Genomic DNA, 121,896 nt, shown 5'->3' on the forward strand with positions numbered 1-121,896 from the left:
GGCATCCTTGCATCTGGTACTGTGTCACAGTGGGATAACAGCAAGACAATTTTCCTGGAATTTACACTCTGAAACAACAGGTTGTAGCAGGTGGTTTTGCATCTGGACTTTTGAAAGAGACTCAAAATACCTGTATGTCCAAGCAGCTGTTGAGTGGTACTTTTGAGAATGTCAGAACATCACAGATACTTGCTGAAAGTAGCATGAACCAACCTGTTGTGTTTAATTCTAAGTCCTGGCAGAATAAATCTCTTTCTGGAACCTGAATCCATCTGTTGCCTATCCCATCTGTTTGATCTGTTGGCTGATTGGATGACCACGGTTTAGGTGTTCTAGAAAGCATTGGTTTAGGCATGTGGTCTTTTACATCCTCAGTGCTGATCTCTGCCTGCACCACTATCTGTACCTGTTTGCCATGTGTTCTAGTGATCTGATTTTGGAATATCTCAGAAGAGGAGAAAGCCTGCTTGAAAGGCTTCCAGTCTGTCTGTCCTGAAGATTTATGTTCTCACCAGAATATCTTGCACGTGGACATTCAGTCAAAGTCCAGTATTCCACAGGAAATTGTTCGTTCGGGATGTGTGGGGCAAATAACCCAGGGAGAAAAGTGAGAGATACCTGAGAAAACAGATATTCTGTGAATTAAAGCCACGTGAACTGCAGCTCCTGACCTCAGTCATCCACACATAAAGTGACATTTTGTGGTGAGAAGGCAGATGACTAATCAGGATACCACTACTACCTGTACTTATGTTAATGAGTCTGCTAATGCCCACTCTGTATTCTTTTTTCAGAAGCTCTTTCTGCATAAGACTGCAGTGTGGGAAAACTGGAAATGTCCCAGGGTAGGGAAAAAAAGATTTTTTTTTGTCTATTTAGAATTTAAATTAATTTAAATAAAAATTTAGAATAAAATTAAAGTTTTATTTAGAATAAATATTTAGAATCAAATAAATTTAGAATAAAATTTAGAATAAAATAAAGTGGATGTGCCTCAGGTCATACAAAGTAGCTTGGATATAGAGTTTAAACTTGCACAGAAATAACATATTAAACATTTGTCGTAGAGGGTGGGGAGAAGGAACAAGTCAAAAATGGCAGGTGTAGCTAGAGGGCTAAGATTAAAAGGCTCTGCAAAGACCTTTACATCCATATGGGATTTGCAGTAAGCCAGGGTTTAAGGAGCAGGAGTTATTTTGACTGTAGAGAAGACCTGTGAAGCACCACTATTAACTTATACTGAGAATAAGCTGTCTCTCACTATATTCCTGGTGTCACACAGCACAAAAAATGGGAGTCTGCAGATACACCTATTACCTAGTTCCTATTACCTATAAATCAGTTTATCATTCACTTTTTACTTCTGTAAGCTACTCTGGATATATGTGTATATACATACTCATCTCTTTTTTTAAAGAAAATTATTTACCTCTTGTGACTGTTGTGTTACGATCCAATCACACATCGTTTCAAATTATCATGATGTACCATTGACCTTTCCTTCATTTCTTGATGGAAAATCCTATTGAAGGCATAACTTAAGAAGTCAGTAGGATACAGCCACTAAGGGAAACAGTGTGTAACAGCACTGTGTGTTGATGTTTCATTCTGCTGTTTCAAGCTTTAGCATTACTACCCACAAAACTAAGGGAGAAAAATCCTAAGTATAAGATAAGCCTTGCCTAGCTGACGCAGAAATCCGTATCTTCAGATGGAGGCAGCACTAGATTGCAGTTCTCTGGGCCACTGCCTGCCCAGCAAGCATATGAGCCGCGAGACTTGTTTCCTCAGAGGGCTCTTCCACAGACATCTCTGCTGCAAAAAAAGAGAGCATGTCAAATACAGCAGATACAACCCCAGCTTTGCTGAGTGGATGGTTATCACATGCCGTCAGCCATCTCTGCCTTGCTTTAAGTGCTTCCTGGGGACACACTCCTCGCCTGCTTTGCACCTGTTGAGACTGTCACTGAGGTACCATCTCTTTGGGCTGGTGTCATCCCTTGTAGCTTTGTGGGCAAGGGGAGCAGTGAATTCTCAGGCTCGGAAATGACCCCCAAGGACCTGGAAAAGCCTTCCTTTGCCTTGTCTCTGAGAAGCATGGAGTTTAATGCATCCAGGTGTTAGGGATTCTGCCTACTTTCCTATGCGTGTAGCAGGGTGGAAAACGGACGGTGATTGCTGCTACCACTCCAAAAGTGTCTGAGGAAGCTGCTCACATAGGCACAATCAGTCACTGAATCCACATTCACACACACCACATAGAGGTCAGCAGAGACAGATGGGAAGGGTCTCCTGTAGAGAGTTGCAGCAAAGTTTATTGCAAACTCACACTGAAGGGGTCTGAGGATAACAACCCACGCCAAAGGGGCGTCCAGTGACAAAAGACAGGGATTCAATGCAGTGTTTCAGCTTAAATATGGGGTCAGGAGCCAATGGTGTGGGGACACAGGGGTGGCACAAGGGCAGGGCAAAGGCTAGTAACCTCTAGAAACTGAGGCAGATTAACCTAGTGTGGCAGAGCACCATGGGGAAGCCTTTGGTCTTGCCCTAAGCACTGAGACTTTCTTGAAGCCTGTAGGAGATTCTTTCAGGGCATCACCCTAGAAGTTCCTCTGATAGGCTCAAGGGCCTCCACATATGGGCACTTCCAAAGTGGCTGTGACAGCCTCTGCAGGTTTGTATTGCTGAGGTGGGGAAGCCGTTCTTCACTACTGTACTTAGGAGATTGGCAGTGAATGGGGGGCACTGCTGGTGGCATCCAGATGCATCCAAGGGAGCGTGGCCACCCATCTCTTCCCATGATCTCTGCTGTGACCCCATCCTTGTTCACTGCAGCTTTGCTGTTGGTAGCAAGGGGTCTCTGCACCATGCCAGGCTCCTGCAGCCCTTGTATCCTCCCCCAGCCGAGCCCAGGGTTGATTGCCTACAGAGTACAGTACCAAAGACACAGTGGGTGAGGTGTGAGGACTTGCTCAGGTGATCCTGAGCAAGTCCTGCCTTTCTCCAAAGCTTTGTGGTTACACTGCATAACCTTAGAGTGCTTTCCACTGGCCTGTGCAGTGGATGTGTGGGGTAGCAACGGTGGAGGTCATGCTGCTGTCATGTGGCAGAGGGAATTCCAGAAGCAGGGCTTCATTTTATCATCCCATGTGAAATTCCAGGAGGGCATGAGGGAGGAGTTCAGTCTCTTAAGGGCTGCTTGAGGCCAGATCTTCTATGCTACTTTTAGACACTCAGGTTGGATACTACCATGCCTAAAATGTAGGTGTCTCTCCCCAAAGCCTGATGTTGTTATCCAGCTTAGGCTGATCTCCCTGTTTACAGCTGGGCGCTTCTGCAGACTGAAGAGCCGTCCTGAGGTAGATGGCTGGAAATGTGGTTTCTGGGGATGAGGCAGGATGCTTCAGTTGCTCCCATTGCTCTGGGGTATCAGTGCCTGACACAGAGGCATGTACTAGATGGCCCCACGTGTGCAAGATGTATACCACTCCTCCTACACTCCCAGGGGAAGCAAGAAAGCTGTTCTGCACCTCCCACTGCCACCTGCTTCCAGGAGCTCTGACAGAAACCATGAGATAGATTTCAAAAGAGCAGCACAAGTGAAACGTTTGCCACAGATGCTAAGGGCTGGCACTGGGCAAGGGTGGTGGTGTGAGGTCTCTGTACAGCTCCTGGTGCTGTTCCACTGTGTAGCTGTAGCCATGGCCTTCATGCACATGTGACCCTACATACTGTTTTAATTAATTTGTTTTATACAGGCGGTGGTTGTTCAGAAGGTCTTCCAACCATGTCTAAAAGCATACGTCAGGGAGCCAAGAAATGCATTTATAACAAATGAAATAGCCCTTGCTCACGATGGTTGGCAGCTCTGCCTCCACCAGGCTTGGGCAGGCAGCTGGCTTGACTTCCTCTGCTCCATCCTTCTCCCCTGACTGAGAACCAGCATGGTCATGAGGCAAAGGAGGCAAGCACAGAGGCAGCAGCCACAGGACTGTGTTGTCACCTGTGCAATCCCACTCATCCAGCTCAGCTCCATGGCATGCTGGTTGGAATAGGGCAGCTGCCTGTTAAGGAGCACAAATATATTAGGAGCCCAAATAGTGAAGCATTATTCAGGCAGGCTTACTGGGGCTTTCAGGGCCCCTGGTGTAACTACACCTCAGCTTACCTGGCCTGTCCTTATCCTTCTTTGGCCTTTTGGATGCCATCAGTGAATCCTTCCCTGCAACTCTACCATACTTTATATTAATTGTTGTCTTCCTGGCTTCAGGACTGTTCCTTCAAGTCTGTAGCTTTTTGTCTCTGCTGTTGTGTCTGGGGAGAACTCCAGGACCCACTTTGTAAATAACTCCTTTTTTGTTGATCTTCGAATGTAAAATGAGCTCACCTGTTGTGTCAAGCCTCAAATACCAATGAATACTGGAGTTCCTGAATTTCTTTCCAACTCTTCCAAGCTGGAAAATCTCTGGGATAGTTTTTATATTTCATGGTTGACTATAAATAGCTGTCACAAAGCTGCCATTTATATTCCCTTCAGGAGGCTCTGAAGAAAGTAAATTAAGGCATCAAACCTGCAGCAGTGCATGGTGGAAAGCTTTTGTGTGAACCTAAACACCTTCAGTTTCCATCTGTGCTGTGTACTAGGGTCAGCCTTGCTGCTCCAGAGGCACTGTGTTTGTGCCTGAAGGCAAAGCCTGTACCACCCACAGAAGTCAGCTGTAGGGATGTGGAGTGCCAGGAAGATGATGTGGAGTGCACTTCAATCCTTGCACCTTTGTTTTGTAAAAGCAAAGTTGCAATGTTGTTTAGGTTAAGGTGTTTGGCTTTATTTTTCATCATTATAGCAAACATTTATTCTGATAAAGTGTGAATAATGAGGTGTTTTTCCTTTCTTGAAATTAGCTGTCTAAGAGATTGATAGTTTCTGGAACACCTTGGATTTCCAGAGGAAAGGCTGAAAGGGAAGCATGGGACTTCCCTCTGGAGGTGCAGCAGTTTTGCCCTACATATTTGCAGCCCTACATCTTCACTGCTCTCCCTGATGCCTCTCCACTCAGTTCTTCCCGGGCTGGAATGACTTGTCCTAGGTGAATGATTTTTTTTTTTTTTTTTAATAAATTTCTGACTGTTACAAATAATTCAGTAGAATGGAAGTGTCAGAGGAATAATTCTGGCACACCTTTCCCAAGCTACAGTAGTGAGACCAACATGAAAAACATACAGGCACAGGCAGAGCTCATCTGTTGTTTTGACAGTCTTCAGGTCACGTAAGGTTCTGCACTAGAATGTGAGTTTCATGTGTTAGAAGGGGTTTTTGGCTTCTACTGGAGGTGAGACTGAAACCTGATGAAGGGAGTTAGAAACAACTCCACAGACATTTGGCACCATGGGAGGAAACAAAAGCAGCTTTTTTCCCTCAGCAGCATGTTCTGTGGCTCCTCAGCAAAGATGGCATGTGCCGATCTGCACTACCACTGCCCCCGTAAATCTCTTGTCATCCTTTCTTCCCCACAGGTGAGCGACCATTCCCCTGCACTTGGCCTGACTGCCTTAAGAAGTTCTCCCGCTCCGACGAGCTCACACGGCACTACCGAACCCACACCGGTGAGAAACAGTTCCGCTGCCCCCTCTGCGAGAAGCGGTTCATGCGGAGCGACCACCTGACCAAGCACGCCCGCCGCCACACCGAATTCCACCCCAGCATGATCAAGCGATCCAAAAAGTCCAGCTCCAGCAGCTCCTTGTGAAGGCAGGGCTGGCCCTGGGGGAGGAGTGGGGAAGAGGCAGGCTGTGGCAAGGATGCAGGCCGTGGTGCCGGGGCACGAGCATCCACTGTGGTGCCGGTCACCCTCGCTGTCCAAAAGCACATGTAGCCGGCATTAAAAAAAAAAAAAAGTACTCAGTATCCCCCTCCCCATCTTCCATCTCCTGGCTCTGCCCTGAGAACAACAGTCTGGAACAAGTGGACTGTGGGGTGAGAGGAGGGAAGGGGCAGCCAGTGAGGAGGCGACCACCTCTTCCAATGTAATGCGTTGATACTGGTGTACATACATACGACTGGGCGGTCTGGCCTGTGCCACCACAGTAGCATGACCCCAAAGTCTTTGTGATTGCTGTGTCATGAACATGTTTTGTTGAACAGTGTAATGCTGCTTGTATTTAGAGTCTGTCGAGTAAAAACACTTTCCGAGTCACATAAATAACTCAGATAAAAACTCCATAGCACATTGTAGAAGTGGGTTTATTTCTGTGTATCTTCTGCGATCCTGCACTTAAAGAGACTATTACGAGAAATATTACATATGTTACCAGTAGTGACTGATTGATATACTGAGATAAGGTGAATTTATACTAAATAAGGCCCATTAAAGTAAATAGGTATTTTTAATTTTTCTTTCTATTAACTATACTTTTGAATATCAGCTGGACTTTTCCAGTAAAAACATGTATGATTCAAGAAGATACTTAAAGCAAAAAAATCCCCATAAAGAGCTCAGTAATTTTCTGACTGTGTGTGTATTTAGCCGTGTTATTCACTTACCTGGAAAAATACAACTCAGCCTAGATAATGTGGCGGGCATGTGGGAGCTAAGCATATGTCTCTCATATGATCCTGTACTTTACTTGTCAGTAATACAGTACTGTACTATAGAAATGCCACTAACAGTGCTTTATTCTGCTGTGGTTTTTTTGAGTGGGTGCACAAAGCAGCTACCATCTTTACAAACTGCTGCTTTTTTAAAGGCTTTTTCTCTTCCTACACTTGCCTTAAAGATTTATTCTCTTCATACCATGGCCTCACTCCCTTGGAGTCCTAGGGAGTTGTGTGTGTTTATGGAGAGAGTAGACCTTTTCTTAAGAGCACTCTGCTAATGGAAATACCTAAAATTACTGTAAGGAGCACTTTGGAAGGGCTCCTGTATCTCTTGATTGCTCTTTCTCTGGAGTATGGGGGAATACCACAAGCTAATTTGAAATACAGAAGGTGTCTTGCAATACTCCTTTGTTACTCCTAAGCTTCTCTTAGTACTTTGTACCTGTGTCATCTATGACACGTCAAATGCTGATAAATAGTTAACTTTTATTTTAAAGCTATTTTTTGATCTTTAAAAGAAGCAGAAAGACCACTGAATGAAAACTTTCAGATGTGGTCATTAGTGATTATTTCAAATTTTTTTACGTTAAAAGCATGACATTTAAGAGATTATCAGTGATACGTTTTTTTTCCCCTCCCCAGTTGCAAAAAGGGGGAGAATTCTGTTTACACGTTACTTTTTTCCAGAAACATTCTTCTGTTTGGTTTTTACTCCTTCCTCCAGAAGAGGAAGGGGTGGTGCAGCCCTACTACAGATACTTTGGGCCAAATTAATCTTGTGAGTACTTACACTGAAACCCAAAGTGTCTCCACTGCAGATGAATTTAGGTCATCTTGTAAAATTCTGTACATAAAAGATGTTGTTAGCACACCTGCAATTACAGTATCTTATTGTTTTATCTGATAAAAAGCTTGCTTCCTAGAAACAAACATAAAAAATTAACTCGGAGAGTAGAGTGTTTTCCTCTACAGTTGTATATGGCTTTCAGCATTAGAAATCAGTTTGCATACTGTGTTTTTACCTGTGTAGTTCATGATAGATTTTGTCTATGTGAAGAGAACTTCTTTTAAAGCATTGGGGATATTGAACAGTCTGTGGAATAAAAAGGGATGTGTTTTCTTCAGTGAAGACATCAGGAAACCAAGCACACTTTCTACCTCCGTTTCAGCTTTTTGAAACATTTATTTTAGAAACCAAACTTTAATTTCTCGTATTCAGATTGAGTCACAGGGACATAGGTTCTTTGTAATAAAAACTGGTAGTGTTGGTGTTTCTATTGATCTAGAAATACAGAAAGTGTTCTGCTTACCAGTCCTGTTAATGCTGCCTTGTGGAGTAGGGTCAGGGCCACAAACAGCCCAATGAGATTCAAAGGTGCATCTGTGTTCATCTTTGTTCTTCTCTCTGAAGATCAAGCTAGATTTCAAGTCTCCGTCCTGCAGCCTGGATTGTTGCCATTTTGTGGGACAAATGCAGCACTTGGAAAATTAAAGTCCGATCCTGTGAAATACAAGAGACCCTCACATCCAATCAACCACAACTAGAAGCCACGGCTGATAAGCAGCTCCTAAAATGAGTATGTAAACCTTTTGGTGACTACCAGGATTAACTGATATATGGAAGTACATGGCCAGCTTTATGGTTTCCATGTTGTGTATTTGGGGTAGAATGCACACTTGAAGAAATGTTCCTACAAAGTCTGAAATAGGCGGGAGGTACTTAAGTCCATGGGACAATGGCACATGCAAGGCATGTGTCACCACTGCCAGTGACAAGATCCTGTTTCTGAAAAAAAGCCTTCCTAAATGGTAATGTATGCTGTATTTCAGCACTGGGCAGACAGGATTAATGTGATTCATTAATCACTAACAGAATGCTTTGGGAATTACCAGGTTTGGGGATATCATTATACCATTTTGTTAATTTGGTTTGGTTTTTTTCTTTCAGTAAAAGCATACAATGGCTTTAACACCTAAAATAAACTGCAGGTTAGATCCTTGCATCTTGAAGTTAAGTTTTGAATAGTGTTGCAAGTGTTGGAAAAGAAAAGGAAAATCAGGTTCTCTAATACTGTATGTACTTGTTGTACTATTTTGGAAGTACTTAATAGCGCTGAAGTTAGGACAGCTCCTCTCCTTGATTAAGAAAGTCCATTAGTATAGACAAGTCATGGATTTAAAGGTATAGCTATGTAACATACTTCTTCTTGAACTCTTTTCATGACCGACATTACAGATCTGTTTTCAGCTTGCAGATGGACTTAGGCCAGCGTATACCAGAGTGGACACATACTTCAAAATGCTGTTCTACAAACCAGTAATCTGTAACACTGTAAAATACCAACTCCCAACAGTTTAATCAGTTTTATTTTTGTACAGTATTCGTATTCTTTATAAGTTATTTTGCTGTCCTGTTTTGTAAATCACATGAAATTGTAAATAAAGGAAAAGAAAAAAAAAAAAAAAGTAGGCACAGATGTTTTTTGTACATATGTATATATATATATTGTCCAAATAAAGAAAAAAGGAATAAAAACCCCAAATGTTGTCTTCAATGACTGGAACCAAGCAGCAGTCATGTAAACCAGCCTGAATGACTAAAAAAAAATACTGCACATTATGAAATCCAGTTTGAGCAGTATGTGAACCAGCTTCTAAGGCCTTAGTGTTGCTAGTCAGCATTTAGCTTGGGTTGTCTTCCTCTACTTTTCCAGGATGTTTTCCCAGGCATTCCTTCTTCTGATACAGCAGGGAGACAGAGACACAACTTGCACTCAGGTGAAAGTGTCCCATCACCTGCATGCTTCAGCTCCCAGGAAGTCTGTCTCCCACTGCTCCATGCCTTCTGAGCTCAGAGTAGTGCTCTCCCTCACACCGTGCAGCTGCTCAGCAAGCAAATGATGCTTCAGCCTGTGTAGCCACTCCGCTGTCCTGAGCATTCCATGGCTTTGGAGGGTTCACTGGCATGGAGATAAAAAACAGCTGCTTGACTTCTGAAAGGGAAAGGCAAGGTACTCTGTGCCAAAAAATGACATGCACAGTCACTGGCAGCACAGTTACTGAAAGCAACCACTTACAGGAACTAACTTAACCTGGTACATGGCCATGGTGCTAGGATATGACTGCAAGATGAGCCCTGGACTCGAGGGAACATGTAACCTTCCAGCAATTCAGACAGGGACAAATGGATGGAAGATTGCCATCTGCAGCTGGAACAAAACTTTTAAGTAGCTTCCAGATTTGACTCGATGCTGAGTTGGAGTTTTCTTGTGTTGGAAGGCTAAAGGACAGATTAAAAAAAACTCAGCATGATGTTTTCTTTTTTCAGCTCGTCATTGATTTTATGAATAAGGGACACAGGACTGTGGCACTGGCCTCATGCCCATGCAATCCCACCATAAAAGACTTTCCACAAATTTACCATTCTTCACCTTAAACCTTTAAATATTTGGTTTGAGTGCTGTGATTTACACAGCTACCACAATCTCCCTAGTGTATGGAAAGCCTTAGAAGGGTGTTTCCAACCACTGATATGTAGCACATTGTACAGAGGGGTCTTGCTAGGAGTGGTATAATTTTTTTCTAGGAATGGGTACATCATGCAAAGACTTGGGTTTTCTACAGAAGTGCTGGCAGCAGTGGTATAGAGAAGTGTGACCCTGAACACAGACCTGCTGATTCTGAGAGCACAATTTCTACAAGGTTCTAAGAGTTTTCCATACTTTCATTTTTCCTCTGTGCCAAGGACAAAAGAAAGGAAACATGCCACAAAATGTCCTAAAAGTCTAGTTCAATGCCTGCAGAGTGGTTCAGAAAGCTGCATACAAGGAAGGCTGGCTTTCTGAATCTGCCTGCTGGGTGATCTGGATAATTTTGATCTCTATAGGAGTCTGTAACAACATTATTCAACACTCACTCTTCCAGGGCTAAAGAGTCTGTGAGGTTTCATCTGTGAATCAGAGCTCTGTAATAACCACTACTTTCTCAATGACTTTTGCTGTGGAAACAAAATCTCTTTCAGGTTGAGCTCCTCACACTGCTCAGCCACATTAGAAAAATTTCTTCAGGAGTAACTAAATGCAAATGCCTAATTATCAGAACACTTTACTTACTCAAGTACTCTTTTTGGGACTCTCTTAAAGCAGAGGAAGCTTTCCCAGTGGCAAGAATTTTTCAGCAATCATACTTTCACTGCCATGCTCTCCTCAGCTGAGAAACTCTGACCCCTAAAACATCTCCTCAAACACTTCTACAGGTATTGTGGAAATATTCCCACTTCAAAAAGATAACGTCTTGACTGCCCTCTGTTCGAATCCTTTAACAGACACTTATTTCTGTACAATTACACAGTATTTTTCTGTCTCATCCATGGCTTTTGGGGTGAGCTGAAGTCCATATCGCTTTCAGCTTGTATTTTTGAAACTGCTACAACTGTTGGTGTATTTTTATTGGCTTGTGACCTTCAGTTGATAATTGATAAACATCCTATCACTTTTCATATCAAACCCCATCAGTCTCTGTTTCATACTGTCTGCTGCCTCTTAGGCCACATAATGCCTGTGTCTGCACAGTGAAACACCAGGAACAAAGGAAATGCAATGTGTAAACCACAGCACAAGGAGAATCACTGAGTACATAAGGGCAGTTCACCATTACAAGATCCAAAACCCCCCCTCTTGGAATTCAGAATGCATGAAGAAACCAAAGAGCACAGACAATATCAGAGCCCTTCCAACACTGTGCTAAAAAGGTGCACAGAGAAGTCTTGGACTTTCTCAATGGCTATTTCTTTCTCTTCTGGCTAATGGGCAGGGGCCAGAAAGACAGAAGCAAGTTTCAGAACACATAGATGTAAGGTGTGTTGCAGCTTCCTGGAAACACCACGAACAGCAGTGTGGGCTCTTCTGCTGTTAAGGATTGCTTTGGTGGCATTGAATAGTTTTTTCAAGCAGAAAGCACATCTTGAGGGGCTATGAAAAGTCATGCATAACTGCTCTGTAAAAAAATACAAGGGAAAATCACAGTTGTATTACTAGTCTGTGCAATGCTGGTGTTAAATTTCTGCCTCTGCTTTCCTGCTTTGCATGAAATAAGCCAGGCCTTATCTAGAAACTGTATTATGTTCAACTCTTACATCTAATACGCCATATTTCTTAGGGGTATTTTTTTAAACAAACACTTCAAGGGGGACAGCCTTACTGTAAATTTATTCAAGCTGAAATAAAGAATTCTCCCCAATATAAACTACTGTAATGATTTTTCATGAATATACTGATTTCTAACATACTGATGCTTAGGGAATTGCATGCACACTGGTAACTATCCCACTTTAAATATATTAGCAGAAAGTCAGTATATTTTATAAAGCAAAGTGTATTTTAAACACTATAAAACTTCTGACCAGGAATTCCTGGAAATTCCTTCATGGATGGTACAGTTCAGTTCAGAAGCAAACACAAAGCAGAACCAGACTCCTCAGCCCCTGGGGCCCACAGAAAACTGTAAAATCAGTGGCTTTTCAACTGACCAGTCCTTCAGGCATTACTGCAGCAGGACAAAATGAGGCTGGTACTCTTGGTGGTGTCTGAGAAGCCCCTTTGCACTCCTTGTACTGATCATCTGCTTTGGATTTACACTGTAACTCCTCAGGAAAAGGTACAACAAAACCAACAAAACAAGTAAAAAACCTGCAAAAAACCCTCCAAACCACCAAACAAACAACGAGAAACCCGCAAAACCCAACCATCCGAGAAAACCTTTATTGTCCGTGAAAAAACTATTACACGACCCAAACTGAGGTAAACCACTGTTAACGGATTGCAGCAAAGGTCAAGCTGCATAATCTTCGTAGTCTACAGCTTTGGTTACAAATTGGGAAGGGGGAATTGGACATCCTTCCCCTTTAAATTACATTATACAGATTCACTTTGAACCATCCATGTTATATATTACCTGTGCACTCTTCTGCTCTCTGTTCTTTTCCATGGCTTCTTGGTGTCTTCTGCCACTATCATATGAGTTATTATCCCCTCCCTCTACCTTGCTTTCTGCAGAATCAGTTTTGTCTACTACTATGCATAGTTTCTTATCTCCAAAGTCAAGTCTGTCATTCCTTTCCAGCTAACTTGCCATGTTCTCATCATCATGCTTTCCAAAGAGGTCAGTCTGTAAGTAGATGACTTGCTCTTCTATGAATACACAAGCCAAGATATTTGCCAAGGTTTCAATTTAGCTCTGTGTGCAAAAGGGGCAGGTGTAATGTCCCATTTTGAGACCAATATACACTGTTGTGAGTTAATCCTGGGCAGCAGCTCAGGGCCACACAGTCACCATCCCCTCTGGGATGGGCCAGAGAATCAGAATGGTAAAAGTGAGAAAACTTCAGGGTTGAGGTTAATGTGGTTTAATTTGCAAAGCAAAAGCCGTATGCACAAGCAAGGCAAAACAAGGAACTCATCCATTATTTCCCATCAACAGGCAGGTGTTCAGCTATTCCTCCAGAAAACCAGGGCTCCACCACACACAGCTGTTACTTCAGAAGATGTAACTCCAAACACCCTTCCTTCTTCCCCTAGTTTTTACTGCTGAGGACAATGTCATACAGCGTGACATAGCCCTTTGGTCTGTTGTCCCACCTGTGTCACCTCCCAGCTTCTTGTAAACTTCTTGAGCTAGCAGGGCAGTGTGAGAAACAAAAAAGGCATCAATGTATTGCAAAGCACTGCCCAGCAATAGCAAAAACATCTCAATGTAATTAACAGTGTTCTGGTCACAAAACCATAATCCCATACAAACTTCTATCATGAAAATTATCCCACCCAAAACCAGTACCACTGTCAAGAAAACCCCACTAGCCTAGTGGGAGTAACAATCAACAGAAGACTGGACAACTGGGGTATTACTTCCAAAAGAAACTGGGGAGCAGATTAGTGGAGAAAAGCTGGAGGAATTTGTTGGAAAGCATAAAGACAGGCATTAGTATCAGAGGATTACACCAGTTGGAAAGAGATGAGCCACAGGAGAGGTAGGTAGGTAGGTAGGTAAGTAGGTAGGTAGGTAGGTAGGTAGGTAGGTAGGTAGGCTGCTTATCACCTCTGGTACTTCTGCCTCTACTGTAGCTACTGGCCCTTATTTTTCCATGCTTTCCCTGCTGGTTTTCCACACTGCTACAGTCAAGCCTGAAAAGCTTTCAGTGGCTTAAAGTATCTGCTTTATGCGCTTACCTCCCCTCTCCCTACTAGTTCAGCCTTGTCAATGGCTGAAGTTAGCACCAAAGTAATATGAGGTTATAGCAGCTACTAGATCAGTAGTAGCTATAGTGCCAGTAGCAGCTACAGTAGTGCTACAAAAAATTGCCCTTCACCCTGGAATATGCGAAGGACACTGGATCAATGAGCCCCATATTAGCACGGCTTTTGGCAAGCCTAGTCTGGGTGCAATAGCATAGAAAGAGTCATGTGATTATCAGATGTTTAGGCAGGAATAGGTGAAGAATTTTTCTTGGAGCAGAGTCTCACAAATTACAGTGTACTGAATTGTGATTTTATTCTTAATTAGCAAGGGGGGAAAAATGCTTCCAGAACAAAAAGTTCTAGGAAAAGTAATTTTGGACACTGTTTTAATGAGTCAGAAGTGAAGAAAGTAATTTTGGCTCAGTTATTTACAGAGAAGCTAGAGTGCTTCTAGGTTTCCCCTCCCCTGCTTCCCACGGGGTAGCTCTTCTCTCAGAACCTCCCATCAGACACTGTGCCAACCTGTCCTTCTTTGGGAATGGTACAACCCAATTCTTGCCCCCACAAGACTCTCCAAACCAGACACCGCCCTCTTGCTTCATTTTCCCTCCCCCTGCAGTGTGCTACAGGAGAGAAATGGAGGCACAAAAGGCAAAAATCATAGGCTAAGAAAAGATAAGAACCATTTACTGCAAACAGTAATGAGACATGAAAACAAAGAGTAACAGCAACAATACTAAAGACAGAGGGTAACAGAAACCATTCATACGGAGAAACTCCCAGATAACAGACAATTTTGAAGAATACTTTTAAAACCAAGATCTTTCAATACAGCAGACAGAGATATGCCTGTAGCCTCAATTATGTCAAAGATACTCTGCTGACCAAATTAACTCTGGATCACAGCCTGAGTTTCCACACTTTCATATCTTCTGTTCAGTACTTTTGTTGGGACACTAATCATCATAGAAATTACTCCAGGAACTCATTTCACAGTCACGCAATTCCATTGACCAACAATGGCCTGCAGTAACAAGAACGTGTGGTTCTCTACTGCACTGAAGGCTCACCTATCTATTCAAAAGAACAATTACAACACTTAGCCCTTTAATACCTAAAACCTTCCAGATTCCAGCTCATATTTTGTACTGGATTATTTTATTTCAAATATGACAGTATCAAAGCCTAACATGCCAGTTTCACTAGCAAAGTTCATTGCCAGGATGCTGTTAAGAAAAGCACCCACTCAAAGCAGACTTTGAATTGTGGAATTTTACTTATTTAGTACATCACTTGATAATCAGGACTTTATTTTTGGTGTTCCACATTCTGTTGTAACCTACATTTCCAAATGCTAACTAGTTATGGCCAACACTCTATTAAAAATTTTTATGGCTTTCTGTTGAAAAGCAATTGACTGTACAATCACTCCAATGCAGCTGACACCTTGTAAAATCCTCCTGGGTTTAACTTACATGTCAAATCTACAGTACTATTTTCTCTATCACCAAAAATGTATCAAGTTTTACTTAGAAAAATAAACACACAAGAAGTTATATATTGCTTAGTTTTACTTCTGCAAGCTCACTAGCTCACTGTTTCAGAAAGACCTGGAATTCTGTTAGTCTTCTTGCTGAGAGACTTGCTAGAAAAACCTTGTCCTTCGAACATTACAAAATGAAATGTTACTATATTTATGTACCAATTTTGAGAAAAAGTATTTACTCAACAATAATATATTCATAAAATCATATTATTTATATTAATTTCAGGTTTATTTTTACAAAACAAACCATTACAAACCATTCTTTTTCTACAGATCACCTGAATTAATTTTTAAAAACTGCATTCAATCGGGAAATGGGATAATACCCACATCTGTGGTAAGGTAAAATTATTTACCAAAAGCAAATTCCAATTTTTGGAAAAAATAACTTCTAAGAAACAGCAGTCACAAAGTCCAGGATAATCCAGAAAATTACCTGCACTTCTGAGGCTGCATTAACTGATAGAATAGAAAAAAAAAAAAAAAAAGAATTTTTTTATTTAAACCTACTACTGAGAAAAGTAGGTTACTTGCAGAAAGTGACCACTATAAAAGACTTGAAAAAGAAAATCATGCACTTCAAATCTGTCAAACATGTGTGTAAGAACCAAAGTTCTCAATTATCAGTTCATTGAGGGTTTTCCTCTCTGAAAATTTATGAATTCTTGAAAGCCAGATGTTTCAAGAAAGATCTATAAAATATTTCAGTAGAACTATGTTTCTATAGCTATATACCACTATTCATTCATCCCTCTAAGCCGCCGTTGCTGTCTCTTGATGCGCTTCAAGTTCCATTTGTATGTCTCCAGCATAAAAGGTCCATTGTAGACAAACAGCAGAGTCATCTTGCTATTGTAAGTGAGATTCTGCAGGAGCTGGTGAAAAACACAGAAACCGAAGTCAAAATAGCTAAATGTTTCCCATTGTCTAAAAAAGCTGAGTAAGATCTATGAAAAACCTTAAATCTCAAAAATATCACTGTACTAGGATCACAGCCTGACAAATTAAGTGCATTTCTTCCTAGAAACCCCCTCAAAGCGACTCATTCTTCAGCCTATTTCCATGTATTGTTATTCTTATTAGAAGAAAATCTTCGTATCTAATCTGCACCTTCTTGCTACCATGGATCTCATTGCTTTTCTACTGTATCCAGAGAATAATTTTTCTATCCAGAGAGTAACTCCACTACTCTGTGGGCACAGAATAATGTTTTTCTTGTTTTTCCCCTGGAGGAGGACAGGAGATAGTGATTGTATCCAAGTAAACCTATGTCTCTCTCTTTAGCCCTGTGCTTCCCTAAGCTAAGCAATCTCCATTAGTGGAAACCCAGAACAATCAAAATTACTTAGAAGTTGCACTGCTACCTTCTGGAGTAATTCCAGCCCCTCTACTACTTTTCTGAAGTGTAACAGCCAAAGCTGGATACTTATGATAATCCAAACATTGCCAAACGTAAGCCCAGCACACAAAGAAGTCATGCAAAGTGTAAGTTACAAGAATGGCTCAGGATGACATTGAACAATTTACCTGCTCAACTTGTCACTTCCCTCTCCCCAGTCATTCGGGCATTTATGCCTTACACCGGATGCTGTTGTTGATTTTTCCACTTAAATACCAAATTTTATGTTTGTCTGTACTGAAATGAATCCTCTTTTTAAATAAAAGTTACCTAACCTATTATTATTTAGAATTCTAATCTTGCTTTACAGTGAAAAAGGGATTAACTCCCAACTTGGTGACTTATCTGTATGTCTAATAAACGTAGAATGTTTCACCACAGATTTGTATTAAAAATACTAATTTTCAAACCCACTTCTAAGAACATATTCAATTCATCTACTCATAATGACAGCAGATCACAACTATTCAAAAGACAATATTCCTAATCAACTTTACTGTGTATTAATTTATACCCCTCCCCTCTCTATCTTGCTTAGAAATACAACCAGGGGAAGTGTCAACATACTGAAAAAAATGGGTCACAGTTTTTCCTGCATCCACTGGGTGCACACGTGGAACTTGGCTTAGCATGACAAATTGTCACACTTTATAGTAGGTGATTACATAATTGCCTTCTAGTAAGTGGTGACATACATCATAGGCTCAGGAATTGCAGGTAAGCCATGAGCAGCAATGTCTGGCCTTCCCATCCTGCCCTATGCAGCCATTTAATTACTCTCTAATGCAGCCCACACAAACACTCTAATCAACTAAAGCTTTACATGATGTGCTCTCACTGATTTTTCTTGTGACAGGCCATTTATAACTTGCCATGTCACCTGCTTGTGGAGGGAAGAATGAAGGAGACACAAAGAATATCTTCAGCCACCTCTTCATAACACTGTCTCTTATTGCTGAATAATTCTGGAACACAGTCTTCAAGCTTCTTGCTAACACGGTGTTGCCTTTTCGTCACTTTTTTTAAAGTTCTAAGATTTTTTTTAATTCTGCTTTTTCATTTTTATTTTGATCTTTCTGGTTAGCTCTGCATAATCAATTTTTCCTTGTCTCTATTTTTAGTAATTTGACAACAGACTCAACTTTTACAACAGACTCTGGACCCCAGACAGCAATTTTCTACAACTCCTTAAATTTAGGAAGCATTAGTTAGTTGAACTATCTTTCAACATCCACATTATTATCTTCTTTCTCCAAGTAGGAGATCACACAGAAAAGCTGATTCAATAAAGGAGAGGAATCACAAGAAGACAAACAGGAACAGATAACACTGAACAACAAAGAAGTAATGTGGTCAGGAAATGACCAAACTGCATAGAGATAAGCATACTGCAAGATCAGAAGGAACAATAAGCATTACCTTCCATCTCCTTCTAGTAAGGGAAATGCTAGATGGCTTTACTCAGGCCCTTCAATGCAATTTACTGAAAAAACAGGACATACCAGCCAGATTTTCTAGAATACAGTGTATAATGGGATACAGAAGTGATATCTTAATAAAAACTAGCACACTACTGGCTGCCTGTCTGCCTGGTGTACAAGTAACCTTCACTGTTTCAATTTGTCTTGGATCAAGCTGAACATAACATTAGTCTCTGTTAATGGTGCAACTGAACAGCCACCCTATTTACTCCTTTCAAGCTCTAGCATGGTATCACTGCATGACTAGTAAGTCAACTACCTTTTTTAGAATTTTGACCGAAGACTACAATTAAACTGGTTACTTGGAGCATAGATCTCACCTTTTCTGAGCCTCTAAGTCTCATTTTAATACAGGAAAACTACTCAAGTAATCATGTGGGACTCTTTGAGTTTTGATGTCAGCAGCACTAGCCTGCTCGTCCTCCAGTATCATCATCTGACTTGCCTGGAAGTTGGTCTCTGCTACAGTCTGAATTCTGTGTTAGCTAGAGGGATTACCTTTTACAGCCTTTTTCATGATAACCTTGTACACTGGTTGTTAACACATGATACTTCCAGTGAGGTCACAACTCCAGAGTCAGTTTCTGAGGAGATGAGCCTTGGTTTAAGTTGTCTGAATTCTTGCCTGCCTGTCCTTAGAATGGACAAATCCTGTCTTTAATCCAAAGTTATTAGGTAAACAGAGCTAAGTTATATAGTTTATATTGGTGTATTATCACATAAAAACCAATTCTCATACACTTTAAATTTCCAATTTCACTTGCTGCCACACACCTTTGGTGTAATGAAGAAGTACTGAGATGTCCTCTTTTTACAAGCCGTTCCCACAACCATTTCAAAAACTCTTCTCTCATTCATTGGATCCATTCCCTGAAAAGCAAAAAAAAGAGTCTGTTCTCTCCACTATGTCATAAGCATTTGACTATTGAAAGAGCAGTACCACATTATTGATTCTTACCTGATTTATTTCATCAACAACCCTGAAAGGACATCTGTTGAGTTCTTGCATAGCCATCAGGTATAACATAGTGGAAACAGTTTTTTCACCTCCACTGTGATGATACGGAGACAATTCATGAAGTTCAGAGCTACTGTGGAATTTGACTCTAATGCGGATTCCATACTTCTCGTACTCCTCCTGTGAAAGCCAGTACCTTTAAAACACCTTTTTTTTTTTTTTTACTTACAGCTTATTTTATGATGACATGCGAACTAAAGGATATTTATACAAATGTTCATTAGTCTACCAACTACTCAAGTTCAACTTAAAACCAATATATTAATTTTGGTTCATCTATATATATTAATTGTTTCATCTGTTTTCCTTATCTCTTGTCTATTTCTGCTAGAGAATTTCCAATACCACTCCCTTTCCATGACTATGATTTGTTAATTTCTGTTAAGAAAAGCTTCATAAATAGTAAGAACATTAACAGGAAAATAAAAATCTCGGCCAGACAAAGAAGAAAGCCATGCCCCTGTAAATCACATTCATCAGAAAAAAAAACGCCTTAAGATACTACCAGCTTGAGCAGTGGACTAATGGTGTATATGTTAAGTACCAATCTGAAACACTTCAAGTACAAGCAGCTCAAAGTCCATCAGGACAGCCATTTCCTTTTCATACTTCAACAGGAAAACCACACACAAGGATTTCAATCCTGGCTTTTCTTCAATAGGAAAGTGAAACTTGTAAACAGCCTCAGCCAATGATGCAAGGTACCAGGATAACAGATGTGGTCCAAAGGACCATGCAATGAAATGCATTCATGCTGAGGATGACAAAGAAATCTTCAGAGTACTCTCTATTACTCCTGAAGCTGTGCTCAGCGGCCACTGAGTTCACCTGGTTGGTCACAGCACAATGCTAAAAACATCAAAGTTGTGGGTTCAATCCCTCCCTGGACCATTTACTTAAGAGTTGAACTTGATCACCCTTGTGAGTCCTTCTAACTTATCTGTGATTCTGTGAGTTGTTCCAATTTCATGTAAGGAGAAATACAACCCAGGCTCTAGGTCTCTAGGTCCACTGTAATTTCAGATGCATCAACAAAGACTGAAACTAGGTTAGAAAAAGTGAACAAGATACAGGCTAGCAAAACCAAATAAAAAAAATTCAGGTGGAACACAGCGATGATGGCATCAGACAGACCTTGACTACTGGCACACTACTGAATGCCAGCTTGTGTAACTGACAGATGTTCCAAAACCTGACAAAAATTATGCTCAAAACTCCTTGTGGTGAATCAAGGAATGCAAGGGTTAGCATGACTATCAGTATGAATTCTGGCTAAGTGTTACCAAGAAAGTCAGACTGTTCACAGAGGATTCTGCTAGGTTGTTAAGGAAGAATCTAGTGAAGCATTTCACACAGTATCACAGAATCACTTAGGTTGGAAAAGGCTGCTGAGACTAGTGCCCAACATATGACTGAACACCAGCCTGGCTGAGTGCTCAGTCCAGTCATTCATTAAGCACCTCCCTCCTCAGTCCATTCCATGTTTAATCACCTTTTCTGTAAAGAAGTTCTCCCTAATATCCAATTCCTCCTATAATACAATGGTGACAGCAGGTAGTGTCATCAGGGACAACCACAGATCTCAAGATTCCTATAAGGCAGACTAATAGAGGCCTGAAATTCAGTGTCACAGAAATATTTCTAATAAAAAGTATTCTATCTCAAGAGTCTCCCTCTGCATAACTACAGGTGAGGAAAAAGATTCTCCAGCAGAGAATGGTAAGGAATACAATCTTTAGAACAGATTATCCACCCTTCTAGATTGTAGCTGTAGAGGAATGGCTAGAGAGCAAAGGTCATATTCCCATGCAGCAGTTAGCAGGGAAAGAGTTAGACAATGGAGTACAGAAAGAGTTAGACAATGGAGTACAGAAAGAGTTAGACAATGGAGTACAGAAAGAGTTAGACAATGGAGTACAGTTGGTGTGAGATGTTGCAAAGGCAGGAAGGCCTTGGTGATAACTGTTAACTCAGAACAGGATGCTGTGATCAGAAGAATGTGAATTCAGCATAGATGAGCGATCACAGGAATGTGGATTTAGGTGGAGTCGACCTTAGATGAAATATCCAATAATGAGCTTGCTTTTGCACTATGTATGAGCCTAATTATTGATGCTATATAAGTGGTTTTAGAGATACCAATAAATGAGACTTGCTGATCATTCATATTGAGTGCTGCATTTCTCCCGCCGAACTCCACATGTAGCCATTGATCCCTTGAAGAAAGGTTTACTCACTGGCACACTACTGCTAGCTAATCTTTTAAAACTGTTTGTGACATCTTTGCTATAAAGGAGCAAGACCTTCCAAGGAAGAGATTCAGAAGGGCACTCTACACACCTTTTGCTTTTAAACTGCTTTACTGTTCCTTCTGTATTCTCTCTCCCAACATACTTTTATGTAAAACACAGTCTTTGTGTAATATAGTTCTATCGAGATAATTATCAAAATACCTGAAAAGTCTACATTTTAATGTTCTACTGTTTCATATTACTAGTCTACACATAAACATCTTTATACAGGTCATATGAAGTGCCTTAACAGTCACTTCTCAGCTCTGAATAATAACTGCCACTGCTATTTCAAGAAAAGCTGTTTGAGTAATTTACGATAGCAAAAAAAGCCACAAAAAATTATTGTGTTCACTTTCACTATTGTGTAGTCTGTGTTAACATATGAAAGTCTTGACTTCATCATTTCAGTGATCAATTTAAAACAAAATATGAAATTTCCCTCTTCAGTTCACTGCACTGAATATTTCTCCCCAAGCTCTACTTATGCTTTTAACTCTTCACCAGAGGTAAGCTCTACCTATAAAGGTTACTGAGAAGGTAACAGGATGGGCCAAATGATGGCTGCTTTCAGAACAGACAAAATGCCCCCAGACTCCAGTAGAAACTACATGTAGAACCAAATCAATTCAAAACCTAGTAACAGAAGATTTGGGTGACGACAGAGGACAAAAATTAGCTGAAAATGCAGAAGTAAATCATAAACTTCATAAATCTGAGTAACAGCTAAGTAAATACAATGTTTCTAACCAAGCTCTCTAAGTTGCAAGCCTATTCGAAAAGTCAGGAGGTAAAGGCTTAGTCGCCTGGATAAAGACTGACTTGCCTTCAATCAAACCGGTAAGTCAGTTCTAGTACACCAAAAGTGTTTAAAAAAAAAAAACACTAAACTTTTACTAAATAACATCTCCACAAGACAACTTGTTATTTTCCTCTAGCAATATATGACCAAAACATTATGCAAGAAAATATGAATGTTATACAAAATATCAGTCATACCTCATTTTCCATATGAAGATCAATTTCACCAACACACTGCATGGAACTAAAGAATCTACTGAACTTTCCATTAATTTGTTCAATCATCACCTTCAAGAGGCTTAGCCACTTTTCTTTGACCTAAAAGTAGACATATCCATGTGAGATCAATTTAAGAATTGAATTTTCACTTGGAGATAGCATTTACATTGAAAAGACATTGTAATTAGGAAAGCTAACATCTCACTTTACACTCAAAACTATCTGAAATGTTACCCTTTATTTCTGTACATACGTTCCTACAATGACATAAATTATAATAATGATAGAAAAGTGGTAAGTTGAGCTATTACCTGTGAAATGTTTTGCTTATAGTTACTCAACTCATTTTTCTTTTCCTCTAGAAATTCTGTCAACTGCTGTATTTCTTCTGTTTGCTTATTGTATTCTTCAACAACCTGCCAGAATAAAAAACAAACACACAGCAAAATATTTGCCAACTCTAATCTTGACTGTAAAAATACCACACTGCACTGATACTGTTCAAGCACAATTACACAGACTACTACACTGAACACTAAACAAGACAGATTTCTAGCTTTAAAGCACAGAAACTGTACAGCTTTGTTTCTCTAAGATTACTGCAAGTTGTTTTTTTGGGTATTTTTTAGAGAATCTACTTGAAATCTGAGTAGATGCACAATCTGGCATTTACAGTACATTGTTGCTACTGTCTAGGTTATTATACCAAGAGATCTAGCACTGAGTGGGAAACAAGTACAACATGGGTAGAGGAGGAGGGAAAGCAGTGAACATACGGAAGCACTGAGGCCTGCGAAACAGGAAGCCCTGGTTTTCTCTTCATTCAGAAAAGCATCAATTTCCTCCAATGTGTCTGGAAGAGTCTGAAAAGCCTACAAGACAAAGGATTGCACATTTTACAAAGCAATACTAATGAAGCACTCAAGTTTTCTTTAAAAAAAATAAATTGGACAAACCATAAACTATTTTGTTGCTTTTAATCAGGGTGTGACATAATCAAAATTTAACATAGCAAGATTCCCTCCACTAACTATTCTGGGCAGAGAAAGATGGTTGGAAGTGCTGTTACATAATTAAGATACATAATTAGTTGCTCCTTGGTTACCTGATTTGTGCAGGCACAGATACTTGGAGATTTGGTGTAAGATATAGACCGTGCTAGATAAGCCATGCAAATGAATACTTCTAAGAGGCTTGACCTCAGCTCTTCTGTGTTGCTCCATTAGAGCAGGAAGGTAGAAAAATACGGCCTCTATTTATGTCTCTGGACACAAGACTGTGGATTTCAATTTAAATCCCAGATCTAATTTTCTCTCTCCTGGGCACAAAACAGAGTGGCAGTCAAAGGGTACCTCAGCATTCTTTTAAAGTTAGTTTAAAAGGCTAAAGACAGTAACAGAAGTACACATGGTCCTTTACTGGGAGCCTTCTAATAAAAATATACAATATTCTTTGCAGAAATTAGAAATTAGAAATTCAAGAGATATGTGAATTAATTTTTTTTTTTACATACAACTTGAAATTCTTCTGGAAAATCTTGATCTGGACCCAATCTGCAGACGTGTCGAGCTTGTTTCATCAATTCCATGCATTTCTCATAAAGAAGTTGCTTCCTATTATCCAGTTCATGAAAACGTTGCTGTTAGAAATATTAAAAGATAGTTTAAAAAATCACCACCATATTTTTTTTTTAAAGTATTATTGTGAATTCCCAGAGGTAACACTAGCACACTAGCAACAAACCACATCTGAGGAAGAAAAGGTAGGTGAAACCACACTATTAAAATACCAAAAAAATTTGCTTCAACTAACAGAACTCATTATACCTCTCTGCTCATCAAGTCAACAGATGCCATGGCAAACTGACCAAAAGCATGCTCTTCAGAAATAGCTAAATTTATTTTCTCTCAGCTTAACAAGTGTGCATGTAGATTCAAGAGTTACCTTCCCAAGTTTTACTGCTGCGTACCTCAGCTAAATATAGGAACCCTCCAGTGGTGAAAAAAATTCAGTTTTCATTTGGAAATTATACAATTAGAAATGCTTGTTCCACAATTTTAAAATACAGGACACAGACACTGGCAGTCACTCTCATTACTTTCTGGAATTGTTACTGATCTTTATTTACTAAATACAGCAGAAGTGGTAGAAATGGGTATGACCATTAGTGATATATCACACTCACGAGAGTTAAGGCTGCTGTTCTCAGCAGGTATCAACTCAAATAAACCCGTTCTTCCCTCCCTCTCCACCAAGCATTACGAAATAGATCTCTGTATTACAGATAAGCATTTCACAATCTCCACAAACACACTGTAAAAATATTTTCCTGTACTATGTTTGTGTTTTCAGAAAGGCTGGAAAATTTTTAAAAGAGGCCTTTTTTAGACTACCCCTTCTATGTCATGAAGTCTATTGCAGAGGAGGGAAATGTCACATGGGCTGCAAGGACTGGCAGTAGAGCTGTACAGATAAAACAGTAAAGGGAGGATTTCTTTACAGCTAAGATCTCAAGCACTACTGAATTAGTAAAAATACAACTGTACAGCACAATGGCTACGTTCCACTGGATATCTGCAAATGCCCTGTAATAGTATTTTGGGTGCCATAAATTTAAAAGTCAACTGGCTTTATCTGAAATATTTTGACATGATAATGAAGGCAAAAAGATCTCATGAGAGGCACCCATACTTTTTTTATAGAAGAAGCATAAATTTTATGTGTTTGATCATTTTCAGAGCCCAAATCAATTCTGCATCATCTGAAGTGGGGAATCTCAATTCTCAATTGTTTATAAAACTCCCACTTGAGGGGAGCTTTGCAGAGCTGCATGAAACAAGATTTCAAGTTGATCTGTAGGCACATAAAATCTGAACCAGATCCAATACTGAATATGCCTGATCCAAGCTAAAATAAGTAAAATTCTTCAGTGAAGAATAAAATACATATTTGACAGGAGAAACTTCCATATGTGACAAAAAAACTAGAATGCAACAGATATTTGATGTTACTATGAAGCATGTAATGCACTGACAGTTCAACAAGCTACAGTTTAATTTTCATTCAGCTTTGTCAGTTTACTGTCAACACCCACATACAAAATAAAATTTTGACAAATATAATTAAAAATACACAAATTTTGATTCCGTATTTCTTCTATATACTAAAAAGTACATGGCAATGTTAACGTTCCTGTTGGTATCCTGAGGGGACTTCAATGGGACTCCAGTTGATTTCTACACATCTTTTACTATGCAGGAGGGAATTTTTAAGAATTCAGAATGTTACAATGACAAATCCTGATTACTCATCTGACCAGACATCTAACTACACCAGCACAAGCTACTCCCTAAATGATGAAGATGTGTGTAGAGACAACTAGAAATGTTATTTTCCCAGTAACAATACACATCACTGACATGGGGTTAATGGCTTTGCAATACATTCTTACTCCTTACTGAGCTCCAATTAGATGATATTCATTGAAGTTCGATAAACTGTGTAAAAGATGTATCATGTGTAAGAACTTAAGCAACAATGTTTTTTTAAGTAACATGCTGGACTTGTCTAGGTGTTCAAGCTACTTTCTGCTCCCCTTAAAAAGGTCTTCTCTATCTAATTCTCTTGCAAGTAATAGAAACTATAACTTGAGTGGTTTTCTAACTACATGCTAAGACCATTCTTTTTGGAAGTAACCATCCATGCAAAATAAGTATCTCCTACCTCTAAAGCTGCTTTCCAGTTTTTACCTTTATCTCTATGATCAAATTGAATTACTAGGTTACAGTTGACTGAACTCTTGCAAGAAAGGAAAAAATCCCAACTTACTGCCCTTTACTTTGACAGTTTATTCCCCAGTGCACTGAAACATTGTACTACTACACAAATACAAAAATTGACCTTTGCAGCAATCCACAAACAATGACAGCACCCTCTGCTCTTAGAAATGTGTACTCGCTGTGGAACTAACTCTCCTCAGACTTTTTACCTAAACAGAGCACAGCTACCTAACACAATCTACCAAGAGAAGGACCATTCAGTCTCTTTTCTGTCCTCCAAGAAAGGCATTTAGTTACGATATAAAGAAATGAGCTATGAAAGAAATGTAAAACAGCTCTACTATACTGCTGCACATTCTGGTTCATCTTGAGCTTTCATTTCCCGTGTGGCTTGGAGCTCCTTGTTTATGGACAGACTCAGAAGAAAGTAATCCTTCGAGTTAACACCTGGCCTTTTTACACACTTTTTATTACAATAAAAAGACCCAGGATAAGATGACTGAGTGGCATATTTTCATGGAAGCTTAGTTGTCTTTACATGGATGGCAAAGCTACTATTCTGCTTTAAATGAAGAGGCTGAAGTCAAACTACAGAAATCAAGGCTAAATATTTAGCAGTATTAACACCCACTTCTGAACAAAGACACAGACGCATCCTTTTCAACACCATAAAGGCTTCCCAGTGAGATGTTTTTATAGTGGATACCCCATTATTCATAAATATTGTTACCTGTGCAGCTCTTAGCTGTACAGTTCCTGCTTTGTACTCTGACTGTAGTCTGTTCTTCTCCGCAGTTACTTTGGTCATCTGAAGAGCCAAAGCTACTTTGACGATGTTCAGTGGTATGATCTTCTACACACAGGAAAACAGAACAGGGTTTTTTTAACCAGACTCAAAACTGACATAATCATTACTTTAAAAACTACCCATCCTTTTAGTCATATCATAAAATCTCACACTGTGTTCAGCTCATCAATACTGCTGTCAAATTCAAGGAGAAGTGGTGACCCAAGATCTATAGTACTTATGTACTTTTAAGTGTGTATCTATACATAGTTTCTATAATTTCAACCAAATATATATAAATACATATATGTAGGCAAATGCACACATGCACTTTCAACCCATGATTTTACATCAACCCTCCCTCCCCCCACTCTCTTTTCCTTCACTATATACTGACATGTGTGAGATAAGTAGGAAAAGCTAAGGCCATCTCAATTGTTACTCAGAGATTAGAATCCAACAGGTGGATTTTGGTGGACATCATATGTCCCACACAGAGATGGAAAAAAATAAACACAGAAGACGTGCATCTTGTAATGACAATGCAGTTGACTGGCAAGATGTAACAACTCGCATCTGATGTCTTAACTGGAACAGCACATGACAACTAAACAAGGCTGTGTTTGGGAAGTTCTGTAACAGACTTCAGTGATCACTAGAACCTGGTCAGACAACATTGACATTAAAATGTTTGGGTTTTTTTTCAAACAAGTCAGCCTCAGGCACTCCAGAGGCTTCAAAATCATCAACAGATTGTTTACTGTCCAAAGAGTAGCTACAATTATGAGCCACTGAAAGCATTTCCTTACCATGTTTTTTATGACCAGCATATAAATACAAATGAATCCTCTCCCTTAATGAAAGGGAGGGTAAGGTCCTACAAGATAAAATTTTCAGAGTGCTAGCACCTGACCACAACAGTTAAGCCGAAGTCTGAGATCTTCACTGTTTGTCATTTCAACACAGTTTCTCCAGTATGAAGTTGGCACAATAAAAAGTTTGTTTACAATTTTCTTAAGAGATTTTAGAATAATTATCAGAGATACAAACTGAAAAAAAAATCAAAGAAGATAAAAAATGGAAAAAGTTAAGATTATTCAATAATTAAGAACGCTAGCTTGAAAACATTGACAGTAACAAATGTTGCATGCCTCCTCCTTAAATTACAAGAACTGGACTTTTCAAAAAGTGGAACACATACCAAGTTAAAAATACATACCTTTATGAGATGCATCAATTCAGTAACAAGTTCTGCTTTCTGTTTATTTATTGCTTTGATCTTTACATTTGCCAACTGAAATTCCTTCTTTAGGTCAATAGCATCTTGTTCCAGCTGTCTTAAACTATGTAAGGATCAATATTTGATTACTCATGATTAAAAATAAATTGTACAAAAATACAAGAAATCTTAAACTTGATGACCAACCAACAGTTAGCAAGAATAGGAATTTGTAACCCTAAACATTCCAAACATATTGGAGGCATTCCCAGCTTACGCACTAAGCAAAGAAATATAACACACAAAAAAGCAACAGTTAAAGAAATTCTGCTTTTGGCTACTAACAGCATCATTCAGCAAGCATAGTCCTTCCATAAATTTCAAGTTAGAGAACAGAAAAAAAAAAATCAGTGTAAGGAATGATACTTTTCTTCTTCTGATAGTTATTTGCAACAATACAACACAGGCAAGTTCAGGAAATTAATGCTTGTTACATATTTTAGCAAGAAAAAGAATTGTGCCCTCATCTTAGTGCAGAAAAACAGAATTTTCACTTGTTTTAGACCTTCAAAACATAGAAGAGGAATAATGACATTTAGTGAGCTACAAATCACTTGGAGATCTTCCAAAACTGCTAAACAGACCAAGAGGATAGTAACAAGAAACTACCAACTGGTCATTCTCACTTTGATCTCTGTGAAAATAGTGAAGTGAGTCCCTTCAGGGAGCACTTCTAGGGGCATAATGGAGAAGGTGATCATGGAGAGTTATCAAACATTTGAAGGGCATGCCATACCTCATGAACCCAACTGTAAAGCAATGAGGTGACGGAAGATCAAGTGGTTGACACGTCAGTTTTAGCTTTCTGTTAGGGTACCTGATAAAATCTCACCTGCACACATATAAAAGACACAACAGCAGCTGGCAGAAGCCCAAATAATACCCTGGACTACACCCAAGACTACCACAGGAGCCATCAGTCCATGAAACACCCCTCTCCACAAGTCCAGAGGAACACAGAGCCATGGGAGCAGATGGGAAAGCAAATTCAAGATTCAGAAAAAGGAACACCTTGTCCCACAAGATCCTCAGCACCAGTATCCAGGTGTGAAACCCAACAACGTAGTCAACACCTACACACCCTTTGGACTGAGGGAGGTTTCTTTTTTGCAGTACAGTTGAATCACAGAGTTGGTTAGGTTGGAAAAGACCGTGAGTCCAACCACTAAACTAGCACTGCCAGATCCTTCACTAAACTATGTCCCTAAGAGTCACATTTACACGTCATGTTACAAACCAAAAAAGTAACTGAAATAAAACAAAAAGCCTCTCTTCCAGGCAATGCAACATCTCTCATTTTCACTTCTCAAAAACCATTCAGGGTCTGAAATATAAAAGCAATATTTGAAACTACTACTGTTAAGTAAGTCTATAGGGGTACCACATTGGGCTTCAAGATCAGTGAACACATGTCCATCTGTGATTCCATCTGCAAGACTAAATAGCAGTCCCCTACCCTAATTTAGGTGGTGGCAAAACCTTTGGCACCAGCTCTCCTGGCAAAGGGAGAGTCACACCACTTTTCCACCTTCCTCCCTTTGTAACAAACCAGTTATTCTCCACTGACTGCAGTTTACCTGGAAACCCTGTGGTTTCCTGTCTCTTTCACATTTTAGTGGGCATTTCTGTCCCAGTGTAAGCAGTTACTGGGAATGAACCAAACATGCTGCAGTATATTTGTGGGATTTGAGTGACCCAAATTTCTCAGTGTAGCTGAGAAGCCTCAATGTCAGGCAAGTCCTGTGAAGGTTCACCAGGATTGCCAATTACTCACTACAACTCATGAATATCTGAAGCAGGAGAGTATAAAAATTACAGAGGAGACAAAACAGTGTTCCTACTTATGATATAGAAGACACCTAATTAAAAAGTAATTATGTAACATAATGAGTGGTCTTGTTTCTGACAGTTTTGCTATTATCTCAGTGGAGACTGCTCTAAATCTCTGCTCCTAAAGGCCAAGTCCTCCAGCTTCACTAGTCATCAATTCAGTGGTCAAAAGAAACCTCAGTCTGTAGAAACACTGGTGTCCCCTGACTGAACAGAGTCCTTTACCCTCTGCAGTCAAAGAGCCACTACCCGCTGCCATTACTGAGACTCCTCCCCAGCTGTTAAGCCCCCAGCCCAGTCCTGTGCACCTTCTGTGGAACAGCATAGTGTTGGACACTGTATTATAGAAGAGACATTATGGGATGCAGCAGAAAAGCATAGGACTCTTACTATTACATATGCAAACAAATGCGAGGAAAGGGAGGAACTAGGTGACTTGGAGAATAACATGTATAGGAAAACAGAGGAATATGAGGATAAGAGGGACACTTAAATACAAATAGCGGGCTGGTTGCTACCCTTGCCCAACCATGCCCAATTGGCACATTCTCTTCTTACCCAACTCCATTCCCCTCTGTTTTCTTGGATAAGGGACTCTACTCAGCACTCATGCATTTGGAAGTCTAAGTACAAGTAACTGTAGTCAAATCATAAGTCAGAAGGGGGGGCTGCTTGTCTGTGACGGTTGCACCTGGCTGGAGGGACCAGAGCGTGTGCACCTAAGTGACAGCCACAGGAGTGGGACGATGCAATCATCCATGGTGCCAGCACCAGCATGTGCAAGAAAGTATCTGACCCCTAATAAACACCAAGGCACACTAGACAGTAGTGGCCTGGGAGCCAACACAGTATTTGGGTCACTAAGGGTGACACCACAGGAAGAAATGGCTATGGAGGATCAGCCTGGCTGACAGAGACTGCTGCTGTGTGTATGTATTTATGGGTAAATGACAGGATGCTATGGGGTGCAGACTGGGGGCTAGCAGTCATGGCTACCTCTGTACATATGTATTACCTCTCTATCTCTGAGACAAGGACCACAGAATGAGCTACTGGGAAACAAGGGAGTCAAAGCCAGCTCAGTATGCAGGCACATATGGGTGAGGGAGGCAGTCTGTACAGGCCAACAGAAGTAGGGATACAGTCTCAGGGGTTTGCATTTCCAGGTACCAGCAATTCAGGAGACTGAGGTCCAGGGGTAGTTACTGCACAGATTCAGAGTGTCTAGAACCATCTGCTAATGGGATCCATACTGCCCATAGATATGCACAGACAATGCACCAGGGTAATCCCACCCTGCTCCGATACAGTACAAACACGAGGCAACCACTGGTGCTGCATCTGTCCAGCTGCTCTGCGTATCCACTGTACAATATGCAACTACATACATATAGGCTGTTTAGATGTGTTCTCTGCGTGTCTAGTGGGAAGTCAGGCTTAGCCTCACTACTGGGTACAAGTAGTGGAAGCATTAACCTGCATCAACTTCACCCAGTCTACTGGGTCCAGACTAATTTCTCTCGTTTTTTCAGTGCTGTGTCCCACACTATTCATGCATTCAAACTGGAAGACCAGTCTGGATTAACTGAAGACTAAATAGGTAAAAATGTGGGTCTATGGTCACTCCTGGTTTGTTCCACCTTGCCCAGAAGTTAGTACCAAGGATTAGGTTCTGCATCCTGTCCAGCACTCTTGCCAGTGACATGGAAGAGCAGAGAGAGGGCCCTGATAGTCAGTTTTTAGACACTGAACTGGAAGGGAGTAATAGGCCTGCAGTTCAGAGCACTCTGCTGAAGCTGGAGAAGCGCTTGACAGAAGGTTCATGAACAAGGACAAATGCAGAGTCCTGGGAAGACAATGGGTCTGGCAGTGATACAGGCTCACGACAGCCAGGCTGCAGCAAAGCTCTGCAGTGGAGGACTTGAGGAATTGCTGGACAGTGAGCTGTACATAAGCAAGCAGTGCACCATGGCAGAAAACACAGTCCTTGGCTGTATGAGTAGAAGCACAAGCAGGATAAGTGACTTTTTCTCTCTGTTCAGCATGGCACACAGTTTGGACCACTGTGTCAAACCTCAACAACTTGGTACAAGCTTAGAGAGCAATCAAGATGGTCAGGGGCTACAGCACATGCTCTACATCACAGGATGAGGGTGCTCTGTTCACCATATACAAGAGACTAATAACAACAGCCACATATTGTTCCACCATGGAAACGACTGACAGGATGGAACAGAGCTCTCTTATGAGGTGCATAGTAGAAGAATTGACAGACAGTGTTCCCAAGCTGAAACAAGAAAAGTCCAGACTAGATATTAATGTTTGCCACACTGCCTTTTGGAGAGTCTGCTTAAATAAAATACCTGCTGAACCATGCCCAGATTTTGACTCATGACAAAAGGTAACAGAAAAACTAATTGCAGAGGCCCACAAAAAGAAATATATGTAATGAATAATACTATGGACAATTGGGGTCTTACTCAATCCCTGATATGCTTAACTTAGTACCATTTATGCACATTATGGTATTATCTAGATATGTGCTACAAAGTCAGAACAGTAATCTAATAATTGAGTAAATACATGCAGTGATATTTAACTGGAATCCTACAATATTATTACAGAAAATCATCTAGAACATTGCTACATGTTTTAGATACTGTCGTAATTTCTAAACATCTTCCTTGTCTTGATTATCACCTGTATCTGATGCTCAACTACTGGTTACTTTTACTAAGGGTAAAAACACACTGCAGTAAGAGAAATCAAATATCTTTGCTTTTAAAATGGTAACACAGATATCACAGATTTTTTCACAGATAACATAACTTGTTTCCTACCTATCATACTTCACACCAATTTTTGATTCCAACTGCCTCCTCCGGTTTCCTCTCTCTAAAAGCTCCTTCTTCTCTTGTCTGAGCTTATTGTCCTTGTGTTCCAGAACTTTCTGTCTGTCAAACAGTGCAGTCAAACGTGCATCCAATGATTTTAATGTATTACCAATGTCCTGAAATAAAAGAACATGCACCACTAGCATTGTCACTGCATACCATATTAACATATGCAAGTAGGCTGTGCTTAATGCATGATAAAATGGGTAGTAGTTCATAACATTTACAGTTACAGAAATATGTTTCTACCTGTTGTTGGTTTTCCAACTGTCCTCTTTCATCCATATCCACTGAACTAGTGAGATACTGTGCCTCCCTCAAGCATGTGTTACTAGAGAGGTTTTGTTTTGTGTAAGAAGATAATTTAATAACATATCTTTCTTCTGCTGTATATATTTGCCTCAGATTGGTTTCCTTTATGACCTAAGAAATACAGAAAAATATTAATCTGACAAAAGCATTACACTTAAAGCAATACTTCTCAGAACAAGGAATAAATGTGATTGAAAAACACAGTAAAAAAACTTCAGCTTATGCAAGACCTACTTACTAACTTTTGCAAAAAGATGCTAAGATTAATGCATCATTATACTTGTAATTCAAATTGGTCAGCAAAGAACTGTTGAGATACTGTCAAGAATATACTATCATAACTAATTAAACAGGTCTGATTGTTAAGATACTAGAGACACCAATAAAAACTGACAGCATTTGAAGCACATACTGAACATGGACTGTATTTGCTCCAAATCTGTAGTATGTTACACAAGTATCCTGTGTAATAAGGAAAGAAAGTACTCAAGAATTAACAGATGAAACCACAAAGTGAGCTGTAATGTATATATATATATGTATATATTTATATACATATCAAGCAATGCACCTGTACAAAAAAAGAAGGTATAAAAATAGCAGATCTGCTAGTTCTAAATTACTCATGTCAAAAAGGATACTATAAATAACCAAAGATTTACCAAAACTCAAGACACATGAAGAGAAAAAATGCCCACTAAACCAAAAACAGCAAAAAGCCTCCACAGGACAAGGTACATTTGACTAAAAATATTGTTCAGCTTATATATACAGCATCAGCTATATTCTGTGAAAAACCAGGTTGACTGAATTTGTTAAAAGGTCTTGCAATATGTTAGCACATAATGAACTGTTCTCACTTCGACAAGGAAAATAAAGAGGATAAATAAAATTGCTAGAGCAATTTTTTGCATTCTACACATTTAGTTGCTAAATAATTTCCAAAATAAAACTCCACACCACAGGTATGTTTGTGCTTTTTCAGATACCTCACCCTTTCAATCATGTCTCTGGTCCTCTCTGTTCCCACAGGAACATCATGAACACGGTACTGGTAACAAAGGTAACTCATCACAGAGGGAGGAGCATCAAATAACTCCCGTAAATATGAAAAAAATCCGTATCGGCTGGAGAGAAAAAGAAAAACAAGCATCACAAATCACATTCAGCAGGTAAGCAAGCTGAAGTTATTGCAGGGTCAGAAAGAAGTCCCACTAACCCACAAGTGAACTGGCGATAATTTGAGTTGCATAAAAAATTCTAATACATAGCAAAAAACAAACCCACTGCATTTAAAACCATTTCCACAATACATTCAGATACATACTGTAATTCCTCAATAGGTCTTGAAGGTAAATTTTCAGCACATGATTCAGCAGGTGCACATACAGCATTCACTCTTAGTTTCTGATGATCACGCACCTATATTTAGATTGTATTAGATTATTTGGAAAAGACCAGAAAAATTCACCATATAAAAATAAAATACTAATTACTGATTGACAGAGTCAGAATTATTTTCAACTGATGACCTCTGGAAGAATTCACAAATTCACTGACTCAGAAATAACCAAACTCTCTAAAAGCAAACTCTATTAACATCTCTGAAAATGCTATGTGCTACAGAAGATAAAAGCAATCAAAGAAATCCAGAGCTAAGTGTTCAGTCTAAAGAGCTAATTACGTAAGTGAACTGTCAGTTGAGCTGGTTAAAGTAGCCTTGAACTGAGTTCCACAACCACACAAGCAAGACAAGCCCCCAGAATCTGAGGTATCACCAGTGCTGCTCAGGTATAAAGAAGTGATTAACTTCTGTGAAGAGTAGATGAGTCTTCAAAAATTGCAGGACAGTTTGTCACTAAATACACTGTTGTGTTGACTGTAGCTGCAAAATGTTGTGACAGTTTAATACCACATCTTCTGTTTTTTCCCTCCTGCATCATCTGCCTAGCTTTCAAAAGGAACAATCTTCTAACTGATTCAGGAGACAGCAGTATTATGAAATATAAGCATGATTTGATGCTTGGACCACTGCATGTCAAAAAAGATGCCTCCTGCCTCTTTAGTCAAACACTAATGGAAAATTTTGGTACTAAATTTGTAGATTTTCATTCTAGCCATTTTCTTGTACACAGTATTTTCTATTCAAGTGATCATTGCCTTTCAGAGGAAAACAACCTAAAAAACCACATTTTCTTAATATTCCTGCATCCCTCCAGTTATTCTAAGCTTTAAGAAAACCTTAATTATGAAGAAAATCTTTGAGCACTTTTCATTATATACTTGTTATGAAATGGATATCTATCGTCATACAAATTTACTTGGTAAAACTCCCAAGTTCAGGGCTCCTACATCAGTACAATAAAGTTTTAAAATTGGTGCCAACTTGCCTCCACCAGAAATGTTTCCATATCTTCTTGACTCTCAAAAACAAAAGCCTTCATATCATTGGCCGAAATGTGATTTTCAATGTATTTTGCATGTCTACTGTCTTTCACATTGATCTAATAAAGAAAGGTAATGAGCAAGTGATTTAATAAAGTTCAACTTATCACCCCCAAAAAACATTTTAAAATAGTTAAGATGATAGCCACCCCTACATTTAATGGAAACAAGAAAACTCTAAAAATAAATTTTCTTCCTTTATTGCAATCAATTCTCTTGGGAAGAAACCTGTGATAAGTCACAGTTCACTGTGCTTAATTTTTAGTCATCCATATCCTTTTCCAGCACTCCCCAAGTTATCACCATCTCTCACCATACCATCCCTCCATCTTTTGCTCCTTCCTGACCTTACTACCACAACTACCCCCATCTTATGTCTAATGGCACTGCTCCAGCACTGGTAAGGGTTTTTCAATTAGCAACAGAAAACACCACACTCCTCAAGCTGAGGTGTCTTTGAATTCCTAAGGAAAAAACCCCACATGCTTAAAATGGATGAAAATTTCCAAATCTGAATGAAATGTTAATGTTTGTGTTTTTCAGTTAACTTTCACTAGTAATTCCAACATTATGTCACTATACGTGACACACAAAGGCCAAGTTACACAGAACTACACCATTTAATAATCTCAAAGTGGCTAAAGATTGGGTACAATTAACAGCAATTTGAAAGCAGGAATTTTTAAATACACAATTTACATGATAGCAAAGTGTACTGGTTTTGGCCTAGGTAGAGTTAATTTTCTCCACAGTGGCTAGTATGGGTCTGTGTTTTGGATTTGTGCTGAACAAAGGGTTCATAATACCAAGATGATTGATCATTTCTGAGCAGAGTTTACACAGAGTCAAGGGCCCTTCTGCTCTTCATTCTGCCACAGTGGTAAGGCAGGGGTGCATGGAAGACTGGGAGGAAACAGAGCCAGAACAGGTGACACAAACTGACCAAAGGGATGTTCCGGACCATCATGCCCATTATGTAACTTGAGGGAAAGAAGGAAGCAGGTACATTTAGAGTGACGGCTTCCCAAGCGTCATAGTTTAAGAATGGTACTCTTCAATTTAGAAGGCCCACTAAAACCATGCTACTGCTCACTCCCCATGTTCCCTCCCTGCTTCCTGCTCCAGCAGGATGGAAATGAGAACTAGAAACCAAAAAGGTGAAAATCATGGGTTGACATAAGAATAATTTACTGGAAACAGCATTAAGATAAGAAAGAAACCAGTAACTGCAACAATTTTAATAATAAAAGGTTTAAGATTAACAATTTACACTGAAAGCCCCCAACAAATACTATCTGCCTCCTCTCCACAGAGACTTTTCCCAGCCTAAAAGGGATGCCATTCTCAAAAGCAAGAGTCTCTTTCCCCCACTCCTAGAAACAAGGTGAGATAATATGGAACAAATTAGGGTCTGGCCACATCCCACCAGCCACACATGCCCTCAAGCATTACAAAAGTTTAACTACGTCCTTGGCCAAAACCAGGACACCAACTCACTGTTGCATGTGATAAGCCCCTGCTCTCCTGGAGATGGCTGAACACCTATCTGTGACTTAATTCCTTGTTTTGCTTTCCTCAAGTGCATGGTTTTTGCTTTCTCTATTAAATTCTCTTTATCTCATCCTGTGAATTGCCTAATCTTTCATTCTTCTGATTCTCTACCCAGTTTTGCAGATGGGGCAGTGACTGAGCAGCTGTCTGGGGCTTGATTGATGGCTGGGGTTACACCTTGACACAGAGAAAACAAACCTACACATTAATTGATGTTACAGAGGTTAATGAGGCCTTAAGTAAAGATATTCTTATTGAAGCATTTATAAATTTATCTTGATGTGGTCTTTGAGGAAGAAATCAAAATTCTGGTAATAAGAAATACCTGGGATTCTATTCTAAATGAAAGCAATTTTGAGCAGTCCTAGTACACGTACAAAGCATAATAATTTGTGTATAAATATTCTGATAGTCTAATTTAAATTGTAGCAATACATTATTAAGTCAGTTTGCAATTCTGACAAGAAGCGCAACTGAAGATCTTCATCCTCTTCACATTACATGGAGCATGTATTACAAGAGGAGGAATACACTAAAAAAATAATATCCTCTTTGAAAATTTAGCCCTGCTATTCCTAGATGGTACTGCAGCTATGAAACCAAACCAAACCACAAAACAAAACTAGCAATAGATTTCTGTCTCTTGATGGCCAGGTAGAACAAACCAAAAAAACCACTTGGAGATCACAGAGAGAAGTAACCACAGCTGAGCAGGTTGTGCTGTAAAGGGAGACACTCAGTTGGCAACTATTAACTTTTTAAGCAGCAACTAAGAGCTGAAGTCCGAAGTAGTAAGACTGGAGAATAACTGGTTGTATCTTAGAGGAAACCTGCAACAGGCCTCTTCTTATGGAAGAAAGGAGCCATCCCACCTTACTCAATAACTACACTGCCTATGGAATTCCAATGATGAATATCCTGAATGTACTTGGCAGGACATTTCAAGATGTGTCTTAGAAGTCTTTCAGTCATTCTTGAAGCCTTGTGAGACATAAATAATTTGAACATTAACAGAGAGGTATGCAAGTAAATCATCTTACTTCAAGCATCATGGGTTCACAAACTTTTTTTTTAAACTTGTCTTTGTTGTTTCTTAGCCACATAAGAGCAGAGTGTGTGTCTCGGAATCTCATTTTAAGGTTCTCTTCCTTCATATGCATTATATTATTAAGTTGTCCAAGGCGATCAATTATTCCTGTAATTTAAGGTAGTTTCTTAAACAGAGTCTACAGCAAGAACACAGTATAACCAGCATTTTTTGATATCTACTGACTACACTCCTCCAAAACTAAGGTTGTTAGTAAATTATAGGAACTAAGTTTCCATTTCCAGAATTGAGATGCTGCTACTTCTGAAGAAATCTGAAGAACGTTAAAAGCTTAAAGCTTAAAATCTAAAATAGAATTAAAAACTTACCAAGGAATTACAAAATATGTAGGCACAGTAAAAATACAGGAATTTTGCCCTAAAAGTATGTTTTTTCAAGACTTGTTCTACCTTTGTACTTAAAAACATCCTCAGAGGAAAGAGACAGTAGGACTAGTAATGTGAAATATCTGTGTTATTTCACGCTGGCAAAAGCCAGAATGTGTGACAATAGACTGCGCATTAAAGCATCTGCTATTCAGAAAAGACAGATCAAAACCCGAGAATTTTGTGCTGTTCAAGGTAAAATATGTCTCCTTCCCCAGGTCACTTGGACTCTCTACCTCAGTTTCTTCTTGTTTCTATGGCAAGTTAAGCGCCAGCCAGACAGATAAGTGCAAATAAGCAACATTCACTGAGGAATATGTATACAACACCCTCACCATCTGTCAAGCTTCAATTTTTTAATTTCATTTCTTAGAAAGGACTGATTGTAAATCCCAAACAAATGTAAAGAAACTCCAGAATTAAGGTTAGCTAAAGTTTATCTAAGAAGGACAAATGCAGCATCAGCAGCCAATACACTGCATATAATATATGATGTAGCTAAAATACTGCCTCTAAAATACGGTTTTCTCCACCAGGTTTGGGATTGTTTTTCACAACCTGCTAACTACACACCCTCCTTTAAAATAAAAAAAAATCCTACCCCCCNCTAACAAAAGAAAAGAAAGTTGTGTTTAGGAAGTAGTAGTAGGAAAGGATAAAAACCCCAACACCTCCCCCCCCCCCCCAAACCACCAAACTACCAAAGAAGTCTCTTTACCCAGAGATCAGAAATACTGATTCTTTAAAGGATAGTTTTAGTTCAATTGTTACTTTTGAATCTTCCTGTTCAATTCTGAAAGTGGTTCTTACTTTTAATGAAACCAGTAACAAGAAAGAGGACTGCTATACATGTATTCCAAGTATGAAGGCTTGAAGTAAATAAACACCTTTCATTACTTCACTACAGCAGGACAGGCAGATTCATTAAAATAAATTGACCAAAAAAACCTTAAGTTACTTACTTTTCTCTTCCCGCTCTTGGTTGCTTTTTTCTGCTCTTAGATCACTGACATCATTATCAATATTTGCCCTTTCTTCTTGTAGGCTTCTCAGCTCAGTATTAACAGCATCAATTTGTGGCTGAAGATTCTCACAGACTGCCATTGTATCCAGCTCATTCTGCCACTCCTCTATTATTTTTTGAGTTTGGTTTATTTTCTTCTGCCTGTTTGATTCTTCATCTTTTTTCATTCTGAATGCCTGATTAATTTCTTCAATCTAAAAATTTTGATTATTTCCAACAAGAAATTATTTTGGTATATAGAACCTACAACATATATCTAGTATACCTGTGCAATTGCTATTAAATGCTGACATAACCATTATTAAATGACATAACTGCTATTAAATGCCGCCAAACCCCTAGAGCCTGCTACAGTTCCAGCAGCACTATGACACAGTTTCAATTGTACTATGGCAGTTGAAGGACATAAGCAAAAATACAATCAAACTTATAAATCAATTTTTAAATTTTCTTCATTTTCACAAAAGCAGAAACTTAAAAGTTAATAAACTGCTTAGTTACTTAGTACATCTGAAGCTTAGTCCATGATAAAGTAAAATCTATAGCCCAAACCCAACTTTGAAGTTTTGACTCTGCAGCCTCACACATTTCATTTATACATTTCTTCACCAAGTGCTTAGATGAGACTGTTTCACATACTAGCAAGGACTTTTCTTTTACAAGATGCAAGATGTATATCCTTAGAAACAAGAACCCCAGTCTCTCATCTAAAGGGCATGCTAAGTGCTGAGTAAATCACTAATGAGGCTGCAGCTTTACAAGGAAAGCCTATCAAAAGCAACCTGTGCATATACATCTCTGTCTACCGAAATACACACACATACTGTCTATTTTATTAGGCAGCTTATTTTATGAAGTATACACCTCTCTTAGTAATTCCTGTTTGACTGATTAGAGTTCTAAAGATATGTTGTGTCCTGGAGGGAGTAAAGAGTGCAAGCACTTGCAGTATCTTCATAGAAATTTGCCACTGTGCTAACAGAAGAGCAGACAAAAAAAACCCAAAAATAAACACCAAAAAATGTCAGACAGCAAGATTCTTACCTGTTTATCTTTCATCTCCAAAGCATCTTGTTTCTCTTTGCATTTCTGGGAAATATTTCTGATTTCAGCAGTCTGCATAAAGCAAAATATTTAAATTTACAGTCATAAATTCAGCTGTATTTATAAAAAGTAGTCAGATTTTGAACAACATCTTCTATATGCACAACTAAGTATGTACTCTGCATTTTACTACTGACAAAGTCATACTTACCCATTTCTTTTTCTTAACTGTGTCTGTAGCATGTATAAATTCAGCAATTTGTGAAGACTGGTATAATCACATACATACTGTACTGTTCACAACCATTCAGCTATGTCTGCAAATTCAGGCATGACATACAGAGGAAGTCCCTAATCTGAAGTTAAAATAACTACATCCTTGATTTCAATACAAATGTTACATTCAGGTCCCTACAATTATAAAATATTCTTGCCTCTTTCTCCAAACCAACTTTGCAAAGAAAGGTGATACTGAAGAGTGAGCAAGGCTTAAACTCCTAGGCACAGGATGGCCAAATGAGGTTTTGTCCAAGCCATCCTACCTCTGAAACACAATGTGCTAGAGCTAGATCCTACACAACTGAGCTTGACAACTTGTTGGCTCATGTGTAGACATCCATGTCTTGGCTCCTTCTCTATCCTCAGCTTCGATAAAGTGGAAGAATAATATAGGTTGGAGGGAACTTCTTGGCATCACCCAGTCCCATCCCTTCTCCGAGCATGTTTTATGGGGTTAAGCTGCCCAGGCACTCTCACAGCTGAGTTATGAACACAGGGGACATACACTATCCTTTCCCTGAAAACTGAATTCCTCCCTCTCTGAACCCTAAAGGCTGAAGCACCGCAAAGAGAATGCTGGAACACTGCAGAAGGATGGAAGGACTAGAAGTACATTCCACTGCAGACACAGAAACAAACACAGCATTCTCACTGGAAGAAACATCCTACATAGAGTTATACTGAAAACATTTAAATGCATCAAAAATGGAGAAAGTAAAACCATGCAGAATTTTCCCTACCACAACCTCAAAAAAGCACAAAAGTTTTAAGACTTACGCAGGAGGTTTACTTAAAGCCAACACAGAAGAAATACATCTGGATCTTGCAGCTGACTGCTATAAGGTACTGACTCTGTGATGCTTTTTCTGAAGAGCTCAGGGAGGCAGTCTGAAGAGGAAGCTCTCAGCTAGGAAACCGATGTACAATGCTCACAAAACAATTCTGAAGGCTCTCAAGCATAGGACACAAGTAAGGAAGTGGAATTCTGTTTTTCATTTATCATTGTATATTCACTCATATGTTTATATATAGACCTACCTACAGAATAGGTGAACAACTAGAATTGTCTTTATTATTTTCATTGTACAACCACAGAAGTCTGCTTTACACTATTAAATATTGCTAAAAAATTGCACTGCATAGTTAACTCTGTTCAAATGCCTTTAAAATACCTGAACAAACTGCTCTGAAAATACACCATTTCATCAAACTTTTTCTCCAAATGGTCAATTTCTTTTTTCCACATTCTACATGATACAATTCAAAATACCAAGTGTTAGTAAGTTTTCAATCTAACCCAGAAATTGAAAGGGTTTTAACAAAAAAAAAGACAGGAGAAAAAGTCATGTAATGTCTGAATATATTAATTAATGTAATTCCCAGATTTATTCCACTTTTTCTTGCTGTTAAGCTCCTTCCAGACAAAATTAAAACTCCATACTGGGCTTTTTTCTAACTAAGTTCAAGAAAGACAGAATGAAGATGTGATTATTTCTGCTCTCACACATATATCCTCATGTCAAGAAGCAGTCAGAATAATAGTCATTTGATAATTCATATAAGTCTGGAGCAAAAGGTGTGAAGAGAATTATACTCCTTACAGGTCTCTGAGAGCAGACTTAAAACACTAAACTACTTTCCCTTAATGCCAAATTGAAACTAATCAACTCCTTCTTGATTACAGAATAATTACCTGTGAAACTCTTGCCAAATGCCTGCATTTGTACAAAGATAGAACTGCAAGTTACAAAAAATTCAAGCAGTCTATGAAAAGGTGAGGAACTAATGAAGACAAATCAGCTTAAGCCATTCTAAGCTACTTAAGACTTGCACTTCCACATCATGTCAAAACTATCTCCTGACAGTGCAACCAGCACTAATTCTCATTTCCAACGACATTTCAACAGCCCAACTCTGAAAGCATGTGTGAGGGAAAAAGATTTCAGGACCTGAAAAAAAGTTACTGTCATGAAAGTTCAAAAAGCAGCAATACACCTCTCAGATCTTCTTAACTTGCCTGGTATCTTATAAATAGTTCATCCCATAACCACATATATAATATATTCCCTTACGTCTTTTTTCTGCAATTCTGGACTCCGAGTTCAAGACAAAATAATAATCATTCAAATTAGACCTGGACATATAATTTAACATCAGAAATAAAGGGTTTGGAAGTGTCTTACTATAGTACTATATACATAATAGTATCAGTTTTAATTAAGATAGGAAACTGTAAAATATCTCTGGAAAGCCATATTAGAGTAATTCAGTACGTCTTCTATAAATTACTTATTTTAAATTTATCCTCTTCCTGTATTTTTGTCTCCTGAAATACTGTAGAACAAATGTACCTAATCCAATTTCCAGACATAAATTAAGCAACACTTGAGCATATGGTTAACCTTTTGAATATACGGTATACAAAAGCTTTACTAAAGAAGTTTAGATTGGAAAGAAAAAAAAATTCTGATTCAAGTGTATAAATGAACCATCTTGTACATTCTCTCAGGTTTCCTTCCTTTGTTTTGTAGGAAGTGCCTATACTGAGCAAGATCCCTGCAAGCTAAAACTGAAATGATCACTGTTTGTCCTAGGTTTCTCACAGAAACAAAGTACAACCTTTAACAAAAAACGTTACTGTTATATTAATTCAGCCCAGTACTTCCAATAACAGTGGTACCAATGGTTAAGTAGAACTCTTCCCTGTTTGAAAAAAACACAGTAGCTTGATACAGGAGTAAAGCCTAACAGAGTAAGACCTAGCAGGGAAAATAAAGTTCAGCAATTCACAAGCAGGAAGACACTGTTCCATTATGAAAATTTCAAGCTTCCAGATGTTAACTTTCCTCTAAGAAAGTACACGTACCCTTAAACAACAAAAACCTTCAAAACAAAAAGCCCAACCACACCAAAAAAAGGTGGCTGCAGTACGCCTGCAACATTTTGGAACATTTCAGTGTTTTGTCTCACAGCATAATAAACTCAGGGACAAAAAACCTAAATACTTTTAACAAAGAACTTTCTTATAATTATGAGGTACTTGAGTATTCTTGAGGTACTTGATATTATTGGTGCACCGTTTATCACAACAAAAACAACAGTGTTGCAAACAACAATCTGTAGGAGTGTTTTGTCTGGTCTTTCTGGTTTGGTTTTGGGTTTGTTTGTCATTTGGGTAATGGGTGTGTGTTTTGGCTTTTTTTTTTAGAGGAAGTATATGACCAGCTTATTAGCTCACAGTGTATTAAATGCCACTGAAGTTTCAGACCTTCATTCTAAGAGATGCTTCAAGGCAGCAGTGCTCTACAGGTGTCACATGTCTCCACATCAACTCCTCTGAGCAGGTCACTTACCTTCAAACAGTACTCACTGCAGCAAAAAAACATTCTCATGTGATCATTTAACTTTGGTTATTCACTGCAAATTTGTGCAGCTTTTGCACACAATGACTTCTGCAGCCTGAATATAAATAATAGTTAAAATCCTGCAGGGAATTATAGTCCTGTTATTTTTCATATGCAAATAATATTTTTTCCATAAACCAAGGAAGAACAGCTGTTCAAGAAACTTACGTAAACTGTTACATATAGGTAGATTTACCATTAAATTAATTATTAATGCATAAAAATATTCACAACTGATGGAAGATTACCATCTAATTAAAAAATCAAGTCCTCCTTATGAAATTTTGTTCAATATTAGAGGAATGCTTTTAGGCCCGCAAAGTTGCAATTTATCTTAAATAAACCACATTTTAAGAAGGTAGGAGGAGCAAGCATACACAAAACCAAACTACAGAACAGATGAAAGGAGACATCTAATTCAATGGAAGTACCTAACTTGGGGAAACTATTAACATTATATCCCAGAAGATTTTTGATGTACAATGAGGAGAATTTTTAAGATTTCCTTTTACAAAACCAAGAGAAGACTGAAGAATTGCTAGTGAAGGCTTACTAAGGAATGTATTCCCTGAACAGACATGGAAAAGGCACTGAGAACCAAAGGCACAGGTGCTTCAGGAAAATTTCTGCTGAAACATCATTATGACACACTAGAAAAAAAGAGGTTATTACTTCACATTTTACAAAGCTGAACACAGAACACCTGAAGTACTACCTATGTTAAACAAGAACTTCAATACCTACATTATCTCTGGTTTTCATATCCAGATTCTTTAAATTTTCTTCAGCTTCTTGGATTTTTTTTGTCCATGGGGCATGCATTTCTTTCAGACACTTCAGTTCTTTCTTAACTTGGTTTCGGTTTTGTTTCACTTCTTCATGCTGTTCACGAACATTTTCATATTCCTTGGAGCAGTTGAAAGTAAAACAATAAAAAACTTTTGCGTTCTATTCCAGTTTATTTAACGCCTCATGAGTTTTAGAAAAAAAATCTCTTTCAGAAACTAGTATTAGAGCAACCACGTAAGTAATACTGTTCCTAGTTCCAATGACCAGGAATTGCAGAGATCATTCCACCCAAAGTAAACAAGGACACCCTAAATAATATAAAATTCAACTAGAAGAAGAAACAACCCATTTGTCTGCAACTACCTTGTCTCTAAGTACATCTGGGATTATGGAAAAATTCCTTACCCCACTCAATTCATAGTTTGAGACTACTTAGGTAAGAGTCTAAAAGCTAAGGAACAAATAACCACAATTTCAGGAGAAAGAAAATAAAAGGAAAGGAAAGGAGCTGGACAAGTTGTCATAGCAAGTAACAGACACAACCACTGCTGAAGTAAACCAAGGGGACAGAGTGAAACACTTTCTGGAAACAAAAACTCCACCACACATCACAAATACCAAAGCCATTGCTATCTACGAAGTTTAACTGAAGATATATTCATGAGAGAAAAGAGATGGTAAGCAGTATGGTGACCAAGAACCTCCACTCTGAGAAGGTAGGAATTTTTGTAGAGAATGTAGTTTAAGCTGAAGGAGTCATTTTAAGTGATTTGTGCATGTATGTTATACTCTGGAGAGAAAAAACATTAAAAAAGGAAGGATAAAAAAATAAGGGGAACCATTCCCCAGCCCCCCACCCCCAAAGAAACATAAGACAACAATATGTTCCAGGACTGTGAAGGGTTGACAAAAAAAAAAAAAGATATTCAGAGGACCAGAGAGAGGAGCAGATTCATGTATACAGGGGGACAGAGGAACGGAATGCTATTTGACTTTGTATGCACTAAAGAAAGTCCCCAGTTCAGAACACAGGCCTAGCTAATTCCAAGCCTAGGAGTTTATTATTGCAACAACAGTAATAAATAATGATAATGACAATGATAATAATATTGTTACATAAAGACCACCTGGAAGCTACAGAATTTCAAGACCTGGCCTATTTGAACTGTACAACTGTAAAGATATTCAAATTATTCTGGTCACACTTCTTCTAAAGCAACTTTTGGCCTACTTTTAATTTCACAGTCTTACAGAAAATGGGTTAAGTGAGAAAAACACTGGAAATTAAACTTACCACCCATGGCCTTTTCCTCTCAAGCATCTCTATTAAATCTACATGGCGCTTGCATTCATGGTATCTTTCAACATCTTGCTTGTACCGTTCAACCCTCTGTTTCATTTTCTCCAGTGAGGTGGTTTTTTCTCTGCACAAATTCTGTAATATGTATTTTCATGTTTTACAGTACCTAAATAGTTCTCAGAAAATAGTCTACATCTCGCTTGTACATTAAAGCAGAAATTTAATACTAGAGGAGACAATTTAGTACAGCAGTAAGTAGAGGGGAACCATCCAAAAAGACAGAAGAGACAAACAAAGGATTAAAAGAATGGCTGTATGGCTAAGGACAGACTTTGTTCCCAGAACATTGGTCCTTTTCCTTTCCGAAGTCTGTCTCTTCATTTTCAAGGAAGTGAGCAACACTAAAGCACAGGACCATGTTTGGTCATTAGCCAATAACTTTTAAAAGACATAAAAGATCTGTCTATGGAAGTTGTTGCCTAGAGAGAAGCAAGGAGTATTTGACGACAGACATGCCTCATCTTTTGGGTCTGGACCATTCACACACAAGCATGTGACTGAGTCAGAGTGAATGAGTTCTGAGAAAAGACAAGCATTACTTGGTAAAATCAACTTAGCACAGACTTTGTAAATAAATACCACTTTCTAATTCTGTAACATGTCAGGGTAAAATTTATTTCACTTTTCCTATATTCCTTGCTCTCTAAAGAGTGTATTTACCTCTAGTTCTCTTTCCTTTTCTCTGAAATTTTTCAGTTCACAATGAAACTGGTACATTTCCGGAGGACCAATGGATTTTTCTGTGGCTTCAAGCAACTCAGTCTTACTCAGTTTTGTAAATTCTCCAACTTTGTCCTACAAAATTTTTAAAAGTTAAAAAAATTATTAAAAATGTAAATAACTATATATTAAAATAAAAATTAGAATAACTACATTAATGGAGTTATATTAATAAATGTTAATAATATTATAAAATTATAGTTATTAATAATAAAGTATATAATAATAGTTAAAATTATATAAAACAATAAAAATTATAATTAGAAATTAGCTGAAACAGTGCAATACAAGATTTATACACCGAAACATACTTCTCACAAACATCACCTGATGTAAAAGTTCTATGCTAAATAACTCTGTCATAGTTAATGACCATCTCATGGAATAGCAACCAAACCTTTCAGAGCATTTGTTCTCAGGCTGCTGAAGCGACCTCGCAGTATAAATCTTTTGCAGTATAAATACTATTACTCAGAAGTTAAGCCACACAGAAGTTATTATTAAAGCTGGCAGCCAAGGGTACTAGGAAGTCTTGCTGCTGATGGCAGAAGAAGAGCTCAAAACTGAGACTGACGCAAGAAATGTGCTTGCTGTTGATATACTGGGAGAACCAGAATAAACTGGAACTATCAACACTAATATTGATTGAACTGACACTTAAGTACTAAAGAGAAAAAGCTCTTTTAAATACGAAGTTACATTACCAAAGTATGCTGGAAGTTCTGAACAAATACTGTATGCAAGTGAAAATGAACCATCAAACACCTGGCCTATTTTTGTTTCTGCAGTATTAGCTTTCTAAATTTAATGCTCCTCTGCATGTCTTCTTGAACTCAACAATAACCCAATGGCTAGGCTCTGATAAGGTTTCTATTTACTACCATTCCTGATACTCCATATGAACTGGGAAGGAACATGTGTCCCACTCTCCTCCCCTTTTGTTCCCCACTGGTTTATGTATTATGTAACCCTACCTTGTGCTCCTCCCCTAATTCTTCCCTATTGGTTTATTATTTGTACACTCCCCTTGCTCCTCCCCCATATATAAGTTGCTGTACCCCCTGTATCTTTTGTCTTTCTTCCCTGGAACCTTCAAGAGAATAAATCCCTTTTGGAAGCTACAGGGAAGACCTCTCCCTCGTCCTTGCTCCTGCCCTTGATGCTGGACAGCCAGTGCTGTAGAGCATCAGCCCTAAGCTGCCCTGCTTTCTAGGAGCAGCCCACTCTGGGCTTGGTGCAGGGAGCTGGCTGGGGAAAATATCCAGCACTGCATCAAATCCTGACCTCCTCAAACATGCATTCAAATACAGAAACTGCCAGCAGTATTCTTTAATATTCTCTCTCCTTTAAGGCTTATTATCCATTAGGATAATTCTACTGTTACATAATTCAATCCCATACATCTTTAAGCCCTATGTTCAACAAACTTCTGACGCTACCAGAAAGGCCCTATTAGCAAGTGCTGCTACTTGCAAACCAAGCCAGGGAACATCAGCATCTTTCCTTTCAGAGTCAACAGGTACAAAATTGTCCAGTTAGAGAGCTTAAAGGTCATACAGCTCCTCTTTTCACCATCACACCAGCATGGCTGCCTCATTCTTCTTGTTCTTTGTGCTGTCCCACTGAGCTAGCTGAAACGCTGCTAATGCTAAGCAGCAACAAAATCCTCTCAAAGCAAAGTACTCCATTTGCACCCACTATCTTTCAAACTTAATTCATACCTGAGGAAGAAACTGGCATAAATTGTCCACCTGGATGTTTAAGGCTGCAATCTGTTCTTCTACTGTTTTCAGGGTTACTGGTTTTCTGTTGATAAACCACACTGATGTATTGCTCACCACATAAATCTCTCGTGTGATAGTAATATTGTCTGGTGACTTAAACCTGATTAATAGAAAGAAGTGTTTACACTTTCAAGAATACTTGAAAAGTTTTACACTTTCAAAGGTTACCAAGTGTCAAAGTATTATCAGAGTTTATAGGTAGCTAAATATTTAATCTAAGTTAACTGGACAATAGCATCAGATTCTCATTTTCATTATACAGGAAACATACAGTACTTCAACGATGAATTAAACTCACATGAGAGACATAAAGAATATATGCAAATCTTTACTTGGAAGTTACTTATACAAATGAGATGCTCATGCTGAATGCATGAAACACAAGTTGTTAAAAATGTGGTTTTTAATTGTTAAAATTAAGTTTTAAACTTAATTTAAAACTTAGAATTTTAACTTAATTGTTAAAATTAAGTTTTAAAATTGGTATGAAGGAGGTGTAGTACATCTCCAAATATTAGTGCACAAAAATACATCAGTAAGCTGTATATATTCCATTTGAGGAAAAAAAATAGCATACAACACAAAAAATACTAATTTATTTTCATTTTCTGCTTTTAAAAAACACTAAAGATACACTAGTTTTCATTTCGTTTTCTAGCTCAATATGTATTTTCAAAAATTAAGTCTAGTGAAGATGCAGCAATAAAAATTATGTCAGACTCCTGGAATTGTGGTTTACCATTTTAATTCAGAAATTGTCTAGTACCTGTTAAGCACACTGCTAAGGATGGAGAATATAGGCTTGTAGAGTGGCCATGTACTTCAGGACTTTTAAGAACAGGGGTCAGTGCAGAAGTGAGTAAACATATGCTGCTGGTGTTTGGAGTAAACGCCAGAGGGATATGATCCTATTTCTTGATTACTGAATTATTACTTCCTGCATCACTTCATTTTAATTTATGAGACTTCCTTCAAAATACTTCCAAAGCCACGCTCCTTTCATTAAATTAACATATTTTTACTTTACATATTTTACATATTTACATATTTTATTTATAATATTTTACAGATTATAATAACTTGGCCACATTTCAAGGACCAAATTCAACAAAGGTAATACACATCCACAGCACTTCATTTTTTAGTTCCTCCCAAAGAAAGCAATCTTCTGCATCACTGACCTCCTATCCTAGATATTGCATTGCAATATTTTCTACCAATCAGACAAAGGACTCAACTACACTGCAACCATGACATGCTAAGTTTAATGAGCCATGAAATGCTAAATGTTCACACACTGCAAGATTCTTTCCAGACCTTCAAGTAACATCAGAATATATTTATGTAAAAACAACCACAGCATCGACCTGAATGACATCCTATCTCCTGAACATATTGCTTGTCCAGTCTCTGACGAAAGTCTTGATGACCCCCACAATAACAAAAATGGACAGGACTTTTTCCACGACATTGGTATTTTTTTTTCCTCAATAAAATTTCCTCAAATATTCTTAGGGAATCTGATCAGGGTGGCCAATTGTTATACAGAGTAACACAGACTATGAATCAACTGACTATTTCTTGTTGCATTCAGGCTAAGGCTTATTAAAATTCCCTGTGCCATAGCATCCACAAAAAAGGAAATGTGTAATATTGCCCTACACAGAAACTACTAATGGAATTTCACAGTCCAAATGATTTCCAGTTGCTCAGTTTTGGAACAGCTTTGCAACTTGCAAGCCTGCATTACACAGAATTAGTCAATTTCTTTTTTTACTTCTTTTCTATCAGTATGGGACGTCTTCAGTGAGAATGCAAGCAAGCCCCTCCTACCAGCAGTATTAGTATAAGAAAGTGAAGGCAGATCAGTCTGTTTTAAAACTTGGACTTTTGTCTTTTTTTTTTCAATGAAAAGAATTTCAACCACTACATAGTGATGATAGTAATGGTAGTACTGACTAAATTTAAGCCATCTGAATCTTATATGCAATCAAAAGCTAAACACACCATATAGAACTATCTTCATCTATGCATTTTTTGTACATCAAGACAGAAAGGTGAAATGCTTCAGAAAGTAGCCTATCATCTGCTTATTTCTTGTGTGACAATTATTTGAACTTTATGTTCTGAAGCCTGGGGGAATTAAAAAAGGACAAATTAAAGCACCAGCTTAAAGACAGACCTCTGTACACCATTTTTTTTTCTCACAACTTTGTGAATGACTGTATGGGGAAATAATCCATTAAAAGTGCACAAGGAAATAATTCTACTACTTACAGTTCAATTTCCACTACGCCTTTCATGCACCCTTGCTTCACAAAGAGACCGATCTACAAAATTAATTTACAAGTTGTTAATCCGAAATAAAATGTATTATCTTAAAACAATACACATTTGTATAATGGAGCTGCTGTAACAGCATATTTTATTGAAAACTTATGATTAAAAGCAAAATAAAGCACTAACTGAAAATAACGGAAGACACTACTATCTTCCAGCAGCAGCATTAGAACCTCCTCCACAATTTCTGATCAACTTCAGCCTCCTGATAACTGATTAGAATAGCAGATGCAAAGGAAGAAATTCTCGTGAATTTGGGGAACAAAGACAAGTGAAAAGGCACTGCCAAATATCTGTACTAGAACTAATAGTATGAAAATAAATCACAAATAGTATAGATAAATACCAACACATAGTACTGCCATGCAGCCAATTCCCATATTCACATTTGCTTATGACTGAGAGGCTACAAGAGAATATGTACAAACATTTAGGCACCCAGATTCATTGTTCCAAACCTACTTAGAGAAATTGTTTTCAATGAAAATATCCAAGAAAGCAAGTGTAAAAAATTTAAAATTTCAAAATATAAACTTCCTACTACACCAGCAATGCATGTTATCTTGGCAGTAAAAAATGAAAGTAGAGCAATCCGAATTCCACTTAAATCAAAGACCAGTGCCTCCATGCTTTCAGCTGAACTTTCAGGACACATTAGGAGTACATTATTTCTAAATGCACTATGTATTTTGGAATTTATTTTAGACTTTGCTGGTTTCTCCTTTAGTTGGTACCTCTTATCAAATGTTTAGGCCATTAAATGGCATTTTTCTACCCCACTATGGATGCTTAGCTATCTTCAAATAAAACATCTAGTCCACTCAGGTTGCACTACAATTTAGGTATTTCCATTTCATAATTTATACAAGACAGCAAGCAGTTAATTAAGACAACCTCCCTTTGTCTCTGGACCAGGTTTACTCTTCAATTCAGATGTCTTACTTTTTATAAAAGTAAAGCAAATCAAGGAATACATCCTTTCCCCCTATCCTCTGCTGAACAGCACTCCAAATGAAATTCAGCTTAATTATGAAAATCACAAAAGCTCATAATTACCTTATCAGCTCGCCCTAGGAAAGACGGTTTTCCAGCCAGTCCCAGGCAGATGGCACAAACAATGCTTGACTTGCCGGTGCCATTAGCACCTAGAACCACATTCAGATTGGGCCCTGGACGTACTTCACAGAGAGTGTACGTTCTGGAAAACACAGCACGTTTCTCAACTTTAAAACACTGTATTACCTTTAAAAAAAGGAACGTGCTTAGAAACATTTCAAGATTCTATTAAACATATAATTGCCTCATCTAGACTCAATCGTGAAATACTGTTTTGTAAGAAAGTCTCAAGAGTGAAAACTAGTATTTCACTGAAACACCATGAAATACATTCCTACCAGCCAGAGTACTCACTAGAACTTTTTTTCAATCAGGGACTATGAAGAATGAAATCCAGCAATATGATGATAGCTTTTTAATTGAACTTACTAGGGTATCATTTTGTCTTATGCATCAAAAAGAAGACAGAAAACTGATCATGTAGTAGCTTTCTTGAGTTGCCGTATCAGCCCATTCCCAGTGTTTGCTGTTTTTTCTAACTGCATTAGACATCTTTTATCATGTGCATCCAGCATGCCTACTGCAATAATAACTATGGGAAGCGATCAAATCTACCCATGCAAATTCATACCAAGTTAACACCCTAAATTTATACAGAATCATTTGATGCTCTATTTCTGCACTGTGCCAAACACGGAGGGCTGAAACACTACCACCAAAAGCTGAGTACAAAACAGTTAATGACTACACAATACTATAAACGATGTACTTGTGGAAGAGACGGTATCTGAACTCTCAATAATAATTTAAACTACCGTTTCTGAAGATTCAACTAACATCTCACACGTGACCCATGCACTACCCTACTGAAGATTTTCAAGGCTAGCATGGAGCCGTAAGAAAATGGCCCGACAACTTCTGCTGGTAACCACAATACATCCAAAAATAATGTTACTCAGTACACAGCAGCTGGAAAAAAAACGTGCAAAGACTACACTTATCCTAATGAGTCTCAAGGCCTATCCCCACTGCCCCTCGAGCATCTTCTGTACTCTTCCCTGCCCCACTGCTTGGCAGCCAGCTGCCTGTGAGACAAAGGGCACACAGAGGCTGCACGGCCGACAGGAGCCATCACCTATGGGGAAGGTTGGCCGGCACCGGGGAACGCGCCCTCCGGGAAGTGACACTGCGCTAACAACCCTGGGGACTCGTAACCCACACAGCGGTGTCTCCCAGCTCCCCACTCCGAGCAAGACACCACCTTACAGGGAACACCGCTTCCCGCACTCCCTCCTCCAGCCCACGCAGCCCCCGGTACCCGCGCCGGTGCTTCGGCCCTTCTGCGGCGCGGCGGAAGGGGCAGGCCGCAGCCGCTCGAGGGAAGAGAAATGCCCCCCCCGCTTACTCACAGAAAGTTCTCCATGAAGATCCTGACGATGGAGCCCAGAACGAACTGGGACTCACCAGACTTCACAACCTTCCCAACAGCTTTCCCCTTCTCCCGAGCCGCCGCCATCTTCCTCCCAGCCCCCCCCACCCCCCGTCTCCCTTGCGGCCGGGCCCGCGCCGCGCGCTCGCTGCCCGGGGGGCGGGACTGAGCCGCCCTGAAACTTCTCATTGGCGTGAAGCGCGCGGCGCCGGCGCCCATTGGCTGGTGGGGCGGGGCAGGCTGCGGCGTTGCGGCTGTTGTTGCTGAGGCAGCCGCGGCGGCAGCGCCGTGCATGGCGCCGGGCCGGGCCGGGCTGTTAGAGCTGCCCGCGCGTTCCATTTACCAATGCATTTCCTGCATACGGTTACAGCATTATGAGCAGCCGGGCGTGTTTAGTTTGGGGAAGACTGAGAGGGAATCTCATTAATGCACACAGCTATTTCAAAGGAGGTTGCCAAGCAGATAGTGCTAGGCTCTTCAGTGCCTAGCGACAGAACGAGGAGCAATGGCCACAAACTAAAACTCAGGAAGTTCTTCCTCAATATCAGAACTTCTTTACGTTGAGGTGGGATGAGAGTCAGGTCTTCTCTTCCTCTAAACGTGAGGGGTAGAAAAGGACTCAGTGTGTCTGTCACATTGCAGAAGTGTGCTCCCTCCAGCCTTTGGGTCCAGCAGTGGGTTTCCTGAGTGAGGGCAGTCACGGTGGCAAATGTGCTGCTCACATCCAGGTGGATAAAACGCCAGGTCTTTTAGTGCTTGGCTTGAGCTGTCTTTGTGAATCTTCATGACTGTAAAGATAAGTTTATATTAGGTTTATTTTGGTGTGACACCATAGTCAGAATACCTATAGAAACAGAGTAACAGTGACATTTTGTAACAGTTGTCATTCTGGATTTCTATAGATGTAAATGAGAACTGAATTTGCATTTGTTTGGAAATGAATAAGGATGATGATAAAATGAAAACTAATGGGACAATAGTTAAAGAATAAAAACAACATTAAACATGAGAACAGTATTAAACATGAGGTCAATAAAAGGGCTTTCCACTGATCTCAGGACAAGCCGAGTTCCAATCCAGCACAAAGCTAAATTTACAGCAATCAAATATAAACCCATTACTGCTTGGGGGATTATAGCTTGAAAATATATATTTTTGAGGTTTCTTTTTCATTTCAATTTTACATATTGTGACACAACTGGGATCAAAGCAATTACTTGTAAGTTCTTCACTAGCTTTTGAAGAAATTTTTAGACATTAAACAGGCCTGGTACGGCAAGTCAGAACTGTTCTTTGCCCTACTGTGGTTCTGGTACAGCTACTGCAGTAGTGAAGAAAAGAAAAAAATAGTAAATAAATATGGATCCAGGACAGAAATTAGTTGCAAGAAGGATTCCCATTTGGACAGAGCTGACAGAATATTTTTTTATCTCACCATAAAACTGAATTTTGCCAGTGGAGAAACCTTAATACACTGTACCCAGTTTTCAAATGTTTTGTAGACATTCTTCCACTATTCTCGAATTTCCTATTCTATAAACTGATATTTATCAGACACTGAGGTAAATGAAAGCCACCTTTCAAATTTTCCCTCTGTGCTTTAATTCCAGCAGCAAAAATTACTGGAAAGGTGATGTTCCCTACTTAAAGAAGAACTTAGGTGGTTTTTCAATGGTTCCCCCCACCCTTTTTTTGCCTTTTTTTTTTTTTTTTTTTTTTTTTTTTTTTTTGGCAGTGAGATCCCTAGAAATCACTTAGTGGAGAGCAGGTTAGAGTCCTTCACTTTGGTTTTTATTCTATCAGTTTAAATCTGATTATTTTGATGGAATGAGGCAGAGTTGCATAAATTTTTAGAGATAGGAGCATAACAGTTGTACTTCATGCTTCGTTTCACTTACATACCGAGAACCACTAAGCCCGATTATTTTACCTGCTTCATCTTCACTTGTTTTCTGCTTAGATAATTTGAGCTGAATATTGATACCAAAGCATACACTTTACTGGGAGTTGGGTTTCTTTCTTTTGTACTTACAGATTCTTTTCCCATAACTTGCTAGGAAACTAACTATTGTGTACTTAGGGGTTCTTAAGAACACCAAAAGGGTGGCCAAACTCAGGGGAGAGGGGAGGAGATACCTGAAGATTTGAAGAGGAAAAAAGACGGGTAGGGAAGCTGCTAGAGCTCTCGCTTTGGATTTCGGAGGAGGACAGGTGGGCTGTTGCCTAATGCGAGAAGGATTCGTTGTCACCACCGTAGCCCAGTCTGGTACTCTCTCGCCCCTTTCTGCCCTGCTGGGAACTGGGCTGCCGCTATTCCACCCCCGTTGCTCTACGGCGCTGCTCCGAGCTTTCGCTGCACTGTGGCCCCCACCTCCTGCTTGCCGAGACATCCCGCGGTTCCAGCCACAGCTCCGGAGCTTCTGATACATCTTGCTACCACCGCGGGATTTTTGCTCATTCCTGCCGGCCCTGCTTGTTGTTTCCGTACGTGCTGCCGAGCACCGGGCCCGGCTGCCCCGGGCTTTGTGCAGCGAAGCCCATCTCTCATCCCTTCCCGTCGGGGCTGAGCCGCCATTACCGCGTGCGGCCCCAGCTCGCGGCACAGCGCCCCCTGCCGGCGAGGCGGAACCCCCGCCCCGCCCACCGGGAGCAGCAGCGCCCCCTGCCGGCCGTGCCCGGATCTGCAGCGAGGGGAGCGCGCCCGCGGGCTCTGTTTGGTGTGAGTGCCAGAGCTGCTGTTGTTTGTTTGCTTTGTTACACACACCAGTAAAGAACTGCTATTCCTAGTCTCACATCTTTGCCTGAGAGCCCCTTAATTTCAAAGTTAAAATAATTTGGAGGGAACTGGGTTACATTTTCTATTCCAAGGGAAGTCCCTGCCTTCCTTAGCAGGAAGCTGTCTTTCAAACCAAGACAGAAATCTAGAGCACAGCAATAAGATGATATTTCAAGTTACATTTTATTAGGAAGTTATAGTAATTTTAAAAAAATCCTTACACACAAATACATAAAATCTTAAGAAATAACAAGATGTGTGGATTCAGTTTCCTAGTAATATAAATGCAAGACATCTGTGGCTGGGCAAAATGTAAGTGCATTCGCTGTGAGTGTACAAACTTACTTAATAAAAAACAGACAACAAGACTCTCATCCCAGAAAACATATGGCTTTAAAGTGTTTAATTTCATATAATTCCACAGGCCAGCATCTTATGCTGAATTATATTGAACACTAGAAGTGAGTTTGTTATTGACAAATATATTTGTTATAGTAAAATAATACACTGTCACAAAGAATTGTCAGCAGAGGATTAAGTGTCCCAGAGAGACTTGTCATTGTGAATAATTGCACTTAACCTGTAGGATAATACTAGTAGCTAACACTATTGTCTTTGTTATTTCAAAACATTTAAAATTTTCTTAACAAAAATCCATTCTATCCCCAACACAAAACATTCACTGAATGCAGATTTAAGATAACACAATATTGGACTTCAATTGTGCAACATGAATTTCCTCTTTTTACTTATATACTAGAAACATTAAAAAAATGAATGATCTGTGCAAAATGGGAAGCCTTTATGAAATAACTGATACCATGCAAAAGAGGAAATAATGTAAAAAAATTATGGTCTAAGAAGCCCTGAGTCAATAATTTCATTTAAAAGGCGAGGAACATGATTGCTCCGAGTTCTTCCTATGTATTGGTGTGTATTCAAACCAGTCCAGTATTTAAGTATATTTTAAAACAGGTGGTTCTTGCAGTTTCTCACATACAAATCTTCAGTGTGCTCCATTCCTTCCAGCAGGCTGTATTTAATACTCAATTTCGTTTAAGCTGTCAGGATAGCCTGATGAGAATTGAATTTCTTCCACTTCTGGAATACAATGAATGAAGAAATACTGTTATTTTTTTTATTTTTGTCATACATAAGAATAGTTACAGCAGAATTTAATTAGCATGCTGGATTTAAATGGGACTGGTCATGTGGAAGTGCATAGTCACTTTACTAGTTGAGATTCTGAGAATGATCTCACATCCTATTAGAGAGTAAAAGTTCAGCACTAACCCAGCAGCCTGATACTAAATTCAAATGGGGACTAGAGGGAAGAATCACCCACCTGCAAAGAAGCACTGTGAATTTCAGTTGTCTGTTACAAAGTTGAAACTTACCCAAGCAAGGTCCTGTCTGGAACAGAATATCATCAATAGCAGTGTCACTTCTTATTGACACACCGCGGATTGCCTCAAAAATAATCTGTAAAGTAAGACACAAATTTTCATGAATCCAAATGGTGAAAGGACTGAACAAAAGAGCCATTCAACCTATTCAAGGGATACCCTTTACACCCTCTCCTACCTCCCTTCCCTCCTCCTTTCCCTTTTGTTTTCCCCTTTCCTTAGACAGACTTTATCATTCCTTCTCCTTGCTGCTTCCTTAGAAAAAACACCCTGCAAGAAGCTGCCTTTTCATCACAGCTCAGTGGCTGTGTCAAATCTGGACAGGGCTACAGACAGCTGAAGGAAAGAAAATTGCACAAATGATCTTGAAAAAGCCCTACCACTATTGACAAAAAATGATGGTGTTTAGATTTAAATACTTTAAAGTAGCATTTAATTACTTAAAAAAAAAATCAAATTGGTAACTATTTTCCTACTCTCAACCTATTCATATCTTTAATAAATCCCTCCCTAACTTAATTTGTAAAAAATTACATTATTTCATGTTCTTCATGTGTCCATTCAATGCCACCTACATTTAACATTTTAGTTTATTACTTTTAAACAATACTAAACTTTGACTCTAGTACATAGTTTGCGTCAATATTCCAATTTGACTGTTTTTTGCTTGTTTTTCTTACCTGGTAGTTTGTATCACTTTCATATTCTATCAGTCCCCTTAGCCATGAGATGCTTTGTTCCCCTGTCCTCCTCCACAACGGTATCTCTTCATCATCTCCTTCCTTTTTTAGATAAACACTTAATAATCCAGTCCCAGATCCATACATATGATAGAAAAATGTCAGGCACTGTTTTCCAGATGTTCCTCTTAGTGATCTTGAAACTAGGTATGCTCTCTGTCCATAGACCATATTAGATGCCTCTATATACATGTAGTATCCTTAAAAAGATATAAAAGTAAATATAAGCAAAGTAGGATACATTGTGTTGTAATGTTCATTATGCTCAACATGCTCATTATATTAAAGAAGCCCAATGATGGAAACTATTTTGATAAATATTCATAGACTTGTGCTTTTGTAAACTGTAATATTAGAGATACTGTAGTAATTGTGTACTGCAATAATGATGGGTTTGAATTTATAAAGCTAAAGAGATGATTTAGTCTTTCTCACAAATTTATAGTATGATTCAGTCTTTAGAGAAAAGGGAAGTTATTTTATTATGCTGTAATATGAGCCCTAGGTTTTGATTTTTAACTGAAGGAACTTTCTGTACCTAGTGAACAAAGTCTTTGTAGTGTAGTGCATTAGGTTTGATATAAACCAGCTTTGGAATTCTCCAATACACTGCATGAATGATGGACCTACAGCTTGTAGATAATCCTTTTCACCCGCTCTTGACTGCTGCTTGCCATCAAACTACAACCTGGCTTAGACAGGATGTCTTCACTAGGGGTTTTTACAGAAAACAGGATTCTTGAGTAGCACAAGAGATTCTCAAGCATCCACTGACTGCTGTTGCTGCTCTCAGCCTTCTGCCTGTCTCACTGATCCTTGGGAATTCCCTCTCCCTCTGAAGACAATCTCACCCCCAGGACTTGTGGTGACAGACAGGAGATAACACCACAAAGAGGGAGCATTGGGACTGCATGAAGAGTTGCTGCATTATCCGAATTCACTGTCTGCTGGCAAAGCATATATCTCAAAACAGAAGTTGCTTTCTGCAGCAGATGGGATGTGGGGATGCTCCTCAGTCTTCTGACACACTTCAGTTTGCTCCAGCTGGTCATAACTGAGTGATGGAATAAGAGTCATGAATTTGCCTTCCACCAATTAATGGCCAGAATCCTTAAAACTTGGTTGTATCTGTCGAAATACATAGCCACAGAAAAGAATACAAAGAATAAATTATAGCTGCTCTTGCGCCAGGAATTGCACTCTGATAGAGATTGACTCATTGGAATTCAGAGACAGCTGCATGTACATCTGAGGTTATCTGAGGGTACACTTCAGGCTATGGTTGGTGGTGATGTAGTTTTCTGTGCACTCATGTTAATGGAGGTCCTGCCTGCCTAAATACTTGAACTTGCACTAGTGAGCTTGTGGAGCACATTTTCAAGATAAAGGGCCTGTGGGATCTCTTTTATTCTTCTTATTTTCTTTTAAGTTTGAACCCAAAGGTGTTCATGCAGTAGAATCCCAACCACTTGCACAGCCTGCTGCTAAGAGATGAACTAAGGAATAATCGTCACAGACAAGGCTTAAAAGGCTCTCAGTTCTAAAGTCAAACTGTCAGCCTCACTTCTCACTACTTAATGATCCACATAAACTTAAAATAGGTCTAAAGTTACTTTCAGGAAATGTTCACATAAATTGGGAGTTTGGAAACAGCTTTTTCTGTGGGGTCTGGACAGTCATTGTCTTCTTTAATCTCCTAAGGAACGGGCTACTTTGGGACATGACAACCAAATTATCTACATGGCCTGCAGATAATTCAGATTAAAGTCATATTCTCAAAACCACTCAGGAGTTCCTGCGGATTGTGTTTCATTTGATGAACCTTTCTGAATAGAAGAGTAAAAACTTAATCTTCTGGGTTATCATTTAAAATATTTAATAAATAGAAGAGTAAAAACTTAATCTTCTGAATAGAAGAGTAAAAACTTAATCTTCTGGGTTATCATTTAAAATATTTAATAGAAGAGTAAATATGGATGCTAAAATCTGAACCACAGTGCCTGTACAGGCCCTGAGAATGTAGTCTGGGAAAAACATGAGAAGGAATTAAAACAATCCTCATTAACACAAAACAGCCTTGCAGGTGTTGTTATGTGTTCCATGTTTTCCTTGCAGGAGAAAGTCAGGGGGGTGATGAGCCCCACTGACCAATGATGGTAATGTAGCAGTTTACTAACCAATAAGAGTTTCCTTTCTGTACTTTCCACGTATCTGTCTATAAAGCAGGCCTGGCTAGCAATAAACTAAAGGATCCTCTTGTTCTGACTCCCTTGAGAGTCTGTGTCGTTCTTTTCAGCCGTTCCCAATCGGAACGACAAATAAAAACTTAATCTTCTGGGTTATCATTTAAAATATTTAATAAATATTTTTTATTAACTGTCAATCTCTGTTCTGAAAGATCAATGTGGAACTTAACTCACCTACCCCAGTAGTGTGGTCTCCTTTCGGTCCCGTGTAAGACGTGGGAGTTGGACCCCTCTTCCTGTGCCAGCTCCCACGACCTCTCTTCTTCTGGGTAAACACACACTCATCTTTTTCAAAAGTGCATTCTCCAGGACTGGGCAGCAACAAATCTGTAAGGCGAGGACATAGTTTAAGACTTCAAATACATTAGACTGATATATGGAGAGATTACACAAGTAATGTACTGCATTTCCTCACCTGCTGACATCAATTACAGCTACCTTGGCAATGCTTACAATACTCAGAAGCTTCAAATGGTCATATAAAATTTAATTTAATTTTCTTCACATCTTTGGGAAAATCTGTGCCCTACTCCAGTAGCTCAGTGGCTGTGATTCACTAGTCCTAGGATTCTTTAAAACAGTTTATTAATCTTCACAATAGTGCTTTGGACTAGATGATCTTATGGGGTCTTTTGGTTTTAATGGCTGGATTCAATGATCTTAGAGGTCTTTTCTAACCTTAGCAATTCTATGATTACATGTAGGCTTTGTTATAGAATTACTAGCGTAATTTTATTCACTGTTTTGGCACCCCAAGCAAGTCAGTAAGTCCCAGCATCTGTAACGTGCGTAAAAAATGAGCCTTGTTCAAAGACTGGAGTTTCTGTGAACTGAAATCAATGCCACATTTATCTCTCCTCTCTTTCTTTGGCACCAGATTCTACTGCAGCCTAGAAGATACAACAGAGGTCCATTACTAGAGTATTTTCATTATTTCAATTCTATTAGATCATACAAAATATAATTCAGGTGCAGGCCAGGAAGCTTCTGTCAGGTAATCTGAATTCATCATTCAGAAGTAGACATTTTGAGCTGCATTCACTTGAAGAGGAGGAAGCCTTGATACCTCTGGTGCATTTTTCAGGCATTTGTTTTGCTGCCATCAGAGACAAGTCATGTTATGACTGCACAACTAGATACCAGTTCTTCACCTTTGGTTCCTTTTCCAATTACTTAGTAATTACAGCAAGGCAAAACAGACAACTGTTGGAAATAGTTTACAAAAATGGTATCTTGTTTTGTACATGTGACTTCTTTCTGTTTTATGAGCCTGAATTCATGAAATCAAATCAAAAGAGATCATTAAAAAGCTATAAGGACCATTGCAAAGGTATGGCTGTATTCCAAAGAAGAACAAGATTGTAGATTGTGCCTGCTTCATGAGAATGTTTTTTTGTTGTTTTTTTAAAAAAATTATGATACAATCATTGTACTGTCAAACCTCACAAAGCCATAGAGGAGGGAGTTTGGTGTGTTCAAAGAGGCTAGCCTGTGCATGTCAGAGGATAAAGTTTTGCTGAAAACCATTCAGTTCCTCCCACTGCAGAGGGAGTCATGGACTGCTCTTCTCTGTCATCATCAAAGAACTACAGCTCAGGCTGTAGTCTTGGCCTTGCACAGCTGTACCTCTTGCCTAAAAATAAAAAAGCTTTGTTTTGAAAAGTACTGCTTTGGGGTCCATTCCTGGCTTCTTAAAGACCATTTGAAAACTACTTTTCACTCAGTTTAACTGTGGGTTTATTTTAATGCAGTCAAAGGACCACTCACCTATATACAACTGCCTTGGAGCCTCTGAAATTTATTAGGAGTTAGCTGGTACCCCTGTGAGCAAAAACTGGTCCTTGCTGGATGTTTTCTACTTCACAGAAATGGGATTTATGCATTACTTGTTGGAAAAAAAGAAATGACATGAAACCACAAAAGGCTTGAAAAATGAAGGCGTATGTTGAACTCCTACTCAAAAGGGTAGCAGCTATTGGATGACAAACACACATGGTCTTACCAGCAGCCTGGCAGCTTCCCAGGCTCAATGATATATCATCCAATGCCACAAGTCCACAGTCCCAGAAGCTTTTACACCAGCTGACAAAGACAACCTGCAATATGAAGGAAGGAAGTTTCAGGTGCAAAACCTGGCACTGTTGAGAGTCTGCAATATTAGTATTTTTTCCAAATGCACAGATAATTTCAAAATTTACAGAACAGGAATAATGGATCCACTTTGTTTTGGCACATTCTGCCAATGACCGAAATGTCCATTCCAGTATGTTTTCAATCAACAGAAAGTATTTTCTCACTTTTGTAGGCAGATTATGTATATCTGTATGTTATTCCCATTTTACTAGAGAATTTTTTTGTCTGTGAGAAAACATGACTCATTGAGGTTGTGGTGACTTTTTCTTGCCCAATACCCAACATGAACAGCTCAAATATCCTCAGCTATCTTATCCTGAAAACCAGGAGCTCTTATCCATGGAAAAATAAATTTGAAAGAGTAAAGCGGAGTGATGGGCAAGAGTGGCTGTAGCAAAAGCAAAGACTTAATAGAGATGAACTGAAACTACTACAATACAGAATGGGATTATTCATAAATGACTCAATGCCATGATAGAGCAGGAGACTTGAAATGTTATGCATAATTCACAGTGTTCATCAGTGTTTGTGAAGATTAGTAAAACATCCAAGATCATTGATTTGAGTAAACATTAATTCTGCCATGTAAAATACAAGTCATTCATGAGATAATAAAATAAAATGTAAAGAAACTGTAAGATTCTCAGTTGCACTTCTGCCAAAGCTGAGACAGATCTGTCTGAATTACTGAGGACAAATTAGGATTTATTTTGTGAAAACACTGCTGGAGTTTTTCTTGGACTAACTACTCCAAACCATCTGTCTGACCACAGGGGTTATGACCATAATTTGGGAGGAGCTTTTCAAAACAATTCCTTTGTGCTGAGGTCTATGCTAGTGATTGCAGATGGATTAGTGTCACTTCTAACTGTTTCATCTTCTGGACAACACCTCAGTTACATATTGGAGGTTAAACACCGACTGACAAGTTTCTTGTGGACACAAAAAAGCTTTTAAAAGTTGTTACAGCATTATTTAGTATGATTTCTAGTAGGCTTGGTAACACCTTCAGTGTGGTACCTACATGGTATTTTGCCATTTTGTTTTGTCATGTAGTATTTATTAACTCATCTGCTTATTAAACAGCCCGGAATGTAACTACACCAAAAACTTTAAAGCATGTATGCATAATGCTGCCCAGGGGGGAGCAATTTTTGAAACTCCTCCATTCAGTGCTACCAATCCTGGTTATTATTGATTATCTGTCTTGTAAACTGCCACCGGTATAGAGTTAAGGAGTCCTCCTGCACAGAATGCAAAATTACTCAGCGTATGGTGGCCTAAGCCCCACACCTTTTATTTGTTCCCTCTGTAGAACTGTATCTTAGCCTTAAGGTTTAGCAGGACAAAAATTGTTTCATGCTTTTTAAGTTCATTGTCAGGACGCAGGGGCAATCCCTTAAAAAAGTAGCATCTCTTGGAAAAAAAGCATAAAGTAAGTGTAAAATAAAATATTGACATTGAGTGAACATCATTCACCAGAATTTTAATAAATGCATTCTGGTGAACATTGGTAATAAACTGAAGATATATTATAGCCTTAAATCCAAGAATCTTCAGAAAAACCACACATGTAAGGGTGAAGTCAGTCCTCCTTTGTGAAACAACATTTCCATACTATGGAGTCATGTTTTAAGCAATGCTTTAGTATTGACATCACTGGGATCAGGATTAAGTTCTTTATTCTTAGATTGCAGTAATTTGTTCCATATAAGGTATGTACCTACCCATTGGATCCTGTAGAAAGCCTTCCATTTCAAAGGCATTACAACAACAACGGTGGTCTCTCAAAGGCCATTAAACCAGTAATCTTTGTACAACCAAAGGACTGATCTGTTTCAGTGGCAACTGTACATTTGTTCAGCTTTACCATCTGTAGCTTAAGCTTCAGTTTTTCCACTTGATTTTTGTGGTGTTGAGGGACATACTGCCATGAGCAGACTTTGTAATTTCACAAGGATGAAACTACAAAGTCTTCTGCTTGGGGGTGCAGAGTTTTCAGTACTGGCTGTAGCAAATGTACCAAAATTGCTACAGTCCCCTCAATTTATTTTGTTGTTATATTCTTGATTTAGTTTTAGGCAATGGACTAGAACATTTTCATTCACAGGTCAAATTTATTCACTCTTCTTCTGGTTTAAATATCCTTTTCTGTCATAAAGCAAAAATCTGAGTATTTGAACTTTACCTAACAAAATTGTAACAACTTGGATTTACTCAACTATTCACTTTCACACTGAGTCAGATCTCTGAATCCTTCCTACAGTCTCAATAGAACTAATCTCAAGATGCTTTGCATTTGTTCTTGTTTTGAATTAAAATATTTGCTAGGTCAATTTTTCCAAAATAAAATTTTATTACTTTATCTCATGCCTTGGAGAAGAGAATAGGGGATTCTTTGTTCTCAGCTTTTTTTGTCATAAAGCATGGCAGATGAACAACATACTTACTGTTTCAAGCTAGGTAACAGATATTGCTGGACTCACATGCTATTTTGGAGGCTAAACTAAAAACATTATCCAGTGCAGGCAGTTGTTGCCTATGATACTGAAAAATAAAACATATCTCTCATGTCTCTTTTTGTTCCAACAGCAGAACACAGCTAGGGCATCCATTTCCTTCCAAACCATTGCCCCAGCCTACGGAAGCTAGTTTGTTTATCTTGCAGTGCTTCATAAACAGTCCTGGCCTTCAGTCTCAAAGTATCAAAAATCCATTCTTAGCACTTATATGAGTTATGAGCAATGCCAGATGAGAAAGGCTGGTCCAGCAAGCTTCTGCCAAGACCATGTTGGGCTGTGCTGCAGACACTGGGTGAGGTACAAGGCATTTCACATCCTTAGCACTCGGTGAGTCTACAAGCAGAATGTGAGTTAAAACTCACATGCATATTAAGTTAATCTGCTTTTAGAGAAGTAATAGGAGGACATTCAGAAAGGTACCTCCAGGATAAGGAGGGACTAATGGGCTCACTTGCTATAGGAGATTTGGAGGGAGCTGGGCTGAGAACAGGAGAAAAGGAGAGAAGATCCTACTTGGATCCCTGTTTGTTCTGTGCATTTTCTTTCCTCTTTGTTTATCCCAGAACTTACACATCTTGCTCAATTAATCAGATCAGCAAAACACAGGAAAAACATGAAAACGACCCAATCTGGTGACTTAAAAGCAAGCTATGCCTCTGCAGCAAGGTAATTTAACTCATTCCATCTTCATGAATATTCCTAGATTTAAATTACTGTCCTGGAGTGACTCTATGATGCTGAATTGTATCTCCAGTCATCTGTTCTGTTTATGCTGAATATTAAGTTCTGCACCTTTAAGACTGGTTCTGGGAGGGAAGGCAGGAAAGGAGAAGTGCCCAGTTTGTTTTCAGAAACTGCACTCACTGCTCCATGTTCCTTCTTATGGACTGCTTCAGTTTGGTACTCCTTCATTTTAGTTAGTTCTTAGCTAGCTGAAGCAGAGAAGTTCCCCTTCTTAACTTCAAGAAAAGTGATTTTTCATTTTCTTGGAACTGATCGGCCTGCTCTGGACTGAAAACCCAGACAAACACCAGGAACTCACAGCTGTGGCCACCAAGGGGCTGTGATGTGACAAATTCCAGTGCTAGAGGGACTGATAAGAGACTGAGCAAGCCAAGCTACACCCCACAACAAGGACTTTCTGGATTTGCCATCTCTTCAAACAGCAAGAGGTTTTATTGTTTAATATTATTTTTTTTTTATGCTTGTGAATACTTTGCTTGTTAAATAAGCAATTTTTGCCACTTTTCTCCAAAGAAATCTTTTCCCAAACTAGTTATGGGAGAGTCCACTTTAATCAGCTTTCTAGAGGTACTCCTTTGGAAGTTTCCTCCCAGATTTGTCCTAAACCAGGACGTTGACACACTAAATCTGTGCAGACACAAAGCTCGGTCTGTCACTTAGCCACATTTAAAGTTCAATTTCCTAAAGAAGAAGGAGAGTTATAGTGGAGTCTGAGGTCTTTTCAACTGAGAAGCTACTGTTGTAACTTCCTCACAGTGACACAAAACTCAGTCTTACAAGACCAAAAAATAACTTCAACACTGGAAACAAAAGTGTAACCTGACATGAAGAAGCAGTCAAGATGTTTTCACAAGACAGGCAGCCTGACTTTTCAGTCAGTTATGCAAATAAACATCCATATAAGTGTGTAAGCCAGGGACTGACCACACAGGGGATGGGAAAATCATTCTGACTATCTCAGGGCTGTTCAGTACAGATGTTTTAAGTATAGACCAAATTACTCATAGCTAGTTTAATAAAACTAGATTTCAAGTGGCTTGTATTTCTTTGGCTTAAACAGTCAGAAACTCATTTATCAAGAACACAAGTAAGCTATTAAGCCAAAATTAGAGTATTTGCAAGCTTCTATCATTTAAAATAAATTGATTTAAAATGGCACTTTCCAGGCAAGTTCAATTTCTTGCCATGTAAATTCAACAAGCTTCTGTGGGAAAAATAATGTAATATGAAAGCTTCTACATAAATAATTGAGTAACATTGGTAATAAGCTTGTGACATTGAACAAGTATTTTTGAAAACCTTTCCTGTCCAAAGGCAGAAACAACACAGGCTGTTTGTCCTACATCTCCTCTTGCTGGATTAAGCAGCCTAGTAGAGAACACTGCCTACACGCAAATATGTACAGGACACTGATATTCTCATACGTCTCTCACCACCCTACAAAATTTCCACAAATCTACTTTAAGGGCTCTATCCTCATTCCAGTCAGTTTCCTGTCCATTAAGGATCAGAGATACCAAAAGGAGATATGTAATATTTAAGGGAACGCATTGCCTTGCTTAGCTACTGTGAAGATGAAAGCCACTTCTGCACTGCTTCCTGACCTGAGTAACCTTTTCAGTTTCCAGTATGCTGTTTTCATAACCAAGTATCAAGCACCACAGGAACTGAGGTTCACACTTCACAGCACTATCCTTCTGTTTCCAATCTCTACCATTCTTATTTTAGACTGGCATTTTTGGTGACTGTTCTTCAAGAAGTTTTTTATTTTAAAGGGAAGGAATGACAGGACTGTTAGATAAAACTGCAGCTCATTACAGCCTCTTTAGAGTGCATACCTTATTGTCAGAAGACTGATAAAGGCTGGAACAGTGCCAAAAAGCTCTTTTATTTGACACAAGTGTGAGTTTTTCAAAGGAGGAGGAGGAGGTGAGGATGAGGATGTCTGCCCTCCTCCAATTGGCACCTGACTGGAGAACTGTGTTTGTCATACTAGTGACTTAATCACAGGGATCTAGGATTTCATTGTTTATCCAATATTAATTTAGTCATTTACCCATGGCTTTGGTGGACAAGCAGAAAACAGATTTCTTGCCAGCAAAGAGAAATAAATACTAGAATAATTTAACATTGAGCATCACTACGGTCTGGATGATGTGGGAAGAAAGGTCCAAAGACACTCAGATCAAGCATTAAAAAAGCAGCAGGGTGATAAATAGATATTTAGGGAAAACAGAACAAGAAACAAACCAAAGCTTTTATATTATGTCCAACCTAAAAAAAACTGAAGAACTTGCTGAACTGGAGGTCACAACTGAACCACTGTCTTTACAATCACTGTGAGGTCTATTTTCCATTAATATTTTAAATCCTTTTTAAAATGTACATATTCTTTTGGCCTCCATAGCATCTTGCAGCAAAGCTTCTCCGTGTTGTTCAGCAAAAAAAGTCTTCTCTTTTCTTTGTTTTAAAACATGTAAATATTCAAGTGCAACACTGAGTCACTTGATTTTCCTTTCTCACAACTGCAACTAAAATTAGTTATGGAGCATGAGTGAAAGCAAATAGATGAACTCAAGAGACTGAGTCAAAAACATCGAAGAGGAATAAAAGAAAACTTGGGAAATGAAAACCCAAAAATGCAGCCACAGCTGCTGTGATGAAAGTAGGATACACTGTTACACGAATTACCTTAATGAGGATTTGATTTTGAACACTTTGGGAGGTTCAAGCACTAAACTATCAGGTAATATTGCAAAAGCTTTCATGACGGAAAAAGAACACAAGATGTTTGCTTTCAAAAACTTGAACTTCAGAATGGTAACCCAAATCTAGCAGGAATGAGCAGGAGTGATAAAGGCAGAGCCAACTGAACTTAAACCTTCATTTTAGTTTAGGTATTTGGACTTCTTTGGGCAGTTGCATAAAATAAATATTTTTCCATGCTGGTGTTTACCCACATACACATGCACACACACTATATTAAAATGTAGATTCTTGCTTCACAGCTCATGTGAATTTCTCAAGGATGCAAATGATACGTGGAATTTTCTTTCAGTTTGCTCTTATATTTTCCTGACATGTACTGGCATAGAAGATCAATTTCAGTACATTCAGTCAACTGAAAATAATCTACACACTTCGGATTTAGGTCTTCATGTTGCCCTTCCAGACGTTATACAATAAACCATAAAGGATTTAAGTAATTTCTAATACATTAGATTTTTTTTTTTTCATTTCTTTCTTGTCACATTTATTCCCTAGGTACAGTATAATTAAATATACACTGTATGTATATAGGATCATAGGTACTCACACTGAATAGGAGAGACAGTGCTGCAAGTACAAATCAGGAAATCAGGATTTTAAATTCCCTGCCTTCTCACTAGCATTAACAGCATATGTGTAGGTATAGACATTTATGACTTGCTTAGCTGGATCATACCTGCCTAGCCTTTAAAACGTTTTATTTCCAAAGTGTCATATTAAAGCCAGCTGGCTAGCTTCACATTTCCTGCTCACAGAACTCAAGCCATCAACTTCTGCCAGACAGCAGTTAGCTAATTCAAAAAGAACTTGCAAAAACCATTACAGAAATTAAGCAATGAAAATCTGCATCTTTTTTATTGCCCTGAAGTAAGTAAATAGACCATCAAAACTAAAATGTATTAGATGGATTTTATATAATTTTCAAACCTTTGGGAGTAATATTCTTAGTAGAAAAAGATGAAGTATGTGGGTAATCAATTATTTTAGAGCATTGTTTTCTGGCTGAAAAATAATTTTGACCTTCAGGACAGATGATTGTCACTGACTTGACTAGGTGTTAAGGAAGTGCCAAGAGACTGTTTACTGTTTCCACAAGGGCTGACCCAATCCAAAAGTTGCTCCTGGCAGCCAAGAAGCTGCTCAGCCAAACTACCTCCAACTTCTTACCATCCAAGTCTTCATACGATACATCTCAGAAAACAACATAATAGGCACATTAATCACTATTTCTGTACTAGAGGAAAGAGGGCAGCCCTAGCTCATTCTGAGACCACCTCTCTCCACTCAAAGACTGTTTCTCACTTGCCTATAATATTGCCAAGACACAATGATTTCAGCTCAGATTTTCCATGCTAGGTCCTTGCTACCGCCTTGTTTTGGAAGATTTAATCCAAAACAGTTCCATCATTTCCGAGAACAAGGCTAGGAAAAAGGGTTTATTTTGCACCTATTAAATAAAAAAATTCTGTGAAAAGCTTGAGCACTCCTAGGCTTTGGAGTAGGAGCAGAAAAGTGTCAGAGTCTGATCTTTATGCCAGTGCTATCTCTTCTGTCAAGTCATTAGTTTTTGAGAAGTTAAAATTTCTAAGAAATGGCACAAGTGGGGAAAACAGAATGGAACGTGAATAATATTACAGGGGAAAAAACATTGGATTGTCCAGAGCTGAGAGTAAAATGAGGATTGCAGTGGGGGGCAGAGGAGTAATTCCATGGCTATGGGACAGGTTAGACGAAGATGCCTTAGTGAGGATTCAAGAGCTCAAGGACAGGTTGCCAGAGACAGGACAACAGAGGTCAAGCTTCTGTCATGTTTCTCAGCACTGTCTCCCTCCAGAGCCTGAAGTGTAATCCCTTTCTTGGTGGCTCCCACCACTCCTTTCTATTAGGTAAAACATTCTCTGGTGCACCTCCACAGCTGCCCTACATTGGAATGAGTTGTTTTTGTCAGCTATTTCACTAGGCAGATGCATCTTCACAGGTAACTAACCTGGGTCTACACAGAGTGCCACACAGTAATTCTTTGTTTCCTTCTGCTGGCTTGGAAAAGAAGGAACAAACAAAATAAAACACAAAAAGACTTATAAAAGTAGTAAAATGGAAGAGCTGGGAATGAGATTGCAAGGAAAACCCAGGATCAAGTTCAGTGTCAACTTCATTCGAGCCTACTTTTGAAGATTATGAGCAGACAGCCAGTAAGTACACCAGGTTTTTTCAACCTCTGCTTTAAGCAGACATGCTTAAACTTGGACAATATTTGTCTTTTTTATTCTACCTTCCCATCACTAAACACACCTTGATGTACTTTTCCATATTAATATGTTTCAGAACTTCACCCATTTTCCATTTTCTTCTGTTTGTCTAAGGAAAACCTTATGAACTGAACTACCTGTCCAATGTATAGTTATTTAGCTAAGGGGTGCCTGAATTACTGTTGGGGGTTAGGTTTCTTTCTTTTTATTCCTTTTTACTTAATAGAACTTTTTCCCATAAATTGCTACGAAAGAGTAACTACTGGGTACTGGTAAGAAAAACAAAGTATGTCGCCAAGCTCAGGGGAGGAGGGCATTTCTCTTAGAGCTCTCTCTCACTTTCTGTCAGAGGAGGAGGAGGAGGATGATCAGAGCTGCTGCCAGGGGAAGGGAATTCACCGCTGCCACTGGAGCACAGCCCAGAGCTGCTTCTTCTGCCATGGGGTGAGCCTCTGCTCGTGAGAGACTGCACTGGGACCGAATCAATACCTACCTCCCTAAAAGAGAGGGCTATCCCCATCCAGTCGGGTGCTGAGCTGCACCGAGGGGAGAGCGCCAGACGAGCACTGGTGCCTGTTCTGTTCGGGGCTAATGCCGGAGCTGCTGCTGTTTGTTTGCTTTGTTACACACACCAGTAAAGAACTGCTATTCCTAGTCTCACATCTTTGCCTGAGAGTCCCTTAATTTCAAAATTATAATAATTTGGAGGGAAGTGGGTTGCATTTTCCATTTACATTTTCCATTCCAAGGGAGGCTCCTGCCTTCTTTAGCAGGAAGCTGTCTTTCAAACCAAGACAATTATGCTTTGCTGAACACATGCTTACTTCTGTAAAGCCCAATAAATATCACATTTTATGATATTTGGGGAACGTCTCCTCAACAGAAACATTCTGCAACTTGTTTCCATAGGAAGGAAGACTTTCACAAGACCTGAAGCACCCAGAGAAGGTTTTTGAGAATTGCTAGAGGCCAAAAGATCACGCTACAAAGCATGGTGTTTCTCCCCTTCCTACACATCTTCAGGCTCAGAAGTGAGGCAAGCTTCTTCACAACTGTTCCACATATCCTGACTTCTAGGAAAACAAAAATTGTTCTTCACAAATTCATGGTGGAAAAGGTTTTCCATGTAAATATCTGATGCTAAAAAACCTGTCACCTCCAAGGCTGCCAACTAGTTTTAACAGTCATGGTAAGGTATCATCACTACTCATGCAGCTGATTATGCCACATAGTCTACTACATCTTTCCAGAAGTAATAAAGAAATACCTAATCAGGAGATGACGAAAGTAAATTATAAGTTTGCCATTTTCACTTTTCTGCAAATATCTTGGGATGATACTATAAGAAATCTTTCTAGTATGCACTTGCTGGGCACTAATAAAATTATTTTTCTATTCTCTAACACTTGGAATTATAAATTCCGTTATGTTTTATGGATAAACTACATAAAAAACCCCATTGACACTTTAAGATACCAGGTATCTGACAGAAAACAGTACCCAACAACTAGGACTGAAATTTTAAACATCAGTTTGCCTCTCAAGACAGGAAGCTGGTTTTTGGTGACCGTTTATGATCAGTAGCTACTGTTATTTCAAAAACTAATTTGTAGTGGACAAAACATTTAAGATGTTTGTCTTTAATTTATAAATACTTAAGAGTTGCAGGACAAGCTTCCATCCAAATGTTCATCATGTTATCACACTCTGGTCAACATTTAGTGATCTGGTTCTCCTTAGATGACTCATTGATAGTGAAAACCTGTTACAGAAATCAGGATCACTACAGTGGCAGCACTTACAGAAACCTGTGTAAAAGTCAGTCTTTGCAAAAAGAGCGGAGGTGAGGAATTATAATGGCTTAAGGACTCAAGGAGGTGATGTCAAGTACCAATGTGTTATTATCTTGCTGGCATAATGTAATGACCTCTCCAACAAGACACTGCAGATTCTTCAAGTCCATTGCTCTCATTTGCAATATGACTTCTGGTGTCATATTGTAACCCGGCAGTTGAGCTTAGGGAAGTATGATCACCTCCCCATTTTGACCAGAACTTAACAGTACTTTTTAGATTAATTAAAATCTGTAATTGAATATGACAATGATATGACTCACATAGGAAACAAGCAAACAAAAATGAGAGGATGTGCAGCATGCTGAGAAACCAAGACACAACTGACTTTTGTTTGAGCTCCTCTGGTGAATCTTCAGCTAATTCACTTTGCAGGTATAGCTCCCTTAGGATTAATCTCTGTATAACAAACAATTCTGAGAAGGCCAGGAAAATCTCCTCTCAGAATTCAGCAGATTTGAAGAGTTGGCTCTTACCTTGCAAGGCATAGGCTTTTTGAAGGAGATTTCAGCTTGAGTCCAAACTCCTTTTGGAGAGTCCAAGACAGACCAGATTTTCTCTTGAACAACATGATTCTCCTCAAAGATATAAACTGCAAGAGTGCCACTCATCTTGAAAAACCCATATAAGGCATAATAAAAACGCAGACAAAACTGCAAGTTTCCTGGCAGGGTCGGGCCATACAGACGTCCAATGTACCCAGGCTGTGATGTAAACTTTGTGTTTGCCAGCAAATAATAACCTGCAAGACAGCATGATCATTGTATTTAATATGCTATTAGCACAGCTGATTTACTATTAAAGTAGCTTCTGTTATTGCATCAGACTTGGGTTACAAAAACAGTTCCAACTGGCAAGGAATAGATTATCACACTCTGACAGGAAATAACCATTTTTTTCCAAAAGCAGCCTGTCTGCTTCTAGCTAAACTGGCACATGGCTAAGTTACCAGAAATAACTTAGTTATTTCTAACTAACTAACTAAGTGACTAGTTAGTTATCAAATTTATCCAGAAAAAATAGTTGTGTTTTTTTTTTTTTCTGGTCTGCTGGCCTCACTGGAAAACTGGTCTTTTCAGGGATTCCACTGTGAGACACAAAAATGGAGGGTGGGGCACAAGGCCTATTATCACCTGCACCAAGTATAAAGAGCTGAGACTGCAGTGCATATGATTAATAACCATGAATACTCTACACTAAGAGATGTCCGAATAAAATATTATCAGTCCTTTCACCATGTGGTTTCACTACACAATATTTACGTTTTCCCTTAAAAATCCCAACTATCGTAAGCCTTGAAGACCTAAAAGGTTACTTTTTCTCTCTTGAAACAATGCTCTAAACTATTATTACATTTACTTCCATAATTTTGTGGATTCATCCCTCCAGCAACTACAGAGCAGTATAGTGAAGATTGATACTCTGATTTATGGCCCTGCCTGACCATACAGGTGACCAAGAGGTGACCTTCTTCCTCTACATATGGAGAAGAACAGCCAGAGTTCCAGACAGGACCAAGCTGTGAACACTTATTTTTAATGGCAAGCTAACCACTGTGCCAGTCCAAACTTAACAGAGTGAACAATGATACAACAGGTATCATTGTTTATATAACCTTTTATGTAACATTTATATATTGTTTGACTCTTCCAGGAAAAAGCAGTTTTAATTCACCAAATCCAGTAGTGTGATCTCCAGCTCTATACACATTGCGCTTCACTTTCACTCTGCTCCACCCTGGACCGTCTTTGTGATCTTGGTAAAAATTACACAGATCTTCCTCAAAATTGCAGCCTGCATTGGCAGGATTGAAAGGAGTTCCTAAAAGAAAGATGCGTATGTTCTATTAGGATGAGTACAGTGTGACAGCCATAGGTATTTGATGCAGAAGAATGCTAAAGCATACTTTGGTTCATCTTGCTTTTCTTTACAGAAGATAACCCCGTGCAAAGATATATATACACATATATAGTGCACAGACATGATTAACTCAAATTATCAAATTTCTATTTCAAGTTGGTCTTACATCCTTGTATTTTTTGCTGGAGCAAGGAGAAAACCTCCTTCACAGCCTCCCTAAAATACAAATAAGATACAAATAATAAGACCACATTATTCCTTCAGGACATAACTCACAAAGACACTCAGACCATTTGTTTTCATCTGCTCCTTCATTCAAAAGACTATTAGGACAAAATGAATGTGCCTGTGTGCCTGTATGTGCACTGAACATCAAAATTTAGTATTTTTTTTATAGAGTACTTCTTAAAAATCTTTTTTATAGTTATGTGTAATGTGTGCGTATATGCATGCTGTAAGTAGGTAAGCAAAGTAATTTTTAGTTCATGTACCACCTCATGGCTACTTTCCTCTGGAGCTCTTGCCTCACACAGTGTTAACAATGCAGTGAAGAAAGCTGAGCCATTTTATAGTAAAGCTGATTCAAAGCAGATCTGAGATCCCCCAGGCCCTGCTGATGGCTCTCTGTCCACCTGCAGTATAGAATTCATGGGTCAGGACTTACTTTAGTCTGGAAAGAAGTGACCCTGTTCTGTGGGGCATGCTAGTAAGTAAAACATCTCTACTTCTTCAAAGGCCTCACCAGTCTCTCACAGAAGGTGCTTGGGGAAGGAGGGGCACAACCCAAAGCTATCATGTGAATTTTGGCTTTGCCAGGAGCCCAGACACAGGACATGGTGTACATCACTCTACAGCAGCACATGTGACCCTGCTGCATGGAAGCTAAGAGAACTGTTCAGCAGGGGCAGGTACACAGGCAATCAACTTCAGCAGAAGAAAAAATTTGGCTTTGGAATGATGGCCTGAAGTCTTTTCAGCCTCAGATAGGCCAAATCTAAGCCCTGCCTATGTGTCTTACTCTTCCTGCAGCCATGGTCTCCCACCTCTGCTTTCCTAGTTAAACAAAAGGCAGGTGGAGCACTACCATGTGGCATTAAACCCATGTTCTGATTCATCCTTTGCTAAGCAAGTTTAGTACTCTGGTACCTTTTCCTCCATTGGGCTAACATCCAGACTTTTGGTCAACAAAACTTCCCAAAAAAATAAATGTAAAAAACCCCTCGGTCCTGTTATATATACCACCACCATGGCCGAATACAAGGAGAATGGAGAGCTCTTGCTTTTTAACTTCTCTACTCAGAAGAATTGAAAATTAAATAATTGATAACTCAGAGGGATCAAACAGTATATTCTGTATTTCAACAAAGTATAAAGCAAATAATTTACTTTCATTTCTCAAACAAAAAATCCTAAAATAACCACAAAACCAACCTTCAAAATCAAAGTTAGTAGGCAGAGCTCTAGATAAGCCTGTCATATTCAGAACAGATTTTGAACCATTCAGATTAGATCTGAACTTCAATCATTGGGACAGAAAATGCTGTAAGATTTATCCCATTTCTCAACAGATATAAGTTGTCTGAAAATTAAAATGGAAAAACAGATAAGCAGCTCCAACCCCTTGAAAATTGCAAACATAACTCAGGATTTTCATTGCAAAGCAAAGCAAATACCAAAAAGGTATTGAGGAGATGATGAAACAATGGATTTACTCAGCCAAGAGATGTGTATTATTAATGATTAATGTGTCTGGAATCTACCTCCTTCAGCGGTGATACTTCAGCAGTGGAGGCAAGGCGAGCCGATACTCTGAGACAAAAGGGGAAAAAATAGTCTCTTTTTCGTTGATCACTTGAAAGAATTAGCCAAAAAATTCAAATTTATGACCAAAGAAATAGATGGCATAAGTGGGAAACCACTAATCTACTTTTGACTAGTGTTTAGTGCCACAGTACAACTCCGGCAACCAGCTAGCTAAGAGGCTGCAGCCACAAATGGCAAAGTCCTTAGTCCCAAGTGCCTCTGCATCAGAGTCACAGGGATTCAGGTGGTGTCTGTTGTTGTGAAAACCTAACAAATACCCAACAGACATGCCACTGCCTGAGATGAGTAATACCTCCTGAAAGAGTGAAGACGGAGAGGCAAGGCTCATGTTTTGGCTCTGAAAAACACCTCAGGGCATGTGGCTGTGAAGAATGCCTACGCTGGCATTAATGAAAAGCCCAGGCATTTTCTTCCTCATACCATCACACCTGAGAAAATCCACCCTCTCTTTCTGCAACAGGCTTGCAAGTGGTAATTTCTCAAAACCCATAGTGATGCAAATACAGCATCCAGTCCAACATTCCAGCTGCAGGACCCTGCGGCAAGGTCTTCGGAAAAGAAGCACTAAGGATTGGTTTCAGAAAAAAAATGAATGGCACTAGTGTTATCTGCTGTTATGTCTTCTGAAGAAAGAGGAGCCCAACGGTGCTGGTCAGTTGAGAAGGTAGCACCAAAATTGCAAATACTCACTGACAGTTCTGAGTGGCAAGGCAGAGGGGGAAAACAAGGGAAGTAAATAGCAGTTTGAGCTCATCATACCTGTGTGATTGCTGCAGTAAACCGGAGAGAAAGAAATGTCATCAAGGGCAACATAACCTCCCTTGGCACTGTTGAAAGCAACTTCAAATATTACCTAGAAATTATAAAAAGTTGTTATTCGTCTGCCAAATACTCAGCAATAATTTTGGTGCACATTTTTGAAATACAGAATTCTGACTGGATGTCCCAGACAGATTCCAGCACATCTCACACAGGGTTGCAAGTGTTGGGACAAATTAAATTAAATCACTTATTAGGGATATAAATCAGAGACTGACCTTGGCACTAGATTGTTGCTCACTCAAGGTCAAGGAAACACCAAATGGAACATAGCTCTTCTTCCACTTTAAGAAGCATTACTTTTAAAGATGTAGTAAGGCTTCTGCCATTGTATCATACAAAACCACCGTTCACAATCATCAGTCTGTACTGACTAGAGCTCCAATTTTATCTAGAATCCTTCTGGATACAGAGCTAAAAAACCCCTTTATTCATTACTCTGCTATTAAAATGTTAAATGTTACAGTTTTCTGTAAACATCCTCAGACCCATGAAACTTGGCATTAGCTGTCAGGGAAGATTTCTGGTACAGAATTTATTTAAGAACCAGAAAAGCTGTGATTTGTTTACCACAAAGATCAAACTATGCTTGTATTTAGTCATTCCCAGGGGGCTTAATTTCCTCAAGTAAGTGAGGACCATCTATAACTCTTGAGGAAGTGTCTTAAAATTTCTTTTAAGTATCAAAGCTCTGAGATACAGGAAAACTTTGAGAGCTAACCCCAGGGACAAAGCAAGGAAATAAGGACAAATGCTTTCAGAGTGAGACTCTTTTCATTGAAAGCAATGCCTGTGATATTTTGATGAAGATGTAAGGCAAACTAGGAGAGCTAGTGAAAAGAATCCTGATCAATCTCCTTTACCCTGATGAAACAAGGAGGAAGACCCTCCTGAAGCAACTGAGGAACTTATGTGTTAAGGTTTAATATTATTTCTATAAAATTATCTCTGAGATAATTACTGTGTTAGATTATATAAAAATTCCTTGAGCAGACTGAAAGCCAGTTTAGTCCAGCGTCTTTTTTCCAGCAGCACGCACCTACATAAAGAACTGAAGACAATGACAGGCTTTCAGAGCTTCTTCCCTTACATTATATTCCTGATGAGCTCTTTCTTTCCCATTAATTTATCTAATCAGTTTTTAAACTGATTTTAGTGATGGTTATCCAAGGTACATTGTGGAAGTGAGTTCTACAGTTGTTTCATATATGAATAGACCCTCTGTTCATTTTATTTTAAAACTGTTACATGGTAAGTGAGAACTTGGAATAGCAATGTAAATTCTGAGAAACAGGGAACAGTTAATCTTTTCTGTGTCCTTCATGACTCTTAAGAGCCTCTACCACATTCTACTTTCATCTTTTTTTATAAGGGCTGAAAACTGTTACTTCATTAATGTAACTTCTCCATACTTTTAATTATCTCCATCTCCCTCCAGGACAATATTATTCAATCTTTTTTTAATCTTTTTTTAATCTTTTTTTAAGTGAGAGAGCTGAAGTTGCATATCCTGCTGAACACAAGGTTTCCCTGTGCATTCACCCAGTGCTACAACATCCTGTGTTTTGCTATTTATTCCTGTATGGATAGTTTCCAACATTCTGGATGGATTTTTGACTGCAACCAGGAAATCAGAGGATATTTTCACAAACTCAACGACAGTATTGCCAAGCTTTAAGTGACCATTAGTTAATTTCCATTGATAGTGCTAAGACTGATTTTCCCCTTTTAGTTTGTATTTACGGTATCAGTAGTTCACTTACCATTCTGTATTATGAAGCCTTATGAGAGCTGCCTTCCTTTCCTTTCAAGTCTGATGATTTAAATGGATGATCAATGACTTTATAGAGTAAAAGAGCTATGTCACATCTCATGAAAATTAGCTTTACCCCTAATAATTTCTGGAAATCTACAGGTTTAAGGGGAATTTAAAAATAACTTAGGTGGAATTAAAGCAGGTAGGATTTATTTGCAATCCACGTATTAAAAGTATATAGAGAGAGTATATGCAAAAATTACATATATATGTGTAAAATATACATGTAAGTATATATGTATGTATATGATACACATACACTGTTTATTTCAGTCTCCTAAGTTTGGGGTATTTTTTAGAAAACACTAGGGAATAAAATATTCATTTTTTTTCTGATACTCTTGAAAGTCATTATAATAACCATCAAGAGCTGTCTTTCACATTTAAGGACTACTGTACTCTTAGGACCCAAGTCTGGACTTTCCTTTGTGAACTGTAGGATCTAAGGTGGAGAATAGACCTCAAATATTTTCTTTTTTTCCTGCAGTATTTTTCTTATGCACTATTTTATGATACTCAGCATCCTCAAAAATGGATCATAGAGTCACAGAAATAGGGAACTGAGAGAACCTTGATATTATTCAGCAACTAAAAAACCTCCCATCAGTCAGATTCTACAACCTCCCTGATCAAGCACTACACCATCTGGCTTCAAAATCAAGTATGAGTGTGGAAAGTGATCCCTCCTTGACCTTTACGCAACGAAGGAAGGAAATCACAGATCATCACCACCTTTACAGCCATCTTTCAGACACTGGATGATCCCTACCATGCTCCTGGCATAGCCTGAGTTGTCACTCATCTCTGAGGCAAGCTGGAATTCACAGCTAGACTGTGCAGGAAGGCTTGCTTTACCTCCATGGGATACGGCGCGTTGAAGTCAACTTCTGCCAGTGCCCAGTCTGCATTTAGTGCACTGTCTGTTTTCCAGATCTCTTCATAAAAGCCGCTCATGTCTCTGAGGTAAACAGTAAAAACAATGCTGCTTTCCTGCTTAAGCTGATAATAAAAAGATAAGCAGCCAGATATTGGGGCCATGGTCTTTGGTGAGACTAGCTGGGCCACTTCCTGAAAATGTTTGACATAAACAGAGTCCACATACATATAGTGACCTAGAAGCAGGAAGAAAACTTGGTATAAGGACACTCATTGAAGAAAAACATGCACAAGAAGTATCAGCAGATGAACAGGGACTAGAGGTATATATCTATGACCTGGCCAACAACGGTTGCTTTGTAGAAAATTTTAATTATAAAAGGTAGGGTTTTTTTCTCTCTTTTCCTTCTATGTGCAACCCAAAATTGTTTGGCTAAAATACCACTGGAAAAAACAGTCAGTCTCGGGTCTTTCTTTTCTTAAGTCTTTATTATTATTAGAAATAGTATCTTTATCTATATTTGAAACTTAACAAACTTTAAGCTTTGGGAGCCATTCACAAATGGAATAATGTGCAACAACTGTGTAAACTCCCTGCCTCCCAACAGCTCAGTAGAGTATTTCATCTCTCTCAAGTGCAACTTTTACTGAAGCAATCCAAGTAAATGAACAAGATTATAAGCCATGTGTTTTCTCATCTTTTACACAGCAGTTATCTTAATATGTCAAATTATTGTCAAATAGCTTTCAGACCTTACATATCTGCTCAGCGTACCGAGGATTTGGTTTATAAATGTCTTATTTTTACTGCATGGACTGGAGTTTTTATGTAAAACCCTTAAAGAAGATTTCTGGGAGATGTTAATGAAGAGAAAAATGCATTACATATGAGAAGAGTACCTTCCCATCATGAATATGAACCAAAATGACCTGCAGGATTTTCCTAAGGGTACAGCTTCTAACACTTTGATTTTGGGAGTGCTACCCCAATTTAAACAGGACACATTCACGTTCACAAACATGCTGTGCATTGTAGTTTTTCTTCCTCTGCACTCCCAGAAACACAGCATCAAGCAGTATTTGATGAACAAAAAAATGGCTCTTCAGAAGTATAAAGCCTGGAGACGACTGAAGTGTCAGACTGGTGGGGTACCTCAGCACGACCACTGCAAACTGTGCCATTCGGCTTGTGTGGGCACCACAACATTAATTAGCACACAGCAGTCTCAGACCTTTAGATGTCACTTCTCACTTCACTCTGCTGAAAGGAGGGGAAAGGACTTGCTTGGCTGTGGGTCTCCTCCAGATTTCCCACTTCCAGGGACTGGTGACTTCAGCAATACTTGCCTGCAAAGTTCTCAGCTTCACTTTTGTTCTGCAGTTTTAGCACATCTCATAGCTTAGCTACAATCTCCCTGGATGATGCACCTTCACAATCCAATTCTTGCAAAAAAGAAAGCTCTTCTGTGACTTTAGGCTTCTCAAGGTTTTCTCAGTAAGTGGTCAGCAGTGATGGCTTGGTGTGAAATAGAAATGCCGTGGCTACAAGAAAACACATCCCTCCCAGCTGGGAGCATTTCCTCTCACAGTATTTGTTTAATAGGCTCATCCACCGTCTGCTATTGAAGTTGTGATGAGTTTAAACTTCCATCAGAATTTTACCAGCATTTCAGTGCCAGGGGGTGATGCAGGGATGGAGTGACACTCTGTACTCAACTCACACAATTGTGAAAGAAATAGAATGGCACAGCGGCATGAGTTAAGGAAAGAGGACCAGCTCTGCTGTTCGGGAGATGTGATTCCTTGCACTGCCACAAGCACCATGCCATCCAAAACACACAGTGTGCAGCAGCAGCTGGATGTCCTGGCCATCACCTGCTGTGGTACTTTGTGCAAAGGTGAAGTTATCCCACAACCCATTTCACAGCTGTGTAAAAAACACTTCCTTGACCAAGGTGTACAGGACAAGCATTTCATACAAGGCATGTGCAGAAATTGCAGTAATTCTTCCCAGCCTTATGCTTCTGAGGGAATGTACAAACAGCACACACTTACATTTGACTGAAAGAAACAAAACTTCTAAACTGTACAGTTTAACCCAAGATTCTCCAAGCATGTTTTGATACCTTAGCTTTCCTACTCTATTTTCTCAATAGCCATTGGAAATAAAACCCCTGCCAGATGTACAGAGCAGCAGTACAAGAATCTAAAATTTCCTGTGGCCCATACATTTAGAATACACAAAAAGTTGAATTTTCCTGCTCTCACATTGAAAATTTTGCCCTTACCTCTTGAGTACTTTTGAATCTTAGCAAAGAGTGTAACAACCTTATTATAAAGCTTACAGGCACTTCTGCTAAATTTTTTTCCCATAAATCATTCTTACCATCCCCACCCCAACCCCACAATGGAAAGAACTCACATAATAATAACTCGCAGTCTGAGAGTCATACATACATGAATCACAGACTCTGATTTTTCCACTATATTTCTGCTCTACATTTGTTACTTACCCAGTGCACTGTTAAGTGTGTGGTCTTTGGGCAGGATAGACTGAAAATTCTGAATGTTCCCTCCACCAACAAACCAGTTGACGTTAGGATTCCAGCGGTTCACATAGCCGCAAAGATGATTTTCTTCAAAGTCACATTCTGCAATTGCAGACAACACCAGCTGAGTGCACACATTTTCATTGCAGAAATGGGAAGAGCAAATTACTAAGCACTAGCTGCACTTCACATATGGCACAGCAGATAACGCCTGTAATTATAAAACTGGGCACAGCATTTAAGAGCTTATAATAAATAAAAGAAAACCTATCCAAAATTTTTGATAAATTTTTGATAAAATTTTCATTTTCATCCTCTTTGGACTAATCTGTCTTTTCATCATTTGCCAGGATAGGACTGCTGTAATTTAGAACTAAATAAAGCAGTTTTAAATATACCACCTCCTTATAGTAAATAGTGAAAGCAGAACTTTTACTTGTAAATCAGGGAAGGCAAGAAGCAAAGCAGGGTAAGTATTTCCTAACAGTAATGCAACTGCTTTGTTTCCATCACAGAGCCAAAGAATATTGACAACTTGGTTGGACTCCACCAGAGCTCTCCAGAAATGTGAAGATCTCCCAGTCTCCTAGACACTGGAATTTCTGAACTCCATAAGCAGTTTTTAGCAAATGTAATGAGGCAATGGCTGTAAGTATAAATATATATATATATATATCAGCAGAGTTTTTAGTCTGCAGCTTCAAGATGACACTGCAAGGAAGCCATGAGCAAGCAGAGAGCAGAAATAATCTTGCAGCTGTTACATCTAGTATTCGAAGCAGTGCAAAGTATTTTTAAAATATAACAGTTGTTTCTGTTTGAACAAGAAATAGATTTGGAATTATATTGTTGTAATTTATACATATATATATATATAACAGAGATAGGTGAAAAAACCCCACTTACTAATTTGTGCACTCTTAGCTTAAAAATTATCTGTACAGAATATGGCTGTGTATTTTTCAACTAGGAAAAGGCCATTGTCTTTTTTTTAAACCCAGATCCTTCATAAAAAGTTTTAAAACTGCCAATAAGGCATTCCTTTCTATGCAGAGAATATGAGGGTTAAGTGAGGAATACTTACCAATACAATATCCAGAAGTTATTTTGATTTCAAAAACTGCTATACTGGTGGATTTATCTTGTCCCATTTCACCTTCCAGTACAAGCTGCACAATATAAACCAAACTGGCAATTTTAGAATTTCATTAGTACCTTGCATATTTAAACAGGATTATCAGGAGAACAAATTAAATGTTTCTTGGGGAACCATGATCCTTACAGCCAGGTGTGCTTTTGCTGAAAGAGCTTGGCAGAATGCATTACAGATCGAGCCAGTGCTCTTCAGCCACAGAAGACATGCTGAAGGACAATGAGACAAGGCAAAAAATTCCCACACTTCATTTAAGAGTATGGAGCTCCATATTCCTCAGCTGTGGTTATGCAAGATGTTATTGTGAGTGATGCAACATGATGTTTTCTGGGTAGAAATACTCTTCTGTCAGCATTTGACTCCTTCCAGAAAGGCAGAGAGCGCAGGAATAAGTGAGCGCAGCTGCAGACCCAGGACCTGGGAGTTCCCATATCTGCCACGTAGCACCAGCAGCTCCACAGGGATACCAGGAGATGAAGCATCCTCACAGCAGGGCTCAGCTGGCCGTGTGTCCCTGTGAGCTGGTCCACAGGGCTGCTGGTCAGAGCACTGCCTCATGCTGATGGCTGCTAGGACAGAGGGCTCAGCTGACTTGTGCTGCCAGCCTCAGAAATGAAAGCCAAGAACAGGGCACAAAGTAGGTTTGCATATATTAAAAAAAGAAGTTTGTTCAGCCCAACATATGCACCAGAAAGCCTGTGGCATCTTCTAAAACTGAGCTTACCTTATACTTCTTTGTGCTGTTTGTTAAATCTAAGCTAGCTATGAGCCAGCTGTCTGATGGCTCCTTGGCTGACCACAGCAAACGATCAAAACTTTCTCCTTCCTGCCTCAGGTACAGGTTGAGCCTGGCAGGATCAGGTGAGGTGTCTGAAGTAGTTGCTATCTGATAGATCAGTCTGACACAGCTCCATTCCTCAGAGTACAGATCAGGGCTGGACAGCACTGCTTTCTCACCCTCGTAGGATGTGTCCACAGAAATGTAATGTCCTGGGGACAGACACACACCAGAATAATACATGTCAGAAGCTTTGTTTTTGCATCCCTGTAAGAAATACTTATTTAGGAAAGAATGGTAGCTGTGGGACCAGGTCAGGAAGTTGAGACCACCACTCATCTGCTAAGACACTTAACCTTTTGATATCCTACCGTACTCACACAAATGTGCCTTCATGTGTCTCCCACCATTTTTAAACACAATTTTTAAATATTGGAAATTTTGAGACAGTATGTTTTATTTTATATATTATTTTTACATATATATATTTAGTGTAAAGCAAATTATTACTTCAGTACCTTCAGTATCCACTGATAGCTGTAGATAGACAATTTGATTGACAAGACAATTTGCACACACAGAAATATTTTGCAGGAATATTCTAGTGTTTTATAGATCAAAACTTTTTATTTTCATATAGGTTTAAAAATAAACCACATAAAATGAGACACTGGAGCTAAAAACTCCCAAAGCACTTCTGGTTTCAAAGAGTAAAACTAGAAATACACTTCTAAGTAGTAAAATTAACATGTTCAAGTCTGCTGATTCAAAACATTGTGAAATATAAAGCAACATTTAAACGTACGAGCAGGCCAAGATTATTTTAAAATTACTCTCTGGGGCAAGGTCTAAAACATCCTTCCATATAAAAATGAAAGTATGCAATGACAAGCCAGAAGTACATGAGAAGGAAAAAATATACAAAAGAAACAACTTGTAGAAAAGTGAGGCAACAGTAAATAAATTATAGTGAGGCATAAGGATGGTCTTAGAGGCTCTACTAAGATGTCAAAGCCAGGATTAGAAAAGCAAAATGGACTACAGGAGTCACAGAAACCTGCAATGCAATGCCAGGAAAAAAGTGATACAAAAAATGAAAACTTAAAAATAAACTTTAAAAATCAGAAAACAAAAACACACCACAGAACAAAACAGTAAGACAAACAAGGACACCCATGTCTGAAATGTTATCCCATAGACTATCAGGAAAATAATCCTTCTAACCTAGTGTCAATGTATATTGGACAAATCCCATTTCTGATACTAATTCTCATTGCCTAAGTTGCAAGCATGAGTTAAAAGTGCTGTCAGAGCCTGTGTCAAATTAGCCCTTTACCCAGCAGCACATCATACTTTCCATAGCATACACTTCTTCTTTAATCTCATCTCACTTGACCACAGAGCTTGTCAGTTTCCATGCATACGTAGATACTTGGATAGCTCAGAAATGTCAGTAGTCCCACTGATGTTAAATACATTGCTTGCCTTTGAGGCACACATATCCCCTCCCAAATCCTGCCTGAACCCTCTCACTCTACCAAGACACCCTGGGGTTGCTTCCCAGAAGCTCCCTTGTTGCCTTTTCAGAAGTATTCTCTCCAATGGAAAAAAATCATCTGCATGGAGGGTCACCACACCCTCAAGGCAAAGCACAGGTAAAGATCTGATTTATGAGGTTCCCAAAGTCCTCTTCCATAGACCCCCCAGGAAGATGCCATGAGCAGACAGTCACCCTGACAACACCTGATTCCTTGGGAACTGCATGTTACAGCACTCCCCTGCATTTGCTCCCTTTCTCACCTGCAGACACAGTGCCCAGCAACCCATTTGTACAGCACGTTTTGTTCAAGTGATGTAGGATAAATGATTGCTAGGAGATAGCTGCAGCCCTAAGCAGTGTAAGTGTGCAAATTCAGAAAAGCTGCATTCTCTTTCCCTCTTTAGGGAATGGAATTTTTTTTGCTTCTTATCATAATTTCTCTTTGTATCTGCTGTCTGGTTTTAGTCTACTGGGGAAAGACAAAATCACTGGTTAAGTACAAGTAACTTCTTACTGCAGCAGTATTTGAAAGAAAAATAAACACAGGAATAAATATTTTAAAATAGTCACCTAATGTGCATGCCAAATACTTAATCTGCCACTAAATAACATGGGAGTCCATAGCATCCACTTTCATGCAAGCTAGCTCACGCAAGTCAGCACAGACAGCATTTGTTTGCTGGAATATGCCTGCCCAAGGTGCACGTGTTTCTTCATAGGAAGACAGAGGGAAATCATCAAGACTCCATCAGAAGTCAAATGCTTCTTGAACATTTGGTTTTAATTGATGTAATTGATAATATCCTATTCAGATGAATAATCTATGTTCTTAGGCAACCCTGAATTTGGATCATCTTACTTACAAAGAAACCTACAATTCAGAATCCATGCCTGGCAATTTCAGTTTAGAAGTCAGCCCTGTTTTTGTCTGTACTTCAACAGAAACCCCACAGAAAACAGATCCTTCTTATAATAGCAATCTTTTTTTGGGGGGGGGGGAATAAATTAGCATTGACATAGGAAAATACATTCACATGAAAGCCTCAAATTACCAGCTATGAGGCTTAAATGGCTGCCAGGTTTTAAAACTTAATATATGTAGACTAAGGTTTCTTCTATGAAAATAGTGGTTTAAAAGAAAAACTCTTATAATTTCCAATCTGGATGATGATGATGTCAGTGTAAATTTGACTATGCTGTCTGTGTTGTGCACTTGCTCCCACTTGGTTTGATTCACCATAGGTACAAGAGCAAAAATCATGAACTCCTTTCTTAACTGGGGGTGGAGGTTGGTTGCTTTTTCTAAAAAGATTAATTTTACATATTCATTAACTCTCCAGAAACAGAGTGCTCTCACTCCCAACCTAATAATTTTACGTTCTTTTGAAAATTGAAATGTGTAATTGGCTCCACTAAAATCAATGTGAGCACTCATAGAGAGCTTTATGTGTAAGTTTAAATGCTTTGCTAATCAGGATCAGGGAGCGTGGCACTTGGCAGTACCAAGCACAGAAAATGCCAACGCTAAATTTCTTCCAAATGAATGCTGGCATTCACTAAATGGCCTTTACCCTAAACTGTACTTGAGCACCAGCAATGACAGGCCATTGATGCAGAAAGGAAGGTCTCACAATGCAGACCTCAGGGACAGACAGAGAGCAATTGTGAGAGCAAAGCAAGGAGAAGGGGGAGCTGCTTGGAGTAAAGAAGCAGACAACTTTCTACACTTGTTTGTGGCAGTAATAGAAGGTTATTTTCCAGTCTGTGGAGAATTTGATGAAGCCTCTCAAAAATGTAACATACAGCTTCATTTTGCAGCATGCCACAATCCTCCTGAAAATGTCCATGACAGTTAATTTACAGCAATCATCCAGGAGGTACCAAGAGAGGGCTACTCTTCAAAATCACAGGAAGGCACATGAGAGTAGTCACAAAACTCTAGGAAAAGCCTGATGACACAGAAACACAAGCATGCAATTTCCAGCAATTACTTGATCAGGAGGTAGATGCAGCCCTAAGCAGTGTAAGATGCTGTGCAAATACAGGAAAGCTGAACTTTCATTTTCTGACTGACACAACTTCTTGAGTATCATGGAAAGTGGCCTGGCAACAATATAGTCAATTCCTTCAGGACTCTGGGATGCATCTCATCAGGTCCCATAGACTTATGTATGCTCAGGTTCTTCAAGTGGTCACAAACCTGATTGTCTCTGAGGGCCTCGGCTCCCCTGGCCACATTTTACAGTCCATTCACTCTAGAGGCATGGGGAAGAGAGGCTGCCAGTGAGGGTTGAGGCAAAAAATTTTTGAGCACCTCAGCCTTCTCCTCATCCTAGTTACCAGTTTGCCAGCCTTGCTTATTGAGGGAGTAAATGCTCTCTTTGACCTGCCTTTTCTGGCTGACACACCTGTAGAAGCTCTTAGTTTTGTTCTTTGTGACCTTTGTGAAGCTGAGCTCTAGCTTTGCCTTTGCCTTCCTCACCCCATTTCTACACAACTGGGCTGTCACCCAATAATCTTCCCTGGATACTTGTCCTTGCTTTCACTGGCTGTGGATTTCTTTCTTGCCCTTTAGTTTGACCAGCAGGTCCTGACTAACCTATGCCAGACTTCTGCCTTCCTTGTCTGAACTTCTCCACCTTTTGCTAGTTCTTGTGCTCTACAAAAAGCATCCTTAAAGATCCACCAGACTTCTTCTGCTCCCTTGTCCCACACAGCAGTTTCCCAGAAGGTCCTATTGACCACATCCTTGATGACCTGGAATTTTGCTTTCCTAAAATTCATGATTCTGACTTTTCTCTTTGCCTGATCCATATCCCTCAGGACTGCAAACTTCACCAGTGCATGATCACTGCAGCCCAGGCTGCCTCCAATCTTGACAGCCCAAATTAACCTGTGTTGGTCCTGTATCACGTCCCTTCTGGTAGGGCTGTCTATAACCTGGCTTCAGAAGTTATCCTCCAAGCACTACTAGAGTCTCCTGGACTGCCCACAGCTCACTGTGTCACTTGTCTGGTGTTGAAGGCCCATGGCTGGACAAGAGCCTGTAAGCACAATGCTTCCTGCATCTGGAGCAAGAAGGCTTTGTCAGCAGGCTCCCCTTGGCTGGGCAGCCATGAAGTCCTCTTTCTTGTCTCACACTCTGGATCTTACCCACAGGCTTTCAACCTGTTCATACCTATTCTTCAGAGACAGAACTTCACACTCAGTCCACCTCCCAATACAGAGTGCAGCCCCTCCACCCTTACTTTTCTTGAACAGCCTGTAGCCATCCATAGGTGCAATCCAGTCATGGGATTTGTTCCACCAAGTTTCAGTAGTGGCAACGAGGTTATAACTTTTCAGCAGCACAGCAGCTTCCTCCTCCTCCTGTTTTTTGCCCACACAGTGTGTGCTGGTGCAAAGGCACTTCAGCTGAGCAGTCAGCTCATGTTGCCTTCTTAGAGAAACACCCTCTAATTTCACTGAGATATTTCACTGGTGTTTCTTGCCTTCTGTTACCTCAGGAGTCCCTGGCTTGTCTCTAAAAGACATCAGATGTGCTCCAGTGTGGCCATCACATCTCAGGTCCTCTGGCTGAGGGCCCTCACCTGCACCCTGTCCCTTTAACTTTGGTATGTCATCCCACAGCTTGTCAAGGGCAAGCCTGGTATTGTCCCCTTCCCTGACATATCTAGTTTAAAGCTCTATCAATGAGACCTGCTAGCTCCTAAGCAAAGACAAGCTTCTGCAGACATGGTAAAAGCCAGGGATTGCTAACTACCTTTGACTGCTAACAGCCAGCAGATGCCTGGTGAAGGCAAACACCTAGATCCAGGACAAGAGATGGGAGAAAGGAGACTCAGATATGTTTCCTTCACCACTCTCCCACTGCTCAGGCTAGTGAATCATACACTTTTTACTCACATTTCAATGATGATGCTTTACCTACCATGTAACTTGACTGTATTCTGCTTGATAGCTGACTCAAACTTTACAGGGCCAAGCATGTGCTCATTTTACATTCCTCCATGTCCAAGCAAAACATTGAGCCCGGGGGGAATTAGGACACTGTGCTTCAAGCCTGTCCCTCCTCAATGTAACTATGCTCTGCAGCAGCAAGACTGGAAAGATGAGATTTTTAAAATCCTCCTGTATCAATGTCTGTCATCTTGCTGCTCTAATAAGCACTTCTGTACAGAGCTCCTCTGAGTTATGGTTGGTGATGCATTAACTCCATGAGTCATTCACCCCAGTTTTCCAAAAGCATATATATATATAAAGGTGGGCATCAGTAGATCAGTCAGCAGTGGTTATATCAATGGCTAAGGAAAAAGGTCTGCTGAGATCAGAAATAGTGCCTTTTCCAAAAAAGAGCACAGAAACTACACTGATTGCTTTCTCTGTAAATAGCACAAACAAGACAAAAAGCCAGATGCTGGCTAATAAACTAAAACAAATGGCATTGAGAAAACTGGAAAAAAAAAAGCCCTCCAAACAACCACAGAGATAAATAAAATTACCAGTTAGCTTTTCAATTATATATTTTCTCTGTAAAAATTTGGAAGGGTAACCACAGATTTCTTCTGGCTCTTTGTGGAGTTTATGTCTGACACAGCTGTTCACTTAGTTCAGCCACAGTACAGCTTTACAAGAAAAACTGAATGTAAGCAGCAAGCTCCAAGAGAAGCAATAATAAGGAAATACGAAGCAGGAAAAGTTTGAGAATTTACATTTGATTAGATACTCATTTATACAAAAAAGAAACTGAAAGAAATGCCTAACACTTGCAAGTCCTGTTTTGATTTTCTCTGTATTTCCCATACAGGAACAGGAAAGAATGTTATCAGGGTTTCTTAGGACAAAAGTTAATCAAAAGTTAATTAACAGTTAATCTAGTTAATTAATCCTTCTATGGAATCTCAGAATCCTGATTTTGGGTCTTGACTTTAGTTTTGGGATTTCTTTTTATTTTTTATTATGAAAAAAAAATATAAAGAGAGAAAAAACAGGTAGAAAAGCAGCACATTTCTGAGACCTGTGAAGTCTTCTTAGGTGGCCAGAAAAAGTTAGTTGAAAATATTACAACCAGAGGGACAAAATTTTGCAAATGAACTTTGCACATGGAGGCCCCACGCCCTCTTCCTCAGCTGGATCCTGCAGGTAAGAAAACGCAGCAACAGTGTGGTGGATAACCCAAAATTTTATTTATTTATTTTAAATTAATTTTATTCCACATCTATCTGTGCCTAAAATTGTTACAGTGTCTCTAAGAACCGGGAATGCGGAAGGAAACACGGGACTTTTAAAGCCAGGGTCACACAAGCAGAGTCCTCTTGCGTCCGAGCTCCGGCTCAAACCAGCGGCTCCCCCCCGTTCATAGGATTTTTTGGTTTTTTTGTTTCTTTCTTGCCTTCAGAGGAGGTTCTTTTGGCAGGTTTGTGGACAAAAAGCAGCAGCAGCCCGAGAAGCTGCATTTCAGCATCAAGACCTGTTTCTGAGTGAATTTTGCAGTGTGTATTTTGTAGCGGCTGGAGGACGCTGTTCCAGAGCCTGGGGAGGTGGTTCCTTCCCCCGGGTGAAGAGCTGCTCGGGAACTGAGCACCGGCACCCCATGAACTCACATCGCGGGGCTGGAGTGTCGCGGCTACACCAGCAATCCCGCTACAACGACTGCTTTGGAAGCTCCTGCCTTCCCGGTTTTTTGATCCAGGGAGAAGGCTGCACCGGGCGGGGTCTGTCTGCCGTGTTCCTTTTGTCTCCCAGACAATGCAGTCGCCTGAGGAGGGCACAGTCTTTGGGGGTCACTCCCTCATTTTGAGTTTCCCCTTGCTCCCCAGGAGTCAGTGACATCTCAGCACCTTTTTAACTAGACTTTTCGTGTTAATTTTTGCCTGAACTCTTATTTTCTTTAGGTATATCTCTTCGTATTTGTTTCTCCTCATTAGTGGAAAGGGATTGATTAAAACGATACGGGTAGGTAACTCATTTCAGAGTGTCCACAAGAACACAAACAGTGATCCGCTTTTGCCAGAGCTGGTGTTTAATCCCTTCCCCTTGGCCCTTAGGAGATCTGCAGCAGCAGTTTCTCCCCTGGACAGACGGATGCACTCACAACATATGCAGGGCTGAGTGGAAAAGCCTGGCCCACATTAATGAACATAATGAGACTCAGTCCCAAAGCATTCAGGGTGGTGCCATGATTAAAGCTACTTGATGCTGCAGGGTATAACTGGTGTTTTCTTTCCCATATAGCCACCCATTATTTTATTTCTGATAAGCTGTTAGACTCACATCAGACTACCTACATGGTATGCCCTGGGACTGATCAGTGTTGTCATCACTGGAAAAACATTCTGTTCTTTAAGCCTCCTTGTCTCCTCCATAGTTTCTTAAAAGTAGCTCTGTGAAAATAGCTGAGGAGAAGCAGGAGGTGGGTTTTTTGTGTTCATTGTATGCAGTGACTGACATGCATTGCTATTGTCAAGGTTTTTCTTTCTCTTCTGTGTCTACAACAAAGGGCAGCAGCAGTTTCAAGCCTAAAGCTGTCACTTCTTTGCAGAAAAAGCCTGTGGTCCCACCTGGCCGCTGCTGGCTGCTCTTCCAGGCAGGGAGGGAACCTGAACTCCCCACCAGATCTGCCCCTCTGCTAGCCATCTTCTTCAGGGAGTCAACACGGCATCCAACTCTCACAAAGCTGCGTAGTATTCATTAAAAACAATCAATTTTTTAGAAAAGCATCGCCTGGTATGATGAACACACAGGCAGTTCACCCAGGTAGCCACCCACCTTCCTCTGGCCAAATGGACAAACCTGACACCAGGAGTTCCTCCAGCAGCTTACCCTCCAGCTCAACTTACTCTACGAACTGAGTCTCCCTACAGGGACTGAAATTAATGATTTAATCTTTTTCTTGCCACATTCATCAGACCAGGCCAGAGAAATCCTGTTTGCCAGCCCTGGGCCATAAATTTTCCCAGGCTCTTTTCCCAAAGGACAGCTTTATGAATTAACTATCAGCTCCATCTCCTGCCCTGGCCTTTGCTCCCCCAGGAAGTTCAGAAATACAGCTGTTAGCAAGCTTGTCAAAACTATTACAATTAGCCCTGAAACACTCTGTGACTGTGGCATCGGCTTGCAGCCACTGCCACCCTGGAAAAGTCTTCCAGCCTCCATCTGTCAGCTTGCCTGTGAAGGTCTGGAAAGGGTCCAGCCTGAGCTGATGTTTTCTGCTTCTGATTTAGAGGAGTTGCTCGACTGCACTGGGGATGCTTCCTCTCCTTCTTCTCATTCAAGTCCCAAGGTCCTTACATCATGCACCAGATCTCCTGTCTATTCCGAGCCACAAGCATGTGGGATTTTTCCTTTCACAATGACCTCAACAATTTTTATGCACTTTCAGATTTTGTTTCTGTTGCTCCAAACAGCCAATCAGTCTCAGTAATCTGCTGTTCACACCACTCAGTTCTCATTTTCATGCTACTCATTACATAATTTTGACAACTTTTCATCTGCTAACACAAAGGCTGACAAGTTTTTATTGGTCATCTCTGATTTTCCTTGAAACAGCTCTTTCCAAAAGACAGATCCATGACTTCTCTTAGCTGGTATATGTCAACAGAACACAGGTAATACTTGGAAGACACAAAATTCTCTGCCATGAATCTCTGGATGGGAAAGAATTGAAAAAAGTGTTTTCTTTATTCTTTGGCATCCTAAATGAGTTTCCATTGCTCTCAGTGCACAGGGAATGTTAAAGATAAAAAGCAGATACAGTAGAATGTACTGTAGAATCACCACACATGTATGCGTTCACATTTTGCATCTCTTTCATTACTAACTCTGTTTCTTTGCTAAATCATGTTTCCATCAGGATCAAGCACACAGGGGAATGCACTCTCTTACAGCACAGCTGCTTGCCCTGGTGGACTGCATCCTTCTTTCAGCAGAAAAAGATGAAATTTCACTCCTTTGCATTATGTTGTTTATTGACTTTGCTCATCACTCCTTTTATTTGCTTACACAGGTGCACATGGTGTGATGTGGTGGAGTATGCAGGTAATACATTATGAGGTCTGCTCTGTATTATGTGCACATAACGTGCTCTGTGATATGAACATAATAGAGCAGCATTCTTATCATAATGATATGATAAGAAAAAAACCTATCAAACCTGCAATCCACATGAAACTGTAGGCCAGCAGCCCACAGGGAACCAACATAAGGAATTTGGTGAGCCAAACCGTGAAACAAAGGACATCTTGTGTTTTAAAAGGGGGCATTTATGGGGCTACTTCTCCTTGGATCAGAGTGTTAAGAACAGCCATGGGGAGTAAGAGTTTAAGGAAGAGAAGAGATGCTCCAACCCAACCAACCCTGATTTGGTTCCTTCATGTCTGGATTTACATCATCTGGAAGATCAGGCTTTTATGTCGAAAGTAAAGATTTCTTGGTTGAGTAATGTCCTTGTGCTCCAAAGGGGTTAAACTAAAAGCCTGTGGAGTTCACCATCTAAGCCAAGCTCTGAAGCAATCCTAGACTTAATCAGGGAAGCAGAAAAGACTCTGGTCACAGGAAGCAGTGGCCCTGGGAGGGAGAGGGCAAGTAAGCTTTGGAGCTGGCATGAGCAGGGAAAGAAGTCTGCTCATCATGACTTGGCTTTGGTGCATGACAGAGTAGGGTCACAGCATGCACGGGAGGTCCTGGACCAGGTTTTCGCTTGGGGAAATAAAAAAACCTCAACTGGTGGCCTTCTGGAGTACATCTGCAAACAATGTGGATGCACTAAATGCAAGATTATAAAAGCTAAACTTTTCTACTGCCTGGATCTGCTCTCTCGGCATCTGCCAAATCACTTGGCCTACTGCATTACCCTGGAAAACAGTTCATCTGCCTGAATACTTTTCTGTCTCTCTGAGCTACATCAGATAAACTAAAATGTAAACTTTGTACACAAACCTTATCACTCCAAGGAAAACTACAGATCTGCTTGGGTTGTAGAAATTATGTTTATTCTGCTGCTCAGCTGGGCCCCAGGTCCCACACAGATGGAAAAAAAACCTTAAAATATGTATTAGAAGTTGAACAGAAGTTGAACTCCTATGAGTTAAGTTTCTTGCTTTACATAAGCGTAGTACTTTCATATTCTTTTTTTATACCAGAATCATTGGGATAACTGGCAGGCTAATGGTGGGCTGATCAATGATCTCACATCCTAAAATGCAAACAAAACTGCAGACAGGTGAGGCACACATTTATATATATGAGCTGAAACAGCTGGCTACAGAAAGAGCTTACAGGTGAGCTAATCAGATCCTGATGAGCACTGGCAGTAACTGGTCACAGGTCACCTGAGGGAACTGGCCTTGCCACACCATCCGTTTCCAAAAACTGCTGGAGAGCACTGTCTAGTAATGAGTTTATCACTGGCTGCTGTTGAGCAGCCCCTTAGCTCCTGCTCTAGTCACTCAATGGCCACTCTTGAGTAACTGACACTAAGCAAGAAAGCAGCTGCAGTGACTCATCTTCTGCCCCAGCAAGCTTCATCCCAGGCAAGGCACATGCAGTGGTGAAGACTGAACATGCACAATCACGAAACCTTCAGTCAAGGAGCACATCTATTGGTGTTGAACATCACAGCCACGTTAGCCCATGACTAACATTTCCTGGAGTTCTACACAATTGCATCCATCAATTAGCCATTTCAAGGACTGGCTTCAGTTTGTTAGGGATGCTTCTAGGCTTGCAGTCCTGTACATCATACCTGCTTGGCAAGGGCTGGTAGCAACTGAGGGTGGGTGTAAGGTGTACAGGCAGACTGAGCCAAAATCCACAAAACTGGAGAAGGGTTTATCAAAACAGTCCCAAGATATATAACTGTAATCTCCCCAGCATCTCTTATACACACAGTGGTGAATTTACTGATGGTCTCAATATCCATAAAGTTCATGAAGTATTTTACAGGATGCTCTGGACCTCTGTGGGGAGGGGCTGATGCCTTAAGATTCTCTCCCCTGAGTAGCTGCAGTCCCTGGAAGGAGATTCAGTCATGGAGCTTCTGCTCCAAGCAGGGTAATTGAACTACCCAAAATTAGTGAGGATCACCTAGTATCAAAAGCAAAAGACAACTCCTTGCACATACTCTGATATAAGGAACAAAGACATAGCCAATGGTATGCCAGTCAATGGTATGAATGTTTAGTCATTTAGGACATTTAGGAAGCAGAATTTGGCTTTCTAAAGCATATCTAACTGCTGACTGTAAGCAACTGAATTTTGATATATTTATTTTAATTAAAATAGCTAATCAAATCCTTCCTTGTCCAACTCAGCAAACCACCTAACACATCTGAATTCACCTCAGGCCATCAGATGTCACCAGGCACAGGGCTCTGCCATCTGTCTGTCCCAGTCAAGTCTTCACACGTCTGTCACACTTTCGTGGCTGCTCTGCTTCCCTGTACTAGGCAACAGTCAACAAATTAATTCCTTCAGGCATCCCCTTCAAATGCTCCCCCAGCTGCCCTGGGACAGTTGTCATCACAGATGCTAAGAACTTTATTTGTAACACAAGCCTCAAATATTTCCATGCTTTTTCTAGATTACTTTTGAAGTGAAAAGCTCACGAGAATGCTGGTGAATTTTAGCGTTTTCTGCAATGTCATTCCATTGAATCCAATATTATGGTCGGGCAATCACTCACAAAGGAATTCAGCATATCCCATTTGAGCTGTAAGACACATTTTGTCAAGACTGAAGTAAAATCTGAGATATAAATGAGTCATAGAAAAAATCTATCAGTCAAAATCTGCCAGTTCATGACACTGTTTTCTTCAAGATGTCCTCACTGACTCCTGTTTCAAAAAGTAAAATCTTGTCAAAACTTTCCAAAGTAATGAAGTTTATAGCCTCCCATTAGATATTTATTATTATTATATTATTGTTGTTATTCCCCCTAAGGGATCATTAAGGTTATTAGGCCTTATTCTACTTATTTTATATCCTGAACAGCCTAGACAGGAGGAGACTGAGGGGAGGCCTTATTGTATTCCTCAGCATCCTCAAGGGGGGAAGCAGAAGGGCAGACACTGATCTCTGCATTCTTGAGATCAATGAGAGGACTCAACCAAACAGCACAAAGCTAAGTCAGGGGAGGTTTAGGCTGGATATCAGTAAAAGGTTCTTCACCCTGAGGGTGGCTGGGCACTGGCACAGTCTCCCCAGGAAGTGGTCACAGCACCAAGCCTGACAGAGTTCCAGAAGAGTTTGGAAAATGCTCTCAGGCACATGGTATGACTCTTGGGGAGTTCTGAGCAGGGCTGCAAGTCGGACTTGATGATCCTGATGGGACCCCTCCAACTCATCATATTCTGTTATTCTGTGATCTTAGGGTCATCAAATAGACATCAATGAAGTTTAAATCCATAAAACATAAAACTATTTAAATTAACTTACACTCTCTGTGCAAAACCTCACTGGGCACTTAACACTATGCTAAAAGAGTGGTTCCCTTGCAAATGTGCACCCTACTTTTGAGTATTGTTCACAATGCAATTAAAGAATCCCGAAATGTGCCAGCAGACCTGGCGTCACCTCCTCCCAGCTGGCCATTAGTATCCAAGAGTGGTCTCAGATGGATGCTCAGGTATGAATAAAGTGTAGAATAAGCACACTGTGACACTTCACTCCTGTTGCCTCCCAGTTCCTGTTGACATTTTCCAGTGTGGAGGCCTGCCTGTGCTGGCTGTGGTATCAACTGTATGAACACACGAGCCGAGCTAAGCAGCATGTGCCTCGCATTCATTTTGAATAAAACCAAGCTATGTAGAAAATAAACCCTGCAGAAATAACTTTGCTCTATCTGCCAAGCTTTGTGTGGTCTTTCTAAAAACAGTCCTTAGTCCGTGTTTTCTGAGAATGCTTTTCAGTGTCATATTTGCCATAAAGTATAACTCAGAAGTTGAGACAAGGCAAATGCTGGAACACTTGAAGGCGTTACCGAAGTTCATACAGCATAAACAAACAAATGCAGTGCCGGTCCCAAGACATTTTCTCTCTGTTTGCAGCTTCCCCAGGAAGAGCGAATTCTCTGCTGCAAAAGTATTTTCTGCAAACACGCGTCCCTTGAGGGGAAATGGGAGCCAGGAGCTCGCACTGGGGGCATGTGAGTGCTCCCATACTCTGCTCACAGCACCGACAGGAGTGCTGGCATGTCTGGCTGGTCACTGGCAATGACTCACTGCTTTGTTTTTAGTGAAACAATGCAAGAAACAGATTTTCAAGCTTGTCCCTGCAGCTGATCCCTCCAGTTTTGCCTGTTACTCTGCGTGGTCAGAAACTTCTGCTGCTTGCAGAGAAAGTTCATTGTTTACTCAAGAAATCTGCAGTTGTGCTCATCCAAAAAGTATCAATGGACATCTCTGGGGATACAGAAACAATTAATCCCTTATTAAATGCTAATGAGCAATCAGACAAGCTGGACAACTGTTATTTTGGGTTCAAATTTCATACACAGGCTGTTTGACTCTTAAGAGCAAAAAGGTGCAGGAATGTATTTTCCAGCCTCTGCTCCAGGCTACAGACTCAAATAGCATCAACAGCTGCTCCACAACACACACACACACACACACACAAGAGACATTTGCCATGAATAATGGCACCAGTGCAACCTTCTCTCCTTCTCCCCAGCCTCTCCATCTACTGTGAAGCAGGAGAAAGACTTCCAGAGCACACAGAGGGGGAAACTCCCAGAGCTGCTGTTGCTCCACACCTTAGAAGAAGCTGAGAGTAAGCTAGGCCACAAGAGTAGATGCTTGCCAAGTTTTATCTTGGAAAACAAGAATACTTGTAACTTTTGGGAACTCGGAAAAAACAAAAAGACAGCTTTTCAATGCATGATACTGAAGTAACCCGAAGTACTGAGCCAGTATTCCTATAGCTGCAGTTCTCTGAGGAAGGAAAGAAAGCACAAGAACTCACGTACCAGTCTTCAAAAGCCTGGTCTCTAAAGCTACCAAGAAGCTGATACAAGCTGACCTTGTATGAAACAACCATTTAAGGCAAAAAATATTCACATTTTGAATTTAGGAAAATGTAATAACACAAGAATGCTGCAAAGAACTTTGCTATATAAATATATATATATATATATGTATGTAAAATGGAGTGGGGGTGTCAATAAAATGCATCATGCAAATAGGTAACTAAATTTTCTGAAAGATTCTGTAAGATTGATAGAAGCTCCTGGTCAAAAGGAATGATGTCAGAGTATCTTCAAAAGCTTACCAAATTACACCCTTGGCAAGGAAATTTGTGTTTGTCCCTGACCTCCCGCATAAACTCACAGCAGTGGGTTTTGGATAAAGGGGTAGGGATAAAGAGAAGAGGGAGAGAGATGTTAATCTGAGAGAGAGAGAGAGAGAGAGGGAGAGAGAGAGGGAGAGAGAGAGGAGAGAGAGAGAGAGAGAGAGAGAGAGAGACTCTGTCCTGGCTCTAGTATTGAACACAGCTAGGGTGTCCAGGCAGTGCCCAAGCACCCTGGCTTTGTGGAGTTACCTTCCTACAGGTAAATTATCCTTTCTCTTGAGATAAACTTCTTGCCTTCTATGCAAATCAGTTAACACACACACTACATTCCTTCAGGCCTTTATGGAAATAGTTCAGAGGGCTTCAGCAGATTTTGGTGGTCTTGATTTCCCCCTACAATCCATATGCACTTCTTGGCCTCAATTCTGTGCCTGCACTGTACTGTGTTGTGCTTATCTCCATATTATTATTATTAAATATTATGCAACTGTGCAATAAGCCAGTGAGATAGGAGAATAAAGCAGTGAGTATAGAGTAGCTCATTGCAATTGGTGTTTTAAAAGCAATTAATTTAATTAATTATTTTAGTTGAAAATTAAAAATCTGTTATAACTGGAGAAAAGAGCAAAATCAATTATTTGGAGTATTACCTATATTATCTCACACCTTAAGGCTCTTTGGCTGTGGATGCTTGCAGACTGTTGCTGACATAAGACTATTGGTATTAGCTAGAGTTGATGAGCAGCAGAAATGGTTGATAGAGGATTGACAAAGGTCTCAATAATTCACAATTTTTATAATTCTCTCAGCTTTCTGGAAAAAAATAATTTATTGTTTGGTAATATACTGCTATAAAAAGTTGGAAGAGATGAAGAGACTGGAAATCAACCAGACACCATGACTCCTGGTTAAATTTTGAAATTCCATGCTGCGTATCAATTCTTCTTTGACTTGGATTCCTTCAGCACCCTTTTCAAGAGATTTACTCTGCTTTACCTATCTAATTGCATTCATGGCTTTGGACAATCTACCACTCCTAAACTTTCATCCATGCCTTTGCAGGGCTGTTTCATGTCACCTTCCTCAGGGGACAAGAGGAGCACTAATGGAAACCTGCAGCAGATCCACCAGGCACACCGCACAACCTCCTCAGTGACTTGTGCTTAAATGCACAGACACCCTGGCCAGGTAAAGCCTGCTAACATCTCTCCCAAAAAAGCCTTACAGGCTGCCTTCTTCCATCAGGCTAAAGTGAAACATTCCTATGAGACCCTTCTATCTGCCACCCTTGCCTGCCAGAACTGCAGCACAGAACAGCTCATACACGCACTGTACAAAATCAGATGGATATAACCACTGAATCAGGAAAAAAATCTTAGGAGGATGATTCAGCTAGTGCAGATGTCCAGCAGATAACAATTAAATTTTCCAGCAAACTTCAAAGATGAAGTAGGTTTTTTTTTTTGCCTTTTCACAGAATTGTTTGAATATTTTCAGGCTGTGGAATTCATTGAAACTTCTTACTGCTCTGGGCTTCAGCTTCCTCTCTCTAGTGGACTAACCTGCAGATCAACCATAGGCATAGCAATGAAACTCCCTTCTAAATGAACAACTAACAGAAAACACAAAATAGTCTCTCTCTCTCAAAAAAAAAAATTCAAAAAAAAGCACAAAATCTAAGCAACCATTAAAAGATAACTTTTTAACTAACAGAAAAATATCTAGCTGACCCAGCGTAGAAAAAGATTCTCATTCCTATGTTAATAAGGGATGATTGATCACGTACCCTATTTTTGGCTTCAGCATCCATCAGCTGTGAATTTATATTCACTTTATATTCACTCCAAATTTATATAAAAACAAACACTGATTACAGCTCTCTGGTTTCCACCTACATGTGGTAGTCCAAACTACACATACCACTCATCTTATTTCCATATAAGACAACTTCACTGTGCAATGTTCTCTCTTCTTGTTCAAACAAATTACAGTTACTGCCCTAATAACTCACAGTTTAAAATAACCACTAGAAGTGGCTATATTTAGAGAACAATCTGGTATTGGTATAAAGCCTCTCATGTTTCCACTCAAGCACATAAGAATATCCTCGGCCAGGAAAGAAATCCTTCTGTGAAAGGTCTTGTAAGAATTCAAATGCAAAGCAATGACTGTATAGGAACTAGAAAAGATTCGTTCATTTGACTTCCTCCTGCTTGTTAGTGAGCTTCAACTAAGCTTTTACAAAGCACAGCTTAGATCAGCACTGCCTACCTGTATGGATGCATATTTAAAATGTTTAATGGTCATCCTACTCAAAATGCTATAAACAACATCTTTAAATGAAGCATTCTGTAGCTACATGTAAGTTTTTGAGGATGTCTATGAAGATGTTAATACCTGACAGTAAGCACTGTGAAGGTCAATATTAAGCTGCAGATGCAAACTTTAAGCCAACCTGTATATTGACACAGACTAGAAAACACGCTTTATTCTGTATAGCATCAGATTTTATCATTGCTTATGCTCAGATTATCATGTCTCTAGGGCCTACTTCTAAGGGAAGAAAAGATCTAGTATATCAGTTTTCTTAAAAAAGATATTGCTGTTATACTTGTTATAATTTTAAAATCAAGGTACCAGGACAACTACATTTGCAGTTTGCATTTAGGTATCTCTGGGTACTCTAGCACTCAAGGCAGATTTTACTTTCCTTAAGAACTCAGGAACTGACACAACCAAAAAGTAGTTTACACTATGGAAAACCAAATCCAAATTTGTTCACAGCTAGGAGAGTAAACTAAACTGTAGCTTAAAGCCAGAGCAGGACTAAAAGTTCCTCGTTTTCTTGTAGTATGTATTGAGTTAATTTTCTAAACTGAACAGCTAAGGATGACACCAAACTGTCAGGCTCTACAATGGAAAATTATTTACTATAGTGTAGAGGCAAAATACAACAACAATGGCATAACTCCAGTTCTACTACGGATTCTCACAGTTGTTCTACTGTAATCATACAGGACAAAACTGACTATCACCTGACACTTGGGTACACAAATACGATTCTCCTGCGATAAAAAATATCTCAGAAGATTGTGAAGCATGAAGAAATATGTCAGCAGGTACCTAGTCTTCTGGTTCCAGCTCCTTCCTAGAGCTTGCAAATGATTGTGACTATTTGCCACAAGTGTGTACATGTCTGAGGCAGGGAATACAACTTGCTATATACCAGGCATCTGGCACTCAGGGGAAGGAGAGAAGAAAGGACTTGCTAGGAGCATACACCACCCATAACTACTGATAATGAACTGCAGGTCAGCTTGAGGCTTGGGAGAATTAAGGACTCTATTTCCCAAACAGATGCAAGAGAGAGAGCACAGACTGCATGTTTCATCACTCGCCTGAACCTAGTCTGATGAGCTGAGAAAACACAGAGTCAATATCCATTCATTCATCTGCTTTGCTGCAGTATAAAGTGATGCCAATTACCATCAAATCTCTCATATGGCCTAACATGAACTCAATTCCCTTTGGCCAAACAGCTGCAAAACTGTGGTCTCAGTCAAGGAGGTTCATGTGCAGAATGATGTGCCAAGAGTGATTAAATGGAGAACAACTATTTTGCTAAAACCTCCTCAGGATAACAACCATGTCTAAAACAGAACATGCCAAAGGCAAGCTTTCAAAAGGCAATTACTAAAAAAGTAGGAAATTATAAAGAACAGATCCTGTCATAAAATGCATCAGTGCTCTACACTTTAACCTATCCACTTCTCATGCAATTCTGCACCCATAAGCATTAGAATCATTAGCTATGAGACAACCAAGCTCCAAAGATACCACTAAGTAGCAAGTTCCCCATATCCTGCTCACAACCAGGAGATCAGTTATCTAACAGATCTCCAACAAACTCATTTCTTCTCTTGCATAAGGGTACAGAGATTTCATATATATATATATATATATATATAAATGGATCAGGCATCTACACATAACACATGACTACTCTGTTTAATTCTTAACTTTAAAAGGAACCAGAAATTCTTATGTTCCTTTACTGTATGTGAAGATATCTCTGGAAGACCACTGCAATAGGGCTTTTTTTAACTTTCAGTCAAAAAAATATAAAGATACCACAGAATCACAGAATACTTGAGGTTGGAAGACACCTCCAGAAATCCTCTGTTCTGACCCTCCTGCTCAAGCAGAGCCACCTACAGCCAGGTGCTGAGGACCATGTCCAGACAACTTCCTAAAACCTGCAGCAATAGAGACTCCACGGCCTCCCAGCCACCCTCACAGTGAAAAAGTGCTTCCTAATGTTCAGAGGGAACATTCTGGATTCAATGCATGTGCCCACTGCCTCTGGGTCTGTCACTGGGTACCACTGGAAAGAGCCTGGCTCTGTCCCCTTTGCACCCTCCCTTCAGGTCCTTCTACTTATTTGTAATATAAACTTTCCCCTCAAGCCTTCTTTTCTCCAGACTGAACACTCCCAGCTCTTGCAGACTTATATGAGACATTCTTACATGAGAGATGCCCCACTCTCTTAATATTCTTCATGATCCTTCATTGAGCCCTCTCCAGTATGTCGCTCGTACACTGGGAAAGCCAGAATTGGACAAGGCCAGAACTGGATAGAACTCCAGACAGAGCTTGAACAGTGCTGAACAAAGGGTCACTCTTGAGCTGCTAGCAGCACTGCTAATGTAGCCCAGGACACCATTAGCTAGTCCTTGCCTTGACACATTGCTGGCTCATGTCCAACCTGGTATCCACCAAAGCCCCCAGGGCCTTTTCTGCCTCACTGTTTCTAACTAGGCCACAACATAGAACACATGGAATGTTCTCCCAAAAGACCCTCCAGTGCCCAAAGGTCTTGCAGTATCCATAAAGATTTTAGGCCAGAAGTGACAGGTTCCTATAACTCTTTGAGGCTGGTTGGATTCCTATAGCCAGGCACCAACCTGACCAACTAACCCCAGAATGAACAGACCAATGTTACAGTGGAGCTTGCTGCATTCCACAGTTCCCTAACCCAGAGAAAGCGCTCATCCCACCTGCTGACTCCAGCCTTTTTCAAGGGCCTTCTCAAATCGTGCTCATGGTAATTTGTGACAACCAAGAAACTATGTTCCAGGCTGGAATAAACACTGTTTAGCAAATGTGAAAGAGGCTTGTGAAGGGAGTCACATTTTCATTGTCAGATCTACAAATGAATTAGTAACTGCATTAGACAGTTAAGGTTCCCCACCTATATATCAGCTGAGGATTTCTACTGCAAGTGTAAAGTACTTTGTGGAACACTTAGAATTTTACCGAAGAGAAGTGTTTACAGAGTAAATCTAAATTTTGTTTAGTGCATTAGGACATGATCTTTAATGTTATTCTTAGAAAACAGGGAAATTCACAGGGAAATTCTGCTTATTCACAGATCAGGTATGGTTGTCTGGCTTCCTTGCCCTAAAGGCATAACATTAACGCATTAGCATTTCCCTAGACTCCCCTGTCATGCAGAAAAGCCTGCTCCAATCTTTTTGTACCATGAGGGATAACCAAGGCAACAGTCTCCCAGTATTGATAATTGCTAGTGATGTAACATCCAAAAAATAAGAGAATCTGAAAGATGAAGAATTACTTCCTTCAATAGTTTTGTATCTCACTGTGGTTTTGTATACAACAGCTGTAGCCTGCCCTTCCATTTATGTAGCTCTTTATGTATTTTTAATATCAAATACAGTCTGTGGGCCAGGAAATTTGAAGAAACTTGGCTCATCACAGCAGTGCCTCTTTAAACATTTTAACGGTTTGCTAATTGAAAACTGTGAAGACTCTGTTTCCTAATAGACTTTGGCTAATGTTTCAAATGGAGATCTAATTACAATGATTCATGGTTATTTTCATACTAGACTCACAAGGTTTTCAGAACAGACTGAAGTGCTAGTAACATGTAGCTCATAATTTATCAGAGAATATATCTATTTAAAACAGCTTTCAAAGTGCACCAACACAATTACTCATACTTGTAGAGTAGTCTCAAATACTGATCTGGAGTCACATCTGGCAAAGGAAAATGTGTTGGAGGAAAGGAACAGCCATACAGTGCAGAAGACACTCTGTTAATCACAGACCACTAAATTGTTACGTAATATTGTAGGAATCATTGGTTTGATTATGATGCGAAGAAGGACTACAGTAATCACACGTTAATCTCTTGCTGTCTAGAGACACAGTGAAGGATGGGGCAAAAGAGGCTCTTTTCAAAATGGGAGCAATAAAATTCTTCAAATGATATAAAGCATTCTAAGAAATCAAAGCATTATACAAAATTACATGGAAGACTGTGGCCTTTTATCTGGCCTTCTGCAGCATAACTGCTAAAAAGTATTATTAAGACAGTAAAAACTCAAACATTAAAGGAAAATCTCTCTAATTTTTAAAACACATTTTCTTGAGATGTAACCATAGATGATTTGGCCCTGTTTGGTAAGTTTAATCAGTCAAGTAATTGCTTTGCTAGTACTGCTCTTGCACACAGTGACTGGGGACAAAATTGTCTCAGAAGGTAATGCAACTCCAAAAAAAGCGAACAAAACCAACTAGTTGTAACTAGTTTGGACTTACTTTTCTATAGGCTTCCAAGTATTTCTGCTCAATAGCATCCTATATAATAAGAATATTAGGGCATTTTCAGGCTGATTCTATTAAAGTTTTGAACAGTCTGTACCATGTGCAAGATGAACAAGTCTTCTTTACTAGCAGAAATGCTTCTGGAGTGACTGTGATCATCCTTTCAGAAGTGCAAGCTTACTTTTCCTCACTAGAGATCTTGACTCATGTTGGATCTTGACCAAAAGGTATAGTGAAAATTTCTTCCCTTCCCTCCAAAAAATGAACTGGCAAATAACTGGCTTTCCTCTTCACTTTCCAAGATGACTACATATGTAGTGTAATAGGTGCAACAACCACAAAGTTCTGACTGACAACACTTTTACTGATAAAAATACTTGTGCCATGCTGCATCTTGAAATTCCTGAAAGAAACTTAACTTTCGTTCATTTGCATCTTTCATTCTTTTTCAGAAAGCTGAAAATATTTCTAGCAGTTTTCATCAAGTGATTTCCATGTCTGTACTTGAATTTTAGCAAACTTCAACATCATCTGTAAGGCTAAGGGTTCCTTGCAAGTAATCAAGTAATTTTTTTGACTAGGGTGATTCTACCTCCATCACAACTCCCAAATACTCTTTTGTCCTCCTACAGTTTTTTGGTTTTTTGTGGTTTTGTCATTTTTTTGTTGTTGTTGTTGCTGTTGGCTTCTTGTTGTTGTTGATGAAATTCAAGTGGCGAATTACCTATTTTCAGGTTTTTTTCACGCAAAACGAAGTCTAGCTTATTGTCAGAAGTGCAAGGTATATTCAGTAAACATTAATTTTCTAAGAGTCATCCTCCCTCTCTTGTGGCCAAATTCCATGGCTCAGTGTAAAACTCACTACAGCAGTTGTTGACTATGTAAGCACAGAATCAGTAACAGCTGTACATGGAAATACACTTATGAGAACATTATTATTCTGTGGAGAAGAGGAATGCTTTGAAACTCATCTCTCATGAAGTGACTCACTGACAACAATTTAGGCTTTGTTTGTTCCCCTGCTGCAAATGGAAAGGCCAGACTTATCACAAGTGTCATCATGCATAGGCAACTGCTGCTGAAGCTCTCGATGGACATACAGTCCTCTCAGCCGTCTTTTTTTTTTTTTTTTTTTGCACAAGACCTGCCTCTGAAGATGGGCAAAAAATATGCTAATAATGTGGGCACAGTTCAATAAAAATGCTATTACCCAGAAGCCTAGGATGGAAGTCATACCTGGGAAAGCAAAATGTAAAATTTCATACTGGGGTCAGCAAGACAAGGGATAGGCTGGAGCAAGATGGAATGCTCCTCACACATGGTACAGTGACAGCCTGAATAGGAAAGTAGTATGAAGAAATGAGTTGCTAACACATGAGTGGTGGGTGTGTAATCAAAATTGAGTGTACAGGAGAAATGGCATCAGAAGTAAAAAAAAAGAGGAACATGAGATTGTAAGTGTAAAAGAAGTGTGTGAGTCAGCCTTTCTTTCCCCCCTCATCAGGAAGGACAGCTGTCACTCCAGAGTCAATTACTTTGGCCCAGAACACCAACATTTGAATTATCAGGTCAAGGCTAAGCACACCATGTGCCAATCTAACAGCTTCTACCCTCCATCAAACAATACTCAGTGCAGAGATGGCCTGGCTACATGTTTGGAAATCCCAAACCAATAAGCTCCTGTGGCAGGGTGAATTTATCAGCTGAGAACTTGCCAGCAAACAAGCACTGGAGTATGCCAGGCTGGTTCTCCTGCAGCTAGGTACAAGCTAGTGCAAGTCTCCTTGACTCCCAAGTACACAGTGATCTCACAACAAACATGTGAGACCACTTGTCTCATCTCAAGAATTGTACAAATCAGCAATGTTATAATAATTTTTTCCATTTTCAAATGATGTACTTCCCAATGTACAGGAAAGTGTTGTAGATAGATGGAAAGAAAACAGACTTCAAATGTGCTAATTTATTTGCCAATAGGTTTGTAACGGAGCATGACAGAGCACACATCAGACATGAACTGTGTTTGCTGCACCACAAAATCTAGGATTGCCAATTATCACCTGCTTCTTTACTCTGCATATTACAACCACATGATGTGACATTCAAGATCAGAGAGCTCAGATCAAAAGATCAAAAGAGGTCAATTTTAAATCACATGGCACAGCAGTAAATACAAGCTATTTAAATGGTATGCAGGCAATGTTTAGATTTGAGATTCCTTATGTTGCTGCTCTCATGCCTAACTTATCTGATGGCCTGCAATAGTTGTCCTGTCACTTGAAATTATTTTCTACATCTTTTTATGTACAGCTATGTGACAAATATGTTCCAAAAGACAAACTTCAGTTTCCTGAAACTGTTCCTAGTGATGTTGCTTGCTCACCCATTTTCCATAAAATGTTACCTGATGGATTCCTGTTTGGAATGTATCACAGGAACAGCACCTTGGAACATTGCAGCAAAAATAGGCATATGCTTTAAAAATAAGAAAATAAGGCCATATTTGTATGTAATGTTACCTATTACATCACTCTTCTGAGTGAAATCAATCTCTTTTCCTTCAAAATACTGCAGACAGAGGAAATATTAAGACCCCTGAAATGAATGCTATTAAAATGTATTCTTGGTGATATATGAAGAACTACACACTTCCAGAGTTTTTGAAGGAAAGCAACTCTCACAAAAATATGCATTTGAAGCTGTCAATTACCGTATGAGAGCCAGGTGCACACAGCTGTATCAACTACCAGGTATACCTTTAGTGCTTCAGTTCCACAAAACTCATTAGGCAATGCATGGGCACATTAAACAATGATCACTTGCACATTGTTAATGTAAACAATCTCTTTTCCCTATAGGTTGCTGTTGTAATAGACAAGTTTCTTATCTAGTGCTTAAATCCAAGCAAGCAGATGCCGCATAGCAACTCCATTAGAGCAGATTTATCTGACAGCTTAAAAAATGCATACTATTTTTAGCACTATTAAATTGGTCTCTGTTAGAGTGAAGGGCAATGGAAAACAAAACATACCCACAGTTCACACAAAGTGCCATACAGATATTCTAAGCAAAAATATAAACTTTGTCCAGAGTCACAGAAAAGACAAGCCATAGTTATTATGTTTAATGAAAGTTATCCATAATAATGTTGTGAGCAGGATGGTCTTACCATCAGGTTATGGCCAGCTCTGTGCTGGACATGGCGAAGAGGAATACAGAAATGCCCAAACCTAACACTTTAGAATGCCTACAGTTGACCCAAGGATGTGTTTCTTACTGCTGTTGTAAGTGGATCTGCAAGTTTTATTTACTGCTCTACTCAGGATTACTGCCTATTAAATATGGATGCTAACTCTGAAGCAGGCGGCACAGTGCCTGTGGAATAGCAGGCCACATAGCTTTCTCAGTCTTGCCTGAGAAAGTAGCCTGGGAAATCATGGGGAGGATTTAAAACAATCCTCAGAGACAGAAAACAGCCTTGCAGGTGCTGTTTGTCTGTTCCTTGTTTTCTGGCAAGAGAAGGTTGAGGGGTGGTGAGCCCCACTGACCAATGATGGTGATGTATTAGTTTACCAGCCAATAAGAGTTTCTTTTCTGTACTTTTCACGTATCAGTCTATAAAAAAGATCTGAAGCAATAAACCGAGAGAAATTCTCCTGATCGACTCCTAGAGAGTCTGTGTTGTTCTTCTCGCCGTTCCTAATAGAGCAACAATTAAACACAGCATCTTCCTTTGCTTCAAAGACCATTTTGCATTTGCAAAGCATGTCTGTCCTCTAAAATAAATGTGCAATTTGATTGAAGAAAATCTCAAGATTATTTGATGAATCTTACCCTACACAGTTTGACAGTATGTATTAGAATTAACTGGTGCTTCCCTTGCTCACACATATGCTGCTGACAAAGAAGTGAATTCTTGAGGGAATCAGCCACTATGCATCTACAAAGCTTTATGCCCCAAAATAACTGGACATGAACTCATGCTCAGTACACCTGTAAGTGTTAGTAGAACCAACATGGTATTCAAACTTCTCAACTATCTCTAACTACTAAAATAGTGATTAATATAGATGTGGTTTCTAAATTTCCTATCCATTGGTTGAGTCCAAGAGTTTAATCTTTGTCCTATATTCTGAACTTAAAGATAAATTATTTTTTCAGAGGCATCATAAAGGCAAGAACATTTCTGAGGGTATGCCTACACCACTAAAATGAAATATGGACCATTGTACCCCCTGTTTATGTATAGGAGAAATTCACATAAAGCTTTCAGATCTTATCACTGGTAACATACAAATTCATCTGTTGCTCCTTTCAGAACCAGGATTACATTATGATGATTTCTTCTCGAGCAGCAGCATTACTATGTTTCTTCTGTAGTTGGTATCCTACAGACACATGAAGCAGAATATGTTTCATGGAAATTTCCCATGCTATGCTGAAAAAAGAACTGGCTCGTTAGGAAACAAGCTGCCCCAAGCCTGATGCTGTACTTACCCAGCCTCGGCCATGACCTCAGTTGGGTGTGCTTCCCAGCCATAACAAGTCTCAATAGAAATTTATATCTGCAGCTTCTTCTGTGTATTACATTTTTCCTTGCATGGTGTTTGTCTGCTAAAATCATTACAGTTCTAAAAGGCAACCATCGAGCTAGCCAGCAACAGAAAAAGCTGACAGTTAAAAAAAGCAGCTTGATATGTTTGAAGGTCCTATTCCTGAGTTCAGAGTCATGTGAGAGAGCTTGTGGTTTACAGAGGGTTTCACTGAAGCACATATCTTATGGGAGCACAGGTTGACTGGACAGATGACTGAATTGTTTCTTGTGTAGCTGCTCCTACAAACAGCCACTTCACTGGGGCTTTATTTGCCAGTCTTGAGTAAAGCACTTAGGAGTGAAAGAGCAATCATTGAGTATTTTCTTTTGAGTTTCACTTGATTAAAATGGGTGCTAAAATGCCAGCTACACATATCAGAACTTTAGCTAAAAAATATATATTTTAAATTACGAAAATTCTAAAATTTGACAAAAAAAAAAAAAATCTTGTATGCTGGAACTACCAGAACACTAAAGAGAAGCCAGGAACTTTTAAAACAGCAGCTGAACCTTAAAAACATATTCATTTAAGTAGGATTGTGCAGCTGTAAACAAAAGCAAAAATTATTCTCACACTTCTTTTCTGTGTGCCTGGCCCATCAGAAGATACTGGCTTCCTTGGCAACTGGGCAAAATACTTTCAAGTATGGAGTGGAAATTTCTGGGCATGGTTTTAGTTATATTTACATCACCTTGACAGTTTGGCACAATACTACACTATTGAGAGACTTATAAGATGCAAGAACTTGCACTGCAAGTCAGATAATTCCTGTGAAAAACCAGCTGAATGTAATTCTATACCACAAATAACATTTTAAAATAATAAAGCAACTTTGGAGCAGTGCAAGGAGAAGTGGAACAATTCAAAGCTAAGCTGTCTCTCCTGTTCTTAACTTCCTCTGTTGTCCCAGTAAATTACCACATGTACATACACTGACCAGCACATACCAGGACACAGTGCTGCCAAAGGGGGCATGATTTTATAAGAAAAGAATGAAAGAGTGTCTAAGGAAGACTAGTTTTGCACACCTGCTGTGTAGATTTAAATGAATTATTTTCAGCTAGATTTAGCTGTGATTCTACAAATGCATTTCTGAGGAGACTAATATCATAACTTGCGTGCCAAATGTTTGCACAGAATGTCTTGCTATGATCAAATTACAGACTGCAGAAAAACTGTTTATAATGGAAATGCTGACAGAACCATGCTTATTATGAGAGCTGGTATACCACATATCCTTCCAGAGCGTCACAGTACAGTTATGTATCTCTGGAAATGAGATGAGCAGTTACAGAAGCGGGGCAGCCACTGGTATATTTGTTTGTACAGAAGATCAAACTACAGTAACAAAAACTGTTCCGTGCACCAAAAAAAAAAAGCAGCTTATGGCTGATCCAAACCTCTAGTCAAATGTCCTTGTATCTTGAAGCGCTATCGTGTGGATGTGCACAACATGATACACACCCATTTCTGCAGGTTTTGTCCCCAGCAATTCCCAGTCCCTTGGAGCTGAATCAATACCACTACCATGTGGCTCCCTGTAAATCACAAGGAGGAAGTAAGTGCTGACTTGCAGACAGATAGACAAAGAGGGCATGGTGCTAGGAGGCATAGCTGGGACAGCAAAGATGGTTACTAAATTTCCACTACTGCCTTTAAAAATACAGGAAAATCTGTGTATATTTAAATAAATAAATAAACAAAATATATATCAAATAAATAAGAGAAAAAGCAAGTATTTAAATTATTGCATCCTTGCAGGCTTTTCTGAGTTAGGGACTTTTGTTTACTCTCAAAGCCTACTAACTAATCTAAAAAGTAACAATGAAGGTGACTTATTTTGCATAGGTGAGAACTGGGCACGAATCAGGGGGGAAAAAAATCGTTTTTGTCAGCTGAGGGACAATACAAAGCTGGACTGGCCAGTTTTGAACGGTGTACTGATTAACAGGTCCTGAGGGGGAGCCTCTCTCTATCTGTACTCACCTCTTCATTATCCTTGGCACCTGTTTTTGGGCTTAAAAACTTTAAAAACACATAGTCCCTTTTTCTGTCTGAGCACAGCTTTCACTTCATGAATGACAATTTGGTGAACATATAATTAAAATTGAATTATTTTATTACCCAGTTACAACCATGTTCTGTTTAGTCTTTTGTTCACACCGATTCTGTCAAAAATTGGAGCCCACACTCAAAACTTAGCAAGAGTTACAGTTGCATGGAAACACTGTGCAGTGACTGATTTTTTTTTCTTTTCGATAGCATTAAGTCTTGTAAAGCCCAATGCAACTTACTGAAAGACTTGGCTTTTTCTGTTGAACTGGAGGTACTATGAAACGGAGAAAAGTCTTAATTGTACACGATTGTAAAGATATCATTGCCAAAGATTGTCTCTTGCCCTGGAAATGCATCCACTTTTGGCACAGAACCCAAAATATATTTAGAAAAAAAAATAACGCAGCTTAATAGAAATGCGGCAGATGTGACTGGTTTTATAGAAAGAGGATTTGATAAAAGACACCTTTTCCCAACAAAAAGTGAAAGACAGGGAAAGAAAGGAGATTTCTGAGGCATCCTGCAGAAACCTGCGGAGATACCTGTGCCGGGGGAGTGCAGACGCCTCCCCGCAGGGCCTGCCCATACCAGCTGTCAGGGGACTGTCACCCGTACGGGAGGAACTCGTCGGCGGCTGTTCCCCGGGGAAAACCGAGCGGCGCGGCACCGCCGGCAGCAGCGGCATCCCGAGGTGCCGCCGCCCCGCCGCGGAAAGGTGAGCGCGGGGGAGCTGCGCCCGGGAGCGGCAGCGCTCTCACCTTCCCCGTGCAGCGTCCAGGGCAGATGCGCGTAGTCCCACTGGTAGCCGCAGGCGCTGTCCTCGAAGGTGCACGACCCGGGCGAGAGCAAGGCCGCTCCGGCGAGCCGCAGAGCTGCAAGGACAAAACGAGACGCGGTCACGGTGCGCTCGGCCCGGGGGCCGCCGCTGCCTCCGGAGCAGCGCCCAGGCTCGTCCCGGGCTGGCGGGAGGAGTCCCCGCCGCCGCTTACCGTGCGCGGCGAGCAGGCAGAGCCGCAGCATCTTCCGCGCCGGGGGCCGCGCTGGCGGCGGCGGGGAAAGCGCGGCCGTGGCGGGAGCGGAGCGCGGAGGGGAAAGCGCGGCGGGCGCTCGGCACCCCGGCGGGGCGCGGGGAGGGCAGCGCGGCCGGGCAGCCTGGGGAGGGACGGGGAGGGCCCGCGGACAGCGCGGGTGGGCGGCCCGTCCCACTCCTGTCGCCGAGCGGGGTCGGCCCCGGGACAGTGGCCCAAGGCCGGAGTGGCTGAGGCGGGAGTGCTCTCCAGAGTGGGGGTGCCGCCTCCTCTCCGGGGAACCTGCGGAAGAGAATCACCCCCCGCACAGCGAAAATGGGCTTTCTTATGGCTTTTTTTTCCGCGTGTTTCAGCTTGTGCACGGTGCGTTGCTCCTGTCATTGCGTACCATCGCTGGGTACCACTCGAAGAGCTTGGCTCTGCCTGATGTACTCCCTGTCAGGTGTTTGTGCGCAACAGTAAGATGCCCACTCAAACACATCTGCTGCGGACAAAGGGGTTCCCATCCCATCAGAGCTCCTGTGTTAGCACAGCTTGCCCTTCCATCCCTCCCTTCCACAAAACCTGCCCTTCCAGAGGAATGGCAGGGTACTGAGGAACTTTTAGCTAAGAATGGTCCAGCAGCTGCTGAGATGCTCCAAGTGCTGTAGTTTATAGGCTTACAGAATAACTCAGGACTGGACTACAAGAAATGTCCAAAGCTAGCTCAGAGCTAGATTTCAGCTTAGACCAGATTGCTTAGTTGGGGTTTGATAACCTCCATGGCTGGTGACAGCACAGCCTGCCTTGGCCCTGGCTCCAGTCCTGGGCTGTTTTTGTGGGGAAAGTGTTTCTTCTTTGCAAATTCTCTGAATTTTCACTGTTTCAGCTGTGCTACTCTCTCACTCTCTAACCCTGCACCACTCTGAAGAGTCCTGACGCTGCGTTTCCTCTGTCCCTCTGCTGTCCGTCCATACCAGGACTGCTGTTGGGTGTTGCCAAAGTCATCTTTCTTCCCTGCTGAACCAGACCTGGCTCTGGAGCCTCTCCTCGCAGGACAGGGTCCCCAGGCACACTGCCTCAGTGGCCTTCCCTCACCTCACATCTAAAAGAGATTAAGATCACTTAATTTGTTGCATTGCAAATACCAAAATTCTGAATGATTTGTCTAATCAGAGCTGCAGACATAGTATACTTTTCAGATCTGACTGGTGGAACACAGTAGTATTTAAAATACCGGCTTTAATTTTATTAGCATGCTTTAATATCAAAGTATTCAGTGACTAGGACCACCAGAGACCCCTTTTATTATGCTCCAGGACCATAAAAAGACTTCCAGCAGGAGGAGGATACATGCAAATTATTTCTAGAGAAGCGATGTTTGTGTATCAGATAAGAAACACATTTTAATGAATATGTGTGATTATGATGGATAAAACCCCTGTTGTAAAGTCTGACCTCACACACAGGAGAGCTTGATCCTCTGTGTGTCCCAGGCAGATAAAGAATGCCTGCTTTCTAATGCTTCAAATTGCATTAGAAAGTTTATTCTGGCCTGTTTCAGTGTCTCCATTATTTAATTTTAGTACTAAGAAAGTTGATTAGTTAAATTTCTCTAGCAGCTTTGACACATGCCCATTTTTACACAGAATTGAGTATTGTGCATTATCCAGAATACAGCACTTCTGAAGAGCTGATGGCACAAATAGCCCACTGACACTGATGACTCACCAATATAAGCACTCACTAAGAACAGCTGAAGTGGCTAATGCCCTCTGTTTTTTCCTTACTGATATTCAGGATGTTCCACCTTTTAGCAGAGGTGGCTCAGCTTCACATGACAGCCACCAAAGTTTACAGCACCACGTGTAAACTGGTTTTTAAACTGGCACCTGCAGCTTGCTGCAACCTCTCAGGACCCAAGGAAGTAACAGATATATATGAATGAGATGACATTAGAATTCTTGAAACTGATGTAAAACCTCAGAGTGGTCCGCTACACTCTTTTCCAGGAACTGTATAGAAGATATTTTCCTTAATAATGAATTTGTAAAACCATTTTGCCCCTTATTGACTCATGTTTCCTGAAATCTCACTCCGTCCTTTCCTGCTGCTGATTCAATTAGGTTGTCCTCTTAATACCAGGGAGTAACAAAGTATCAAAGCCATGCCAACCAGGCAGTCTCACAAGGGAAAACAAATGTGAGAAGCATCATTAGATAGGAGTATTTGAGAGGTACAGGAGGTACATTCTACAGATGGCAGAGTTTAATTCCATAAGCACTTGCCCAGTTTGTTCCTGACCAGGCAATAAATGGGTAAGATACATTTGTCCTTACTGCCTTTTGAGACAGGGAATGCAGAGATCTAGGATAAGGCATTTAGCCTTTTTTTAAAGACATTTTAAAAAATAATTTATTATATAAAATATATATAAATATATTAAATATATTTATATTTTATTTATATATATAATATATATAATGCATATAATATAGCCCTTTTTTTTAGCATTTAAAGCCAGTTACACCTCCTGCTGATTTCTACCACTAAGTGTGCTTGCTTTAAGTACAAAATTAATCCACAAGTTGCCATTTGATTTTTATTAATTTGACTCCTTTCATTTTTGCAGATTAACTGCAACACCAGAGAAGCAGAGGAGCAGCAGTTAAAGTCTGAGCTTTTCTGAATTCCCTATGCAGTTACAGATACTGTCCTTTCCAGAGTTTGCTTTGAAATCCTGGAAAATACACTTCATAAAAAGACCTCTTTGCATGCCTAGGCACATCCAAACTTTCCACTTATTCTCAGACATTGGACACTGGTACTGTTTTCAGTTGGAAAAGGACATCAGGACTGAAAAAGGAAATGAGGTCTTTCAGTATTCTTACATACATGTGTTAATATTATTTTATGCTTTATATGCTTTCATGGAACTATAATCCTGTATGACACTTTACAAGTCTACTTAGACAGAAGTCCTGGCATCTTTTTCTTTTTATATTTATCTTCAGTCAGAAAAATACAAATAATTTGAGCCAAGCTCATCTAATCTAACTTCACTTTGGTATATCCATATTTCTTATGTCCTTTGCCCATTGTGTCCTGTGCTTCACAATTCCAGTCCATTCTGATTTTGCCTATGAGCCAGTTTCTGCAGCTGCTGTCTCCTCCATTCTCTGGAAGTGTGTCATTCTGTAGGAATACTTGCACTGCTAAGGTAGAAGGTACTAGCATCCAGTGGCTATTTCTGCTCCCATATGGTTCACCATTTGAGGGTGGGGTAAGAGAAGAAATGTACCCATGGGATGAGCAGGAAAAACTCCTGGCAGTATTATTTCATTTTTCTGGTTGCTATAAGATTGTGCTGTTAGCAGCAAACTGCAACCACCAGCTGAAGCACTGGGGAAAGCTCTTCTCCTGCTGTCTGTGGCAAGAGCCACATGTGTAAATCAGCAAAGCAAAGGCAGATCTGTGTGCTTTTGGGGCTGGCTCAGGGAGGAGATTTGTTCACATTCTGTTGAACTGATTCTGTATAACGCTTTGGAAGGCCCTGCTCTGCACTGCCCAACATGGTTTACTCCTAACAAGGTGCTTGTGCTTGTCATGTTGTTGCAACAGAGTGTGTCTTGATTCTGCGTATTTACTCTTTTGTGCACTGAAGTTTCTAATTGTCTACTAATTGATGTTCTGAAAACTACACCCATGTAGCTCTCCACTGCTTCAAGTTTGCTGAGGGTTGGTGACTGATCTCAAGGAGCACCTGACTTAGTTAATGGAAATTGCAATCAGTCCAGTGCTGGTGCATCTGCTGAGGCTCAGTGAAGGGAATCCTGCTGTGACTGAGCTTGGCAAGATCAGCTGCTGCTGAGGGTTGCGATACAGAGCCACAATGACAGGAGAAGGTTGATCTGTCCTGTATGTCAAGTCTGCATTTGCTGTATATATGTATATATACGAGATATGTGTGTATCTGTAAGTAGTGCTGTACTCACAGATAAGAATTTAGTTGGTGGCTGAACTGAACAATCCTTAAAAGAAATTCAATCATTCTGCCTATGCAGGCTACCCATAGAAGGGAAAAGACCAGGACCAATCTCAGGAAAGTTAAAGCTGGGCATGAAGGCAATGCTCAGTAAAGCTGACTTTTTGTGAGGGGCAACAACGAGACTACAGGAACCTTCTCTTACACTAAAAGAATCAAGATATTTTTAAAAATTATTGTATTATTTTACTAAGATTAAACTTTCCAGGCCTTGTTTAATTCCCTATAAAATAAAGCCAGCTGCTAGAATGAAAGGGATTTTGCTGTACATCATCATGGTTTCATGAAGCAGAGTAAAAGGAACAGTCCAGAATGACTTGTTAAATTACTAAACAAGTTAAATCCCAGTGATCTGCCACTTTGTAAAATCTCTGTTGGCACCAGGAAACTGCAGCTTCCTCTTTCCAAAAAAAAAAAAAAAAAAAAAAAGAAAATGAAACCAAGCAAAAACCCAAACAAACAAAAACCCCAAACAAACAAAGCACCAAAAAACCAAACAAAACAAAACAACCACCCCCCGCCCCCCCTAAAAAACCATTCAGGTGCCAGAGAAATAGCTAGCCACAAAATGCTCAGTTTAATAGCTAATGAATGTTTTACAACTGCTCTCACATCTGAGTTCTATGACTTTTTTGTTGTTGTTTGTTTGTTTATTTGTTTGTTTGTTTGTTTAAACCAGACAGCTAGCAGATTATTGGAAATGGTGGATTCACCATCCCTGTAGGAATTTAAAAGATGTGTAGATGTAGCTCTTAGGGACATGGTTTAGTCAATGACCTGGCAGTGTTAGGCTAGTGGTTGGATGGTCTTAAAGGTGTTTTCTAACCCCAACCATTCTATTATTCTGTGATTCTGTGACTTGAATCTGTGATTGTAGTATATCTAAAGATTGACTAGAAGGCTGAGTGGGTTTGCTGGCTGTGTAATGGTCCCTGAAGGCCACTGGATATTGCTTTCAGCTGCAAATTCTGTCCTTTTCAGTCAACAGAGGGTGAGCAAGTGCACTGATTTTGCAGTTGGTGTAAGTGACCAGGAATGCCACGAGAATACCCATGCTTGATCCATCCTATGAAATGCAGTTCTACAAGAGACCCTCCTACATCCTCACACCAGAGGCTGGTCAGCCCTGTGGAGAAAAGGAAGCCAGTAGGTAGGAGCTGGAGTAGCACCATCCTTGGCAAAGCAGGAGAGTCAAAGTGAGGTGGGCAATCTCCTAGTCATGAGAACTGCAGATGAAAAGGTAGCAGTAAAAAGTAGCTTTTCCACACACATGCATGTAGGAGAGTTTCTTGGCATAAATCCAAGCTACAGCACCTTGCTTCACTAGCCAGTGACGGGAACCACCTCAAGAGAAGACCTTCCAAGGCAAAGCTGAGCCCTTCTGTGCTAGAACTCCCCAGATGCTCTGCTACAGATGAGCAGTTAGGAAATGAACTCAGGAGGAAGAAGGAAGAAATATTAATATTCCATATTTTGGGTTTGGGGATCAATAGTCAAGGAGGTGTTGGTTCCTGGACAAACCCACAGAACTACAGTAAGATTCAGGCATTTTAGTGAATATTTCAGCTACTCAGGTGAGAACAAAAATCAATGCTTCAATTAAAACTATCCTGTGAGTGTCCAGTTAGGTTTGTCCAGTTAGGTTAATTATATATACATGAAAAAACAGCCTTTGCTGTTCTACATGAAAAGATGAGTTTAAATAAGTACAGACAACTAGTGTGACTCTTGGAGTGTCCTGTGCAGGGTCAGGACCTGGACTCCATGATCCTTGTGGGCACCTTCCAGCTCACCATATTCTGTGATTAATGAAATACAGTATAAGGACTACTTGCAAAAATATAGTCTAAATATTAATTCCAACACAAGTATATTTTTCATTTTAGAAGGGATTCACAGTACTCTGAAACAAGACATATTAGATCAGGCAGTTATACAATGATTACCAGTGTAACTCTAGCTTGTGAACTGCAAAGTTTCCCCATGAAGACAAAATTCCAGGAAAATCCAGATGGGCACAGGACAGAGTAGAAGGGCATCATATATTTTGAACTGGAGAGGTTTATAATTTACTCTGCAGAAAGCTAGAGTTAGGATCTGGTCAAGGGCCAGGGACATCAAAGACCTCAGATCTGAAACTCCAGCAACATCTTGCTCAGCTCAAGGACCTGGGATGGCAGCTGGGCTCAGGACAAAGCTGTAACTCAGTACACATCTGCAATCATGATCAGGTTTTATACCCTGCAGGGGTAGCTAGTTTAAAGTTAGGGTCTGGGTCTGGATTAGTTATCTGAGGACAACATTGGAGCAGTGTCCAATTGGCCAAAGTAAATTATTCTTTCTGATATAGACTACCTGTATTCTGCTGCGAATTTTAGCTCTGAAAATAGAATTATTTTTTTTCTCAAAAGCATTCAAGTGTCTTTATCTTCTTTGGACATTGCGGAATGAATCAGGTAAGAGAAAAATTCTAAATAAAAATTTTTAATCCAAAAATAACAAAACACCATGGACAGTAATTTTTACCAGATGCTACAGTATAGATGTAAAAATAAATATAATTAGGCCTATAACATCAAATATGAGCAAAATAACATCACTGATTGTTTTAAAATAAGAAACTCTTGCTTATTGTTATGAACAAAAGCCACTAACAATTGCAGAAAATCTTTTCTATGGTGTCCCTTTTCTTCTTTGGTTCTGTGCCTGTAAGAATATATTTTCAAGATTTCTTTGAGATATCAGCTGCAAAAGAAGCAGGGGGAACAGAGGAATGCCCAGCTGTTCAAAAGCTATTTCATGATATAGAGTCTGCATGATACTGCACAATGAAAAAAAAAATTAGGGTTGCCACGGTAAAATATTATTTGTGTACAAATAAATGCCCTGCAGACAGTTTCTCCCTCAGATGACATTACTTTTGCAGAACTTTGTAAAAAACAGAGGAGAAAGCCAAATATGACGATATGTGCAGAGATGGAAAATTAGAAGGGAAAAAAGGAAGTGAGACAAGAAAAGGAAGATTTGTTCAGTGCTGTTGAAAATCATTAGTGGCTATGCTTTAGAATTCAGTGAAATGGACTTGCATGTGCCTTATCTTGCTATAAAGTAGCTTTTCAGAGGTTTCTGGAGACTGAAATAGGGTAATGAACCCCTCTGTCAGGGGCAAAACTTCTGCCCAAAAATGTAGGAAATTCCTGCAAGGAAGGGCTGCCCTCTTTAAGAGAGAGCTCCTGTCACAGGATTAGTTCAGCTGTGTCAGGACCTTTTCTTTTTCCTGAGTCAGCAAAGAACTAGCAGACTCCATGTCAGCACTGTATCCTTGGGGTTTGGAGTCCTACAGCTGGAAGTTACTGCACTCACCTGGCCGCTGGGCCGGAATTTTGTGTGGCTTGAAGTCATGTAGCACTCCACCTCTTAACTGGGTAGCTCCTCCTGCCTGTGTCAGACCTTTCCTTTTGCCAGCCCT

General features: G+C 39.8%; 3 protein-coding genes across 6 annotated transcripts in view; 1 reads left to right on the forward strand and 2 right to left on the reverse strand.

Annotated features, from left to right (window-relative positions):
• The window catches only part of KLF9 (Kruppel like factor 9), a 15,255-nt gene extending 6,194 nt beyond the window's left edge, over positions 1-9,061 (forward strand). The window contains exon 2 of the mRNA XM_015652886.3: positions 5,515-9,061. Coding sequence (XP_015508372.1) covers positions 5,515-5,747 — 233 coding nt within the window. The 3' untranslated portion in view covers positions 5,748-9,061. The remainder of the gene's footprint in view (positions 1-5,514) is intronic.
• Positions 9,062-14,485: 5,424 nt separating this feature from the next.
• SMC5 (structural maintenance of chromosomes 5) lies at positions 14,486-54,268 on the reverse strand. 3 transcript variants are annotated; one of them, XM_015652884.3, is made up of 24 exons: positions 54,142-54,268; positions 52,733-52,874; positions 51,614-51,666; positions 49,274-49,436; positions 47,493-47,627; positions 46,767-46,907; positions 45,428-45,589; positions 41,001-41,072; positions 39,895-40,150; positions 38,500-38,654; positions 35,854-35,967; positions 34,791-34,885; positions 34,458-34,590; positions 33,401-33,574; positions 33,098-33,267; positions 28,368-28,491; positions 27,092-27,214; positions 24,096-24,221; positions 23,359-23,454; positions 22,894-22,998; positions 22,562-22,681; positions 19,212-19,391; positions 19,028-19,123; positions 14,486-16,248 (listed from the first exon to the last, which is right to left on the reverse strand). In XM_015652884.3, the coding sequence occupies exons 1-24, from the start codon at positions 54,246-54,248 to the stop codon at positions 16,111-16,113; spliced, it is 3,180 nt and encodes a 1,059-aa protein (XP_015508370.1). In that variant the 5' UTR covers positions 54,249-54,268; the 3' UTR covers positions 14,486-16,110. The 3 variants fall into 3 exon arrangements, with proteins under 3 accessions (XP_015508370.1, XP_033376555.1, XP_015508371.1); XM_033520664.1 differs by lacking the exon at positions 35,854-35,967; XM_015652885.3 differs by lacking the exon at positions 49,274-49,436 and having other exon boundaries at positions 54,142-54,265.
• Positions 54,269-57,101: 2,833 nt separating this feature from the next.
• On the reverse strand, positions 57,102-114,474 carry MAMDC2 (MAM domain containing 2). Of its 2 annotated transcripts, XM_015615356.3 has the most exons (14): positions 114,365-114,474; positions 114,134-114,247; positions 85,221-85,486; positions 84,428-84,512; positions 83,308-83,445; positions 80,774-81,030; positions 78,043-78,136; positions 75,274-75,420; positions 74,076-74,341; positions 63,332-63,425; positions 61,504-61,656; positions 59,024-59,283; positions 58,335-58,419; positions 57,102-58,038 (listed from the first exon to the last, which is right to left on the reverse strand). In XM_015615356.3, exons 1-14 carry the CDS (start codon positions 114,393-114,395, stop codon positions 57,977-57,979), a joined length of 2,052 nt encoding a protein of 683 aa, XP_015470842.1. In that variant the 5' UTR covers positions 114,396-114,474; the 3' UTR covers positions 57,102-57,976. The 2 variants fall into 2 exon arrangements, with proteins under 2 accessions (XP_015470842.1, XP_033367211.1); XM_033511320.1 differs by lacking the exons at positions 57,102-58,038; positions 58,335-58,419 and having other exon boundaries at positions 59,172-59,283; positions 61,508-61,656.
• Positions 114,475-121,896: the final 7,422 nt, after the last annotated feature.

Source organism: Parus major, chromosome Z (assembly GCF_001522545.3).
Source record: "Parus major isolate Abel chromosome Z, Parus_major1.1, whole genome shotgun sequence".
In the NCBI taxonomy this organism is placed as follows: Eukaryota; Metazoa; Chordata; class Aves; order Passeriformes; family Paridae; genus Parus; species Parus major.

Excerpts from the sequence above, each read along its gene's own strand:
- SMC5 (XM_015652884.3), bottom strand. The coding sequence starts at position 54,248 with ATGGCGGCGGCTCGGGAGAAGGGGAAAGCTGTTGGGAAGGTTGTGAAG. Across the intron at positions 41,073-45,427 it reads ATATGAAAACCAGAGATAAT|ACTGCTGAAATCAGAAATAT; the intron begins GTAGGTATTGAA and ends TGCTTTATGCAG. Across the intron at positions 28,492-33,097 it reads ATTGGTGTGAAGTATGATAG|TTTAAGACAGCTGGAACAAG; the intron begins GTAGGAAACAAG and ends ATCCTTACATAG.
- MAMDC2 (XM_015615356.3), bottom strand. The coding sequence starts at position 114,395 with ATGCTGCGGCTCTGCCTGCTCGCCGCGCACG. Across the intron at positions 59,284-61,503 it reads AGACCACACTACTGGGGTAG|GATACTACATGTATATAGAG; the intron begins GTGAGTTAAGTT and ends TATCTTTTTAAG. Across the intron at positions 58,420-59,023 it reads AAAGTGATACAAACTACCAG|ATTATTTTTGAGGCAATCCG; the intron begins GTAAGAAAAACA and ends CTTACTTTACAG.